Below are 137,135 nucleotides of genomic sequence, written 5' to 3' on the forward strand. Positions count from 1 at the left end.
ATATGTTTCCTCCTTTATTTTGCCAGTTTATTTTACTTTTAATTTAGCCAATGAGAGTGTCTGGAGAGACCGGGAATCGAACCCAGAACAAAAGAAACCGAGGATCTCTCTTAAGAGGATCTCCAGGGTCTTTAAAGGGACGGCGCACTTCATTATTATTTCCTGGCCGGTGATGTTCGGGAAGGGGGGAGGAGGAAGGGGGGAGGAGGAAGGGGGGCGGGGGGAGGAGGAGGAGGAATGGGTGAAGTGGGGGGGGGAGGAGGAGGGGGGTCGGGGGGAGGAGGGGGATGGGGGGGGTAGGGTGAAGGCGGGGTGGAGGGGGAAGGGGGTTCGTGGGAGGAGGGGGAGTAGGGAAGGGGGGGGGGGCGTCATCGATGTGACCTCCCTCTGATTTTTGGCGGCCTCCCCTTTCCATGGCAGCGGCAGATCGAAGCAGGTCTTCATTTGGTGGCTTGGAGGTCCTTTTCTAGACCATGCGCCTTTCCTCTCCTCCTCCCCCTCCTCCTCCCCCTCCCCACCTAGTCCCCCTCCTCCTCCCCCATTCCTCAGCAGAATGGCCCAGGCTCCATCCTCGGCCTGTGCTGAGTTGACCACCGAACCCCGCTCCCCACACCGTGCACCTGCTCCTTAACCCGGGGCCAGTGCCTGCTCTCGGTGGGCTGTGAAGCCTCCCATGGTCAAATAGCCTGGACCTCACTGGGCTGCCGTGTGAAGAATGGGCACGTGGGGTGAGTGACTGGAATTTGTAGCCCAGCTTGGTTCAGCCCCTTTGGGGGTGTGGGAGCCGTAGAGAAAGTGGGTCAAACCTCCCCGACGCAGCCTCTGTTATTTGTCCAGTAACTGGGTCAGTGGACTGCAGCTATACCAGCGTGAGTGTGATGCAGGGATTGTTTAGTGACAGTGTAACCCAGGAATTCCACTTTTAATGAGCAAAGAATCATTTTCAACGCGTCAAGGTCTCAATTTGGCTATTATTCGGTTGAGAGAACTGTATAATAAACTTTTATACCGTACCACTTGGCCTGCAGCCTTCACTTATCCCCTGCGGTTGTTGGGGTGGGGAGCGGGCGGTAACTGGAGCAGGAGAGGAGTCGGTGATACGGTGCAGGCCTGCAAACACTCGCACTTTCCCACACACAGCTCCCAGCAGCCACAGTGCTGCTCGCTTGCTCTATCTGACCAATTACACATTTGCTGTTTCTCATTTGGTGTCATCGGCAAACCTGGACTTTCCATAACTTCATCCAATTATTTACGGTGAAAAGCTAAAGCTCCCATACAAAACCGGTGGTAACACCAGAACTGAGGGGTTATAACCGCCAGGAAGGATTGAACAGGCTGGGGCTCTTTACAGCAGAGGAGGCCGAGGGGTGAGTCGATATAGAGGTCTTTAAAGTGATGAAGGGGGTTTCGATCGGGTAGACGTAGAGAAGATGTTTTCACTTGTGGGGGAGACCAGAACTCGGGGGGGCCATCAATATAAGACAGTCAGTAATAAATCCAATGGGGAATTCAGGAGAAACTCCTTTCCCCAGAGAGTGGTGAGAATGTGGAACTCGCTCCCACAGGGAGTGGTCGAGGTGGATCGTATCGATGTATTTAAGCTGGATAAACACACAAGGGAGAGAGGAATAGAAAGATATGGTGATGGGGGGAGATGAAGTAGGGGGTGGGAGGAGGCTCGTGTGGAGCAGAAACACCAGCACGGAGCGGACGGGCCGAATGGTCTGTTTCTGTGCTGTAAATACTTTAGTCCCAACCCCTCCTCTTTCCCCAAACCATTTTAAAACATGAAACTGTCTTGGCCCTGAAACAAGGCAGCAGGTTGACGGGTCTTATTGGATCATGCAGGACAAATCCAGGCCATTCAGCCCATCGATGCTGGCCTGGCTGTTCGAAAGAGCGACCTCCTCCCATCTCTCTTCATCTTACCCTATCAGCAGATTCTTCAATTACTTTCTCACTCATGTATTTATTCAGCTCCCCCCTGAACTGAATCGTCTCTATTCGACCTCAACCCATTCCATTTGATCGCCGATTCTACATTCTCACCACTCCCTGTGTTAAAGAACCTCCTCCTGAATTCCCAATTGGATTTATTAAGGACTACCTTACATTTATGATCCCTGGTTTTCATCTTTCCTGTCCAATTACTCCCTCTCCCTGTTCTTTCTGAATAACCCTGCACTTGATCTTGCAGCTTGTCTGCCTCATTCCCGACATTACAACAGTGACTGCACTTCAAAATGTATTTGACTGGTTGAGGCTTGAGTGAAGCAGAGAGCTGTCGGGCCGAATGGCGCCGATCTGTGCATTAACTTCCATCTAGTTCTATGCCAAAAGTGCCAACACGAGTCGAGTAGGACAATATAACTAATGACTGAAACATGTTCAGGGTCTGACACTGAAATGCCTGCAGAATCGGTGCTTGCAGTTGCACCTGGAGCCACTAGGTGCCAGTGTTACTCCACTGCAGCCGCTGCCCAGAACATGCTCAGAGAAAGTGAGCTTTACCCACAGCAGATCCACAGGTCAACTTGGCTGCTTCAGGATCAACCCCCCCTCCGTCACCCTCAGGATCAAACCCCCCTCCGTCACCCTCAGGATCAAATCAACCCCCCCTCCGTCACCCTCAGGATCAAACTCCCCTCTGTCACCCCCAGGATCAAACTCCCCTCTGTCACCCCCAGGATCAAACCCCCCTCCATCACCCTCAGGATCAAACTCCCCTCCGTCACCCTTAGGATCAAACCCCCTTCCATCACCCTCAGGATCAAACTCCCCTCCGTCACCCTCAGGATCAAACCCCCTTCCATCACCCTCAGGATCAAACCCCCCTCCATCACCCTCAGGATCAAACTCCCCTCCGTCACCCTCAGGATCAAACCCCCTTCCATCACCCTCAGGATCAAACTCCCCTCCATCACCCTCAGGATCAAACCCCCCTTCGTCACCCTCAGGATCAAACTCCCCTCCGTCACCCTCAGGATCAAACCCCCTTCCATCACCCTCAGGATCAAACTCCCCTCCATCACCCTCAGGATCAAACCCCCCTTTGTCACCCTCAGGATCAAACCCCTTCCATCACCCTCAGGATCAAAACCCCCTCCGTCACCCTCAGGATCAAACCCCCCTTCGTCACCCTCAGGATCAAACCCCCCTTCGTCACCCCGAGGATCAAACTCCCCTCCGTCGCCCTCAGGATCAAACCCCCCTCCGTCACCCTCAGGATCAAACCCCCCTCCGTCACCCTCAGGATCAAAACCCCCTCCGTCACCCTCAGGATCAAAACCCCCTCCGTCACCCTCAGGATCAAACCCCCCTCCATCACCCTCAGGATCAAATCCCCCTCCATCCCAAGTAGGGCGTGGGAGGAGGCTCGTGTGGAGCAGAAACACCAGCACGGAGCGGACGGGCCGAATGGTCTGTTTCTGTGCTGTAAATACTTTAGTCCCAACCCCTCCTCTTTCCCCAAACCATTTTCAAACCCCAGATATTTATCCCATTCCTACTCTTAGACCCATTCTTGGACTTTGCCTCCCTCACTGTGTCTGAAAAGGCATCGCAGGTCCAAACATCTCTCTGTAAAATAAAACTCTCGGAATATTTTCCTTTTCAAATCAGGGCTCTGTACTGAGGAGGAGGCGGATTCAATAAAACCCGAGGCCAATTCTAGAGTGACAGACTCTTCCACAGGTGCTGCAGATAAAATTGGTTGTCGGGGCTGTTACACAGTTGGCTCTCCCCTTGCACTTCTGTCTTTTTTTTCCTGCCAACTGCTAAGTCTCTTCGACTCGCCACTCTTTAGCCCCGCCTTTATGACTGTCCGCCAGCTCTGGCGAACGCTGGCAACTGACTCCCACGACTTGTGATCAATGTCACAGGACTTTATGTCGCGTTTGCAGACGTCTTTAAAGCGGAGACATGGACGGCCGGTGGGTCTGATACCAGTGACGAGCTCACTGTACAATGTGTCTTTGGGGATTCTGCCATCTTCCATGCGGCTCACATGGCCAAGCCATCTCAAGCACCGCTGGCTCAGTAGGGTGTATAAGCTGGGGACGTTGGCCGCCTCGAGGACTTCTGTGTTGGAGATACGGTCCTGCCGCCCGATGCCAAGGATTCTCCAGAGGCAGCGAAGATGGAATGAATTGAGACGTCGCTCTTGGCTGACGTATGTTTATTTATTTATTTACAGATACAGCACTGAAACAGGCCCTTCAGCCCACCGAGTCTGTGCCGACCAACAACCACCCAGTTATACTAATCCTACATTAACCCCATATTCTCTCCCACATCCCCACCATTCTCCTACCACCTACCCATACCAGGGGCAATTTATAATGGCCAATTTACCTATCAACCTGCAAGTCTTTGGCTGTGGGAGGAAACTGGAGCACCCGGAGAAAACCCACACAGGCACAGGGAGAACTTGCAAACTCCGCACAGGCAGTACCCAGAACTGAACCCGGGTCGCTGGAGCTGTGAGGCTGCGGTGCTAACCACTGTGCTGCCCCGTTGTCCAGGCCTCGCTGCCGTAGAGTAAGGTACAGAGGACACAGGCTTGATACACTCGGGCTCTTGCGTTCTGTTTCAGTGCACCATTGTCCCACATCCTCTTGGCCAGTCTGGACATAGCAGCGGATGCCTTTCCCATGTGCTTGCTGGCATTTTAATCTATTCCTCTCTGATAAAGCCAAAAGGAATGGACAACACGGTTAAGCTGAGCAACGAGGAGCAGAGCAGAGCATCGCAATCAGGGGAAAACAATAAGGGTAAACTCCATCACCCCCAGGAGCAACACCTACCCACCCACCCCAGCCCATCACCCTCAGGAACTTACCCCCCTCCATCACCCCCAGGAGCAACACCTACCCACTCACCCCAGCCCATCACCCTCAGGAACAAACCCCCCTCCATCACCCCCAGGAGCAACACCTACCCACCCACCCCAGCCCATCACCCTCAGGAACTTACCCCCCTCCATCACCCCCAGGAGCAACACCTACCCACCCACCCCAGCCCATCACCCTCAGGAACTTACCCCCCTCCATCACCCCCAGGAGCAACACCTACCCACTCACCCCAGCCCATCACCCTCAGGAACAAACACCCCTCCATCACCCCCAGGAGCAACACCTACCCACCCACCCCAGACCATCACCCTCAGGAACAAACCCCCCTCCATCACCCCCAGGAGCAACACCTACCCACCCACCCCAGCCCATCACCCTCAGGAACAAATCCCCCTCTGTCAACCCCGGATCAAACCCCCTTCCATCACCCCCCAGTATCAAACCCCGCCCCCCCCCCCCCCCCCCCCCGTGTCACCCTCAGGATCAAACTTTTGGAAACTTTCAAACTCTCAGTTACACAGAATCTCCCAACAGCAATAGCTCACCATCTCCATCTGCTGGTGTCCCTGTCTCACTGCAGTTACTGTCCCCTCTCACCATCTCCATCTGCTGGTGTCCCTGTCTCACTGCAGTTTACTGTCCCCTCTCACCATCTCCATCTGCTGGTGGCCCTGTCTCACTACAGTTACTGCAGAATAGAAAGATATGGTGATGGGGGAGGGGGGGAGGAGAGGAAGTAGGGGGTGTGAGGAGGCTCGTGTGGAGCAGCAACACCAGCACGGAGCGGACGGGCCGAATGGTCTGTTTCTGTGCTGTAAATACTTTAGTCCCGACCCCTCCTCTTTCCCCAAACCATTTTAAAACATGAAACTGTCTTGGCCCTGAAACAAGGCAGCAGGTTGACGGGTCTTATTGGATCATGCAGGACAAATCCAGGCCATTCAGCCCATCGATCCTAGCCTGGCTGTTCGAAAGAGCGACCTCCTCCCATCTCTCTTCATCTTACCCTATCAGCAGATTCTTCAATTACTTTCTCACTCATGTATTTATTCAGCTCCCCCCTGAACTGAATCGTCTCTATTCGACCTCAACCCATTCCATTTAATCGCCGATTCTACATTCTCACCACTCCCTGTGTTAAAGAACCTCCTCCTGAATTCCCAATTGGATTTATTAAGGACTACCTTACATTTATGATCCCCGGTTTTCATCTTTCCTGTCCAATTACTCCCTCTCCCTGTTCTTTCTGAATAACCCTGCACTTGATCTTGCAGCTTGTCTGCCTCCTTCCCGACATTACAACAGTGACTGCACTTCAAAATGTATTTGACTGGTTGAGGCTTGAGTGAAGCAGAGAGCTGTCGGGCCGAATGGCGCCGATCTGTGCATTAACTTCCATCTAGTTCTATGCCAAAAGCGCCAATACGAGTCGAGTAGGACAATATAACTAATGACTGAAACATGTTCAGGGTCTGACACTGAAATGCCTGCAGAATCGGTGCTTGCAGTTGCACCTGGAGCCACTAGGTGCCAGTGTTACTCCACTGCAGCCGCTGCCCAGAACATGCTCAGAGAAAGTGAGCTTTTCCCACAGCAGATCCACAGGTCAACTTGGCTGCTTCAGGATCAAACTCCCCTCCGTCACCCTCAGGATCAAACCCCCCTCCGTCACCCTCAGGATCAACCCCCCCTCCATCACCCTCAGGATCAAACCCCCCTCCGTCACCCCCAGGATCAAACCCCCCTCCGTCACCCTCAGGATCAACCCCCCCCTCCGTCACCCTCAGGATCAACCCCCCCCTCCGTCACCCTCAGGATCAAACCCCCCTCCATCACCCTCAGGATCAAACCCCCCTCCGTCACCCCCAGGATCAAACCCCCCTCCGTCACCCTCAGGATCAACCCCCCCCTCCGTCACCCTCAGGATCAAACCCCCCTTCGTTACCCTCAGGATCAACCCCCCCCTCCGTCACCCTCAGGATCAAACCCCCCTCCGTCACCCTCAGGATCAAACCCCCCTCCGTCACCCTCAGGATCAAACCCCCCTCCATCACCCTCAGGATCAAACCCCCCTCCGTCACCCCCAGGATCAAACCCCCCTCTGTCACCCTCAGGATCAAACCCCCCTCCGTCACCCTCAGGATCAAACTCCCCTCCGTCACCCTCAGGATCAAGCCCCCCTCCATCACCCTCAGGATCAAACCCCCCTCCATCACCCTCAGGATCAAACCCCCCTCCGTCACCCCCAGGATCAAACCCCCCTCAGGATCAAACCCCCCCTTCGTCACCCTCAGGATCAACCCCCCCTCCGTCACCCTCAGGATCAAACCCCCCTCTGTCACCCTCAGGATCAAACCCCCCTCCGTCACCCCCAGGATCAAACCCCCCTCTGTCACCCTCAGGATCAAACCCCCGTCCGTCACCCTACGGATCAAACCCCCCTCCTCCATCACCCCCCCAGATCAAGCCCCCCCTCCATCACCCTCCGGATCAAACCCCCCTCAGTCTCCCCCAGGATCAAACCCCCCTCCATCACTCTCAGGATCAAACCCCCTTCCATCACCCTCACGATCAAACCCCCCTTCGTAGCCCTCAGGATCAAACCCCCCTCCGTCACCCTCAGGATCAAACCCCCCTCCGTCACCCTCAGGATCAAACCACCTCCGTCACCCTCAGGATCAAAACCCCCTCCGTCACCCTCCGGATCAAACCCCCTCTGTTGCCCTCAGAATCAAACCCCCCTCCGTCACCCTCAGGATCAAAACCCCCTCCGTCACCCTCCGGATCAAACCCCCTCTGTTGCCCTCAGAATCAAACCCCCCTCCGTCACCCTCAGGATCAAACCCCCCTCCTCCATCACCCCCCCAGATCAAGCCCCCCCTCCATCACCCTCCGGATCAAACCCCCCTCAGTCTCCCCCAGGATCAAACCCCCCTCCATCACTCTCAGGATCAAACCCCCTTCCATCAACCTCACGATCAAACCCCCCTTCGTAGCCCTCAGGATCAAACCCCCCTCCGTCACCCTCAGGATCAAACCCCCCTCCGTCGCCCTCAGGATCAAACCCCCCTCCATCACCCTCAGGATCAAACCCCCCTTTGTCACCCTCAGGATCAAACCCCCTTCCATCACCCTCAGGATCAAACCCCCCTCCGTCACCCTCAGGATCAAACCCCCCTTCGTCACCCCCAGGATCAAACCCCCCTCCGTCACCCTCAGGATCAACCCCCCCCTCCGTCACCCTCAGGATCAAACCCCCCTTCGTTACCCTCAGGATCAACCCCCCCCTCCGTCACCCTCAGGATCAAACCCCCCTCCGTCACCCTCAGGATCAAACCCCCCTCCGTCACCCTCAGGATCAAACCCCCCTCCATCACCCTCAGGATCAAACCCCCCTCCGTCACCCTCAGGATCAAACCCCCCTCCGTCACCCTCAGGATCAACCCCCCCTCCATCACCCTCAGGATCAAACCCCCCTCCGTCACCCCCAGGATCAAACCCCCCTCCGTCACCCTCAGGATCAAACCCCCCTCCGTCACCCCCAGGATCAAACCCCCCTCCGTCACCCTCAGGATCAACCCCCCCCTCCGTCACCCTCAGGATCAACCCCCCCCTCCGTCACCCTCAGGATCAAACCCCCCTCCATCACCCTCAGGATCAAACCCCCCTCCGTCACCCCCAGGATCAAACCCCCCTCCGTCACCCTCAGGATCAACCCCCCCCTCCGTCACCCTCAGGATCAAACCCCCCTTCGTTACCCTCAGGATCAACCCCCCCCTCCGTCACCCTCAGGATCAAACCCCCCTCCGTCACCCTCAGGATCAAACCCCCCTCCGTCACCCTCAGGATCAAACCCCCCTCCATCACCCTCAGGATCAAACCCCCCTCCGTCACCCCCAGGATCAAACCCCCCTCTGTCACCCTCAGGATCAAACCCCCCTCCGTCACCCTCAGGATCAAACTCCCCTCCGTCACCCTCAGGATCAAGCCCCCCTCCATCACCCTCAGGATCAAACCCCCCTCCATCACCCTCAGGATCAAACCCCCCTCCGTCACCCCCAGGATCAAACCCCCCTCAGGATCAAACCCCCCCTTCGTCACCCTCAGGATCAACCCCCCCTCCGTCACCCTCAGGATCAAACCCCCCTCTGTCACCCTCAGGATCAAACCCCCCTCCGTCACCCCCAGGATCAAACCCCCCTCTGTCACCCTCAGGATCAAACCCCCGTCCGTCACCCTACGGATCAAACCCCCCTCCTCCATCACCCCCCCAGATCAAGCCCCCCCTCCATCACCCTCCGGATCAAACCCCCCTCAGTCTCCCCCAGGATCAAACCCCCCTCCATCACTCTCAGGATCAAACCCCCTTCCATCACCCTCACGATCAAACCCCCCTTCGTAGCCCTCAGGATCAAACCCCCCTCCGTCACCCTCAGGATCAAACCCCCCTCCGTCACCCTCAGGATCAAACCACCTCCGTCACCCTCAGGATCAAAACCCCCTCCGTCACCCTCCGGATCAAACCCCCTCTGTTGCCCTCAGAATCAAACCCCCCTCCGTCACCCTCAGGATCAAAACCCCCTCCGTCACCCTCCGGATCAAACCCCCTCTGTTGCCCTCAGAATCAAACCCCCCTCCGTCACCCTCAGGATCAAACCCCCCTCCTCCATCACCCCCCCAGATCAAGCCCCCCCTCCATCACCCTCCGGATCAAACCCCCCTCAGTCTCCCCCAGGATCAAACCCCCCTCCATCACTCTCAGGATCAAACCCCCTTCCATCAACCTCACGATCAAACCCCCCTTCGTAGCCCTCAGGATCAAACCCCCCTCCGTCACCCTCAGGATCAAACCCCCCTCCGTCGCCCTCAGGATCAAACCCCCCTCCATCACCCTCAGGATCAAACCCCCCTTCGTCACCCTCAGGATCAAACTCCCCTCCGTCACCCTCAGGATCAAACCCCCTTCCATCACCCTCAGGATCAAACTCCCCTCCATCACCCTCAGGATCAAACCCCCCTTTGTCACCCTCAGGATCAAACCCCCTTCCATCACCCTCAGGATCAAACTCCCCTCCATCACCCTCAGGATCAAAACCCCCTCCGTCACCCTCAGGATCAAAACCCCCTCCGTCACCCTCAGGATCAAACCCCCCTTCGTCACCCTCAGGATCAAACCCCCCTTCGTCACCCTCAGGATCAAACCCCCCTTCGTCACCCTCAGGATCAAACCCCCCTCCGTCACCCTCAGGATCAAACCCCCCTCCGTCGCCCTCAGGATCAAACCCCCCTCCGTCACCCTCAGGATCAAACCCCCCTCCGTCACCCTCAGGATCAAAACCCCCTCCGTCACCCTCAGGATCAAACCCCCCTCCGTCACCCTCAGGATCAAACCCCCCTCCATCACCCTCAGGATCAAACCCCCCTCCGTCACCCTCAGGATCAAACCCCCCTCCGTCACCCTCAGGATCAAACCCCCCTCCGTCGCCCTCAGGATCAAACCCCCCTCCGTCACCCTCAGGATCAAACCCCCCTCCGTCACCCTCAGGATCAAAACCCCCTCCGTCACCCTCAGGATCAAAACCCCCTCCGTCACCCTCAGGATCAAACCCCCCTTCGTCACCCTCAGGATCAAACCCCCCTTCGTCACCCTCAGGATCAAACCCCCCTTCGTCACCCTCAGGATCAAACCCCCCTCCGTCACCCTCAGGATCAAACCCCCCTCCGTCACCCTCAGGATCAAACCCCCCTCCGTCACCCTCAGGATCAAACCCCCCTCCGTCACCCTCAGGATCAAAACCCCCTCCATCACCCTCAGGATCAAACCCCCCTCCGTCACCCTCAGGATCAAACCCCCTTCCATCACCCTCAGGATCAAACTCCCCTCCATCACCCTCAGGATCAAACCCCCCTTTGTCACCCTCAGGATCAAACCCCCTTCCATCACCCTCAGGATCAAAACCCCCTCCGTCACCCTCAGGATCAAACCCCCCTTTGTCACCCTCAGGATCAAACCCCCTTCCATCACCCTCAGGATCAAAACCCCCTCCGTCACCCTCAGGATCAAACTCCCCTCCGTCGCCCTCAGGATCAAACCCCCCTCAGTCTCCCCCAGGATCAAACCCCCCTCCATCACCCTCAGGATCAAATCCCCCTCCATCCCAAGTAGGGCGTGGGAGGAGGCTCGTGTGGAGCAGAAACACCAGCACGGAGCAGACGGGCCGAATGGTCTGTTTCTGTGCTGTAAGTACGTTAGTCCCAACCCCTCCTCTTTTCCCAAACCATTTTCAAACCCCAGATATTTATCCCATTCCTACTCTTAGACCCATTCTTGGACTTTGCCTCCCTCACTGTGTCTGAAAAGGCATCGCAGGTCCAAACATCTCTCTGTAAAATAAAACTCTCGGAATATTTTCCTTTTCAAATCAGGGCTCTGTACTGAGGAGGAGGCGGATTCAATAAAACCCGAGGCCAATTCTAGAGTGACAGACTCTTCCACAGGTGCTGCAGATAAAATTGGTTGTTGGGGCTGTTACACAGTTGGCTCTCCCCTTGCACTTCTGTCTTTTTTTTCCTGCCAACTGCTAAGTCTCTTCGACTCGCCACTCTTTAGCCCCGCCTTTATGACTGCCTGCCAGCTCTGGCGAACGCTGGCAACTGACTCCCACGACTTGTGATCAATGTCACAGGACTTTATGTCGCGTTTGCAGACGTCTTTAAAGCGGAGACATGGACGGCCGGTGGGTCTGATACCAGTGACGAGCTCACTGTACAATGTGTCTTTGGGGATTCTGCCATCTTCCATGCGGCTCACATGGCCAAGCCATCTCAAGCACCGCTGGCTCAGTAGGGTGTATAAGCTGGGGACGTTGGCCGCCTCGAGGACTTCTGTGTTGGAGATACGGTCCTGCCGCCCGATGCCAAGGATTCTCCAGAGGCAGCGAAGATGGAATGAATTGAGACGTCGCTCTTGGCTGACGTATGTTTATTTATTTATTTACAGATACAGCACTGAAACAGGCCCTTCAGCCCACCGAGTCTGTGCCGACCAACAACCACCCATTTATACTAATCCTACATTAACCCCATATTCTCTCCCACATCCCCACCATTCTCCTACCACCTACCCATACCAGGGGCAATTTATAATGGCCAATTTACCTATCAACCTGCAAGTCTTTGGCTGTGGGAGGAAACTGGAGCACCCGGAGAAAACCCACACAGGCACAGGGAGAACTTGCAAACTCCGCACAGGCAGTACCCAGAACTGAACCCGGGTCGCTGGAGCTGTGAGGCTGCGGTGCTAACCACTGTGCTGCCCCGTTGTCCAGGCCTCGCTGCCGTAGAGCAAGGTACTGAGGACACAGGCTTGATACACTCGGGCTCTTGTGTTCTGCTTCAGTGCACCATTGTCCCACACCCTCTTGGCCAGTCTGGACATAGCAGCGGATGCCTTTCCCATGTGCTTGCTGGCATTTTAATCTATTCCTCTCTGATAAAGCCAAAAGGAATGCACAACACGGTTAAGCTGAGCAACGAGGAGCAGAGCAGAGCATCGCAATCAGGGGAAAACAATAAGGGTAAACTCCATCACCCCCAGGAGCAACACCTACCCACTCACCCCAGCCCATCACCCTCAGGAACAAACCCCCCTCCATCACCCCCAGGAGCAACACCTACCCACCCACCCCAGACCATCACCCTCAGGAACAAATCCCCCTCCATCAACCCCAAGATCAAAACCCCCCCGTCAACCCCGGATCAAACCCCCTTCCATCACCCCCCAGTATCAACCCCCCCCCCCCCCCCGTGTCACCCTCAGGATCAAACTTTTGGAAACTTTCAAACTCTCAGTTACACCGAATCTCCCAACAGCAATAGCTCACCATCTCCATCTGCTGGTGTCCCTGTCTCACTGCAGTTACTGTCCCCTCTCACCATCTCCATCTGCTGGTGTCCCTGTCTCACTGCAGTTTACTGTCCCCTCTCACCATCTCCATCTGCTGGTGTCCCTGTCTCACTGCAGTTTACTGTCCCCTCTCACCATCTCCATCTGCTGGTGTCCCTGTCTCATTGCAGTTTACTGTCCCCTCTCACCATCTCCATCTGCTGGTGTCCCTGTCTCACTGCAGTTTACTGTCCCCTCTCACCATCTCCATCTGCTGGTGGCCCTGTCTCACTACAGTTACTGCAGAATAGAAAGATATGGTGATGGGGGAGGAGAGGAAGTAGGGGGTGTGAGGAGGCTCGTGTGGAGCAGCAACACCAGCACGGAGCGGACGGGCCGAATGGTCTGTTTCTGTGCTGTAAATACTTTAGTCCCGACCCCTCCTCTTTCCCCAAACCATTTTAAAACATGAAACTGTCTTGGCCCTGAAACAAGGCAGCAGGTTGACGGGTCTTATTTGATCATGCAGGACAAATCCAGGCCATTCAGCCCATCGATCCTAGCCTGGCTGTTCGAAAGAGCGACCTCCTCCCATCTCTCTTCATCTTACCCTATCAGCAGATTCTTCAATTACTTTCTCACTCATGTATTTATTCAGCTCCCCCCTGAACTGAATCGTCTCTATTCGACCTCAACCCATTCCATTTAATCGCCGATTCTACATTCTCACCACTCCCTGTGTTAAAGAACCTCCTCCTGAATTCCCAATTGGATTTATTAAGGACTACCTTACATTTATGATCCCTGGTTTTCATCTTTCCTGTCCAATTACTCCCTCTCCCTGTTCTTTCTGAATAACCCTGCACTTGATCTTGCAGCTTGTCTGCCTCATTCCCGACATTACAACAGTGACTGCACTTCAAAATGTATTTGACTGGTTGAGGCTTGAGTGAAGCAGAGAGCTGTCGGGCCGAATGGCGCCGATCTGTGCATTAACTTCCATCTAGTTCTATGCCAAAAGTGCCAACACGAGTCGAGTAGGACAATATAACTAATGACTGAAACATGTTCAGGGTCTGACACTGAAATGCCTGCAGAATCGGTACTTGCAGTTGCACCTGGAGCCACTAGGTGCCAGTGTTACTCCACTGCAGCCGCTGCCCAGAACATGCTCAGAGAAAGTGAGCTTTACCCACAGCAGATCCACAGGTCAACTTGGCTGCTTCAGGATCAAACTCCCCTCCGTCACCCTCAGGATCAAACCCCCCTCCGTCACCCTCAGGATCAACCCCCCCCCCCCTCCGTCACCCTCAGGATCAAACCCCCCTTCGTTACCCTCAGGATCAAACCCCCCTCCGTCACCCTCCGGATCAAACCGCCTCTGTCGCCCTCAGGTACAAACCCTCCTCCATCACCCTCAGGATCAAACCCCCCTCCGTCACCCTCAGGATCAAACCCTCCTCCATCACACTCAGGATCAAACTCCCCTCCCTCACCCCCAGGATCAAACCCCCTCCGTCACCCTCAGGATCAAACCCTCCTCCATCACCCTCAGGATCAAACTCCCCTCCCTCACCCCCAGGATCAAACCCCCTCCGTCACCCTCAGGATCAAACCCTCCTCCATCACCCTCAGGATCAAACTCCCCTCCCTCACCCCCAGGATCAAACTCCCCTCCGTCACCCTCAGGATCAAACCCTCCTCCATCACCCTCAGGATCAAACTCCCCTCCCTCACCCCCAGGATCAAACCCCCCTCCATCACCCCCAGGATCAAACCCCCCTCCATCACCCTCAGGATCAAACTCCCCTCCCTCACCCCCAGGATCAAACCCCCCTCCATCACCCCCAGGATCAAACTCCCCTCCCTCACCCCCAGGATCAAACCCTCCTCCATCACCCCCAGGATCAAATCCCCCCTCCGTCACTCTCAGGATCAAATTCCCCTCCCTCACCCCCAGGATCAAACCCCCCTCCGTCACCCTCAGGATCAAACTCCCCTCCATCACCCCCAGGATCAAACTCCCCTCCGTCAACCTCAGGATCAAACCCCCCTCCGTCACCCCCAGGATCAAAACCACCCTCCTTCACCCCCAGAATCAAACCCCCCTCCATCACCCTCAGGATCAAACCCCCCTCCCTCACCCTCAGGATCAAAACCACCCTCCTTCACCCCCAGAATCAAACCCCCCTCCCCCAGGTCAACCCCCCCTCCCCCGCCAGGACAATGTTTCTTATGAAAGTTCTTGGAAAGTTTCTCCCAGCCCTGCTGCCAGACCTGCTGAGTATTTCCAGCATTTTCTGTTTTTTTCCCCCAGATTTCCAGTATCTGGCGTATTATGTTGTTGTGCTAATTATATAATCCTCTGCTCCACCAACCTGTATAAAACTAGCTGAGATGGTGAATCTACGGATGTTGCTCATTCTGCAGCTCACCAGCACCTGCTCATTGAGACCCTGCAGGCTCTACCAGCTCTTGCAATGCAAAGTTGGAGCATTTGAGCAGCAAAGTCAAAGTGAACGGGGCACTGGGGGGGGGGGGGGGGGCGACAATAGTGAGCATAAACACTTGATTTCATCAAGCCAAGGTACTGTCTTCTGTAGAACGATTGGTTTCCATTGAAAGTGCCAGTTCTTCAAGCCGTTCAGTACTCTCACTGCTCCGAGAACCACTGCTTCAGATTTCAGCTTCTGGTCGGAAATAGGTTGGAAGGTGGACCTGCGAGGATGACATTCAGAGGACCTCTGAAGGTGAACCTAAGATTCGGACCTGTCATGGCGAAGTTAAAAGGCACACCTGTGAAGACGATGTTGAAAGTCGGACTTGTGAAATTCAGAGGTGGACCTGTGTGTGTGAAATTCACTTGTAAGAATGAACCTTGCGAGGATAGAGTTAAAAGGCGGTTCTATGAGCACGAAGTTAAAGAGTGGACCTGTGGAAATGAATGTCAAAGGCAGACCTGTAAGAGGGAGCCTAAAAGGCAGATTTGTGAGGGTGGAGTTAAAAGGCGGTTCTGGTAGGACAAAGGTCATATGTGGACCTGTGAGAGTGAAGTGCAGAGGGGGACCTGTGAGGGTGAATTTCAAGGGTGGACGTCAAGAAAGTGGGCCTAAAAGGCAGACTTGTGAGGGAGAAGTTAAAAGGCAGACCTAAGAGGGTGAAATTGAGAGGCGGACTTCTGAGGTTGAAGTGAAAAGGCGGACATCTGCGAGTGACGTTAAGAGGTGGACCTGTGAGGGTGCATTTCAAAGTCGGACTTGTGAGAACGAAATTCAAAGGCGGACCTGTGAGGATGAAGTTCAACGGACTTCTGAGGGTGAACCTTAAAGACAGAGCTGTGAGGGCAAAGTTAAAAGATGGACCTGTGAGGGTGAAATTCAAAGGCGAACCTCAGAGGTGAAATTCAGAGGCAGACCTGGGAGGATGAATTTCAAGGGCAGACTTCGAGGGTGAACCAAAAAAGTGCACTGTGATGGTGAAGTCAACAGGCAGACCTAGAGGGGAAAGTTCAAATGTGGACGTGAGAATGAAGTGAAAATGAGGACCTGTGAGCATGGAGTTAAAAGGCGGATCTATGGGCACGAAGTTAAGGGGTGCACATGTCAGACTGAACTGAAAAGGCGGACCTGTGAGGGTGAAGTTCAGAGGCGGACCTGTTAGGGTGAAGTTCAGAGGCGGACCTGTGAGGGTGAAGTTCAGAGGCGCATCTGTGAGAGGGATGTTTTGTTGTGTATTTCTGAGAATTGAATAACTTACTGAAGGTAGAAGATCTGTTTGTCCGGAATTCGAGAGGGTAGCCTTTTATTGACCCTTCAACTAGTCTCCACTGTTCCATGTTGGAGGGAACCATAAATTGAAACGTGAACTAAATAACTGGGATCACAGCAAGTCAAATATGATCAATAACAGAAAATCTATAAGATAGGAAAATATGAAGTGAAATAGCACGACACAAAAAAGTACAGAAAGCGAATCAGTAAAATACCGTGAGGTACCGTGCAATTCAGAGTGATTGTAAGGTTGCGGACCTGTGAGAGACATACTGCACGTGCATCAGTGCGAGTGAATCTAAGGATGCGGACCTGTGTGAGACCAGCTGGACACGCACCGGTGTGAGTGAATCTAAGGATGCGGACCTGTGAGAGACATACTGCACGTGCATCAGTGTGAGTGAATCTAAGGATGCGGACCTGTGAGAGACCAGCTGGACACGCACCGGTGTGAGTGAATCTAAGGATGCGGACCTGTGAGAGACCAGCTGGACACGCACCGGTGTGAGTGAATCTAAGGATGCGGACCTATGTGAGACATGCTGGATAACCACCTGTGAGGGCCAAATCGATGGATATGGCCCAGTGAGCGATAAGATTGAAACAAAATTAGTTGCCGGAAATGCTCAGCAGCTTCGTGCAAAGGTGCACCGCGGACATCAAACTCCTGCTGAAAAGCAAGGCAGTTTGTCCAGGATGTCCTCTGGAGCAGTCACTGGGCGGTCAAAGTTTGTCAAAGTATTTAAAAGTTTATGACAGTTTTTAAAGGGTTGGAGAAGTATTGAAAAGTGTTGAAAAGTGCATAATAGTTTTGCAAGTTTAGAAAAAGTTTTTAAAAGTTTTGAAAGTGTTCTGCACCTCCCCCGGCTCAAGCCGCCATCAATCAGAGCCCTGTAGACCGCTCTATCTGTGTGGAACACCCTCACTTTCCGCATTATACCACGTGCTCTTACCATAATATCCTTCTATTCTCGCAGCTCCTGTCAATGTGTTGTGTATGTTGACAAATCCATGGGTCTTTGAGAACTGTAAGAGCATCTTGGGTTATTTTACTGCTGATTGCTTTACTGATTCAATTACCAATTGGGGTCTATTTAGAAATATAAACTGCATGTCTGAACAGGGAATATTTCGCCCTCTCTGTCCAGACAGGCTGGTGCTCCAAGGGAAGCGCTTATGATTAATGAGAACCAAAACTTGTGAGGCACCTCAGCTATTGATCTTGTCTGTGAAAGATCGATGAACTAAGCTGCTAATTATAACAATGGGTGACTGTTGGGGCTGACCAAGGAGAGCGGATAAAACAGGATACCACAACAAGATCTTAGACAGCATCAGGAAATGCCTCGGTACAATTGAACTCAAGACGTGCAGAGTTACTGATCAGACAGAAAACCAGAGTTTAAGGAGCTGTGGAGAAATATGATTGGACATATTCAGTCAAATGAGCGGCTCTTTGTGTCTGAGGAGCGGGTGTTAACGGTCAGATACAGCAGGAGAAGACAAAATGAAGACATATGGCTGGTGTAGGTGGACGGAAATACAGGCTGGAGCCTGACAGCTACCTAGCTACCCAGTCCAAAATCAAAATGCTGGAAATTTGAAATTCGCACACAAAATGCTGGAATCTATCAACCCACATCTATCTTGCACAACCACAACCATCAGAGCCTGGCCCAGTATACAACATTATTCACATCCCCATCAATGAGTCCTCCATCAATTAGAGTGCATCTATCAGATTTCCTTCACTCAGATTACCATCAAACAGACCGCAGCGATCAGACCCCCTTCCAACAGATACCCGCCAATCAACCATCTACCAGATTACCATCAGTGAGGCGCCAACTATCAAACTCCTCGTAATCAGACCCGTACTATCACACACCCTGTCCAACAGACTGTCATCAGTCAAACCCTCATGTATCAGACCTCCAACAATCAGAACCTGATCATCATACCCTCATCAATTAGACCCCATTTTAAAGACCATCATCAATCTTAACTCCATAAACCAGGCCCCATAAACACATTATCATCAACCAGACTCTCATTAATCAGGCCTTCTTTCATCTCCCCCAATCAGATTGAGATGAGTCAGAGGCCTGTCAATCCGATGCACATTCATGACCTCCCCATTAATCAGGCAACTGTTAAACAAACCCCCATCTATAACAGCCCTGGCAACTACACCCTATCAATCCAGCTGATAAACAGATCCCCATCATTCAATCATCCATCATCGAGTTCCCCATTAATCAGCCCCTTCTATCAGATTCCACTCAATCTCATTCCCGTCAATAAGACCGCAATGATCAGAACCCCATCAATCACATTCCAATCCAGCAGGCCAGGATTTACATCTATCAGATCCACTGCCAGCAGATGGATGACCTCAGTTTATTACAGTCCCATGAGTCAAATCTATCAGATTCCCATTGATGTGGTCCCAACCTGTGACACCCAGCAAGGACCCACATCAACCGGTCACCATCTATCAGATTCACAAAAATCTCTTCCCAATCAATCATATTCCCGATCAATTTTTCGCCATCGATTAGATCCACACTTATCAGGCCACCATCTCTCACATCGCAATCTGGGTGACATCAATAGTATGACCAATCAGATCAACGTGTTTTCTATCCCATCAGTCAAATTCCCACCGATCCCACCCCCATTGAACAGATTCCCCTCAATCTAATCCCCAATAATCAGATCCTCATCTCTCACATCCCCACCAATCTGCTCCCCATCGATTAGACTGTCAAGAATTCTCCCCGATCTATCAGCTTCCAATCTGTGAATTCTATCAATGACCAGTATCTATCAAACCCACATTTATCAGACCCTATTAATCAGATTCCCCTCAACCCAATATCCGATATTCAGTTTCCAATCGATCTGAAACAGTCTATCAGATCCCTGCTTGTAAAACCCATCAATCAAACACAAATCAATTAGACCCATTATCACTAGGATCCACCTCTACTCTAGGACGGTGTTTTAATGATTGAAGTGCTGTGTGACACTTGGCCTGCAGCTCTGTGGAGTTTGATTAACCCACTTTCTGGGACCATTGATCATCTTCTATCTTCAATCTTCTTTTACACCGTGTTTCTCAATCTCTTCTCGTGCATTTGTGCTTTAATGAGACACACTTCCAAAATCATTTACAATAAATTTATTTACTTCAATAAAAGTTATAAGATCAATATGAATAAACGTTAAAATCTTTGTACTTTCTAAACTAATAAAACTTATTCTTCCTCCTCTGCCCTTCTGTCCAGCGAGGAAGAATCGATGCCCACCTCTTCGTAATCCTTCTCGAGTGAGGCCATGTCCTCCCGTGCGTCCTGGAACTCCCCTTCCTCCAGCCCCTCCCCCACGTACCAGTGGACAAAGGCCCGCTTGGCGTACATCTTATCGAATTTGAGGTTGAGGCGGGTCCAAGCCAAGGAAATGGCGGTGGTGTTGCTCAGCATACAGAGGGCTCGCTGCACCTTTGCCAGATCGCCCCCTGGTACCACCGTCGGGGGCTGGTAGTTGATGCCAACCTGAGGGAGGAAGGAAAATTGTTCGGTTACAGTTGCTTAAAAAGTCGTTTCAAAATCAGATCTGTTGACCGCCGCTTACTTTTCAGAAAGTTACGTTTCTGAGCGAGTTTGTGTCTTTCTCTGTACACCCAGCTCTGGTTATTCACTGGGCACCTCTCCCAGGTTTAAACCTTCAGTTTCCAATGGAAATGAGGCTGCATTCAGGAGCGAATTCCTTCTTAATTACAGCTTCTCCAAAGAGGCCTTGAGTTGTCAGGAAGGCCTTTCCTGGTTTCAAGGCAGGACTTACCCTGGGACATTCAGGCTTCAGTCAAGGAGTGAATCTGAGAGCATTCCACCTCAACCCTCAGAGGGAGCTGGTCTTTGGGCCAGGAATGGGGAAGGTCTGTTCCATTACTCTTCCTGAATGGAGAAACAACTTTTGACTGGGACTGAAGAGAATGTTGCTCATTATGAGATGCGATTCCCACAATCCATGTTTCCCCAGGGCCCCATGGATTGGACACAAAAGCCACACTTACCTTGAACCCAGTCGGGCACCAATCAACAAACTGGATCGAGCGCTTGCTCTTGATGGTGGCGATGGAGGCGTTGACATCCTTGGGCACCACGTCTCCTCGGTACAGCATGCAGCACGCCATGTACTTGCCCTGGCGGGGGTCGCACTTCACCATCTGGTTGGCTGGCTCAAAGCATGCGTTGGTGATCTGCGCCACCGACAGTTGCTCGTGGTAAGCCTTCTCGGCCGAAATAGTGGGCGCGAAGGTTACCAGTGGGAAGTGAATTCGGGGATAGGGGACCAGGTTGGTTTGGAACTCAGTCAGGTCCACGTTGAGGGCACCGTCGAACCGCAGCGACGCCGTAATGGACGACACTACCTGTCCAATGAGACGGTTGAGGTTGGTGTAGGTCGGTCGCTCAATGTCAAGGTTACGCCGACATATGTCGTAAATGGCCTCATTGTCCACCATGAAGGCGCAGTCAGAGTGCTCGAGGGTGCAGTGGGTGACGAGTACGGCGTTGTACGGCTCGACCACCGCGGTGGAAATCTGCGGCGCGGGGTAAACGGAAAACTCCAGTTTGGATTTCTTGCCGTAGTCGACGGAGAGTCTCTCCATCAGGAGGGAAGTAAAACCTGAGCCGGTCCCACCCCCGAAACTGTGGAAGATGAGGAAACCCTGCAGTCCTGTACACTGGTCAGCCTGTGGGTAAATAACACACGCACAACCCATTAAAATGGAGCAGGAGCCTCCTGCTGAGAGGGCGCAATGGGAGCTGGTGAGATGGAGCAGTGGGAGCCTGGGGGATGCAGTAATGGACCTTGTGGAGGAGGCAGTGGGGAACAAGGGGGAAGCAGCTCGGAGAGGATTTATGTTCGAGGCCTGGAGTTGGGAAGGGGGTGCAGGGCCAGCCAGGGAGTGCGAATTGCAGGTTGCACAGGAAATCAAAATTGCTTGAGAAAGAATTCTAAAATACGCTAATTTGTTTCCAGATTGAGAATTAAGTCCTCCATTTATAACCACTCTATAATTCTTGTGAAATCGGTGTAATTTCTGTGATTCTGTGGGTGCGATCATTCCCCGAAATGAAGTGATAACTGATTCATCCCGAATTATTATCGTTGGGAATGCGAGGCGGGAAATCTCGGCACACCAAACTAACAGAACCTACCAGCTTCCGTATGCGATCCAAGACCAGATCCACAATCTCCTTGCCGATGGAACAGTGACCCCGTGCATAGTTATTAGCCGCATCCTCCTTGCCGGTGATGAGCTGCTCGGGGTGAAAGAGTTGTCGGTAGGTGCCGGTCCGGACCTCATCTGGGGACAGGGAAGGAGAAGTTAAAATCATGAGCACACAACATTCAGGCCATGTTTCAATGAGTGTATTGAGAGCACTGACTGAGCAACCCATCAACAATCACTCCTCTTACCAACCACAGTGGGCTCCAGATCTATAAACACGGCTCGGGGAACGTGTTTGCCCGCCCCCGTCTCACTGAAGAAAGTGTTGAAGGAGTCATCGCCACCCCCGATGCTCTGGTCACTAGGCATCTGTCCATCCGGCTGGATCCCATGCTCCAGGCAATACAGCTCCCAGCAAGCGTTACCGATCTGCACACCGGCCTGGCCAATATGGATTGAAATACACTCACGCTAAAGGGGGAAGAACAGGTGATTATTTACAGATGAAGAGGCAATGTTTTCGACAGTCGGTCTGGTCCTGGAAGAAGAAGGGTGTGTGGGCAGCAACACATCCCGCTGCAGTCCCCTATGGATCCCATCCGTTCCGCATTGATCCTCCCATCCATCGGACACTCTGTCCCTGGAGATTCCCCAGGTCTCGGAAATTCCCGATCTCTGCGCCCCCCACCCCCCAGTCCATTCCTTGTGGATCACTGGAATCCTGAATCACCAGCACCAGCCCCCTCCCCCCCCCGACTACCGTGACTCCTGTAAACACCCTGCAGATCTCCCCTCCACCTGTTGACCCCCATTTCCTGGCAGATTCTTACTACCTGTAGACATTATCGTCCCTGTGTCCTCCCCTCCGCCGGAACACTTCCCTCTCCGTGCTAATCCCCAATTCCTGTGCATCTACTGCTCAACATCTCTGAGGAACTCTCCGTATTTCTTCACCGTTGCACATTCCCTTTTCTCTTCCCCGCTCCCGGATAATCTTCTTGCTCCTTGTGAAAGACAATCATCTTTCCATCTCGATCACACTCTGTCCCTGTGGATCCATCACTCTTTGTATTTCCCAATCCGGATTCCCTCCCTCCTTCCTTCTCTCCCTGTAGATTTCCTGCTTTATCCATGTGGATCAGCCTCTTGTGGATTCCGTCTGTCCCTGTGGAATTCCTCTCTTACACTGTGGACCTCCCTCGCTCCATGGGGATTGCGTCTCCCCCTGCGGATCTCCGACTCGCTCTAGCACCATGCTCTCTCCCTGTGGATTCCCCACTCGATCCGTGCGGAGCCTGCACTCTCCCTGTAGAACCCCATCTACCTGTTGACCGCTCCGTTTCTGTGCTCCACATCCCTTTCAGCATTCTTCCAGGCGCACTTACCATAATGTCCTTCTATTCTCGCAGCTCCTGTCAATGTATTGCCTCTGTTGCTGCTCGCCCTATTTATACCTCATTCTCCGAAGCCAACTCGACTTCTTATTGGTCTGTGAGAACAAAGGGATCCGGTTGCTTGGAGAAACATCAACATAAATGGAACGTTGGTGCTCAGTGCTGATTGTTTGCTTTGTGTAAAAGGCGGGACCAGGTGTTGAAGATGTGAGGAGCACTGGGCAACAAGGGAGGCGAGCTTTGTTTATCAGACCCCTATCTCAAACCCTGATCAACCAGAACACTTCACTCATACCCCGGTTAATCAGACCCCATCCATCCGGCCCCCGTCAATCAGACCCCAATAGACTCCACCCATTTGATGTATCAGACCACTATCCATCAGATCACTGCGACCTGTCAGACCCTTTTCTATCTGACTCTCTTCTGTCAGATTCCCATCACTCAGACATACATCAATCAGTATCCATCCATCACATAATCTATGAAACCAACATCGAACAGATCAGTTCCGAAGAAGGGTCACTGACCCGAAACGTTAACTCTGCTTCTCTTTCCACAGATGCTGCCAGACCTGCTGAGTGATTCCAGCATATCTTGTTTTTGTATCGAACAGATCCCCTTTTTGCCTTCATTCCCTTGTCAACTATACCCCCTCAATCACATTCACATCTTTCAGACCGCATCCATCAGATCCCCGTTTAACATGATTCAGAACCCATATATCAGAAGACCATCCATCAGACCCGCAACTATATACAACCAATTATCTCATTCATATCTGCCGTTCCCATATATTATCTCCCCATGTATTGTAGCTACATCAGTCAGAGCCCTTCTTTCAGATCTCCATTCATCAGACCGTATCAGACTGTATCTATCAACGACATCCCATCAAGCCCGCGGTTGTCAGGACCAACATTTTCAGAGCCCGTCTGTTTGATACCATTCCACCAGAACCCCACCTGACTGACTGTATCTATTAGACACCTCTGTTAGACCCACATCGATCAGATCCACATGTATCAGCTCCCATCTCTCAAAGTCTCATCAGCCAGACCCCACCTATCAGTCCACCATGTATCAGCTCCCTGTGTATCTGTCCCGCATCTGAATGAGCCCAGCCTTAACATCCACATCCACCAGACCGGTGTCAATTATACTCCATCGATCAGACTCAATCCATTAGATTCCATCCATGTGTCACACCCTCATCTTTACGTTCCCCATCGCTCAGATCCTCTTCTATCGGAACCACATATGTCACATCACATCCATTAGATCACCATGCGCACACCCATTTCTGTCACAGTCCCAAAAACCGGACTTACACCTGCCAGAAGATATCCATCATTCATCATCTATCAGATACCCATCTGACAGACACCATTTACCAATTTCCACATCTATCAGACCCGCTTCATCTACTCCGAATCATTCAGAATTCCGTCTATCAGAGCCACATCTATTGGACACGATCTACATGAACCCTAACTATCATTTCCCCACATATCAGATAGACATCCATCGGACCACATGCTTCAGACGTCTTCCGAGAGATCACACATCAATCGTGACAATATCTGTCAGTCCCCAACTCTGACATCCCCATCTATCAGACACCCTCCTGACTGGCTCCAGCTACCAGACCCACATCTATCCATACCCATGTACCAGACCTCATCTATCAGGCACCAATCGATCAAAGATGCATCAGTGACAGTTATCCATCAGATCGATACCTCATTCATCTACTGCTAACAAACCGACGACCAGCAAATCTCATCTATCAGACGCATATCGATCAGATCTCATCTATGAGACGCCCATCTATCAGCTCCCCATCTATCACTCTCTTATCGCCCAGATCCTCATCAGAAACACGTAGTCACACTCTATCAGACCCCATCTATAAGACCCCATCTCTCAAAACCACATGCACCAGGCAACCACGCGTCACAGCCCTTCTATCAGCTCCAACCAATCAGAACACTCCCCTACTCCCAGCACACACGCACCCTCCCATCAGACCCCGGTCTGTCAGATCCCCATGTATCACACGCCAATGAATCAGACCCCGCCCCCATCTATCAGACCAACATCTCGCCGCCCCACGTCCATCAGACTCCACCAATCAGAAACACATCTAACAGATCGACATCTTTCAGACGACCATCTGTCAGACAACCACCCATCCAAACATCATCCATCAGATCCCTATATATCAGACACAATCTGTCAGATTTCATCTCTCTGATTCAGTGAAGACACATGCAAAGCACTCATTAAGTACCCTGGTGATGACCTTTGCCTTCACAGAGAGATTTCATTTCAGGTCCTCAATCTGCCCAAACCTTTCTGCGACTATCTTTTACTTTTTATCTGCTTAAAAAAGGCTTTGGTGATCCCTTTTATATTACCTATTGATCTATTCTTATGCATTCTCTTTGCCCATCCATTTTCGTTATCCAGTTCTCCTCTGCACTTTCAGTACACAGCTTGAATATCATATTATGAAGCTGATATTAATTGTTAGCGACCTTTTCCTCTTTCTTTTTCATCTCCATTTCTTTAGTCATCCAGGTAGCTCCAGGATTGCAAGCCCTTCCTGTCCCCCTGATAGGAATTAGGATCATTGATGTTCCGCCATTATTACTACTCTATTGTTTTACCATTTTTCTGAAATATCCCTTTAAATTTACTCCTCCACTGTTTTCCTTCTATTTGGTGCTTTACAGTATAGACATGGCAAGGTAAAAGCTCCTCCTCGCACTCATTAGCTCTAACCACATATATACAGTCCACAGTCAAACTCCGGCCTTGCTGGTAATTCCCAAACAGAAGAATGAAGTTACAGAACTAGACATTGACTCTACCTATATACACCATCCCCGTCGTTGCCCTCAATGTAGGCAACCCTGAGTTAGGGATGACAGACCAGCCATTGAAATGTTTTGTTCTCAGGATCTGAGTATCTCTGCCAAGGCTGGCATTCATTGCCCATTCGCAATTCTCCCAAGAACATGGAGTTGACCTTCTCAGTAGGAACTGTTCTTACAATGGAGCGGCTTGCAATGTGGTTTAAGGGTCACGCACACATGATAGGACTGGGGTCACATGTGGGCTCAGCAGTGTCACGAGTGGCAGCTTCCCTTCCCCTGAAGGGAGTTATTGAGTCTGTTGGATTTTGATGATCGTTCGCCAAAACTTTATGGTCAGTGGGCATGGTGTAAACTCACCAATTGATTGGATTCAATGACACTACTTGACTGATGGTCTTTGAGGACAGAAGCCCTGGATCCAGTACCATAACCATGACACTATGGTGCCCTGATTGGGATGGACATGTCTGTGGGAGAGGGCGTGTGCGAGAATCAAGGATGTGATGTAGTGACAAGGCCCCGGTGCTAAGATTATCCATTGTGGCAAGGTGCTGGAAGGACAGCAGGCCGCTGTGAAATGGAAGCAGGATGAATCAGCAGCAGGAGAGGGAGGGAGATAAAGTGGGAGGGAGACAGAGGAAGGGCGACTGATGCAGGGCGGGAGAGAGAGAAAGGAAGAGAGAGAAAGGGGAAAAGTGAACTGACTCAGGCAGTAACATGAAGGGAGAGGTGAACGAGAGAACAGGCTAGAGGCCCCTTTGCGAGGTCTAACACCCTCTCGGGTGCCCCCGAAAGTAAAATGTGTTCTAATTCCAGGATCCTGCGGGTTTTATGAACTCCCGTTCTGGTTTCAATGATCTTCTTTGAACTTCAAGTATTATCACACCGTGTTTTCCTACCTCTCGTATATTCTTAGCATTCAAACGGACACAATTCAAAAATCATTTGCAAATACATTTATTTTCATAATTATGATTATTAACATCGATGTGAAATTAAGTTAAAGCTTTGGACTCTCTACATTAATAAGTCTGTTTGCGACTTGAGAAATTTAATTAAACTATTTTAACATTCTAAATGAATAAATCTTATTCTTCCTCCTCCTCTGCCCTTCTGTCCAGATAGGATGAATCGACGCCCACCTCTTCGTAATCCTTCTCGAGTGAGGCCAGGTCCTCCCGTGCGTCCTGGAACTCGCCTTCCTCCAGGCCCTCCCCGACGTACCAGTGCACAAAGGCCCGCTTGGCGTACATCTTGTCGAATTTGAGGTTGAGGCGGGTCCAAGCGAAAGCAATGGCGGTGGTGTTGCTCAGCATACAGAGGGCTCGCTGCACCTTTGCCAGGTCGCCCCCTGGCACCACCGTCGGCGGCTGGTAGTTGATGCCAACCTGTGGGGGAAAGGACATTTGTCAGATTTCAGTGACTGAAGAAATCGCGTCAACATCAGACGGCCCATTAATTGTCAGATAGGTAAATTTATCAGCGAGTTTGGGTGTTTGTACGAAATCCCTGCTCTGGTTATTCACTCGACTCTTCCCCATGGTTTAAAGGTTCAGTTTCTGGTGGAAGGTCACTGTGTAATGAGGCTGCATTCAGGAGACAATTCAATTCCTCATTTCATTGTCTCCAACCAGGTCTTGACTGTCAGGAAGGATTTTGTTGTATGGAGGCAGGAATTCCCCTGAGACACTCAGGGCTGCAAGTAAAAATTAATCTGAGAGATTTCCACCTCAACCCTCAGAGGGAGCTGGTCTTTGGGCCAGGAATGGGGAGGGTCTGTTCCATTTCACTTCCTGAATGGAGGAACAGCTTTTTACTCGGGGTGAACAGAGTGTTGTTCATATGTGAGATCAGATTCCCACAATCCATGTTTCCCCAGGGCTCCATGGATTGGACACAAAAGCCACACTTACCTTGAACCCAGTCGGGCACCAATCAACAAACTGGATCGAGCGCTTGCTCTTGATGGTGGCGATGGAGGCGTTGACATCCTTGGGCACCACGTCTCCTCGGTACAGCATGCAGCACGCCATGTACTTGCCCTGGCGGGGGTCGCACTTCACCAGCTGGTTGGCTGGCTCAAAGCATGAGTTGGTGATCTCCGCCACCGTCAGTTGCTCGTGGTAAGCCTTCTCGGCCGATATAAGGGGCGCAAAGGTGGCCAGAGGGAAGTGAATTCGGGGATAGGGGACCAGGTTGGTTTGGAACTCAGTCAGGTCCACGTTGAGGGCACCGTCGAACCGCAGCGACGCCGTGATGGACGACACTACCTGTGCAATGAGACGGTTGAGGTTGGTGTAGGTCGGTCGCTCAATGTCAAGGTTACGCCGGCAGACGTCGTAAATGGCCTCATTGTCCACCATGAAGGCGCAGTCAGAGTGCTCGAGGGTGCAGTGGGTGACGAGTACGGAGTTGTACGGCTCGACCACCGCGGTGGAAATCTGCGGCGCGGGGTAAACGGAAAACTCCAGTTTGGATTTCTTGCCGTAGTCGACGGAGAGTCTCTCCATCAGGAGGGAAGTAAAGCCTGAGCCGGTCCCACCCCCGAAACTGTGGAAGATGAGGAAACCCTGCAGTCCTGTACACAGATCAGCCTGTGGGTAAATAACACATGCACAACCCATTAAAATGGAGCAGGATATGGGCGTATGGTCAAAGCATTGGGAAAAACTGGACATGAGGGAAAATACTGACTATCCCTGCTGGATGTGACAGTGAGGACATGAGATGGAGCCACTTGCAGCCCAGGTGTGGGACAATGGGAGCTGTAGAGGAGGCATTGGGAACATAGGTGTGTGGAAGGGACAGCGGGTGCTGGGAGCACTGTGGAGTTCAGGCAAAGGATACGGAAGAGGAAGCAGAACCAGTCCAGGACCAGAATTCCGGGATTCACAAACTTTGACTGAAGAGAGGGAACGAATTGCATGATCGATCTGAGTGTGAAATTGAGGCAGCGGACTTCCCGCCTGTTATAGAACCCCTCCGATTTTCACACGAAAAGAGCGGAACCCTCCAGAGTAAATTCCCTGTGATTGTTTTCAAGGATATTATTTGTCCATTTGCTCTTAATGCAAATCAGATAAATGGTTTTTCATCAGATAAGTAGGCCTGGGCAATGGCTGAAAGTTAAACAGTACAGCAGGAGCCGGTGGGACGAGGCATTGCGAGCCCCTGGGAGATATATCACCCATTCTCCGATCTGTCCTCCTTGCTGATGTGGCTCCTTCCCCTGAAATACAGAATAATGGATTCACCCCCAATGCCTTTATCAGGGAATGGGAGGCGGGAATTTGCGACACACTAAACTCACAGAACTTACCACCTTCCGTACACGGTCCAGGACCAGATCCACAATCTCCTTGCCGACGGAACAATGGCCCCGTGCATAGTTATTAGCCGCATCCTCCTTGCCGGTGATGAGCTGCTCGGGGTGAAAGAGTTGTCGGTAGGTGCCGGTACGGACCTCATCTGGGGACAGGGAAGGAGACGTTAAAATCATGAGCACACAATATTCAGGACATCTTTCAATGAGTGTATTGAGAGCACTGACTGAGCAACCCATCAACAATCACTCCTCTTACCAACCACAGTGGGCTCCAGATCTATAAACACGGCTCGGGGAACGTGTTTGCCCGCCCCCGTCTCACTGAAGAAAGTGTTGAAGGAATCATCGCCACCTCCGATGCTCTTGTCACTGGGCATCTGTCCATCCGGCTGGATCCCATGCTCCAGGCAATACAGCTCCCAGCAAGCGTTACCGATCTGCACACCGGCCTGGCCAACGTGGACTGAAATACACTCACGCTAAATAGGGAAGAACAGGTGATGATTGACACAGGATGGAGGGCAAAGCTTTTTCAGTCAGTGTGGTGCTGGAGACAGAGCGTGTGTGCGCAGAGAAATATTGCATTACAGTAAACTGTGGATCGCACCCATTCCCTATTGATCCCCATTCCATCTGGATCGTCTGTCCCTGGAGATACCCCCAGCTCTCTGAAATTCCCCATCTCTCTGATCCCCAGTGCTGTGTGGATCTCGCCATTCCCAGTGGACCAATGGAGCCTGGAGGCAGCGCGTTCCCCTCTTCTGTGATTCCTCGCTGTGAATGGCACCTGCCCCAGCTCAAGCCGCCATCAATCAAAGCCCAGTTGACCGCTCTATCTGTGTGGAACAGCCTCACTCTCCGCATTCTACCACGTGCTCTTACCATAATGTCCTTCTATTCTCGCAGCTCCTCTCAATGTGTTGCGGATGTTGCCGTTCGCGCTATTTATACCGCAGCATATTTTGCCAAGTCGAGGTCTGATTGGTCTGTGGGAACAAAAGGCTCTTGTTGCTTGGAGAAACCCCAGCAAAGAAGGCATGACTGGGCACAGCGCTGATTGGCTGCTTTGTGCAAAGGGCGGGGCCGAGTGCTCGCCACAATTGATTATGGGAGGAGCACCAGGTAACCAGGGAGATGAGCTTTGTCTCTCAGTCCCCCATTTCAAGCGATGATCAATCAGATCCCATCTCAAGCCCCCGTTAATCAGCCCCCATCAATCAGAGCCCTGTGGACCGTTCTATCTGTGTGGAACACCCTCACTCTCCGCATTGTAACACGTGTTCTTACCATTATGTCCTTCTATTCTCGAAGCTCCTGTCAATATGTTGTGCATGTTGACAAATCCATTGGTCTTTGAGAACTATAAGAGCATCTTGTGTTATTTAACTACTGATTGCTTTACTGATTCAATTACCAATATGTGGTTGTCTTTGACAATGCAACAATTGGAGTCTATTGAGAAATAAATGCTGGAAATTTGAAATTCGCACACAAAATGCTGGAATCTATCAACCCACATCTTTCTTGCAGAACCACAACCATCAGAGCCTGGCCCAGTATACAACATCATTCACATCCCCATCAATGAGTCCTCCATCAATTAGAGTGCATCTATCAGATTTCCTTCACTCAGATTACCATCAAACAGACCGCAGCGATCAGACCCCCTTCCAACAGATATCCGCCAATCAACCATCTACCAGATTACCATCAGTGAGGCGCCAACTATCAAACTGCTAGTAATCAGACCCGTACTATCACACACCCTGTCCAACAGACTGTCATCAGTCAAACCCTCATGTATCAGACCTCCAACAATCAGAACCTGATCATCATACCCTCATCAATTAGACCCCATTTTAAAGACCATCATGAAACCTAACTCCATAAACCAGGCCCCATAAACACATTATCATCAACCAGACTCTCATTAATCAGGCCTTCTTTCATCTCCCCCAATCAGATTGAGATAAGTCAGAGGCCTGTCAATCCGATGCACATTCATGACCTCCCCATTAATCAGGCAACTGTGAAACAAACCCCCATCTATAACAGCCCTGGCAACTACACCCTATCAATCCAGCTGATAAACAGATCCCCATCATTCAATCATCCATCATCGAGTTCCCCATTAATCAGCTCCTTCTAACAGATTCCACTCAATCTCATTCCCGTCAATAAGACCACAATGATCAGAACCCCATCAATCACATTCCAATCCAGCAGGCCAGGACTTACATCTATCAGATCCACTGCCAGCAGATGGATGACCTCAGTTTATTACAGTCCCATGAGTCAAATCTATCAGAATCCCATTGATGTGGTCCCAACCTGTGACACCCAGCAAGGACCCGCATCAACCGGTCACCATCTATCAGATTCACAAAAATCTCTTCCCAATCAATCATATTCCCGATCAATTTTTCGCCATCGATTAGATCCACACTTATTAGGCCACCATCTCTCACATCGCAATCTGGGAGACATCAATAGTATGACCAATCAGATCAACGTGTATTCTATCCCATCAGTCAAATTCCCACCGATCCCACCCCCATTGGACAGATTCCCCTCAATCTAATCCCCAATAATCAGATCCTCATCTCTCACATCCCCACCAATCTGCTCCCCATCGATTAGACTGTCAAGAATTCTCCCCGATCTATCAGCTTCCAATCTGTGAATTCTATCAATGACCAGTATCTATCAAACCCACATTTATCAGACCCTATTAATCAGATTCCCCTCAACCCAATATCCGATATTCAGTTTCCAATCGATCTGAAACAGTCTATCAGATCCCTGCTTGTAAAACCCATCAATCAAACACAAATCAATTAGACCCATTATCACTAGGATCCACCTCTACTCTAGGACAGTGTTTTAATGATTGAAGTGCTGTGTGACACTTGGCCTGCAGCTCTGTGGAGTTTGATTAACCCACTTTCTGGGACCATTGATCATCTTCTATCTTCTTTTACACCGTGTTTCTCAATCTCTTCTCGTGCATTTGTGTTTTAATGAGACACACTTCCAAAATCATTTACAATAAATTTATTTACTTCAATAATAGTTATAAGATCAATATGAATAAACGTTAAAATCTTTGTACTTTCTAAACTAATAAAACTTATTCTTCCTCCTCTGCCCTTCTGTCCAGCGAGGAAGAATCGATGCCCACCTCTTCGTAATCCTTCTCGAGTGAGGCCATGTCCTCCCGTGCGTCCTGGAACTCCCCTTCCTCCAACCCCTCCCCCACGTACCAGTGGACAAAGGCCCGCTTGGCGTACATCTTATCGAATTTGAGGTTGAGGCGGGTCCAAGCCAAGGAAATGGCGGTGGTGTTGCTCAGCATACAGAGGGCTCGCTGCACCTTTGCCAGATCGCCCCCTGGTACCACCGTCGGGGGCTGGTAGTTGATGCCAACCTGCGGGAGGAAGGAAAATTGTTCGGTTACAGTTGCTTAAAAAGTCGTTTCAAAATCAGATCTGTTGACCGCCGCTTACTTTTCAGAAAGTTACGTTTCTGAGCGAGTTTGTGTCTTTCTCTGTACACCCAGCTCTGGTTATTCACTGGGCACCTCTCCCAGGTTTAAACCTTCAGTTTCCAATGGAAATGAGGATGCTTCAGGAGCGAATTCCTTCTTAATTACAGCTTCTCCAAAGAGGCCTTGAGTTGTCAGGAAGGCCTTTCCTGGTTTCAAGGCACGACTTACCCTGGGACATTCAGGCTTCAGTCAAGGAGTGAATCTGAGAGCATTCCACCTCAACCCTCAGAGGGATCTGGTCTTTGGGACAGGAATGGGGAAGGTATGTTCCATTACTCTTCCTGAATGGAGAAACAACTTTTGACTGGGACTGAAGAGTGTTGCTCATTATGAGATGCGATTCCCACAATCCATGTTTCCCCAGGGCCCCATGTATTGGACACAAAAGCCACACTTACCTTGAACCCAGTCGGGCACCAATCAACAAACTGGATCGAGCGCTTGCTCTTGATGGTGGCGATGGAGGCGTTGACATCCTTGGGCACCACGTCTCCTCGGTACAGCATGCAGCACGCCATGTACTTGCCCTGGCGGGGGTCGCACTTCACCATCTGGTTGGCTGGCTCAAAGCATGCGTTGGTGATCTGCGCCACCGACAGTTGCTCGTGGTAAGCCTTCTCGGCCGAAATAGTGGGCGCGAAGGTTACCAGTGGGAAGTGAATTCGGGGATAGGGGACCAGGTTGGTTTGGAACTCAGTCAGGTCCACGTTGAGGGCACCGTCGAACCGCAGCGACGCCGTGATGGATGACACTACCTGTCCAATGAGACGGTTGAGGTTGGTGTAGGTCGGTCGCTCAATGTCAAGGTTACGCCGACATATGTCGTAAATGGCCTCATTGTCCACCATGAAGGCGCAGTCAGAGTGCTCGAGGGTGCAGTGGGTGACGAGTACGGCGTTGTACGGCTCGACCACCGCGGTGGAAATCTGCGGCGCGGGGTAAACGGAAAACTCCAGTTTGGATTTCTTGCCGTAGTCGACGGAGAGTCTCTCCATCAGGAGGGAAGTAAAACCTGAGCCGGTCCCACCCCCGAAACTGTGGAAGATGAGGAAACCCTGCAGTCCTGTACACTGGTCAGCCTGTGGGTAAATAACACACGCACAACCCATTAAAATGGAGCAGGAGCCTCCTGCTGAGAGGGCGCAATGGGAGCTGGTGAGATGGAGCAGTGGGAGCCTGGGGGATGCAGTAATGGACCTTGTGGAGGAGGCAGTGGGGAACAAGGGGGAAGCAGCTCGGAGAGGATTTATGTTCGAGGCCTGGTGGTGGGAAAGGGGTGCAGGGCCTGCCAGGGACTGCGAATTGCTGGTTGCACAGGAAATCAAAATTGCTTGAGAAAGAATTCTAAAATACACTAATTTGTTTCCAGATTGAGAATTAAGTCCTCCATTTATAACCACTCTATAATTCTTGTGAAATCGGTGTAATTTTTGTGATTCTGTGGGTACGATCATCCCCCGAAATGAAGTGATAACTGATTCATCCCGAATTATTATCGTTGGGAATGCGAGGCGGGAAATCTCGGCACACCAAACTAACAGAACCTACCAGCTTCCGTATGCGATCCAAGACCAGATCCACAATCTCCTTGCCGATGGAACAGTGACCCCGTGCATAGTTATTAGCCGCATCCTCCTTGCCGGTGATGAGCTGCTCGGGGTGAAAGAGCTGTCGGTAGGTGCCGGTACGGACCTCATCTGGGGACAGGGAAGGAGAAGTTAAAATCATGAGCACACACCATTCAGGCCATGTTTCAATGAGTGTATTGAGAGCACTGACTGCGCAATCCATCAACAATCACTCCTCTTACCAACCACAGTGGGCTCCAGATCTATAAACACGGCTCGGGGAACGTGTTTGCCCGCCCCCGTCTCACTGAAGAATGTGTTGAAGGAGTCATCGCCACCCCCGATGGTCTTGTCAATGGGCATCTGTCCATCCGGCTGGATCCCATGCTCCAGGCAATACAGCTCCCAGCAAGCGTTACCGATCTGCACACCGGCCTGGCCAATATGGATTGAAATACACTCACGCTAAAGGGGGAAGAACAGGTGATTACTTACAGATGAAGAGGCAATGTTTTCGACAGTCGGTCTGGTCCTGGAAGAAGAAGGGTGTGTGTAGCAACACATCCCGCTGCAGTAACCTGTGGATCCCATCCATTCCGCATTGATCCTCCCATCCATCGGACACTCTGTCCCTGGAGATTCCCCAGGTCTCGGAAATTCCCGATCTCTGTGCCCCCCCCACCCCCCAGTCCATTCCTTGTGGATCACTGGCTTCCTTAATCACCAGCTGCAGCCCCCTCCCCCCGACTACCGTGACTCCTGGAAACACCCTGCAGATCTCCCCTCCCCCTGTTGACCCCCATTTCCTGGCAGATTCTTACTGCCTGTAGACATTATCGTCCCGGTGTCCTCCCCTCCGCCGGAACACTTCCCTCTCCGTGCTAATCCCCAATTCCTGTACATCTACTGCTCAATATCTCCAAGGAGCTGTCTATTTCTTCGCCGTTGCACACTCCCTTTTCTCTTCCCCGCTCCCGGATAATCTTCTTGCTCCTTGAGAAAGACAATCATCTCTCCATCTCGATCACACTCTGTCCCTGTGGATCCATCACTCTGTGTATTTCCCAATCCGGATTCCCTCCCTCCTTCCTTCTATCCCTGTAGATCTCCTGCTTTATCCATGTGGATCAGCCTCTTGTGGATTCCGTCTGTCCCTGTGGAATTCCTCTCTTACACTGTGGACCTCCCTCGCTCCATGGGGATTGCGTCTCCCCCTGCAGATCTCCGACTCGCTCTAGCACCATGCTCTCTCCCTGTGGATTCCCCACTCGATCCGTGCGGAGCCTGCACTCTCCCTGTAGATCCCCATCTACCTGTTGACCGCTCCGTTTCTGTGCTCCACATCCCTTTCAGCATTCTTCCAGGCGCACTTACCATAATGTCCTTCTATTCTCGCAGCTCCTGTCAATGTATTGCCTATGTTGCTGCTCGCCCTATTTATACCTCATTCTCCGAAGCCAACTCGACTTCTTATTGGTCTGTGAGAACAAAGAGCTCCGGTTGCTTGGAGAAACATCAACATAAATGGAACGTTGGTGCTCAGTGTTGATTGTTTGCTTTGTGTAAAAGGCGGGACCAGGTGTTGAAGATGTGAGGAGCACTGGGCAACAAGGGAGACGAGTATTGTTTATCAGACCCCTATCTCAACCAGAACACTTCATTCAGACCCCGGTTAATCAAACCCCATCCATCCGGCTCCCGTCAATCAGACCCCAACAGACTCCACCCATTTGATGTATCAGACCACCATCCATCAGATCACTGCGACCTGTTAGACCCTTTTCTATCTGACTCTCTTCTGTCACATTCCCATCACTCAGACATACTTCAATCAGATTCCATCCATCACATAATCTATGGAACCAACATCGATCAGATCCCCTTCATTCATTCATTCCCTTGTCAACTATACCCCCTCTATCATACTCACATCTTTCAGACCGCATCCATCAGATCTCCGTTTAACATGATTCAGAACCCATATATCAGAAGATCATCCATCAGACCCACAACTATATACAACCAATTATCTCATTCATATCTGCCGTTCCCATATATTATCTCCCCATGTATTGTAGCTACATCAGTCAGAGCCCTTCTTTCAGATCTCCATTCATCAGACCGTATCAGACTGTATCTATCAACGACATCCCATCAAGCCCGCGGTTGTCAGGACCAACATTTTCAGAGCCCGTCTGTTTGATACCAATCCACCAGGACCCCACCTGACTGACTGTATCTATTAGACACCTCTGTTAGACCCACATCGATCAGATCCACATGTATCAGCTCCCATCTCTCAAAGTCTCATCAGCCAGACCCCACCTATCAGTCCACCATGTATCAGCTCCCTGTGTATCTGTCCCGCATCTGAATGAGCCCAGCCTTAATTGACACCAGACCGGTGTCAATTATACTCCATCGATCAGACTCAATCCATTAGATTCCATCCATATGTCATATCCTCATCATTCCATCTATCAAATTCTCTTCTATCAGACCCACATATGTCACATCACATCTATTAGATCACCATCCGCAGACCCACTTCTGTCTCACCCCCCAAAAACAGACTTACACCTGCCAGACAATATCTGTCATTCATCATCTATCAACTACACATCTGACAGATCCCAACTAAATAAATTCCCCATCTATCAGACCCGCTTCATCTAATCCAAATCATTCAGAACTCCGTTTATCAGAGCCCCATCTATCAGACACGATCTAAATGTCCCCTAACTATCATTTTCCCACATATCAGATAGCCATCTATCAGACCACATGCTTCAGAGGTCTTCTGAGAGATCCCACATCAACCGTGACAATATCTTTCAGGCCCCAACTCTGACATCTCCATCTATCAGACACCCTCCTGACCGGCTCCAGCTACCAGACCCACATCTATCCATGCCCATGTACCAGACCTCATCTATCAGGCACCAACCGATCAGAGCTGCATCAGTGACAGTTATCCATCAGATCGATACCTCATTCATCTACTGCTAACAAACCGACGACCAGCAAATCTCATCTATCAGACGCATATCGATCAGATCTCATCTATGAGACGCCCATCTATCAGCTCCCCATCTATCACTTCCTTATCGACCAGTCCCTCATCAATGAGACACGGAACTGCTCTCTATCAGACCCCATATGCAAGACCTCATCTCTCAAAACCATCTCGATCAGACATCCACGCCTCATACCTCTTCGATCAGATCCAACCAATCAAAACCCCGCCCCCACCCGCCGCACACCCGCACCCTCCCATCAGACCCGGGTCAGTCTGATCCCCATGTATCACACGCCAATCAATCAGACCCCGCCCCCATCTATCAGAATAACATCTGGTCGCCGCACGTCCATCAGACTCCACCAATCAGAAACACATCTAACAGATCGACATCTTTCAGACGACCATCTGTCAGACATCCACCCATCCAAACATCATCCATCAGATCCCTATGTATCAGACACAATCTGTCAGATTTCATCTCTCTGATTCAGTGAAGACACATGCAAAGCACTCATTAAGTACCCTGGTGATGACCTTTGCCTTCACAGAGAGATTTCATTTCAGGTCCTCAATCAGCTCAAATTTGTCTTCCACTACCCTTTTACTCTTTATCTGCTTAAAAAAGGCTTTGGTGATCCCTTTTATATTACCTATTGATCTATTCTTATGCATTCTCTTTGCCCATCCATTTTTTTTATCCAGTTCTCCTCTGCACTTTCTGTACACAGCTTGAATAACATATTATGAAGCTGATATTAATTGTTAGCGACCTTTTCCTCTTTCTTTTTCATCTCCATTTCTTTAGTCATCCAGGTAGCTCCAGGATTGCAAGCCATTCCTGTCCCCCTGATAGGAATTAGGATCATTGATGTTCTCCCATTATTATTACTCTATTGTTTTACCATTTATCGGAACTGTTCCTTCCAATTTACTCCTCCACTGTCTTCCTTCTATTTGGTGCTTTACAGTATAGACATGGCAAGGTAAAAGCTCCTCCTCGCACTCATTAGCTCGAACCAGATAGATACAGTCCACAGTCAAACTCCGGCCTTGCTGGTAATTCCTAAATCAGAAGCATGAAGTTACAGAACTAGACATTGACGCTACCTATATACACCATCCCCGTCGTTGCCCTCAATGTCGGCACCTCTGAGCTAGGGATGACAGACCAGCCATTGAAATGTTTTGTTCTCAGGATCTGAGTATCTCTGCCAAGGCTGGCATTCATTGCCCATTCGCAATTCTCCCAAGAACATGGAGTTGACTTTCTCAATAGGAACCGTTCTTACAACGGAGCGGCTTGCAATGTGGTTTAAGGGTCAAGCACATTATAGGACTGGGGTCACATGTGGGCTCAGCAGTGTCACGAGTGGTAGCTTCACTTCCCATGAAGGGAGTTATTGAGTCTGTTGGAATTTGATGATCGTCCGCTAAACCTTTATGGTCAGTGGGCATGGTGTAAACTCACCAATTTATTGGATTCAATGACACTACTTGACTGATGGTCTTTGAGGACAGAAGCCCTGGATCCAGTACCATAACTATGACACTATGGTGCCCTGATTGGGATGGACATGTCTGTGGGAGAGGGCGTGTGCGAGGATCAAGGATGGGATGGACTGACAAGGCCCCGGTGCGAAGATTATCCATTGTGGCAAGGTGCTGGAAGGCCAGCAGGCCGCTGTGAAATGGAACCAGGATGAATCAGCAGCAGGAGAGGGAGGGAGATAAAGTGGGAGGGAGACAGAGGAAGGAAGACTGATGCAGAGTGGAGAGAGAGAAAGGAAGAGAGAGAAAGGGGAAATGTGAACTGACAAAGGCAGTAACATGAAGGTAGAGATGAACGAGAGAACAGGCTAGAGGCCCCTTTGCGAGGTCTAACACCCTCTCGGGTGCCCCCGAAAGTAAAATGTGTTCTAATTGCAGGATCCTGCGGGTTTTATGAACTCCCGTTCTGGCTTCAATGATCCTCTTTGAACTTCAAGTATTATCACACCGTGTTTTCCAACCTCTTGTATATTCTTAGCATTCAAACGGACACAATTCAAAAATCATTTGCAAATACATTTATTTTCATAATTATGATTATTAACATCGATGTGAAATTAAGTTAAAGCTTTGGACTCTCTACATTAATAAGTTTTTTTGCGACTTGAGAAATTTAATTAAACTATTTTAACATTCTAAATGAATAAATCTTATTCTTCCTCCTCCTCTGCCCTTCTGTCCAGATAGGATGAATCGACGCCCACCTCTTCGTAATCCTTCTCGAGTGAGGCCAGGTCCTCCCGTGCGTCCTGGAACTCCCCTTCCTCCAGGCCCTCCCCGACGTACCAGTGCACAAAGGCCCGCTTGGCGTACATCTTGTCGAATTTGAGGTTGAGGCGGGTCCAAGCGAAAGCAATGGCGGTGGTGTTGCTCAGCATACAGAGAGCTCGCTGCACCTTTGCCAGGTCGCCCCCTGGCACCACCGTCGGCGGCTGGTAGTTGATGCCAACCTGTGGGGGGAAAGGACATTTGTCAGATTTCAGTGACAGAAGAAATCGCTTCAACATCAGACGGCCCATTAATTGTCAGACAGGTAAATCTATCAGCGAGTTTGGGTGTTTGTACGAAATCCCTGCTCTGGTTATTCACTCGACTCTTCCCCATGGTTTAAAGGTTCAGTTTCTGGTGGAAGGTCACTGTGTAATGAGGCTGCAATCAAGAGACAATTCAATTCCTCATTTCATTGTCTCCAACCAGGTCTTGACTGTTAGGAAGGTTTTTGTTGTATGGAGGCAGGAATTCCCCTGAGACATTCAGGGCTGCAAGTAAACATTAATCTGAGAGATTTCCACCTCAACCCTCAGAGGGAGCTGGTCTTTGGGCCAGGAATGGGGAGGGTCTGTTCCATTTCACTTCCTGAATGGAGGAACAGCTTTTTACTCGGGGTGAACAGAGTGTTGTTCATATGTGAGATCAGATTCCCACAATCCATGTTTCCCCAGGGCCCCATGGATTGGACACAAAAGCCACTCTTACCTTGAACCCAGTCGGGCACCAATCAACAAACTGGATCGAGCGCTTGCTCTTGATGGTGGCGATGGAGGCGTTGACATCCTTGGGCACCACGTCTCCTCGGTACAGCATGCAGCACGCCATGTACTTGCCCTGGCGGGGGTCGCACTTCACCAGCTGGTTGGCTGGCTCAAAGCATGAGTTGGTGATCTCCGCCACCGTGAGTTGCTCGTGGTAAGCCTTCTCGGCCGATATAAGGGGCGCAAAGGTGGCCAGAGGGAAGTGAATTCGGGGATAGGGGACCAGGTTGGTTTGGAACTCAGTCAGGTCCACGTTGAGGGCACCGTCGAACCGCAGCGACGCCGTGATGGACGACACTACCTGTGCAATGAGACGGTTGAGGTTGGTGTAGGTCGGTCGCTCAATGTCAAGGTTACGCCGGCAGACGTCGTAAATGGCCTCATTGTCCACCATGAAGGCGCAGTCAGAGTGCTCGAGGGTGCAGTGGGTGACGAGTACGGAGTTGTACGGCTCGACCACCGCGGTGGAAATCTGCGGCGCGGGGTAAACGGAAAACTCCAGTTTGGATTTCTTGCCGTAGTCGACGGAGAGTCTCTCCATCAGGAGGGAAGTAAAGCCTGAGCCGGTCCCACCCCCGAAACTGTGGAAGATGAGGAAACCCTGCAGTCCTGTACACAGATCAGCCTGTGGGTAAATAACACATGCACAACCCATTAAAATGGAGCAGGATATGGGCGTATCGTCAAAGCATTGGGAAAAACTGGACATGAGGGAAAATACTGACTATCCCTGCTGGATGTGACAGTGAGGACATGAGATGGAGCCACTTGCAGCCCAGGTGTGGGACAATGGGAGCTGGAGAGGAGGCATTGGGTACAAAGGGGTGGAAGGGACAGCGGGTGCTGGGAGCCCTGTGGAGTTCAGGCAAAGGACGCGGAAGAGGAAGCAGAACCTGTCCAGGACCAGAATTCCGGGATTCACAAACTTTGACTCAAGAGAGGGAACGAATTGCATGATCGATCTGAGTGTGAAATTGAGGCAGCGGACTTCCCGCCTGTTATAGAACCCGGTCGATTTTCACCAGGCGGGAATTCCGCACAAAAATTGGGGCACTCGCAGTGAACAGGAAAAATCTCGCCTGACTGAGTTTGCACCCAGCAACCGCGAACAGAGCGGAACCCTCCAGAGTAAATTCCCTGTGATTGTCTTCAAGGATATTATTTGTCCATTTGCTCTTAATGCAAATCAGATAAATGGTTTTTCATCAGATAAGTAGGCCTGGGCAATGGCTGAAAGTTAAACAGTACAGTCGGAGCCGGTGTCCCTGTCGACCATGTATGCAGGAAGTGTATACATCTGCAGCGACTGACTACCTGCATTACAGAGCTGGAGCTGCGGGTGGATTCACTGTGGAGCATCCGCGATGCTGAGAACATTGTGGATTGCACGTTTAGTGAGGTGGTCACACCGGAGGTAATGGCGATGATCAATCAGATCCCAGGACAAACCCACATGCATCACAGTTCTCTCTAAGGCGCTCGTCAGTTAGGCCCCATCTTTCAGCCTTCCATCCATCTGGCCCCCCTCTATCCGAATCAAGTGCTTCAGATCCACATTTGTTCGCTCATTCTGCTCTCCCTAAACTTGAGGAATTAGAAAACCTGTCTTCACTCGCACCAATTCTCATTCCCCCATCACCTGCTGTGCTCGCTGACCTCCCGCTCAAAGAATGAACGAAAGTACTATTTCTATCTCCCTATCTCTGTAACCTCCTCCAGCCCCTACAACCCTCCCTATCTCTGCAACCTCCTGCAACCCCTGCAACCTTCCCTATATCTGTAACCTCCTCTAGCCCCTACAACCCTCCCTATCTCTGTAACCTCCTCCAGCCCCTACAACCCTCCCTATCTCAGTAACCTCCTCCAGCCCCTACAACCCTCCCTATCTCTGTAACCTCCTCCAGCCCCTACAACCCTCCCTATATCTGTAACCTCCTCTAGCCCCTACAACCCTTAGGGTTCACTGCGAGTGCGGCAATTTTGTGTGCGGAATACCCGCCTAATAAAATCGGACGGGTTCTCTAACAGGCGGGAAGTCCGCTGCTTCAATTTTCCAGCGAGATCGAACATGCAATTCTTTCCCTCTCCTCCGTCAAAGTTTCGGCGACCGATCAGGGGAATCGCTAAGCAACCTTCCGGCCTGCCTTCCAAGTCTTTTCTGTGAATCCAGGAATTCTGGTCCTGGACAGGTTCTGCTTCCTCCGCAGTGTTCTCAGCTTCCGCTGTCCCTTCCACCCCTATGTTCCCAATGCCTCCTTAACAATTCCCATTGTCCCACACATGGGCTGCAACTGGCTCCATCTCATGTCCTCACTGCCACATCCAAAAGGATAGTCAGTATTTTCCCTCATGTCCAGTTTTTCCCAATGCTTTGACGATACGCCCATATCCTGCTCCATTTTAATGGGTTGTGCATGTGTTATTTACCCACAGGCGGATCTGTGTACAGGACTGCAGGGTTTCCTCATCTTCCACAGTTTCGGGGGTGGGACCGGCTCAGGTTTTACTTCCCTCCTGATGGAGAGACTCTCCGTCGACTACGGCAAGAAATCCAAACTGGAGTTTTCCGTTTACCCCGCGCCGCAGATTTCCACCGCGGTGGTCGAGCCGTACAACTCCGTACTCGTCACCCACTGCACCCTCGAGCACTCTGACTGCGCCTTCATGGTGGACAATGAGGCCATTTACGACGTTTGCCGGCGTAACCTTGACATTGAGCGACCGACCTACACCAACCTCAACCGTCTCATTGGACAGGTAGTGTCGTCCATCACGGCGTCGCTGCGGTTCGACGGTGCCCTCAACGTGGACCTGACTGAGTTCCAAACTAACCTGGTCCCCTATCCCGGAATTCACTTCCCTCTGGCCACCTTCGCGCCACTTATTTCGGCCGAGAAGGCTTACCACGAGCAACTGTCGGTGGCGCAGATCACCAACTCATGCTTTGAGCCAGCCAACCAGCTGGTGAAGTGCGACCCCCGCCAGGGCAAGTACATGGCGTGCTGCATGCTGTACCGAGGAGACGTGGTGCCCAAGGATGTCAACGCCTCCATCGCCACCATCAAGAGCAAGCGCTCGATCCAGTTTGTTGATTGGTGCCCGACTGGGTTCAAGGTAAGAGTGGCTTTTGTGTCCAATCCATGGGGCCCTGGGGAAACATGGATTGTGGGAATCTGATCTCACATATGAAAAACACTCTGTTCACCCCGAGTAAAAAGCTGTTCCTCCATTCAGGAAGTGAAATGGAACAGACCCTCCCCATTCCTGGCCCAAAGACCAGCTCCCTCTGAGGGTTGAGGTGGAAATCTCTCAGATTAATTTTTACTTGCAGCCCTGAATGTCTCAGGGGAATTCCTGCCTCCATACAACAAAAACCTTCCTGACAGTCAAGACCTGGTTGGAAACAATGAAATGAGGAATTGAATTGTCTCCTGATTGCAGCCTCATTACACAGTGACCTTCCACCAGAAACTGAAACTTTAAACCATGGGGAAGAGTCGAGTGAATAACCAGAGCAGGGATTTCGTACAAAAACCCAAACTCGCTGATAGATTTACCTGTCTGACAATTAATGGGCCGTCTGATGTTGAAGCGATTTCTTCAGTCACTGAAATCTGACAAATGTCCTTTCCCCCCACAGGTTGGCATCAACTACCAGCCGCCGACGGTGGTGCCAGGGGGCGACCTGGCAAAGGTGCAGCGAGCCCTCTGTATGCTGAGCAACACCACCGCCATTGCTTTCGCTTGGACCCGCCTCAACCTCAAATTCGACAAGATGTACGCCAAGCGGGCCTTTGTGCACTGGTACGTCGGGGAGGGCCTGGAGGAAGGGGAGTTCCAGGACGCACGGGAGGACCTGGCCTCACTCGAGAAGGATTACGAAGAGGTGGGCGTCGATTCATCCTATCTGGACAGAAGGGCAGAGGAGGAGGAAGAATAAGATTTATTCATTTAGAATGTTAAAATAGTTTAATTAAATTTCTCAAGTCGCAAACAGACTTATTAATGTAGAGAGTCCAAAGCTTTAACTTAATTTCACATCGATGTTAATAATCATAATTATGAAAATAAATGTATTTGCAAATGATTTTTGAATTGTGTCCGTTTGAATGCTAAGAATATACAAGAGGTTGGAAAACACGGTGTGATAATACTTGAAGTTCAAAGAGGATCATTGAAACCAGAACGGGAGTTCATAGAACCCGCAGGATCCTGGAATTAGTACACATTTTACTTTCGGGGGCACCCGAGAGGGTGTTAGACCACGCAAAGGGGCCTCTAGCCTGTTCTCTCGTTCACCTCTCCCTTCATGTTACTGCCTTTGTCAGTTCACATTTCCCCTTTCTCTCTCTCCACTCTGCATCAGTCTCCCTTCCTCTGTCTCCCTCCCGCTTTATCTCTCTCCCTCTCCTGCTGCTGAGTCATCCTGCTTCCATTTCACAGCGGCCTGCTGGCCTTCCAGCACCTTGCCACAATGGATAATCTTCGCACCGGGGCCTTGTCACTCCATCCCATCCTTGATCCTCGCACACGCCCTCTCCCACAGACATGTCCATCCCAATCGGGGCACCATAGTGTCATGGTTATGGTACTGGATCCAGGGCTTCTGTCCTCAAAGACCATCAGTCAAGTAGTGTCATTGAATCCAATAAATTGGTGAGTTTACACCATGCCCACTGACCATAAAGGTTTGGCGAACGATCATCAAATTCCAACAGACTCAATATCTCCATTCAGAGGAAGGGAAGCTGCCACTCGTGACACTGCTGAGCCCACATGTGACCCCAGTCCTATCATGTGTGCGTGACCCTTGAACCATATTGCAAGCCGCTCCGTTGTAAGAACAGTTCCTATTGAGAAGGTCAACTCCATGTTCTGGGAGAATTGCGAATGGGCAATGAATGCCAGCCTTGGCAGAGATACTCAGATCCTGAGAACAAAACATTTCAATGGCTGGTCTGTCATCCCTAGCTCAGGGTTGCCTACATTGAGGGCAACGACGGGGATGGTGTATATAGGTAGAGTCAATGTCTAGTTCTGTAACTTCATTCTTCTGTTTGGGAATTACCAGCAAGGCCGGAGTTTGACTGTGGACTGTATATATGTGGTTAGAGCTAATGAGTGTGAGGAGGAGCTTTTACCTTTCCATGTCTATACCGGAAAGCACCAAATCGAAGGAAAACAGTGGAGGAGTAAATTTAAAGGAATATTTCTGAAAAATGGTAAAACAATAGAGTAGTAATAATGGGGGAACATCCATGATCCTAATTCCTATCAGGGGGACAGGAAGGGCTTGCAAACCTGGAGCTACCTGGATGACTAAAGAAATTGAGATGAAAAAGAAACAGGAAAAGGTCGCTAACAATTAATATCAGTTTCATAATATGTTATTCAAGCTGTGTACTGAAAGTGCAGAGGAGAACTGGATAAAAAAAATGGATGGGCAAAGAGAATGCATAAGAATAGATCAATAGGTAATATAAAAGGGATCACCAAAGCCTTTTTTAAGCAGATAAAAAGTAAAAGATAGTCGAAGAAAGGTTTGGGCAGATTGAGGACCTGAAATGAAATCTCTCTGTGAAGGCAAAGGACATCACCAGGGTACTTAATGAGTGCTTTGCATGTGTCTTCACTGAATCAGAGAGATGAAATCTGACAGATTGTGTCTGATATATAGGGATCTGATGGATGATGTTTGGATGGGTGGTTGTCTGACAGATGGTCGTCTGAAAGATGTCGATCTGTTAGATGTGTTTCTGATTGGTGGAGTATGATGGACGTGGGGAGGCGAGATGTTGGTCTGATAGATGGGGGCGGGGTCTGATTGATTGGCGTGTGATACATGGGGATCTGACAGACCGGGGTCTGATGGGAGGGTGTGCGGGTGAGCGGGGGGGTAGGGGAGTGTTCTGATTGGTTTGAGCTGATAGAAGGGCTGTGACGCGTGGTTGCCTGGTGAATGTGGTTTTGAGAGATGGGGTCTTTTAGATGGGGTCTGATAGAGTGTGACTACGTGTTTCTGATGAGGATCTGGGCGATAAGAGAGTGATAGATGGGGAGCTGATAGATGGGCGTCTCATAGATGAGATCTGATCGATATGCGTCTGATAGATGAGATTTGCTGGTCGTCGGTTTGTTAGCAGTAGATGAATGAGGTATCGATCTGATGGATAACTGTCACTGATGCAGCTCTGATCGATTGGTGCCTGATAGATGAGGTCTGGTACATGGGGATGGATAGATGTGGGTCTGGTAGCTGGAGCCGGTCAGGAGGGTGTCTGATAGATGGAGATGTCAGAGTTGGGGCCTGAAAGATATTGTCACGGTTGATGTGGGATCTCTCAGAAGACGTCTGAAGCATGTGGTCTGATAGATGGCTATCTGATATGTGGGGAAATGATAGTTAGGGGACATTTAGATCGTGTCTGACAGATGGAGCTCTGATAAGCGGTGTTCTGAATGATTCGGAGTAGATGAAGCGGGTCTGATAGATGTGGATTTTATTTAGTTGGGATCTGTCAGATGTGTAGTTGATAGATGATGAATGACAGATATTGTCTGGCAGGTGTAAGTCTGTTTTTGGGGGGTGAGACAGAAGTGGGTCTGCGGATGGTGATCTAATAGATGTGGTGTGACATATGTGGGTCTGATAGAAGAGAATCTGATAGATGGAATGATGAGGATATGACATATGGATGGAATCTAATGGATTGAGTCTGATCGATGGAGTCTAATTGACACCGGTCTGGTGGATGTGGGTGTTAAGGATGGGCCCACACAGACGCGGGACAGATGCATAGGGATCTGATACATGGTGGACTGATAGTTGGGGTCTGGCTGATGAGACTTTGAGAGATGGGAGCTGATACATGTGGATCTGATCGATGTGGGTCTAACAGAGGTGTCTAATAGATACAGTCAGACAGCTGGGGTCCTGGTGGATTGGTATCAAACAGACGGGCTCTGAAAATGTTGGTCTTGATAACCGCGGGCTTGATGGGATGTCGTTGATAGATACAGTCTGATACGGTCTGATGAGTGGAGATGGGCTCTGACAGATGTAGGTGCAGTACATGGGTGGTTGATGGTCGGCACAGACTCGGTGGGCCGAAGGGCCTGTTTCAGTGCTGTATCTCTAAACTAAACTAAACTACATGGGGAGCTAATACATGGGAGCGGCTGAAATGTATCAGATAATTGGTTTTAAAGAGTTGAGGGTCTAATGGATGATCTTCTGATATATGGGTTCTGAATGATGTTAAACGGGGATCTGATGGTAGCGGTCTGAAAGATGTGAGTATGATAGAGGGGGTATAGTTGACACTGAAATGAAGAATGATAGGGTTCTAATCGATGTTAGTTTCACAGATTGTGTCTGATGGATGGGGACTGATTGATGTATGTCTGAGTGATGGGAATCTGAAAGAAGAGAGTCAGATAGAAAAGGGTCTGACAGGTAGCAGTCATCTGATGGATAGTGGTCTGATATATGGAATGGGTGGAGTCTGTTGGGGTCTGATTGACGGGGGCCGGATGGATGGGGTCTGATTAACCGGGTGTGAATGAAGTGTTCTGGTTGATCACGGTTTGAGATGGGGGTCTGATAAACAAAGCTCGTCTCCCTTGTTGCCCAGTGCTCCTCACATCATCAATTGTGGCCAACACTTGGTCCCGCCTTTTACACAAAACAGCCAATCAGCCCTGAGGACCAACGTTCCATTTATGTTGATGTTTCTCCAAGCAACCGGAGCCCTTTGTTCTCACAGACCAATAAGAAGTCGAGTTGGCTTCGGAGAATGAGGTATAAATAGGGCGAGCAGCAACATAGGCAACACATTGACAGGAGCTGCGAGAATAGAAAGACATTATGGTAAGTGCGCCTGGAAGAATGCTGAAAGGGATGCGAAGCACAGAACCGGAGCGGTCAACAGGTAGAGGGGGATCTGCAGGGAGAGTGCAGGATCCGCATGGATAGAGTAGGGAATCCACAGGCAGAGAGCATGGTGCTCGAGCGAGTCGGAGATCCACAGGGGGGGACGCAATCCCCAGGGAGCGAGGGGGATCCACAGTGCAAGAGAGGAATTCCACAGGGACAGACGGAATCCACAAGAGGCTGATGCACATGGACAGGGGGAGAGAGAAAGAGGGAGGGACTCCGTATTGGGACATACACAGAGTGATGGATCCATAGGGACAGAGTGTGATCGAGTTGGAGAGATGATTGTTTTTCACAAGGAGCAAGAAGATTATCCGGGAGCGGGGAAGAGAAAAGGGAGTGTGCAACGGTGAAGAAATACGGAGAGTTCCTTCAAGATATTGAGCAGTAGATGGACAGGAATTGGGGATGAGCACGGAGAGGGAAGTGTTCAGGCGGAGGTGAGGACAGAGGGAGGATATGTCTACAGATAGCAAGAATCTGCCAGGAACTGGAGATCCACAGAGGGACGGGAGATCTGCAGGGTGTTTACAGGAGTCACGGTAGTTCGACAGAGGGAGCTGCAGCTGGTGATTCAGGATTCCAGTGATCCACAAGGAATGGACTGGGGGATGGGGGGGCACAGAGATCGGGAATTTCCGAGACCTGGGGAATCTCCAGGGACAGAGTGTCCGATGGATGGGAGGATCAATGCGGAATGGAGGGGATCCACGGGTTACTGCAGCGGGATGTGTTGCTGCCCACACACCCTTCTTCTTCCAGGACCAGAACGACTGTCGAAAACATTGCCTCTTCATCTGTAAGTAATCACCTGTTCTTCCCCCTTTAGCGTGAGTGTATTTCAATCCATATTGGCCAGGCCGGTGTGCAGATCGGTAACGCTTGCTGGGAGCTGTATTGCCTGGAGCATGGGATCCAGCCGGATGGACAGACGCCCAGTGACCAGAGCATCGGGGGTGGCGATGACTCCTTCAACACATTCTTCAGTGAGACGGGGGCGGGTAAACACGTTCCCCGAGCCGTGTTTATAGATCTGGAGCCCACTGTGGTTGGTAAGAGGAGTGATTGTTGATGGGTTGCTCAGTCAGTGCTCTCAATACACTCATTGAAACATGGCCTGAATGTTGTGTGCTCATGAGTTTAACTTCTCCTTCCCTGTCCCCAGATGAGGTCCGTACCGGCACCTACCGACAGCTCTTTCACCCCGAGCAGCTCATCACCGGCAAGGAGGATGCGGCTAATAACTATGCACGGGGTCACTGCTCCATCGGCAAAGAGATTGTGGATCTGGTCTTGGATCGCATACGGAAGCTGGTAGGTTCTGTTAGTTTGGTGTGCCGAGATTTCCCGCCTCGCATTCCCAACGATAATAATTCGGGATGAATCAGTTATCACTTCATTTCGGGGGATGATCGTACCCACAGAATCACAAAAATTACACCGATTTCACAAGAATTATAGAGTGGTTATAAATGGAGGACTTAATTCTCAATCTGGAAACAAATTAGCGTATTTTAGAATTCTTTCTCAAGCAATTTTGATTTCCTGTGCAACCAGCAATTCGCAGTCCCTGGCAGGCCCTGCACCCCCTTCCCAACTCCAGGCCTCGAACATAAATCCTCTCCGAGCTGCTTCCCCCTTGTTCCCCACTGCCTCCTCCACAAGGTCCATTACTGCATCCCCCAGGCTCCCACTGCTCCATCTCACCAGCTCCCATTGCGCCCTCTCAGCAGGAGGCTCCTGCTCCATTTTAATGGGTTGTGCGTGTGTTATTTACCCACAGGCTGACCAGTGTACAGGACTGCAGGGTTTCCTCATCTTCCACAGTTTCGGGGGTGGGACCGGCTCAGGTTTTACTTCCCTCCTGATGGAGAGACTCTCCGTCGACTACGGCAAGAAATCCAAACTGGAGTTTTCCGTTTACCCCGCGCCGCAGATTTCCACCGCGGTGGTCGAGCCGTACAACGCCGTACTCGTCACCCACTGCACCCTCGAGCACTCTGACTGCGCCTTCATGGTGGACAATGAGGCCATTTACGACATATGTCGGCGTAACCTTGACATTGAGCGACCGACCTACACCAACCTCAACCGTCTCATTGGACAGGTAGTGTCATCCATCACGGCGTCGCTGCGGTTCGACGGTGCCCTCAACGTGGACCTGACTGAGTTCCAAACCAACCTGGTCCCCTATCCCCGAATTCACTTCCCACTGGTAACCTTCGCGCCCACTATTTCGGCCGAGAAGGCTTACCACGAGCAACTGTCGGTGGCGCAGATCACCAACGCATGCTTTGAGCCAGCCAACCAGATGGTGAAGTGCGACCCCCGCCAGGGCAAGTACATGGCGTGCTGCATGCTGTACCGAGGAGACGTGGTGCCCAAGGATGTCAACGCCTCCATCGCCACCATCAAGAGCAAGCGCTCGATCCAGTTTGTTGATTGGTGCCCGACTGGGTTCAAGGTAAGTGTGGCTTTTGTGTCCAATACATGGGGCCCTGGGGAAACATGGATTGTGGGAATCGCATCTCATAATGAGCAACACTCTTCAGTCCCAGTCAAAAGTTGTTTCTCCATTCAGGAAGAGTAATGGAACAGACCTTCCCCATTCCTGGCCCAAAGACCAGCTCCCTCTGAGGGTTGAGGTGGAATGCTCTCAGATTCACTCCTTGACTGAAGCCTGAATGTCCCAGGGTAAGTCCTGCCTTGAAACCAGGAAAGGCCTTCCTGACAACTCAAGGCCTCTTTGGAGAAGCTGTAATTAAGAAGGAATTCGCTCCTGAATGCAGCCTCATTTCCATTGGAAACTGAAGGTTTAAACCTGGGAGAGGTGCCCAGTGAATAACCAGAGCTGGGTGTACAGAGAAAGACACAAACTCGCTCAGAAACGTAACTTTCTGAAAAGTAAGCGGCGGTCAACAGATCTGATTTTGAAACGACTTTTTAAGCAACTGTAACCGAACAATTTTCCTTCCTCCCGCAGGTTGGCATCAACTACCAGCCCCCGACGGTGGTGCCAGGGGGCGATCTGGCAAAGGTGCAGCGAGCCCTCTGTATGCTGAGCAACACCACCGCCATTTCCTTGGCTTGGACCCGCCTCAACCTCAAATTCGATAAGATGTACGCCAAGCGGGCCTTTGTCCACTGGTACGTGGGGGAGGGGCTGGAGGAAGGGGAGTTCCAGGACGCACGGGAGGACATGGCCTCACTCGAGAAGGATTACGAAGAGGTGGGCATCGATTCTTCCTCGCTGGACAGAAGGGCAGAGGAGGAAGAATAAGTTTTATTAGTTTAGAAAGTACAAAGATTTTAACGTTTATTCATATTGATCTTATAACTTTTATTGAAGTAAATAAATTTATTGTAAATGATTTTGGAAGTGTGTCTCATTAAAGCACAAATGCACGAGAAGGGATTGAGAAACACGGTGTAAAAGAAGACAGAAGATGATCAATGGTCCCAGAAAGTGGGTTAATCAAACTCCACAGAGATGCAGGCCAAGTGTCACACAGCATTTCAATCATTAAAACACTGTCCTAGAGTAGAGGTGGATCCTAGTGATAATGGGTCTAATTGATTTGTGTTTGATTGATGGGTTTGACAAGCAGGGATCTGATAGACTGTTTCAGATCGATTGAAAACTGAATATCGGATATTGGGTTGAGGGGAATGTGATTAATAGGGTCTGATAAATGTGGGTTTGATAGATACTGGTCATTGATAGAATTCACAGATTGGAAGCTGATCGATCGGGGAGAATTCTTGACAGTCTAATCGATGGGGAGCAGATTGGTGGGGATGTGAGAGATGAGGATCTGATTATTGGGGATGAGATTGAGGGGAATCTGTCCAATGGGGGTGGGATCGGTGGGAATTTGACTGATGGGATAGAAAACACGTTGATCTGATTGATCATACTATTGATGTCTCCCAGATTGCGATGTGAGAGATGGTGGCCTGATAAGTGTGGATCTAATCGATGGCGAAAAATTGATCGGGAATATGATTGATTGGGAAGAGATTTTTGTGAATCTGATAGATGGTGACCGGTTGATGCGGGTCCTTGCTGGGTGTCACAGGTTGGGACCACATCAATGGGATTCTGATAGATTTGACTCATGGGACTGTAATAAACTGAGGTCATCCATCTGCTGGCAGTGGATCTGATAGATGTAAATCCTGGCCTGCTGGATTGGAATGTGATTGATGGGGTTCTGATCATTGTGGTCTTATTGACGGGAATGAGATTGAGTGGAATCTGATAGAAGGGGCTGATTAATGGGGAACTCGGTGATGGATGATTGAATGATGGGGATCTGTTTATCAGCTGGATTGATAGGGTGTAGTTGCCAGGGCTGTTATAGATGGGGGTTTGTTTGACAGTTGCCTGATTAATGGGGAGGTCATGAATGTGCATCGGATTGACAGGCCTCTGACTCATCTCAATCTGATTGGGGGAGATGAAAGAAGGCCTGATTAATGAGAGTCTGGTTGATGATAATGTGTTTATGGGGCCTGGTTTATGGAGTTAAGATTGATGATGGTCTTTAAAATGGGGTCTAATTGATGAGGGTATGATGATCAGGTTCTGATTGTTGGAGGACTGATACATGAGGGTTTGACTGATGACAGTCTGTTGGACAGGGTGTGTGATAGTACGGGTCTGATTACTAGGAGTTTGATAGTTGGCGCCTCACTGATGGTAATCTGGCAGATGGTTGATTGGCGGGTATCTGTTGGAAGGGGGTCTGATCGCTGCGGTCTGTTTGATGGTAATCTGAGTGAAGGAAATCTGATAGATGCACTCTAATTGATGGAGGACTCATTGATGGGGATGTGAATGATGTTGTATACTGGACCAGGCTCTGATGGTTGTGGCTCTGCAAGAAAGATGTGGGTTGATAGATTCCAGCATTTTGTGTGCGAATTTCAAATTTCCAGCATTTATTTCTCAATCGACACCAATTGTTGCATTGTCAAAGACAACCACATATTGGTAATTGAATCAGTAAAGCAATCAGTAATTAAATAACACAAGATGCTCTTATAGTTCTCAAAGACCAATGGATTTGTCAACATGCACAACATATTGACAGGAGCTGCGACAATAGAAGGACATTATGGTAAGAACACGTGTTGCAATGCAGAGAGTGAGGGTGTTCCACACAGATAGAACGGTCCACAGGGCTCTGATTGATGGGGGCTGATTAACGGGGGCTTGAGCTGGGATCTGATTGATCATCGCTTGAAATGGGGGACTGAGAGCTCATCTCCCTGGTTACCTGGTGCTCCTCCCATAATCAATTGTGGCGAGCACTCGGCCCCGCCCTTTGCACAAAGCAGCCAATCAGCGCTGTGCACAGTCATGCCTTCTTTGCTGGGTTTCTCCAAGCAACAAGAGCCTTTTGTTCCCACAGACCAATCAGACCTCGACTTGGCAAAATATGCTGCGGTATAAATAGCGCGAACGACAACATCCGCAACACATTGAGAGCAGCTGCGAGAATAGAAGGACATTATGGTAAGAGCACGTGGTAGAATGCGGAGAGTGAGGCTGTTCCACACAGATAGAGCGGTCAACTGGGCTTTGATTGATGGCGGCTTGAGCTGGGGCAGGTGCCATTCACAGGGAGGAATCACAGAATAGGGGAACGCGCTGCCTCCAGGCTCCATTGGTCCACAGGGAATGGGGAGATCCACACAGCACTGGGGATCAGAGAGATGGGGAATTTCAGAGAGCTGGGGGAATCCCCAGGGACAGACGATCCAGATGGAATGGGGATCAATAGGGAATGGGTGCGATCCACAGTTTACTGTAATGCAATATTTCTCTGCGCACACACGCTCTGTCTCCAGCACAACACTGACTGAAAAAGCTTTGCCCTCCATCCTGTGTCAATCATCACCTGTTCTTCCCTATTTAGCGTGAGTGTATTTCAGTCCACGTTGGCCAGGCCGGTGTGCAGATCGGTAACGCTTGCTGGGAGCTGTATTGCCTGGAGCATGGGATCCAGCCGGATGGACAGATGCCCAGTGACAAGAGCATCGGAGGTGGCGATGATTCCTTCAACACTTTCTTCAGTGAGACGGGGGCGGGCAAACACGTTCCCCGAGCCGTGTTTATAGATCTGGAGCCCACTGTGGTTGGTAAGAGGAGTGATTGTTGATGGGTTGCTCAGTCAGTGCTCTCAATACACTCATTGAAACATGTCCTGAATATTATGTGCTCATGATTTTAACTTCTCCTTCCCTGTCCCCAGATGAGGTCCGTACCGGCACCTACCGACAACTCTTTCACCCCGAGCAGCTCATCAGCGGCAAGGAGGATGCGGCTAATAACTATGCACGGGGCCATTGTTCCGTCGGCAAGGAGATTGTGGATCTGGTCCTGGACCGTGTACGGAAGGTGGTAAGTTCTGTGAGTTTAGTGTGTCGCAAATTCCCGCCTCCCATTCCCTGATAAAGGAATTGGGGGTGAATCCATTATTCTGTATTTCAGGGGAAGGAGCCACATCAGCAAGGAGTACAGATCGGAGAATCGGTGATATATCTCCCAGGGGCTCGCAATGCCTCGTCCCACCGGCTCCTACTGTACTGTTTAACTTTCAGCCATTGCCCAGGCCTACTTATCTGATGAAAAACCATTTATCTGATTTGCATTAAGAGCAAATGGACAAATAATATCCCTGAAAACAATCACAGGGAATTTACTCTGGAGGGTTCCGCTCTGTTCGTGGTTGCTGGGTGCAAACTCAGTCAGGCGAGATTTTTCCTGTTCACTGCGAGTGCCCCAATTTTTGTGCGGAATTCCCGCCTGGTGAAAATCGACCGGGTTCTATAACAGGCGGGAAGTCCGCTGCCTCAATTTCACACTCAGATCGATCATGCAATTCGTTCCCTCTCTTGAGTCAAAGTTTGTGAATCCCGGAATTCTGGTCCTGGACAGGTTCTGCTTCCTCTTCCGCGTCCTTTGCCTGAACTCCACAGTGCTCCCAGCACCCGCTGTCCCTTCCACCCCTTTGTACCCAATGCCTCCTCTGCAGCTCCCATTGTCCCACACCTGGGCTGCAAGTGGCTCCATCTCATGTCCTCACTGTCACATCCAGCAGGGATAGTCAGTATTTTCCCTCATGTCCAGTTTTTCCCAATGCTTTGACGATACGCCCATATCCTGCTCCATTTTAATGGGTTGTGCATGTGTTATTTACCCACAGGCTGATCTGTGTACAGGACTGCAGGGTTTCCTCATCTTCCACAGTTTCGGGGGTGGGACCGGCTCAGGCTTTACTTCCCTCCTGATGGAGAGACTCTCCGTCGACTACGGCAAGAAATCCAAACTGGAGTTTTCCGTTTACCCCGCGCCGCAGATTTCCACCGCGGTGGTCGAGCCGTACAACTCCGTACTCGTCACCCACTGCACCCTCGAGCACTCTGACTGCGCCTTCATGGTGGACAATGAGGCCATTTACGACGTCTGCCGGCGTAACCTTGACATTGAGCGACCGACCTACACCAACCTCAACCGTCTCATTGCACAGGTAGTGTCGTCCATCACTGCGTCGCTGCGGTTCGACGGTGCCCTCAACGTGGACCTGACTGAGTTCCAAACCAACCTGGTCCCCTATCCCCGAATTCACTTCCCTCTGGCCACCTTTGCGCCCCTTATATCGGCCGAGAAGGCTTACCACGAGCAACTCACGGTGGCGGAGATCACCAACTCATGCTTTGAGCCAGCCAACCAGCTGGTGAAGTGCGACCCCCGCCAGGGCAAGTACATGGCGTGCTGCATGCTGTACCGAGGAGACGTGGTGCCCAAGGATGTCAACGCCTCCATCGCCACCATCAAGAGCAAGCGCTCGATCCAGTTTGTTGATTGGTGCCCGACTGGGTTCAAGGTAAGAGTGGCTTTTGTGTCCAATCCATGGGGCCCTGGGGAAACATGGATTGTGGGAATCTGATCTCACATATGAACAACACTCTGTTCACCCCGAGTAAAAAGCTGTTCCTCCATTCAGGAAGTGAAATGGAACAGACCCTCCCCATTCCTGGCCCAAAGACCAGCTCCCTCTGAGGGTTGAGGTGGAAATCTCTCAGATTAATTTTTACTTGCAGCCCTGAATGTCTCAGGGGAATTCCTGCCTCCATACAACAAAAACCTTCCTGACAGTCAAGACCTGGTTGGAGGCAATGAAATGAGGAATTGAATTGTCTCCTGATTGCAGCCTCATTACACAGTGACCTTCCACCAGAAACTGAACCTTTAAACCATGGGGAAGAGTCGAGTGAATAACCAGAGCAGGGATTTCGTACAAACACCCAAACTCGCTGATAGATTTACCTGTCTGACAATTAATGGGCCGTCTGATGTTGAAGCGATTTCTTCAGTCACTGAAATCTGACAAATGTCCTTTCCCACAGGTTGGCATCAACTACCAGCCGCCGACGGTGGTGCCAGGGGGCGACCTGGCAAAGGTGCAGCGAGCCCTCTGTATGCTGAGCAACACCACCGCCATTGCTTTCGCTTGGACCCGCCTCAACCTCAAATTCGACAAGATGTACGCCAAGCGGGCCTTTGTGCACTGGTACGTCGGGGAGGGCCTGGAGGAAGGGGAGTTCCAGGACGCACGGGAGGACCTGGCCTCACTCGAGAAGGATTACGAAGAGGTGGGCGTCGATTCATCCTATCTGGACAGAAGGGCAGAGGAGGAGGAAGAATAAGATTTATTCATTTAGAATGTTAAAATAGTTTAATTAAATTTCTCAAGTCGCAAACAGACTTATTAATGCAGAGAGTCCAAAGCTTTAACTTAATTTCACATCGATGTTAATAATCATAATTATGAAAATAAATGTATTTGCAAATGATTTTTGAATTGTGTCCTTTTGAATGCTAAGAATATACAAGAGGTTGGAAAACACGGTGTGATAATACTTGAAGTTCAAAGAAGATCAATGAAACCAGAACGGGAGTTCATAAAACCCGCAGGATCCTGGAATTAGAACACATTTTACTTTCGGGGGCACCCGAGAGGGTGTTAGACCTCGCAAAGGGGCCTCTCGCCTGTTCTCTCGTTCACCTCCACCTTCATGTTACTGCCTTTGTCAGTTCACTTTTCCCCTTTCTCTCTCTTCCTTTCTCTCTCTCCCGCCCTGCATCAGTCGCCCTTCCTCTGTCTCCCTCCCACTTTATCTCCCTCCCTCTCCTGCTGCTGATTCATCCTGGTTCCATTTCACAGCGGCCTGCTGGCCTTCCAGCACCTTGCCACAATGGATAATCTTAGCACCGGGGCCTTGTCACTCCATCCCATCCTTGATCCTCGCACACGCCCTCTCCCACAGACATGTCCATCCCAATCAGGGCACCATAGTGTCATGGTTATGGTACTGGATCCAGGGCTTCTGTCCTCAAAGACCATCAGTCAAGTAGTGTCATTGAATCCAATAAATCGGTGAGTTTACACCATGCCCACTGACCATAAAGGTTTGGCGAACGATCATCAAATTCCAACAGACTCAATATCTCCATTCAGAGGAAGGGAAGCTGCCACTCGTGACACTGCTGAGCCCACATGTGACCCCAGTCCTATCATGTGTGCGTGACCCTTGAACCATATTGCAAGCCGCTCCGTCGTAAGAACAGTTCCTGTTGAGAAGGTCAACTCCATGTTCTGGGAGAATTTCGAATGGGCAATGAATGCCAGCCTTGGCAGAGATACTCAGATCCTGAGAACAAAACATTTCAATGACTGGTCTGTCATCCCTAGCTCAGGGTTGCCTACATTGAGGACAACGACGGGGATGGTGTATATAGGTAGAGTCAATGTCCAGTTCTGTAACTTCATTCTTCTGTTTGGGAATTACCAGCAAGGCCGGAGTTTGACTGTGGACTGTATATATTTGGTTAGAGCTAATGAGTGTGAGGAGGAGCTTTTACCTTGCCATGTCTATACTGTAAAGCACCAAATAGAAGGAAGACAGTGGAGAAGTAAATTGGAAGGAACATTTCTGAAAAATGATTTAAAAATAGAGTAGTAATAATGGGGGAACATCAATGATCCTAATTCCTATAGGGACGCCGGAAAGGCTTGCAAACCTGGAGCTACCTGGATGACTAAAGAAATTGAGATGAAAAAGAAAGTGGAAAAGGTCGCTAACAATTAATATCAGTTTCATAATATGTTATTCAAGCTGTGTACAGAAAGTGCAGAGGAGAACTGGATAAAAAAAATGGATGGGCAAAGAGAATGCATAAGAATAGATCAATAGGTAATATAAAAGAGATCACCAAAGCCTTTTTTACGCAGATAAAAAGTAAAAGATAGTCGCAGAAAGGTTTGGGCAGATTGAGGACCTGAAATGAAATCTCTCTGTGAAGGCAAAGGACATCACCAGGGTACTTAATGAGTGCTTTGCATGTGTCTTCACTGAATCAGAGAGATGAAATCTGACAGATTGTGTCTGATATATAGGGATCTGATGGATGATGTTTGGATGGGTGGTTGCCTGACAGATGGTCGTCTGAAAGATGTCGATCTGTTAGATGTGTTTCTGATTGGTGGAGTATGATGGACGTGGGGAGGCGAGATGTTGGTCTGATAGATGGGGGCGGGGTCTGATTGATTGGCGTGTGATACATGGGGATCTGACAGACCGGGGTCTGATGGGAGGGTGCGGGTGTGCGGGGGGTAGGGGAGTGTTCTGATTGGTTTGAGCTGATAGAAGGGCTGTGACGCGTGGTTGCCTGGTGAATGTGGTTTTGAGAGATGGGGTCTTATAGATGGGGTCTGATAGAGTGTGGCTACGTGTTTCTGATGAGGATCTGGGCGATAAGAGAGTGATAGATGGGGAGCTGATAGATGGGCGTCTCATAGATGAGATCTGATCGATATGCGTCTGATAGATGAGATTTGCTGGTCGTCGGTTTGTTAGCAGTAGATGAATGAGGTATCGATCTGATGGATAACTGTCACTGATGCAGCTCTATTCGGTTGGTGCCTGATAGATGAGGTCTGGTACATGGGGATGGATAGATGTGGGTCTGGTAGCTGGAGCCGGTCAGGAGGGTGTCTGATGAATGGAGATTTCAGAGTTGGGGCCTGAAAGATATTGTCACGGTTGATGTGGGATCTCTCAGAAGACGTCTGAAGCATGTGGTCTGATAGATGGCTATCTGATATGTGGGGAAATGGTAGTTAGGGGACATTTAGATCGTGTCTGATAGATGGGGCTCTGATAAACGGAGTTCTGAATGATTCGGATTAGATGAAGCGGGTCTGATAGATGTGGAATTTATTTAGTTGGGATCTGTCAGATGTGTAGTTGATAGATGATGAATGACAGATATTGTCTGGCAGGTGTAAGTCTGTTTTTGGGGGGTGAACAAAGAACAAAGATAATTACAGCACATGAACAGGCCCTTCGGCCCTCCAAGCCTGCGCCGATCTTGATCCTCTCTCTAAACATGTCGCCTATTTTCTAAGGTTCTGTATCTCTTTTCTTCCTGCCCATTCATGTATCTGTCTAGATACATCTTAAAAGACTCCATCGTGCCCGCATCTACCACCTCCGCTGGCAACGCGTTCCAGGTGCCCACCACCCTCTGCGTAAAGAACTTTCCACGCATATCCCCCCTAAACATTTCCCCTTTCACTTTGAACTCGTGTCCTCTAGTAATTGAAACCCTCACTCTGGGAAAAAGCCTCTTGCTATCCACCCTGTCTATACCTCTCATGATTTTGTACACCTCAATCAGGTCCCCCCTCAACCTCCGTCTTTCTAATGAAAATAATCCTAATCTACTCAACCTCTCTTCATAGCTAGCGCCCTCCATACCAGGCAACATCCTGGTGAGCCTCCTCTGCACCCTCTCCAAAGCATCCACATCCTTTTGATAATGTGGCGACCAGTACTGTACGCAGTATTCCAAATGTGGCCGAACCAAAGTCCTATACAACTGTAACATGACCTGCCAACTCTTGTACTCAATGCCCCGTCCGATGAAGGAAAGCATGCCGTATGCCTTCTTGACCACTCTATTTACCTGCGTTGCCACCTTCAGGGAACAGTGGACCTGAACACCCAAATCTCTCTGGACATCAATTTTCCCCAGGACTTTTCCATTTACTGTATAGTTCACTCTTGAATTGGATCTTCCAAAATGCATCACCTCGCATTTGCCCTGATTGAACTCCATCTGCCATTTCTCTGCCCAACTCTCTAATCTATCTATATTCTGCTGTATTCTCTGACCGTCCCCTTCACTATCTGCTACTCCACCAATCTTAGTGTCGTCTGCAAACTTGCTAATCAGTCCACCTATACTTTCCTCCAAATCATTTATGTATATCACAAACAACAGTGGTCCCAGCACGGATCCCTGTGGAACACCACTGGTCACACGTCTCCATTTTGAGAAACTCCCTTCTACTGCTACTCTCTGTCTCCTGTTGCCCAGCCAGTTCTTTATCCATCTAGCTAGTACACCTTGGACCCCAAGCGCCTTCACTTTCTCCATCAGCCTGCCATGGGGAACCTTATCAAACGCCTTACTGAAGTCCATGTATACGACATCTACAGCCCTTCCTGAGACAGAAGTGGGTGTGCGGATGGTGATCTAATAGATGTGATGTGACATATGTGGGTCTGATAGAAGAGAATCTGATAGATGGAATGATGAGGATATGACATATGGATGGAATCTAATGGATTGAGTCTGATCGATGGAGTCTAATTGACACCGGTCTGGTGTCAATTAAGGCTGGGCTCATTCAGATGCGGGACAGATACACAGGGAGCTGATACATGGTGGACTGATAGGTGGGGTCTGGCTGATGAGACTTTGAGAGATGGGAGCTGATACATGTGGATCTGATCGATGTGGGTCTAACAGAGGTGTCTAATAGATACAGTCAGTCAGGTGGGGTCCTGGTGGATTGGCATCAAACAGACGGGCTCTGAAAATGTTGGTCCTGACAACCGCGGGCTTGATGGGATGTCGTTGATAGATACAGTCTGATACGGTCTGATGAATGGAGATCTGAAAGAAGGGCTCTGACTGATGTAGCTACAATACATGGGGAGATAATATATGGGAACGGCAGATATGAATGAGATAATTGGTTGTATATAGTTGTGGGTCTGATGGATGATCTTCTGATATATGGGTTCTGAATGATGTTAAACGGGGATCTGATGGATGCGGTCTGAAAGATGTGAATATGATAGAGGGGGTATAGTTGACAAGGGAATGAATGAATGAAGGGGATCTGATCGATGTTGGTTTCATAGATTATGTGATGAATGGAGTCTGATTGATGTATGTCTGAGTGATGGGAATCTGACAGAAGAGAGTCAGATAGAAAAGGGTCTGACAGGTAGCTGTGATCTGATGGATAGTGGTCTGATACATCAAATGGGTGGAGTCTGTTGGGGTCTGATTGACGGGGGCCGGATGGATGGGGTCTGATTAACCGGGGTCTGAATGAAGGGTTCTGGTTGATCAGGGTTTGTGATGGTGGTCTGATAAACAAAGCTCGTCTCCCTTGTTGCCCAGTGCTCCTCACATCTTCAACACCTGGTCCCGCCTTTTACACAAAGCAAACAATCAGTGCTGAGCACCAACGTTCCATTTATGTTGATGTTTCTCCAAGCAACCGGAGCCCTTTGTTCTCACAGACCAATAAGAAGTCGAGTTGACTTCGGAGAATGAGGTATAAATAGGGCGAGCAGCAACATAGGCAATACATTGACAGGAGCTGCGAGAATAGAAGGACATTATGGTAAGTGCGCCTGGAAGAATGCTGAAAGGGATGTGGAGCACAGAAACGGAGCGGTCAACAGGTAGATGGGGATCTACAGGGAGAGTGCAGGCTCCGCACGGATCGAGTGGGGAATCCACAGGGAGAGAGCATGGTGCTAGAGCGAGTCGGAGATCCACAGGGGGAGACGCAATCCCCAGGGAGCGTGGGTGGTCCACAGTGTAAGAGAGGAATTCCACAGGGACAGACGGAATCCACAAGAGGCTGATCCACATGGATAAAGCAGGAAATCTACAGGGATAGAAGGAAGGAGGGAGGGAATCCGGATTGGGAAATACACAGAGTGATGGATCCACAGGGACAGAGTGTGATCGAGATGGAGAGATGATTGTCTTTCTCAAGGAGCAAGAAGATTATCCGGGAGCGGGGAAGAGAAAAGGGAGTGTGCAACGGTGAAGAAATAGACAGTTCCTTGGAGATATTGAGCAGCAGATGTACAGGAATTGGGGATTAGCACGGAGAGGGAAGTGTTCCGGCGGAGGGGAGGACACAGGGACGATAATGTCTACAGGTAGTAAGAATCTGCCAGGAAATGGGGGTCAACAGGGGGAGGGGAGATCTGCAGGGTGTTTACAGGAGTCACGGTAGTCGGGGGGAGGGAGCTGCAGCTGGTGATTCAGGATTCCAGTGATCCACAAGGAATGGACTGGGGGGTGGGGGGGCACAGAGATCGGGAATTTCCGAGACCTGGGGAATCTCCAGGGACAGAGTGTCCGATGGATGGGAGGATCAATGCGGAATGGATGGGATCCACAGGTTACTGCAGCGGGATGTGTTGCTGCCCACACAACCTTCTTCTTCCAGGACCAGACCGACTGTCGAAAACATTGCCTCTTCATCTGTAAATAATCACCTGTTCTTCCCCCTTTAGCGTGAGTGTATTTCAATCCATATTGGCCAGGCCGGTGTGCAGATCGGTAACGCTTGCTGGGAGCTGTATTGCCTGGAGCATGGGATCCAGCCGGATGGACAGATGCCCATTGACAAGACCATCGGGGGTGGCGATGACTCCTTCAACACCTTCTTCAGTGAGACGGGGGCGGGCAAACACGTTCCCCGAGCCGTGTTTATAGATCTGGAGCCCACTGTGGTTGGTAAGAGGAGTGATTGTTGATGGGTTGCTCAGTCAGTGCTCTCAATACACTCATTGAAACATGGCCTGAATGGTGTGTGCTCATGATTTTAACTTCTCCTTCCCTGTCCCCAGATGAGGTCCGTACCGGCACCTACCGACAGCTCTTTCACCCCGAGCAGCTCATCACCGGCAAGGAGGACGCGGCTAATAACTATGCACGGGGTCACTGTTCCATCGGCAAGGAGATTGTGGATCTGGTCTTGGATCGCATACGGAAGCTGGTAGGTTCTGTTAGTTTGGTGTGCCGAGATTTCCCGCCTCGCATTCCCAACGATAATAATTCGGGATGAATCAGTTATCACTTCATTTCGGGGAATGATCGCACGCACAGAATCACAGAAATTACACCGATTTCACAAGAATTATAGAGTGGTGATAAACGGGGGACTTAATTCTCGGAATTTCGACTGGGATAGTAGCAGTGTGAAGGGCAGAGAGGGGCGAGAGATCATAGATTGTGTTCAGGAAACTTTTCCACAGCAAAATGTTTCCACTCCAAGAAGAGGGGAGGTACTGCTGGACCTGGTTATTGGGGATGAGGTGGGCCAAGTGGATCAAATATCAGTAGGAGAGCATCTAGGGGAGAGTGATCATTGTTTCCTAAGTTTCCATTGTCTATAGAAAAGGACAATGAACAATCTCGAGGAACTATAATTAACTGGGGGAAAGCCAACTTCAATGGGGTAAGTCTGCATCTTGGCCGAATTAATTGGCATCAAAGGTTGGCAGGAAAAACGGGAGCTCATCAATGGGTCACCTTCAATGAAGAGATAGTTGGGGAACAGTCAAGGAATATTCTCTTGAGGGGGAAAGGTATTGCAAACAAATCCAGAGCTCCCTGGAGGAACAAAGAGACAGAGTTTAAGTTGAAGATAAAACAAAGTGCTTGTGATAGAGGTCAGGTAGATAATCCAATGTTATTTCCCATTGATATTATACAATGGTTTAGGAGAATCGGCGCTGTTATGTATGTCTCCCGTTTATAGAACCCGGCTGATGATAATTTGATGGGTTCTATGACAGGCGGACGTTCCTCTCCACCAGAATACTACCCAGGCCCTGAACAATATTCTACCCCGGTACTCCGCCAAAACTATGACGGCCGACTCGGAAAACCCCCTGGAACATAATGAGCGTACTTCAGAATTCTTTCTAAAGCAATGTTGGTTTCCTGTGCAACCTGCAATTCGCACTCCCTGGCTGGCCCTGCACCCCCTTCCCACCACCAGGCCTCGAACATAAATCCTCTCCGAGCTGCTTCCCCCTTGTTCCCCACTGCCTCCTCCACAAGGTCCATTACTGCATCCCCCAGGCTCCCACTGCTCCATCTCACCAGCTCCCATTGCGCCCTCTCAGCAGGAGGCTGCAGGAGATTTGTTGATGTTTAGTTTCCACTCTCCTTTTCTGGATTGATTCCATTCCCTGCTCCATTTTAATGGGTTGTGCGTGTGTTATTTACCCGCAGGCTGATCTGTGTACAGGACTGCAGGGTTTCCTCATCTTCCACAGTTTCGGGGGTGGGACCGGCTCGGGCTTTACTTCCCTCCTGATGGAGAGACTCTCCGTCGACTACGGCAAGAAATCCAAACTGGAGTTTTCCGTTTACCCCGCGCCGCAGATTTCCACCGCGGTGGTCGAGCCGTACAACTCCGTACTCGTCACCCACTGCACCCTCGAGCACTCTGACTGCGCCTTCATGGTGGACAATGAGGCCATTTACGACATATGTCGGCGTAACCTTGACATTGAGCGACCGACCTACACCAACCTCAACCGTCTCATTGGACAGGTAGTGTCATCCATCACGGCGTCGCTGCGGTTCGACGGTGCCCTCAACGTGGACCTGACTGAGTTCCAAACCAACCTGGTCCCCTATCCCCGAATTCACTTCCCACTGGTAACCTTCGCGCCCACTATTTCGGCCGAGAAGGCTTACCACGAGCAACTGTCGGTGGCGCAGATCACCAACGCATGCTTTGAGCCAGCCAACCAGATGGTGAAGTGCGACCCCCGCCAGGGCAAGTACATGGCGTGCTGCATGCTGTACCGAGGAGACGTGGTGCCCAAGGATGTCAACGCCTCCATCGCCACCATCAAGAGCAAGCGCTCGATCCAGTTTGTTGATTGGTGCCCGACTGGGTTCAAGGTAAGTGTGGCTTTTGTGTCCAATCCATGGGGCCCTGGGGAAACATGGATTGTGGGAATCGCATCTCATAATGAGCAACACTCTCTTCAGTCCCAGTCAAAAGTTGTTTCTCCATTCAGGAAGTGTAATGGAACAGACCTTCCTCATTCCTGGCCCAAAGACCAGCTCCCTCTGAGGGTTGAGGTGGAATGCTCTCAGATTCACTCCTTGACTGAAGCCTGAATGTCCCAGGGTAAGTCCTGCCTTGAAACCAGGAAAGGCCTTCCTGACAACTCAAGGCCTCTTTGGAGAAGCTGTAATTAAGAAGGAATTCGCTCCTGAATGCAGCCTCATTACACAATGACCTTCCATTGGAAACTGAAGGTTTAAACCTGGGAGAGGTGCCCAGTGAATAACCAGAGCTGGGTGTACAGAGAAAGACACAAACTCGCTCAGAAACGTAACTTTCTGAAAAGTAAGCGGCGGTCAACAGATCTGATTTTGAAACGACTTTTTAAGCAACTGTAACCGAACAATTTTCCTTCCTCCCGCAGGTTGGCATCAACTACCAGCCCCCGACGGTGGTACCAGGGGGCGATCTGGCAAAGGTGCAGCGAGCCCTCTGTATGCTGAGCAACACCACCGCCATTTCCTTGGCTTGGACCCGCCTCAACCTCAAATTCGATAAGATGTACGCCAAGCGGGCCTTTGTCCACTGGTACGTGGGGGAGGGGTTGGAGGAAGGGGAGTTCCAGGACGCACGGGAGGACATGGCCTCACTCGAGAAGGATTACGAAGAGGTGGGCATCGATTCTTCCTCGCTGGACAGAAGGGCAGAGGAGGAAGAATAAGTTTTATTAGTTTAGAAAGTACAAAGATTTTAACGTTTATTCATATTGATCTTATAACTTTTATTGAAGTAAATAAATTTATTGTAAATGATTTTGGAAGTGTGTCTCATTAAAGCACAAATGCACGAGAAGAGATTGAGAAACACGGTGTAAAAGAAGATTGAAGATAGAAGATGATCAATGGTCCCAGAAAGTGGGTTAATCAAACTCCACAGAGCTGCAGGCCAAGTGTCACACAGCATTTCAATCATTAAAACACCGTCCTAGAGTAGAGGTGGATCCTAGTGATAATGGGTCTAGTTGATTTGTGTTTGATTGATGGGTTTTACAAGCAGGGATCTGATAGACTGTTTCAGATCGATTGGAAACTGAATATCGGATATTGGGTTGAGGGGAATCTGATTAATAGGGTCTGATAAATGTGGGTTTGATAGATACTGGTCATTGATAGAATTCACAGATTGGAAGCTGATCGATCGGGGAGAATTCTTGACAGTCTAATCGATGGGGAGCAGATTGGTGGGGATGTGAGAGATGAGGATCTGATTATTGGGGATTAGATTGAGGGGAATCTGTTCAATGGGGGTGGGATCGGTGGGAATTTGACTGATGGGATAGAATACACGTTGATCTGATTGGTCATACTATTGATGTCTCCCAGATTGCGATGTGAGAGATGGTGGCCTGATAAGTGTGGATCTAATCGATGGCGAAAAATTGATCGGGAATATGATTGATTGGGAAGAGATTTTTGTGAATCTGATAGATGGTGACCGGTTGATGCGGGTCCTTGCTGGGTGTCACAGGTTGGGACCACATCAATGGGATTCTGATAGATTTGACTCATGGGACTGTAATAAACTGAGGTCATCCATCTGCTGGCAGTGGATCTGATAGATGTAAATCCTGGCCTGCTGGATTGGAATGTGATTGATGGGGTTCTGATCATTGTGGTCTTATTGACGGGAATGAGATTGAGTGGAATCTGATAGAAGGGGCTGATTAATGGGGAACTCGGTGATGGATGATTGAATGATGGGGATCTGTTTATCAGCTGGATTGATAGGGTGTAGTTGCCAGGGCTGTTATAGATGGGGGTTTGTTTGACAGTTGCCTGATTAATGGGGAGGTCATGAATGTGCATCGGATTGACAGGCCTCTGACTCATCTCAATCTGATTGGGGGAGATGAAAGAAGGCCTGATTAATGAGAGTCTGGTTGATGATAATGTGTTTATGGGGCCTGGTTTATGGAGTTAAGATTGATGATGGTCTTTAAAATGGGGTCTAATTGATGAGGGTATGATGATCAGGTTCTGATTGTTGGAGGACTGATACATGAGGGTTTGACTGATGACAGTCTGTTGGACAGGGTGTGTGATAGTACGGGTCTGATTACTAGGAGTTTGATAGTTGGCGCCTCACTGATGGTAATCTGGCAGATGGTTGATTGGCGGGTATCTGTTGGAAGGGGGTCTGATCGCTGCGGTCTGTTTGATGGTAATCTGAGTGAAGGAAATCTGATAGATGCACTCTAATTGATGGAGGACTCATTGATGGGGATGTGAATGATGTTGTATACTGGACCAGGCTCTGATGGTTGTGGCTCTGCAAGAAAGATGTGGGTTGATAGATTCCAGCATTTTGTGTGCGAATTTCAAATTTCCAGCATTTATTTCTCAATCGACACCAATTGTTGCATTGTCAAAGACAACCACATATTGGTAATTGAATCAGTAAAGCAATCAGTAATTAAATAACACAAGATGCTCTTATAGTTCTCAAAGACCAATGGATTTGTCAACATGCACAACATATTGACAGGAGCTGCGACAATAGAAGGACATTATGGTAAGAACACGTGTTGCAATGCAGAGAGTGAGGGTGTTCCACACAGATAGAACGGTCCACAGGGCTCTGATTGATGGGGGCTGATTAACGGGGGCTTGAGCTGGGATCTGATTGATCATCGCTTGAAATGGGGGACTGAGAGCTCATCTCCCTGGTTACCTGGTGCTCCTCCCATAATCAATTGTGGCGAGCACTCGGCCCCGCCCTTTGCACAAAGCAGCCAATCAGCGCTGTGCACAGTCATGCCTTCTTTGCTGGGTTTCTCCAAGCAACAAGAGCCTTTTGTTCCCACAGACCAATCAGACCTCGACTTGGCAAAATATGCTGCGGTATAAATAGCGCGAACGACAACATCCGCAACACATTGAGAGCAGCTGCGAGAATAGAAGGACATTATGGTAAGAGCACGTGGTAGAATGCGGAGAGTGAGGCTGTTCCACACAGATAGAGCGGTCAACTGGGCTTTGATTGATGGCGGCTTGAGCTGGGGCAGGTGCCATTCACAGGGAGGAATCACAGAATAGGGGAACGCGCTGCCTCCAGGCTCCATTGGTCCACTGGGAATGGGGAGATCCACACAGCACTGGGGATCAGAGAGATGGGGAATTTCAGAGAGCTGGGGGAATCCCCAGGGACAGACGATCCAGATGGAATGGGGATCAATAGGGAATGGGTGCGATCCACAGTTTACTGTAATGCAATATTTCTCTGCGCACACACGCTCTGTCTCCAGCACAACACTGACTGAAAAAGCTTTGCCCTCCATCCTGTGTCAATCATCACCTGTTCTTCCCTATTTAGCGTGAGTGTATTTCAGTCCACGTTGGCCAGGCCGGTGTGCAGATCGGTAACGCTTGCTGGGAGCTGTATTGCCTGGAGCATGGGATCCAGCCGGATGGACAGATGCCCAGTGACAAGAGCATCGGAGGTGGCGATGATTCCTTCAACACTTTCTTCAGTGAGACGGGGGCGGGCAAACACGTTCCCCGAGCCGTGTTTATAGATCTGGAGCCCACTGTGGTTGGTAAGAGGAGTGATTGTTGATGGGTTGCTCAGTCAGTGCTCTCAATACACTCATTGAAACATGTCCTGAATATTGTGTGCTCATGATTTTAACTTCTCCTTCCCTGTCCCCAGATGAGGTCCGTACCGGCACCTACCGACAACTCTTTCACCCCGAGCAGCTCATCACCGGCAAGGAGGATGCGGCTAATAACTATGCACGGGGCCATTGTTCCGTCGGCAAGGAGATTGTGGATCTGGTCCTGGACCGTGTACGGAAGGTGGTAAGTTCTGTGAGTTTAGTGTGTCGCAAATTCCCGCCTCCCATTCCCTGATAAAGGAATTGGGGGTGAATCCATTATTCTGTATTTCAGGGGAAGGAGCCACATCAGCAAGGAGGACAGATCGGAGAATCGGTGATATATCTCCCAGGGGCTCGCAATGCCTCATCCCACCGGCTCCTACTGTACTGTTTAACTTTCAGCCATTGCCCAGGCCTACTTATCTGATGAAAAACCATTTATCTGATTTGCATGAAGAGCAAATGGACAAATAATATCCTTGAAGACAATCACAGGGAATTTACTCTGGAGGGTTCCGCTCTGTTCGTGGTTGCTGGGTGCAAACTCAGTCAGGCGAGATTTTTCCTGATCACTGCGAGTGCCCCAATTTTTGTGCGGAATTCCCGCCTGGTGAAAATCGACCGGGTTCTATAACAGGCGGGAAGTCCGCTGCCTCAATTTCACACTCAGATCGATCATGCAATTCGTTCCCTCTCTTGAGTCAAAGTTTGTGAATCCCGGAATTCTGGTCCTGGACAGGTTCTGCTTCCTCTTCCGTATCCTTTGCCTGAACTCCACAGGGCTCCCAGCACCCGCTGTCCCTTCCACCCCTTTGTACCCAATGCCTCCTCTCCAGCTCCCATTGTCCCACACCTGGGCTGCAAGTGGCTCCATCTCATGTCCTCACTGTCACATCCAGCAGGGATAGTCAGTATTTTCCCTCATGTCCAGTTTTTCCCAATGCTTTGACCATACGCCCATCCTGCTCCATTTTAATGGGTTGTGCATGTGTTATTTACCCACAGGCTGATCTGTGTACAGGACTGCAGGGTTTCCTCATCTTCCACAGTTTCGGAGGTGGGACCGGCTCAGGTTTTACTTCCCTCCTGATGGAGAGACTCTCCGTCGACTACGGCAAGAAATCCAAACTGGAGTTTTCCGTTTACCCCGCGCCGCAGATTTCCACCGCGGTAGTCGAGCCGTACAACTCCGTACTCGTCACCCACTGCACCCTCGAGCACTCTGACTGCGCCTTCATGGTGGACAATGAGGCCATTTACGACGTCTGCCGGCGTAACCTTGACATTGAGCGACCGACCTACACCAACCTCAACCGTCTCATTGCACAGGTAGTGTCATCCATCACGGCGTCGCTGCGGTTCGACGGTGCCCTCAACGTGGACCTGACTGAGTTCCAAACCAACCTGGTCCCCTATCCCCGAATTCACTTCCCTCTGGCCACCTTTGCGCCCCTTATATCGGCCGAGAAGGCTTACCACGAGCAACTCACGGTGGCGGAGATCACCAACTCATGCTTTGAGCCAGCCAACCAGCTGGTGAAGTGCGACCCCCGCCAGGGCAAGTACATGGCGTGCTGCATGCTGTACCGAGGAGACGTGGTGCCCAAGGATGTCAACGCCTCCATCGCCACCATCAAGAGCAAGCGCTCGATCCAGTTTGTTGATTGGTGCCCGACTGGGTTCAAGGTAAGAGTGGCTTTTGTGTCCAATCAATGGGGCCCTGGGGAAACATGGATTGTGGGAATCTGATCTCACATATGAACAACACTCTGTTCACCCCGAGTAAAAAGCTGTTCCTCCATTCAGGAAGTGAAATGGAACAGACCCTCCCCATTCCTGGCCCAAAGACCAGCTCCCTCTGAGGGTTGAGGTAGAAATCTCTCAGATTAATTTTTACTTGCAGCCCTGAGTGTCTCAGGGGAATTCCTGCCTCCATACAACAAAAACCTTCCTAACAGTCAAGACCTGGTTGGAGACAATGAAATGAGGAATTGAATTGTCTCCTGAATGCAGCCTCATTACACAGTGACCTTCCACCAGAAACTGAAGCTTTAAACCATGGGGAAGAGTCGAGTGAATAACCAGAGCAGGGATTTCGTACAAACACCCAAACTCGCTGATAGATTTACCTGTCTGACAATTAATGGGCCGTCTGATGTTGAAGCGATTTCTTCAGTCACTGAAATCTGACAAATGTCCTTTCCCCCCACAGGTTGGCATCAACTACCAGCCGCCGACGGTGGTGCCAGGGGGCGACCTGGCAAAGGTGCAGCGAGCCCTCTGTATGCTGAGCAACACCACCGCCATTGCTTTCGCTTGGACCCGCCTCAACCTCAAATTCGACAAGATGTACGCCAAGCGGGCCTTTGTGCACTGGTACGTCGGGGAGGGCCTGGAGGAAGGCGAGTTCCAGGACGCACGGGAGGACCTGGCCTCACTCGAGAAGGATTACGAAGAGGTGGGCGTCGATTCATCCTATCTGGACAGAAGGGCAGAGGAGGAGGAAGAATAAGATTTATTCATTTAGAATGTTAAAATAGTTTAATTAAATTTCTCAAGTCGCAAACAGACTTATTAATGTAGAGAGTCCAAAGCTTTAACTTAATTTCACATCGATGTTAATAATCATAATTATGAAAATAAATGTATTTGCAAATGATTTTTGAATTGTGTCCGTTTGAATGCTAAGAATATACAAGAGGTTGGAAAACACGGTGTGATAATACTTGAAGTTCAAAGAGGATCATTGAAACCAGAACGGGAGTTCATAAAACCCGCAGGATCCTGGAATTAGAACACATTTTACTTTCGGGGGCACCCGAGAGGGTGTTAGACCTCGCAAAGGGGCCGCTAGCCTGTTCTCTCGTTCATCTCTACCTTCATGTTACTGCCTGAGTCAGTTCACTTTTCCCCTTTCTCTCTCTTCCTTTCTCTCTCTCCCGCCCTGCATCAGTCGCCCTTCCTCTGTCTCCCTCCCACTTTATCTCCCTCCCTCTCCTGCTGCTGATTCATCCTGGTTCCATTTCACAGCGGCCTGCTGTCCTTCCAGCACCTTGCCACAATGGATAATCTTAGCACCGGGGCCTTGTCACTACATCACATCCTTGATCCTCGCACACGCCCTCTCCCACAGACATGTCCATCCCAATCAGGGCACCATAGTGTCATGGTTATGGTACTGGATCCAGGGCTTCTGTCCTCAAAGACCATCAGTCAAGTAGTGTCATTGAATCCAATCAATTGGTGAGTTTACAATTTGCCCACTGACCATAAAGTTTTGGCGAACGATCATCAAAATCCAACAGACTCAATAACTCCCTTCAGGGGAAGGGAAGCTGCCACTCGTGACACTGCTGAGCCCACATGTGACCCTATCATGTGTGCGTGACCCTTAAACCACATTGCAAGCCGCTCCGTCGTAAGAACAGTTCCTACTGAGAAGGTCAACTCCATGTTCTTGGGAGAATTGCGAATGGGCAATGAATGCCAGCCTTGGCAGAGATACTCAGATCCTGAGAACAAAACATTTCAATGGCTGGTCTGTCATCCCTAGCTCAGGGTTGCCTACATTGAGGGCAACGACGGGGATGGTGTATATAGGTAGAGTCAATGTCTAGTTCTGTAACTTCATTCTTCTGTTTGGGAATTACCAGCAAGGCCGGAGTTTGACTGTGGACTGTATATATTTGGTTAGAGCTAATGAGTGCGAGGAGGAGCTTTTACCTTGCCATGTCTATACTGTAAAGCACCAAATAGAAGGAAAACAGTGGAGGAGTAAATTTAAAGGAACATTTCTGAAAAATGGTAAAACAATAGAGTAGTAATAATGGGGGAACATCCATGATCCTAATTCCTATCAGGGAGACAGGAAGGGCTTGCAAACCTGGAGCTACCTGGATGACTAAAGAAATGGAGATGAAAAAGAAAGAGGAAAAGGTCGCTAACAATTAATATCAACTTCATAATATGTTATTCAAGCTGTGTACTGAAAGTGCAGAGGAGAACTGGATAAAAAAATGGATAGGCAAAGAGAATGCATAAGAATAGATCAATAGGTAATATAAAAGGGATCACCAAAGCCTTTTTTAAGCAGATAAAAAGTAAAAGATAGTCGCAGAAAGGTTTGGGCAGATTGAGGACCTGAAATGAAATCTCTTTGTGAAGGCAAAGGTCATCACCAGGGTACTTAATGAGTGCTTTGCATGTGTCTTCACTGAATCAGAGAGATGAAATCTGACAGATTGTGTCTGATATATAGGGATCTGATGGATGATGTTTGGATGGGTGGTTGTCTGACAATTGGTCGTCTGAAAGATGTCGATCTGTTAGATGTGTTTCTGATTGGTGGAGTCTGATGGACGTGGGGCGGCGAGATGTTGGTCTGATAGATGGGGGCGGGGTCTGATTGATTGGCGTGTGATACATGGGGATCTGACAGACCGGGGTCTGATGGGAGGGTGCGTGTGTGCTGGGAGTAGGGGAGTGTTCTGATTGGTTGGAGCTGATAGAAGGGCTGTGACGCGTGGTTGCCTGGTGCATGTGGTTTTGAGAAATGGGGTCTTATAGATGGGGTCTGATAGAGTGTGACTACGTGTTTCTGATGAGGATCTGGGCGATAAGGTAGTGAAAGATGGGGAGCTGATAGATGGGCGTCTCATAGATGAGATCTGATCGATATGCGTCTGATAGATGAGATTTGCTGGTCGTCGGTTTGTTAGCAGTTGATGAATGAGGTATCGATCTGATGGATAACTGTCACTGATGCATCTTTGATCGATTGGTGCCTGATAGATGAGGTCTGGTACATGGGTATGGATAGATGTGGGTCTGGTAGCTGGAGCCAGTCAGGAGGGTGTCTGATAGATGGGGATGTCAGAGATGGGGCCTGACAGATATTGTCACGATTGATGTGTGATCTCTCGGAAGACGTCTGAAGCATGTGGTCCGATGGATGTCTATCTGATATGTGGGGAAATGATAGTTAGGGTTCATGTAGATCGTGTCTGATAGATGTGGCTCTGATAGACGGAATTCTGAATGATTCGGAGTAGATGAAGCGGGTCTGATAGATGTGGAATTTGGTAAATGGTGTCTGTCAGATGGGTATCTGATAGATGATGAATGATGGATATCTTCTGGCAGGTGTAAGTCTGGTTTTTGGGACTGTGACAGAAATGGGTGTGCGCATGGTGATCTAATGGATGTGATGTGACATATGTGGTTCCGATAGAAGTGGATCTGAGCGATGGGGAACGGAAAGATGAGGGTGTGACACATGGATGGAATCTAATGGATTGAGTCTGATCGATGGAGTATAATTGACACCGGTCTGGTGGATGTGGATGTTAAGGCTGGGCTCATTCAGATGCGGGACAGATACACAGGGAGCTGATACATGGTGGACTGATAGGTGGGGTCTGGCTGATGAGACTTTGAGAGATGGGAGCTGATACATGTGGATCTGATCGATGTGGGTCTAACAGAGGTGTCTAATAGATAGAGTCAGTCAGGTGGGGTCCTGGTGGAATGGTATCAAACAGACGGGCTCTGAAAATGTTGGTCCTGACAACCGCGGGCTTGATGGGATGTCGCTGATAGATACAGTCTGATACGGTCTGATGAATGGAGATCTGAAAGAAGGGCTCTGACTGATGTAGCTACAATACATGGGTCGATAATATATGGGAACGGCAGATATGAATGAGATAATTGGTTGTATGTAGTTGTGGGTCTGATGGATGGTCTTCTGATATATGGGTTCTGAATCATGTTAAACGGGGATCTGATGGATGCGGTCTGAAAGATGTGAATGTGATTGAGGGGGTATAGTTGACAAGGGAATGAAGGCAAAAAGGGGATCTGTTCGATACAAAAACAAGATATGCTGGAATCACTCAGCAGGTCTGGCAGCATCTGTGGAAAGAGAAGCAGAGTTAACGTTTCGGGTCAGTGACCCTTCTTCAGAATATATCTGTTCGATGTTGGTTTCATAGATTATGTGATGGATGGAATCTGATTGATGTATGTCTGAGTGATGGGAATCTGACAGGAGAGTCAGTTAGAAAAGGGTCTGACAGGTCGCAGTGATCTGATGGATAGTGGTCTGATACATCAAATGGGTGGAGTCTGTTGGGGTCTGATTGACGGGGGCCGGATGGATGGGGTCTGATTAACCGGGGTATGAGTGAAGTGTTCTGGTTGATCAGGGTTTGAGATAGGGGTCTGATAAACAAAGCTCGTCTCCCTTGTTGCCCAGTGCTCCTCACATCTTCAACACCTGGTCCCGCCTTTTACACAAAGCAAACAATCAGTGCTAAGCACCAACGTTCCATTTATGTTGATGTTTCTCCAAGCAACCGGAGCCCTTTGTTCTCACAGACCAATAAGAAGTCGAGTTGGCTTCGGAGAATGAGGTATAAATAGGGCGAGCAGCAACATAGGCAATACATTGACAGGAGCTGCGAGAATAGAAGGACATTATGGTAAGTGCGCCTGGAAGAATGCTGAAAGGGATGTGGAGCACAGAAACGGAGCGGTCAAAAGGTAGATGGGGATCTACAGGGAGAGTGCAGGCTCCGCACGGATCGAGTGGGGAATCCACAGGGAGAGAGCATGGTGCTAGAGCGAGTCGGAGATCCGCAGGGGGAGACGCAATTCCCATGGAGCGAGGGAGGTCCACAGTGTAAGAGAGGAATTCCACAGGGACAGACGGAATCCACAAGAGGCTGATCCACATGGATAAAGCAGGAAATCTACAGGGAGAGAAGGAAGGAGGGAGGGAATCCGGATTGGGAAATACACAGAGTGATGGATCCACAGAGACAGAGTGTGATCGAGATGGAGAGATGATTGTCTTTCACAAGGAGCAAGAAGATTATCCGGGAGCGGGGAAGAGAAAAGGGAATGTGCAACGGTGAAGAAATACGGAGAGTTCCTCAGAGATGTTGAGCAGTAGATGTACAGGAATTGGGGATTAGCACGGAGAGGGAAGTGTTCCGGCGGAGGGGAGGACACAGGGACGATAATGTCTACAGGTAGTAAGAATCTGCCAGGAACTGGAGATCCACAGAGGGACGGTAGATCTGCAGGGTGTTTACAGGAGTCACGGTAGTCGGGGGGAGGGGGCTGGTGCTGGTGATTCAGGATTCCAGTGATCCACAAGGAATGGACTGGGGGGTGGGGGGCACAGAGATCGGGAATTTCCGAGACCTGGGGAATCTCCAGGGACAGAGTGTCCGATGGATGGGAGGATCAATGCGGAATGGAGGGGATCCACAGGTTACTGCAGCGGGATGTGTTGCTGCCCACACACCCTTCTTCTTCTAGGACCAGAGCGACTGTCGAGAACATTGCCTCTTCATCTGTAAATAATCACCTGTTCTTCCCTCTTTAGCGTGAGTGTATTTCAATCCATATTGGTCAGGCCGGTGTGCAGATCGGTAACGCTTGCTGGGAGCTGTATTGCCTGGAGCATGGGATCCAGCCGGATGGACAGATGCCTAGTGACCAGAGCATCGGGGGTGGCGATGACTCCTTCAACACCTTCTTCAGTGAGACGGGGGCGGGCAAACACGTTCCCCGAGCCGTGTTTATAGATCTGGAGCCCACTGTGGTTGGTAAGAGGAGTGATTGTTGATGGGTTGCTCAGTCAGTGCTCTCAATGCACTCATTGAAACATGGCCTGAATGGTGTGTGCTCATGATTTTAACTTCTCCTTCCCTGTCCACAGATGAGGTCCGTACCGGCACCTACCGACAGCTCTTTCACCCCGAGCAGCTCATCACCGGCAAGGAGGATGCGGCTAATAACTATGCACGGGGTCACTGTTCCATCGGCAAGGAGATTGTGGATCTGGTCTTGGATCGCATACGGAAGCTGGTAGGTTCTGTTAGTTTGGTGTGCCGAGATTTCCCGCCTCGCATTCCCAACGATAATAATTCGGGATGAATCAGTTATCACTTCATTTCGGGGAATGATCGCACCCACAGAATCACAGAAATTACACCGATTTCACAAGAATTATAGAGTGGTTATAAATGGAGGACTTAATTCTCAATCTGGAAACAAATTAGTGTATTTTAGAATTCTTTCTCAAGCAATTTTGATTTCCTGTGCAACCAGCAATTCGCAGTCCCTGGCAGGCCCTGCACCCCCTTCCCAACTCCAGGCCTCGAACATAAATCCTCTCCGAGCTGCTTCCCCCTTGTTCCCCACTGCCTCCTCCACAAGGTCCATTACTGCATCCCCCAGGCTCCCACTGCTCCATCTCACCAGCTCCCATTGCGCCCTCTCAGCAGGAGGCTCCTGCTCCATTTTAATGGGTTGTGCGTGTGTTATTTACCCACAGGCTGACCAGTGTACAGGACTGCAGGGTTTCCTCATCTTCCACAGTTTCGGGGGTGGGACCGGCTCAGGTTTTACTTCCCTCCTGATGGAGAGACTCTCCGTCGACTACGGCAAGAAATCCAAACTGGAGTTTTCCGTTTACCCCGCGCCGCAGATTTCCACCGCGGTGGTCGAGCCGTACAACGCCGTACTCGTCACCCACTGCACCCTCGAGCACTCTGACTGCGCCTTCATGGTGGACAATGAGGCCATTTACGACATATGTCGGCGTAACCTTGACATTGAGCGACCGACCTACACCAACCTCAACCGTCTCATTGGACAGGTAGTGTCATCCATCACGGCGTCGCTGCGGTTCGACGGTGCCCTCAACGTGGACCTGACTGAGTTCCAAACCAACCTGGTCCCCTATCCCCGAATTCACTTCCCACTGGTAACCTTCGCGCCCACTATTTCGGCCGAGAAGGCTTACCACGAGCAACTGTCGGTGGCGCAGATCACCAACGCATGCTTTGAGCCAGCCAACCAGATGGTGAAGTGCGACCCCCGCCAGGGCAAGTACATGGCGTGCTGCATGCTGTATCGAGGAGACGTGGTGCCCAAGGATGTCAACGCCTCCATCGCCACCATCAAGAGCAAGCGCTCGATCCAGTTTGTTGATTGGTGCCCGACTGGGTTCAAGGTAAGTGTGGCTTTTGTGTCCAATACATGGGGCCCTGGGGAAACATGGATTGTGGGAATCGCATCTCATAATGAGCAACACTCTCTTCAGTCCTAGTCAAAAGTTGTTTCTCCATTCAGGAAGAGTAATGGAACAGACCTTCCCCATTTCTGGCCCAAAGACCAGATCCCTCTGAGGGTTGAGGTGGAATGCTCTCAGATTCACTCCTTGACTGAAGCCTGAATGTCCCAGGGTAAGTCCTGCCTTGAAACCAGGAAAGGCCTTCCTGACAACTCAAGGCCTCTTTGGAGAAGCTGTAATTAAGAAGGAATTCGCTCCTGAAGCAGCCTCATTTCCATTGGAAACTGAAGGTTTAAACCTGGGAGAGGTGCCCAGTGAATAACCAGAGCTGGGTGTACAGAGAAAGACACAAACTCGCTCAGAAACGTAACTTTCTGAAAAGTAAGCGGCGGTCAACAGATCTGATTTTGAAACGACTTTTTAAGCAACTGTAACCGAACAATTTTCCTTCCTCCCGCAGGTTGGCATCAACTACCAGCCCCCGACGGTGGTACCAGGGGGCGATCTGGCAAAGGTGCAGCGAGCCCTCTGTATGCTGAGCAACACCACCGCCATTTCCTTGGCTTGGACCCGCCTCAACCTCAAATTCGATAAGATGTACGCCAAGCGGGCCTTTGTCCACTGGTACGTGGGGGAGGGGCTGGAGGAAGGGGAGTTCCAGGACGCACGGGAGGACATGGCCTCACTCGAGAAGGATTACGAAGAGGTGGGCATCGATTCTTCCTCGCTGGACAGAAGGGCAGAGGAGGAAGAATAAGTTTTATTACTTTAGAAAGTACAAAGATTTTAACGTTTATTCATATTGATCTTATAACTATTATTGAAGTAAATAAATTTATTGTAAATGATTTTGGAAGTGTGTCTCATTAAAACACAAATGCACGAGAAGAGATTGAGAAACACGGTGTAAAAGAAGATAGAAGATGATCAATGGTCCCAGAAAGTGGGTTAATCAAACTCCACAGAGATGCAGGCCAAGTGTCACACAGCATTTCAATCATTAAAACACTATCCTAGAGTAGAGGTGGATCCTAGTGATAATGGGTCTAGTTGATTTGTGTTTGCTTGATGGGTTTTACAAGCAGGGATCTGATAGACTGTTTCAGATCGATTGAAAACTGAATATCGGATATTGGGTTGAGGGGAATCTGATTAATAGGGTCTGATAAATGTGGGTTTGATAGATACTGGTCATTGATAGAATTCACAGATTGGAAGCTGATAGATCGGGGAGAATTCTTGACAGTCTAATCGATGGGGAGCAGATTGGTGGGGATGTGAGAGATGAGGATCTGATTATTGGGGATTAGATTGAGGGGAATCTGTTCAATGGGGGTGGGATCGGTGGGAATTTGACTGATGGGATAGAAAACACGTTGATCTGATTGGTCATACTATTGATGTCTCCCAGATTGCGATGTGAGAGATGGTGGCCTGATAAGTGTGGATCGAATCGATGGCGAAAAATTGATCGGGAATATGATTGATTGGGAAGAGATTTTTGTGAATCTGATAGATGGTGACCGGTTGATGTGGGTCCTTGCTGGGTGTCACAGGTTGGGACCACATCAATGGGAATCTGATAGATTTGACTCATGGGACTGTAATAAACTGAGGTCATCCATCTGCTGGCAGTGGATCTGATAGATGTAAATCCTGGCCTGCTGGATTGGAATGTGATTGATGGGGTTCTGATCATTGTGGTCTTATTGACGGGAATGAGATTGAGTGGAATCTGATAGAAGGGGCTGATTAATGGGGAACTCGATGATGGATGATTGAATGATGGGGATCTGTTTATCAGCTGGATTGATAGGGTGTAGTTGCCAGGGCTGTTATAGATGGGGGTTTGTTTGACGGTTGCCTGATTAATGGGGAGGTCATGAATGTGCATCGGATTGACAGGCCTCTGACTCATCTCAATCTGATTGGGGGAGATCAAAGAAGGCCTGATTAATGAGAGTCTGGTTGATGATAATGTGTTTATGGGGCCTGGTTTATGGAGTTAAGATTGATGATGGTCTTTAAAATGGGGTCTAATTGATGAGGGTATGATGATCAGGTTCTGATTGTTGGAGGTCTGATACATGAGGGTTTGACTGATGACAGTCTGTTGGACAGGGTGTGTGATAGTACGGGTCTGATTACGAGGAGTTTGATAGTTGGCGCCTCACTGATGGTAATCTGGTAGATGGTTGATTGGCGGGTATCTGTTGGAAGGGGGTCTGATCGCTGCGGTCTGTTTGATGGTAATCTGAGTGAAGGAAATCTGATAGATGCACTCTAATTGATGGAGGACTCATTGATGGGGATGTGAATGATGTTGTATACTGGGCCAGGCTCTGATGGTTGTGGCTCTGCAAGAAAGATGTGGGTTGATAGATTCCAGCATTTTGCGTGCGAATTTCAAATTTACAGCATTTATTTCTCAATAGACTCCAATTGTTGCATTGTCAAAGACAACCACATATTGGTAATTGAATCAGTAAAGCAATCAGTAATTAAATAACACAAGATGCTCTTATAGTTCTCAAAGACCAATGGATTTGTCAACATGCACAACATATTGACAGGAGCTGCGAGAATAAGAGGACATTATGGTAAGAACACGTGTTACAATGCGGAGAGTGAGGGTATTCCACACAGATAGAACGGTCCACAGGGCTCTGATTGATGGGGGCTGATTAACGGGGGCTTGAGCTGGGATCTGATTGATCATCGCTTGAAATGGGGGACTGATAGACAAAGCTCATCTCCCTGGTTACCTGGTGCTCCTCCCATAATCAATTGTGGTGAGCACTCGGCCCCGCCCTTTGCACAAAGCAGCCAATCAGCGCTGTGCACAGTCATGCCTTCTTTGCTGGGTTTCTCCAAGCCTTTTGTTCCCACAGACCAATCAGACCTCGAGTTGGCAAAATATGCTGCGGTATAAATAGCGCGAACGGCAACATCCGCAACACATTGAGAGCAGCTGCGAGAATAGAAGGACATTATGGTAAGAGCACGTGGGAGAATGCGGAGAGTGAGGCTGTTCCACACAGATAGAGCGGTCAAGAGGGCTTTGATTGATGGCGGCTTGAGATGGGGCAGGTGCCATTCACAGCGAGGAATCACAGAAGAGGGGAACGCGCTGCCTCCAGGCTCCATTGGTCCACTGGGAATGGGGAGATCCACACAGCACTGGGGAACAGAGAGATGGGGAATTTCAGAGAGCTGGGGGAATCCCCAGGAACAGACGATCCAGATGGAATGGGGATCAATAGGGAATGGGTGCGATCCACAGTTTACTGTAATGCAATATTTCTCTGCGCACACACGCTCTGTCTCCAGCACCACACTGACTGAAAAAGCTTTGCCCTCCATCCTGTGTCAATCATCACCTGTTCTTCCCTATTTAGCGTGAGTGTATTTCAGTCCACGTTGGCCAGGCCGGTGTGCAGATCGGTAACGCTTGCTGGGAGCTGTATTGCCTGGAGCATGGGATCCAGCCGGATGGACAGATGCCCAGTGACAAGAGCATCGGAGGTGGCGATGATTCCTTCAACACTTTCTTCAGTGAGACGGGGGCGGGCAAACACGTTCCCCGAGCCGTGTTTATAGATCTGGAGCCCACTGTGGTTGGTAAGAGGAGTGATTGTTGATGGGTTGCTCAGTCAGTGCTCTCAATACACTCATTGAAACATGTCCTGAATATTGTGCGCTCATGATTTTAACGTCTCCTTCCCTGTCCCCAGATGAGGTCCGTACCGGCACCTACCGACAACTCTTTCACCCCGAGCAGCTCATCAGCGGCAAGGAGGATGCGGCTAATAACTATGCACGGGGCCATTGTTCCGTCGGCAAGGAGATTGTGGATCTGGTCCTGGACCGTGTACGGAAGGTGGTAAGTTCTGTGAGTTTAGTGTGTCGCAAATTCCCGCCTCCCATTCCCTGATAAAGGAATTGGGGGTGAATCCATCATTCTGTATTTCAGGGGAAGGAGCCACATCAGCAAGGAGTACAGATCGGAGCATCGGTGATATATCTCCCAGGGCTCGCAATGCCTCATCCCACCGGCTCCTACTGTACTGTTTAACTTTCAGCCATTGCCCAGGCCTACTTATCTGATGAAAAACCATTTATCTGATTTGCATTAAGAGCAAATGGACAAATAATATCCTTGAAAACAATCACAGGGAATTTACTCTGGAGGGTTCCGCTCTGTTCGTGGTTGCTGGGTGCAAACTCAGTCAGGCGAGATTTTTCCTGATCACTGCGAGTGCGGCAATTTTGTGTGCGGAATTCCCGCCCAGTGAAAATCGGAGGGGTTCTATAACAGGCGGGAAGTCCGCTGCCTCAATTTCACACTCAGATCGATCATGCAATTCGTTCTCTCTCTTCAGTCAAAGTTTGTGAATCCCGGAATTCTGGTCCTGGACAGGTTCTGCTTCCTCTTCCGTATCCTTTGCCTGAACTCCACAGTGCTCCCAGCACCCGCTGTCCCTTCCACACACCTATGTTCCCAATGCCTCCTCTACAGCTCCCATTGTCCCACACCTGGGCTGCAAGTGGCTCCATCTCATGTCCTCACTGCCACATCCAGCAGGGATAGTCAGTATTTTCCCTCATGTCCAGTTTTTCCCAATGCTTTGTCGATACGCCCATATCCTGCTCCATTTTAATGGGTTGTGCATGTGTTATTTACCCACAGGCTGATCTGTGTACAGGACTGCAGGGTTTCCTCATCTTCCACAGTTTCGGGGGTGGGACCGGCTCAGGCTTTACTTCCCTCCTGATGGAGAGACTCTCCGTCGACTACGGCAAGAAATCCAAACTGGAGTTTTCCGTTTACCCCGCGCCGCAGATTTCCACCGCGGTGGTCGAGCCGTACAACTCCGTACTCGTCACCCACTGCACCCTCGAGCACTCTGACTGCGCCTTCATGGTGGACAATGAGGCCATTTACGACGTCTGCCGGCGTAACCTTGACATTGAGCGACCGACCTACACCAACCTCAACCGTCTCATTGCACAAGTAGTGTCGTCCATCACGGCGTCGCTGCGGTTCGACGGTGCCCTCAACGTGGACCTGACTGAGTTCCAAACCAACCTGGTCCCCTATCCCCGAATTCACTTCCCTCTGGCCACCTTTGCGCCCCTTATATCGGCCGAGAAGGCTTACCACGAGCAACTCACGGTGGCGGAGATCACCAACTCATGCTTTGAGCCAGCCAACCAGCTGGTGAAGTGCGACCCCCGCCAGGGCAAGTACATGGCGTGCTGCATGCTGTACCGAGGAGACGTGGTGCCCAAGGATGTCAACGCCTCCATCGCCACCATCAAGAGCAAGCGCTCGATCCAGTTTGTTGATTGGTGCCCGACTGGGTTCAAGGTAAGAGTGGCTTTTGTGTCCAATCCATGGGGCCCTGGGGAAACATGGATTGTGGGAATCTGATCTCACATATGAACAACACTCTGTTCACCCCGAGTAAAAAGCTGTTCCTCCATTCAGGAAGTGAAATGGAACAGACCCTCCCCATTCCTGGCCCAAAGACCAGCTCCCTCTGAGGGTTGAGGTGGAAATCTCTCAGATTAATTTTTACTTGCAGCCCTGAATGTCTCAGGGGAATTCCTGCCTCCATACAACAAAAACCTTCCTAACAGTCAAGACCTGGTTGGAGACAATGAAATGAGGAATTGAATTGTCTCCTGAATGCAGCCTCATTACACAGTGACCTTCCACCAGAAACTGAAGCTTTAAACCATGGGGAAGAGTCGAGTGAATAACCAGAGCAGGGATTTCGTACAAACACCCAAACTCGCTGATAAATTTACCTGTCTGACAATTAATGGGCCGTCTGATGTTGAAGCGATTTCTTCAGTCACTGAAATCTGACAAATGTCCTTTCCCCACAGGTTGGCATTAACTACCAGCCGCCGACGGTGGTGCCAGGGGGCGACCTGGCAAAGGTGCAGCGAGCCCTCTGTATGCTGAGCAACACCACCGCCATTGCTTTCGCTTGGACCCGCCTCAACCTCAAATTCGATAAGATGTACGCCAAGCGGGCCTTTGTGCACTGGTACGTCGGGGAGGGCCTGGAGGAAGGGGAGTTCCAGGACGCACGGGAGGACCTGGCCTCACTCGAGAAGGATTACGAAGAGGTGGGCGTCGATTCATCCTATCTGGACAGAAGGGCAGAGGAGGAGGAAGAATAAGATTTATTCATTTAGAATGTTAAAATAGTTTAATTAAATTTCTCAGACTTATTAATGTAGAGAGTCCAAAGCTTTAACTTAATTTCAAATCGATGTTAATAATCATAATTATGAAAATAAATGTATTTGCAAATAATTTTTGAATTGTGTCCTTTTGAATGCTAAGAATATACAAGAGGTTGGAAAACACGGTGTGATAATACTTGAAGTTCAAAGAGGATCATTGAAGCCAGAACGGGAGTTCATAAAACCCGCAGGATCCTGCAATTAGAACACATTTTACTTTCGGGGGCACCCGAGAGGGTGTTAGACCTCGCAAAGGGGCCTCTAGCCTGTTCTCTCGTTCATCTCTACCTTCATGTTACTGCCTTTGTCAGTTCACTTTTCCCCTTTCTCTCTCTTCCTTTCTCTCTCTCCACCCTGCATCAGTCTCCCTTCCTCTGTCTCCCTCCCGCTTTATCTCTCTCCCTCTCCTGCTGCTGATTCATCCTGCTTCCATTTCACAGCGGCCTGCTGGCCTTCCAGCACCTTGCCACAATGGATAATCTTAGCACCGGGGCCTTGTCACTCCATCCCATCCTTGATCCTCGCACACGCCCTCTCCCACAGACATGTCCATCCCAATCAGGGCACCATAGTGTCATGGTTATGGTACTGGATCCAGGGCTTCTGTCCTCAAAGACCATCAGTCAAGTAGTGTCATTGAATCCAATAAATCGGTGAGTTTACACCATGCCCACTGACCATAAAGGTTTGGCGAACGATCATCAAATTCCAACAGACTCAATATCTCCCTTCATGGGAAGGGAAACTGCCACTCGTGACACTGCTGAGCCCACATGTGACCCCAGTCCTATCATGTGTGCGTGACCCTTAAACCATATTGCAAGCCGCTCCGTCGTAAGAACAGTTCCTGTTGAGAAGGTCAACTCCATGTTCTGGGAGAATTTCGAATGGGCAATGAATGCCAGCCTTGGCAGAGATACTCAGATCCTGAGAACAAAACATTTCAATGGCTGGTCTGTCATACCTAGCTCAGGGGTGCCCCACTGAGGACAACGACGGGGATGGTGTATATAGGTAGAGTCAATGTCCAGTTCTGTAACTTCATTCTTCTGTTTGGGAATTACCAGCAAGGCCGGAGTTTGACTGTGGACTGTATATATTTGGTTAGAGCTAATGAGTGTGAGGAGGAGCTTTTACCTTGCCATGTCTATACTGTAAAGCACCAAATAGAAGGAAGACAGTGGAGGAGTAAATTGGAAGGAACATTTCTGAAAAATGATTAAAAAATATAGTAGTAATAATGGGGGAACATCCATGATCCAAATTCCTATAGGGACGCCGGAAAGGCTTGCAAACCTGGAGCTACCTGGATGACTAAAGAAATTGAGATGAAAAAGAAAGAGGAAAAGGTCGCTAACAATTAATATCAGTTTCATAATATGTTATTCAAGCTGTGTACTGAAAGTGCAGAGGAGAACTGGATAAAAGAATGGATGGGCAAAGAGAATGCATAAGAATAGATCAATAGGTAATATTAAAGGGATCACCAAAGCCTTTTTTAAGCAGATAAAAAGTAAAAGATAGTCGAAGAAAGGTTTGGGCAGATTGAGGACCTGAAATGAAATCTCTCTGTGAAGGCAAAGGACATCACCAGGGTACTTAATGAGTGCTTTGCATGTGTCTTCACTGAATCAGAGAGATGAAATCTGACAGATTGTGTCTGATATATAGGGATCTGATGGATGATGTTTGGATGGGTAGTTGTCTGACAGATGGTCGTCTGAAAGATGTCGATCTGTTAGATGTGTTTCTGATTGGTGGAGTCTGATGGACGTGGGGAGGCGAGATGTTGGTCTGATAGATGGGGGCGGGGTCTGATTGATTGGCGTGTGATACATGGGGATCTGACAGACCGGGGTCTGATGGGAGGGTGTGCGTGTGAGCGGGGAGGGGGGGGGGGGGGGGGTAGGGGAGTGTTCTGATTGGTTTGAGCTGATAGAAGGGCTGTGACGCGTGGTTGCCTGGTGAATGTGGTTTTGAGAGATGGGGTCTTTTAGATGGGGTCTGATAGAGTGTGACTACGTGTTTCTGATGAGGATCTGGGCGATAAGAGAGTGATAGATGGGGAGCTGATAGATGGGCGTCTCATAGATGAGATCTGATCGATATGCGTCTGATAGATGAGATTTGCTGGTCGTCGGTTTGTTAGCAGTAGATGAATGAGGTATCGATCTGATGGATAACTGTCACTGATGCAGCTCTGATCGGTTGGTGCCTGATAGATGAGGTCTGGTACATGGGGATGGATAGATGTGGGTCTGGTAGCTGGAGCCGGTCAGGAGGGTGTCTGATAGATGGAGATGTCAGAGTTGGGGCCTGAAAGATATTGTCACGGTTGATGTGGGATCTCTCAGAAGACGTCTGAAGCATGTGGTCTGATAGATGGCTATCTGATATGTGGGGAAATGATAGTTAGGGGACATTTAGATCGTGTCTGATAGATGGGGCTCTGATAAACGGTGTTCTGAATGATTCGGAGTAGATGAAGCGGGTCTGATAGATGTGGAATTTATTTAGTTGGGATCTGTCAGATGTGTAGTTGATAGATGATGAATGACAGATATTGTCTGGCAGGTGTAAGTCTGTTTTTGGGGGGTGAGACAGAAGTGGGTCTGCGGATGGTGATCTAATAGATGTGGTGTGACATATGTGGGTCTGATAGAAGAGAATCTGATAGATGGAATGATGAGGATATGACATATGGATGGAATCTAATGGATTGAGTCTGATCGATGGAGTCTAATTGACACCGGTCTGGTGGATGTGGGTGTTAAGGCTGGGCCCACACAGACGCGGGACAGATGCATAGGGATCTGATACATGGTGGACTGATAGTTGGGGTCTGGCTGATGTGACTTTGAGAGATGGGAGCTGATACATGTGGATCTGATCGATGTGGGTCTAACAGAGGTGTCTAATAGATACAGTCAGACAGCTGGGGTCCTGGTGGATTGGTATCAAACAGACGGGCTCTGAAAATGTTGGTCTTGATAACCGCGGGCTTGATGGGATGTCGTTGATAGATACAGTCTGATACGGTCTGATGAGTGGAGATGGGCTCTGACAGATGTAGGTGCAGTACATGGGTGGTTGATGGTCGGCACAGACTCGGTGGGCCGAAGGGCCTGTTTCAGTGCTGTATCTCTAAACTAAACTAAACTACATGGGGAGCTAATACATGGGAGCGGCTGAAATGTATCAGATAATTGGTTTTAAAGAGTTGAGGGTCTGATGGATGGTCTTCTGATATATGGGTTCTGAATGATGTTAAACGGGGATCTGATGGTAGCGGTCTGAAAGATGTGAGTATGATAGAGTAGGTATAGTTGACACTGGAATGAAGAATGATAGGGTTCTGATCGATGTTAGTTGCACAGATTGTGTCTGATGGATGGGGACTGATTGATGTATGTCTGAGTGATGGGAATCTGAAAGAAGAGAGTCAGATAGAAAAGGGTCTGACAGGCAGCAGTCATCTGATGGATAGTGGTCTGATATATGGAATGGGTGGAGTCTGTTGGGGTCTGATTGACGGGGGCCGGATGGATGGGGTCTGATTAACCGGGTGTGAATGAAGTGTTCTGGTTGATCACGGTTTGAGATGGGGGTCTGATAAAAAAAGCTCGTCTCCCTTGTTGCCCAGTGCTCCTCACATCATCAATTGTGGCCAACACTTGGTCCCGCCTTTTACACAAAACAGCCAATCATCCCTGAGGACCAACGTTCCATTTATGTTGATGTTTCTCCAAGCAACCGGAGCCCTTTGTTCTCACAGACCAATAAGAAGTCGAGTTGGCTTCGGAGAATGAGGTATAAATAGGGCGAGCAGCAACATAGGCAACACATTGACAGGAGCTGCGAGAATAGAAAGACATTATGGTAAGTGCGCCTGGAAGAATGCTGAAAGGGATGCGGAGCACAGAACCGGAGCGGTCAACAGGTAGAGGGGGATCTACAGGGAGAGTGCAGGATCCGCATGGATAGAGTAGGGAATCCACAGGGAGAGAGCATGGTGCTCGAGCGAGTCGGAGATCCACAGGGGGGGACGCAATCCCCAGGGAGCGAGGGGGATCCACAGTGCAAGAGAGGAATTCCACAGGGACAGACGGAATCCACAAGAGGCTGATGCACATGGACAGGGGGAGAGAGAAAGAGGGAGGGACTCCGTATTGGGACATACACAGAGTGATGGATCCATAGGGACAGAGTGTGATCGAGTTGGAGAGATGATTGTTTTTCACAAGGAGCAAGAAGATTATCCGGGAGCGGGGAAGAGAAAAGGGAGTGTGCAACGGTGAAGAAATACGGAGAGTTCCTTCAAGATATTGAGCAGTAGATGGACAGGAATTGGGGATGAGCACGGAGAGGGAAGTGTTCAGGCGGAGGTGAGGACAGAGGGAGGATATGTCTACAGATAGCAAGAATCTGCCAGGAACTGGAGATCCACAGAGGGACGGGAGATCTGCAGGGTGTTTACAGGAGTCACGGTAGTTCGACAGAGGGAGCTGCAGCTGGTGATTCAGGATTCCAGTGATCCACAAGGAATGGACTGGGGGATGGGGGGGCACAGAGATCGGGAATTTCCGAGACCTGGGGAATCTCCAGGGACAGAGTGTCCGATGGATGGGAGGATCAATGCGGAATGGAGGGGATCCACGGGTTACTGCAGCGGGATGTGTTGCTGCCCACACACCCTTCTTCTTCCAGGACCAGAACGACTGTCGAAAACATTGCCTCTTCATCTGTAAGTAATCACCTGTTCTTCCCCCTTTAGCGTGAGTGTATTTCAATCCATATTGGCCAGGCCGGTGTGCAGATCGGTAACGCTTGCTGGGAGCTGTATTGCCTGGAGCATGGGATCCAGCCGGATGGACAGATGCCCAGTGACCAGAGCATCGGGGGTGGCGATGACTCCTTCAACACATTCTTCAGTGAGACGGGGGCGGGTAAACACGTTCCCCGAGCCGTGTTTATAGATCTGGAGCCCACTGTGGTTGGTAAGAGGAGTGATTGTTGATGGGTTGCTCAGTCAGTGCTCTCAATACACTCATTGAAACATGGCCTGAATGTTGTGTGCTCATGAGTTTAACTTCTCCTTCCCTGTCCCCAGATGAGGTCCGTACCGGCACCTACCGACAGCTCTTTCACCCCGAGCAGCTCATCACCGGCAAGGAGGATGCGGCTAATAACTATGCACGGGGTCACTGCTCCATCGGCAAAGAGATTGTGGATCTGGTCTTGGATCGCATACGGAAGCTGGTAGGTTCTGTTAGTTTGGTGTGCCGAGATTTCCCGCCTCGCATTCCCAACGATAATAATTCGGGATGAATCAGTTATCACTTCATTTCGGGGGATGATCGTACCCACAGAATCACAAAAATTACACCGATTTCACAAGAATTATAGAGTGGTTATAAATGGAGGACTTAATTCTCAATCTGGAAACAAATTAGCGTATTTTAGAATTCTTTCTCAAGCAATTTTGATTTCCTGTGCAACCAGCAATTCGCAGTCCCTGGCAGGCCCTGCACCCCCTTCCCAACTCCAGGCCTCGAACATAAATCCTCTCCGAGCTGCTTCCCCCTTGTTCCCCACTGCCTCCTCCACAAGGTCCAACTGCATCCCCCAGGCTCCCACTGCTCCATCTCACCAGCTCCCATTGCGCCCTCTCAGCAGGAGGCTCCTGCTCCATTTTAATGGGTTGTGCGTGTGTTATTTACCCACAGGCTGACCAGTGTACAGGACTGCAGGGTTTCCTCATCTTCCACAGTTTCGGGGGTGGGACCGGCTCAGGTTTTACTTCCCTCCTGATGGAGAGACTCTCCGTCGACTACGGCAAGAAATCCAAACTGGAGTTTTCCGTTTACCCCGCGCCGCAGATTTCCACCGCGGTGGTCGAGCCGTACAACGCCGTACTCGTCACCCACTGCACCCTCGAGCACTCTGACTGCGCCTTCATGGTGGACAATGAGGCCATTTACGACATATGTCGGCGTAACCTTGACATTGAGCGACCGACCTACACCAACCTCAACCGTCTCATTGGACAGGTAGTGTCATCCATCACGGCGTCGCTGCGGTTCGACGGTGCCCTCAACGTGGACCTGACTGAGTTCCAAACCAACCTGGTCCCCTATCCCCGAATTCACTTCCCACTGGTAACCTTCGCGCCCACTATTTCGGCCGAGAAGGCTTACCACGAGCAACTGTCGGTGGCGCAGATCACCAACGCATGCTTTGAGCCAGCCAACCAGATGGTGAAGTGCGACCCCCGCCAGGGCAAGTACATGGCGTGCTGCATGCTGTACCGAGGAGACGTGGTGCCCAAGGATGTCAACGCCTCCATCGCCACCATCAAGAGCAAGCGCTCGATCCAGTTTGTTGATTGGTGCCCGACTGGGTTCAAGGTAAGTGTGGCTTTTGTGTCCAATACATGGGGCCCTGGGGAAACATGGATTGTGGGAATCGCATCTCATAATGAGCAACACTCTCTTCAGTCCCAGTCAAAAGTTGTTTCTCCATTCAGGAAGAGTAATGGAACAGACCTTCCCCATTCCTGGCCCAAAGACCAGCTCCCTCTGAGGGTTGAGGTGGAATGCTCTCAGATTCACTCCTTGACTGAAGCCTGAATGTCCCAGGGTAAGTCCTGCCTTGAAACCAGGAAAGGCCTTCCTGACAACTCAAGGCCTCTTTGGAGAAGCTGTAATTAAGAAGGAATTCGCTCCTGAATGCAGCCTCATTACACAATGACCTTCCATTGGAAACTGAAGGTTTAAACCTGGGAGAGGTGCCCAGTGAATAACCAGAGCTGGGTGTACAGAGAAAGACACAAACTCGCTCAGAAACGTAACTTTCTGAAAAGTAAGTGGCGGTCAACAGATCTGATTTTGAAACGACTTTTTAAGCAACTGTAACCGAACAATTTTCCTTCCTCCCGCAGGTTGGCATCAACTACCAGCCCCCGACGGTGGTGCCAGGGGGCGATCTGGCAAAGGTGCAGCGAGCCCTCTGTATGCTGAGCAACACCACCGCCATTTCCTTGGCTTGGACCCGCCTCAACCTCAAATTCGATAAGATGTACGCCAAGCGGGCCTTTGTCCACTGGTACGTGGGGGAGGGCTTGGAGGAAGGGGAGTTCCAGGACGCACGGGAGGACATGGCCTCACTCGAGAAGGATTACGAAGAGGTGGGCATCGATTCTTCCTCGCTGGACAGAAGGGCAGAGGAGGAAGAATAAGTTTTATTAGTTTAGAAATTACAAAGATTTTAACGTTTATTCATATTGATCTTATAACTATTATTGAAGTAAATAAATTTATTGTAAATGATTTTGGAAGTGTGTCTCATTAAAGCACAAATGCACGAGAAGAGATTGAGAAACACGGTGTAAAAGAAGATTGAAGATGATCAATGGTCCCAGAAAGTGGGTTAATCAAACTCCACAGAGCTGCAGGCCAAGTGTCACACAGCATTTCAATCATTAAAACACTGTCCTAGAGTAGAGGTGGATCCTAGTGATAATGGGTCGAATTGATTTGTGTTTGATTGATGGGTTTTACAAGCAGGGATCTGATAGACTGTTTCAGATCGATTGGAAACTGAATATCGGATATTGGGTTGAGGGGAATCTGATTAATAGGGTCTGATAAATGTGGGTTTGATAGATACTGGTCATTGATAGAATTCACAGATTGGAAGCTGATAGATCGGGGAGAATTCTTGACAGTCTAATCGATGGGGAGCAGATTGGTGGGGATGTGAGAGATGAGGATCTGATTATTGGGGATGAGATTGAGGGGAATCTGTCCAATGGGGGTGGGATCGGTGGGAATTTGACTGATGGGATAGAAAACACGTTGATCTGATTGGTCATACTATTGATGTCTCCCTGATTGTGATGTGAGAGATGGTGGCCTGATAAGTGTGGATCTAATCGATGGCGAAAAATTGATCGGGAATATGATTGATTGGGAAGAGATTTTTGTGAATCTGATAGATGGTGACCGGTTGATGCGGGTCCTTGCTGGGTGTCACAGGTTGGGACCACATCAATGGGATTCTGATAGATTTGACTCATGGGACTGTAATAAACTGAGGTCATCCATCTGCTGGCAGTGGATCTGATAGATGTAAATCCTGGCCTGCTGGATTGGAATGTGATTGATGGGGTTCTGATCATTGCGGTCTTATTGACGGGAATGAGATTGAGTGGAATCTGATAGAAGGGGCTGATTAATGGGGAACTCGATGATGGATGATTGAATGATGGGGATCTGTTTATCAGCTGGATTGATAGGGTGTAGTTGCCAGGGCTGTTATAGATGGGGGTTTGTTTGACAGTTGCCTGATTAATGGGGAGGTCATGAATGTGCATCGGATTGACAGGCCTCTGACTCATCTCAATCTGATTGGGGGAGATGAAAGAAGGCCTGATTAATGAGAGTCTGGTTGATGATAATGTGTTTATGGGGCCTGGTTTATGGAGTTAAGATTGATGATGGTTTTTAAAATGGGGTCTAATTGATGAGGGTATGATGATCAGGTTCTGATTGTTGGAGGTCTGATACATGAGGGTTTGACTGATGACAGTCTGTTGGACAGGGTGTGTGATAGTACGGGTCTGATTACGAGGAGTTTGATAGTTGGCGCCTCACTGATGGTAATCTGGTAGATGGTTGATTGGCGGGTATCTGTTGGAAGGGGGTCTGATCGCTGCGGTCTGTTTGATGGTAATCTGAGTGAAGGAAATCTGATAGATGCACTCTAATTGATGGAGGACTCATTGATGGGGATGTGAATGATGTTGTATACTGGGCCAGGCTCTGATGGTTGTGGCTCTGCAAGAAAGATGTGGGTTGATAGATTCCAGCATTTTGTGTGCGAATTTCAAATTTCCAGCATTTATTTCTCAATCGACACCAATTGTTGCTTTGTCAAAGACAACCACATATTGGTAATTGAATCAGTAAAGCAATCAGTAGTTAAATAACACAAGATGCTCTTATAGTTCTCAAAGACCAATGGATTTGTCAACATGCACAACATATTGACAGGAGCTGCGACAATAGAAGGACATTTTGGTAAGAACACGTGTTGCAATGCAGAGAGTGAGGGTGTTTCACACAGATAGAACGGTCCACAGGGCTCTGATTGATGGGGGCTGATTAACGGGGGCTTGAGCTGGGATCTGATTGATCATCGCTTGAAATGGGGGACTGAGAGACAAAGCTCATCTCCCTGGTTACCTGGTGCTCTTCCCATAATCAATTGTGGCGAGCACTCGGCCCCGCCCTTTGCACAAAGCAGCCAATCAGCGCTGTGCACAGTCATGCCTTCTTTGCTGGGTTTCTCCAAGCAACAAGAGCCTTTTGTTCCCACAGACCAATCAGACCTCGACTTGGCAAAATATGCTGCGGTATAAATAGCGCGAACGGCAACATCCGCAACACATTGAGAGGAGCTGCGAGAATAGAAGGACATTATGGTAAGAGCACGTGGTAGAATGCGGAGAGTGAGGCTGTTCCACACAGATAGAGCGGTCAACTGGGCTTTGATTGATGGCGGCTTGAGCTGGGGCAGGTGCCATTCACAGGGAGGAATCACAGAATAGGGGAACGCGCTGCCTCCAGGCTCCATTGGTCCACTGGGAATGGGGAGATCCACACAGCACTGGGGAACAGAGAGATGGGGACTTTCAGAGAGCTGGGGGAATCCCCAGGGACAGACGATCCAGATGGAATGGGGATCAATAGGGAATGGGTGCGATCCACAGTTTACTGTAATGCAATATTTCTCTGCGCACACACGCTCTGTCTCCAGCACCACACTGACTGAAAAAGCTTTGCCCTCCATCCTGTGTCAATCATCACCTGTTCTTCCCTATTTAGCGTGAGTGTATTTCAGTCCACGTTGGCCAGGCCGGTGTGCAGATCGGTAACGCTTGCTGGGAGCTGTATTGCCTGGAGCATGGGATCCAGCCGGATGGACAGATGCCCAGTGACAAGAGCATCGGAGGTGGCGATGATTCCTTCAACACTTTCTTCAGTGAGACGGGGGCGGGCAAACACGTTCCCCGAGCCGTGTTTATAGATCTGGAGCCCACTGTGGTTGGTAAGAGGAGTGATTGTTGATGGGTTGCTCAGTCAGTGCTCTCAATACACTCATTGAAACATGTCCTGAATATTGTGTGCTCATGATTTTAACTTCTCCTTCCCTGTCCCCAGATGAGGTCCGTACCGGCACCTACCGACAACTCTTTCACCCCGAGCAGCTCATCAGCGGCAAGGAGGATGCGGCTAAGAACTATGCACGGGGCCATTGTTCCGTCGGCAAGGAGATTGTGGATCTGGTCCTGGACCGTGTACGGAAGGTGGTAAGTTCTGTGAGTTTAGTGTGTCGCAAATTCCCGCCTCCCATTCCCTGATAAAGGAATTGGGGGTGAATCCATTATTCTGTATTTCAGGGGAAGGAGCCACATCAGCAAGGAGTGCAGATCGGAGAATCGGTGATATATCTCCCAGGGCTCGCAATGCCTCGTCCCACCGGCTCCTACTGTACTGTTTAACTTTCAGCCATTGCCCAGGCCTACTTATCTGATGAAAAACCATTTATCTGATTTGCATTAAGAGCAAATGGACAAATAATATCCCTGAAAACAATCACAGGGAATTTACTCTGGAGTGTTCCGCTCTGTTCGTGGTTGCTGGGTGCAAACTCAGTCAGGAGAGATTTTTCCTGTTCACTGCGAGTGCCCTAATTTTTGTGCGGAATTCCCGCCTGGTGAAAATCGACCGGGTTCTATAACAGGCGGGAAGTCCGCTGCCTCAATTTCACACTCAGATCGATCATGCAATTCGTTCCCTCTCTTGAGTCAAAGTTTGTGAATCCCGGAATTCTGGTCCTGGACAGGTTCTGCTTCCTCTTCCGCGTCCTTCCCCTGAACTCCACAGGGCTCCCAGCACCCGCTGTCCCTTCCACCCCTTTGTACCCAATGCCTCCTCTCCAGCTCCCATTGTCCCACACCTGGGCTGCAAGTGGCTCCATCTCATGTCCTCACTGTCACATCCAGCAGGGATAGTCAGTATTTTCCCTCATGTCCAGTTTTTCCCAATCCTTTGACGATACGCCCATCCTGCTCCATTTTAATGGGTTGTGCATGTGTTATTTACCCACAGGCTGATCTGTGTACAGGACTGCAGGGTTTCCTCATCTTCCACAGTTTCGGGGGTGGGACCGGCTCAGGCTTTACTTCCCTCCTGATGGAGAGACTCTCCGTCGACTACGGCAAGAAATCCAAACTGGAGTTTTCCGTTTACCCCGCGCCGCAGATTTCCACCGCGGTAGTCGAGCCGTACAACTCCGTACTCGTCACCCACTGCACCCTCGAGCACTCTGACTGCGCCTTCATGGTGGACAATGAGGCCATTTACGACGTCTGCCGGCGTAACCTTGACATTGAGCGACCGACCTACACCAACCTCAACCGTCTCATTGCACAGGTAGTGTCGTCCATCACGGCGTCGCTGCGGTTCGACGGTGCCCTCAACGTGGACCTGACTGAGTTCCAAACCAACCTGGTCCCCTATCCCCGAATTCACTTCCCTCTGGCCACCTTTGCGCCCCTTATATCGGCCGAGAAGGCTTACCACGAGCAACTCACGGTGGCGGAGATCACCAACTCATGCTTTGAGCCAGCCAACCAGCTGGTGAAGTGCGACCCCCGCCAGGGCAAGTACATGGCGTGCTGCATGCTGTACCGAGGAGACGTGGTGCCCAAGGATGTCAACGCCTCCATCGCCACCATCAAGAGCAAGCGCTCGATCCAGTTTGTTGATTGGTGCCCGACTGGGTTCAAGGTAAGAGTGGCTTTTGTGTCCAATCCATGGGGCCCTGGGGAAACATGGATTGTGGGAATCTGATCTCACATATGAACAACACTCTGTTCACCCCGAGTAAAAAGCTGTTCCTCCATTCAGGAAGTGAAATGGAACAGACCCTCCCCATTCCTGGCCCAAAGACCAGCTCCCTCTGAGGGTTGAGGTGGAAATCTCTCAGATTAATTTTTACTTGCAGCCCTGAGTGTCTCAGGGGAATTCCTGCCTCCATACAACAAAAACCTTCCTGACAGTCAAGACCTGGTTGGAGACAATGAAATGAGGAATTGAATTGTCTCCTGAATGCAGCCTCATTACACAGTGACCTTCCACCAGAAACTGAAGCTTTAAACCATGGGGAAGAGTCGAGTGAATAACCAGAGCAGGGATTTCGTACAAACACCCAAACTCGCTGATAAATTTACCTGTCTGACAATTAATGGGCCGTCTGATGTTGAAGCGATTTCTTCAGTCACTGAAATCTGACAAATGTCCTTTCCCCACAGGTTGGCATTAACTACCAGCCGCCGACGGTGGTGCCAGGGGGCGACCTGGCAAAGGTGCAGCGAGCTCTCTGTATGCTGAGCAACACCACCGCCATTGCTTTCGCTTGGACCCGCCTCAACCTCAAATTCGACAAGATGTACGCCAAGCGGGCCTTTGTGCACTGGTACGTCGGGGAGGGCCTGGAGGAAGGGGAGTTCCAGGACGCACGGGAGGACCTGGCCTCACTCGAGAAGGATTACGAAGAGGTGGGCGTCGATTCATCCTATCTGGACAGAAGGGCAGAGGAGGAGGAAGAATAAGATTTATTCATTTAGAATGTTAAAATAGTTTAATTAAATTTCTCAAGTCGCAAACAGACGTATTAATGTAGAGAGTCCAAAGCTTTAACTTAATTTCACATCGATGTTAATAATCATAATTATGAAAATAAATGTATTTGCAAATGATTTTTGAACTGTGTCCGTTTGAATGCTAAGAATATACAAGAGGTTGGAAAACACGGTGTGATAATACTTGAAGTTCAAAGAAGATCAATGAAACCAGAACGGATCCTGGAATTAGAACACATTTTACTTTCGGGGGCACCCGAGAGGGTGTTAGACCTCGCAAAGGGGCCTCTAGCCTGTTCTCTCGTTCACCTCTACCTTCATGTTACTGCCTTTGTCAGTTCACATTTCCCCTTTCTCTCTCTTCCTTTCTCTCTCTCCACTCTGCATCAGTCTCCCTTCCTCTGTCTCCCTCACACTTTATCTCCCTCCCTCTCCTGCTGCTGATTCAACCTGCTTCCATTTCACAGCGGCCTGCTGGCCTTCCAGCACCTTGCCACAATGGATAATCTTAGCACCGGGGCCTTGTCAGTCCATCCCATCCTTGATTCTCGCACACGCCCTCTCCCACAGACATGTCCATCCCAATCAGGGCACTATCGTGTCATAGTTATGGTACTGGATCCAGGGCTTCTGTCCTCAAAGACCATCAGTCAAGTAGTGTCATTGAATCCAATAAATTGGTGAGTTTACACCATGCCCACTGACCATAAAGGTTTGGCGGACGATCATCAAATTCCAACAGACTCAATAACTCCCTTCATGGGAAGTGAAGCTACCACTCGTGACACTGCTGAGCCCACATGTGACCCCAGTCCTATAATGTGCTTGACCCTTAAACCACATTGCAAGCCGCTCCGTTGTAAGAACGGTTCCCATTGAGAAAGTCAACTCCATGTTCTTGGGAGAATTGCGAATGGGCAATGAATGCCAGCCTTGGCCGAGATGCTCAGATCCTGAGAACAAAACATTTCAATGGCTGGTCTGTCATCCTAGCTCAGGGGTGCCGACATTGAGGGCAACGACGGGGATGGTGTATATAGGTAGCGTCAATGTCTAGTTCTGTAACTTCATGCTTCTGATTTAGGAATTACCAGCAAGGCCGGAGTTTGACTGTGGACTGTATCTATCTGGTTCGAGCTAATGAGTGTGAGGAGGAGCTTTTACCTTGCCATGTCTATACTGTAAAGCACCAAATAGAAGGAAGACAGTGGAGGAGTAAATTGGAAGGAACAGTTCCGATAAATGGTAAAACAATAGAGTAATAATAATGGGAGAACATCAATGATCCTAATTCCTATCAGGGGGACAGGAAGGGCTTGCAATCCTGGAGCTACCTGGATGACTAAAAGAAATGGAGATGAAAAAGAAAGAGGAAAAGGTCGCTAACAATTAATATCAGCTTCATAATATGTTATTCAAGCTGTGTACTGAAAGTGCAGAGGAGAACTGGATAAAAAAAATGGATGGGAAAAGAGAATGCATAAGAATAGATCAATAGGTAATATAAAAGGGATCACCAAAGCCTTTTTTTAAGCAGATAAAGAGTAAAAGGGTAGTGGAAGACAAATTTGAGCTGATTGAGGACCTGAAATGAAATCTCTCTGTGAAGGCAAAGGTCATCACCAGGGTACTTAATGAGTGCTTTGCATGTGTCTTCACTGAATCAGAGAGATGAAATCTGACAGATTGTGTCTGATATATAGGGATCTGATGGATGATGTTTGGATGGGTGGATGTCTGACAGATGGTCGTCTGAAAGATGTCGATCTGTTAGATGTGTTTCTGATTGGTGGAGTCTGATGGACGTGCGGCGACCAGATGTTATTCTGATAGATGGGGGCGGGGTCTGATTGATTGGCGTGTGATACATGGGGATCAGACTGACCCGGGTCTGATGGGAGGGTGCGGGTGTGCGGCGGGTGGGGGCGGGGTTTTGATTGGTTGGATCTGATCGAAGAGGTATGAGGCGTGGATGTCTGATCGAGATGGTTTTGAGAGATGAGGTCTTACAGATGGGGTCTGATAGAGAGCGGTTCCGTGTCTCATTGATGAGGGACTGGTCGATAAGGGAGTGATAGATGGGGAGCTGATAGATGGGCGTCTCAAAGATGAGATCTGATCGATATGCGTCTGATAGATGAGATTTGCTGGTCGTCGGTTTGTTAGCAGTAGATGAATGAGGTATCGATCTGATGGATAACTGTCACTGATGCATCTTTGATCGGTTGGTGCCTGATAGATGAGGTCTGGTACATGGGGATGGATAGATGTGGGTCTGGTAGCTGGAGCCAGTCGGGAGGGTGTCTGATAGATGGGGAAGTCAGAGATGGGGCCTGAAAGATATTGTCACGATTGATGTGGGATCTCTCAGAAGACGTCTGAAGCATGTGGTCCGATGGATGGCTATCTGATATGTGGGGAAATGATAGTTAGGGTTCATCGAGATCGTGTCCAATAGATGTGGCTCTGATAAACGGAATTCTGAATGATTCGGAGTAGATGAAGCGGGTCTGAGCGATGGGGAACAGACAGATGAGGGTGTGACACATGGATGGAATCTAATGGATTGAGTCTGATCGATGGAGTATAATTGACACCGGTCTGGTGGATGTGGGTGTTAAGGCTGGGCTCATTCAGATGCGGGACAGATACACAGGGAGCGGATACATGGTGGACTGATAGATGGGGTCTGGCTGATGAGACTTTGAGAGATGGGTTTTGATACATGTGGATCTGATCGATGTGGGTCTAACAGAGGTGTCTAATAGATAGAGTCAGTCAGGTGGGGTCCTGGTGGATTGGTATCAAACAGACGGGCTCTGAAAATGTTGATCCTGACAACCGCGGGCTTGATGGGATGTCGTTGATAGATACAGTCTGATACGGTCTGATGAATGGAGATCTGAAAGAAGGGCTCTGACTGATGTTGCTACAATACATGGGGAGATAATATATGGGAACGGCAGATATGAATGAGATAATTGGTTGTATATAGTTGTGGGTCTGATGGATGATCTTCTGATATATGGGCTCTGAATCATGTTAAACGGGGATCTGATGAATGCGGTCTGAAAGATGTGAGTATGATAGAGGGGGTATAGTTGACAAGGGAATGAATGAATGAAGGGGATCTGTTCGATGTTGGTTCCATAGATTATGTGATGGATGGAATCTGATTGATGTATGTCTGAGTGATGGGAATGTGACAGAAGAGAGTCAGATAGAAAAGGATCTGACAGGTCGCAGTGATCTGATGGATGGTGGTCTGATACATCAAATGGGTGGAGTCTGTTGGGGTCTGATTGACGGGAGCCGGATGGATGGGGTTTGATTAACCGGGGTCTGAATGAAGTGTTCTGGTTGATCAGAGTTTGAGATAGGGGTCTGATAAACAAAGCTCGTCTCCCTTGTTGCCCAGTGCTCCTCACATCTTCAACACCTGGTCCCGCCTTTTACACAAAGCAAACAATCAGTGCTGAGCACCAACGTTCCATTTATGTTGATGTTTCTCCAAGCAACCGGAGCCCTTTGTTCTCACAGACCAATAAGAAGTCGAGTTGGCTTCGGAGAATGAGGTATAAATAGGGCGAGCAGCAACAGAGGCAATACATTGACAGGAGCTGCGAGAATAGAAGGACATTATGGTAAGTGCGCCTGGAAGAATGCTGAAAGGGATGTGGAGCACAGAAACGGAGCGGTCAACAGGTAGATGGGGATCTACAGGGAGAGTGCAGGCTCCGCACGGATCGAGTGGGGAATCCACAGGGAGAGAGCATGGTGCTAGAGCGAGTCGGAGATCCGCAGGGGGAGACGCAATCCCCATGGAGCGAGGGAGGTCCACAGTGTAAGAGAGGAATTCCACAGGGACAGACGGAATCCACAAGAGGCTGATCCACATGGATAAAGCAGGAAATCTACAGGGAGAGAAGGAAGGAGGGAGGGAATCCGGATTGGGAAATACACAGAGTGATGGATCCACAGGGACAGAGTGTGATCGAGATGGAAAGATGATTGTCTTTCACAAGGAGCAAGAAGATTATCCGGGAGCGGGGAAGAGAAAAGGGAATGTGCAACGGTGAAGAAATACGGAGAGTTCCTCAGAGATGTTGAGCAGTAGATGTACAGGAATTGGGGATTAGCACGGAGAGGGAAGTGTTCCGGCGGAGGGGAGGACACAGGGACGATAATGTCTACAGGTAGTAAGAATCTGCCAGGAAATGGGGGTCAACAGGGGGAGGGGAGATCTGCAGGGTGTTTACAGGAGTCACGGTAGTCGGGGGGAGGGGGCTGGTGCTGGTGATTCAGGATTCCAGTGATCGACAAGGAATGGACTGGGGGGTGGGGGGCACAGAGATCGGGAATTTCCGAGACCTGGGGAATCTGCAGGGACAGAGTGTCCGATGGATGGGAGGATCAATGCGGAATGGATGGGATCCACAGGTTACTGCAGCGGGATGTGTTGCTACCCACACACCCTTCTTCTTCCAGGACCAGACCGACTGTCGAAAACATTGCCTCTTCATCTGTAAGTAATCACCTGTTCTTCCCCCTTTAGCGTGAGTGTATTTCAATCCATATTGGCCAGGCCGGTGTGCAGATCGGTAACGCTTGCTGGGAGCTGTATTGCCTGGAGCATGGGATCCAGCCGGATGGACAGATGCCCAGTGACCAGAGCATCGGGGGTGGCGATGATTCCTTCAACACATTCTTCAGTGAGACGGGGGCGGGCAAACACGTTCCCCGAGCCGTGTTTATAGATCTGGAGCCCACTGTGGTTGGTAAGAGGAGAGATTGTTGATGGGTTGCTCAATCAGTGCTCTCAATACACTCATTGAAACATGGCCTGAATGTTGTGTGCTCATGATTTTAACTTCTCCTTCCCTGTCCCCAGATGAGGTCCGTACCGGCACCTACCGACAGCTCTTTCACCCCGAGCAGCTCATCACCGGCAAGGAGGATGCGGCTAATAACTATGCACGGGGTCATTGTTCCATTGGCAAGGAGATTGTGGATCTGGTCTTGGATCGCATACGGAAGCTGGTAGGTTCTGTTAGTTTGGTGTGCCGAGATTTCCCGCCTCGCATTCCCAACGATAATAATTCGGGATGAATCAGTTATCACTTCATTTCGGGGATTGATCGCACCCACAGAATCACAAAAATTACACCGATTTCACAAGAATTATAGAGTGGTTATAAATGGAGGACTTAATTCTCAATCTGGAAACAAATTAGTGTATTTTAGAATTCTTTCTCAAGCAATTTTGATTTCCTGTGCAACCAGCAATTCGCAGTCCCTGGCAGGCCCAGCACCCCCTTCCCAACTCCAGGCCTCGAACATAAATCCTCTCCGAGCTGCTTCCCCCTTGTTCCCCACTGCCTCCTCCACAAGGTCCATTACTGCATCCCCCAGGCTCCCACTGCTCCATCTCACCAGCTCCCATTGCGCCCTCTCAGCAGGAGGCTCCTGCTCCATTTTAATGGGTTGTGCGTGTGTTATTTACCCACAGGCTGACCAGTGTACAGGACTGCAGGGTTTCCTCATCTTCCACAGTTTCGGGGGTGGGACCGGCTCAGGTTTTACTTCCCTCCTGATGGAGAGACTCTCCGTCGACTACGGCAAGAAATCCAAACTGGAGTTTTCCGTTTACCCCGCGCCGCAGATTTCCACCGCGGTGGTCGAGCCGTACAACGCCGTACTCGTCACCCACTGCACCCTCGAGCACTCTGACTGCGCCTTCATGGTGGACAATGAGGCCATTTACGACATATGTCGGCGTAACCTTGACATTGAGCGACCGACCTACACCAACCTCAACCGTCTCATTGGACAGGTAGTGTCATCCATCACGGCGTCGCTGCGGTTCGACGGTGCCCTCAACGTGGACCTGACTGAGTTCCAAACCAACCTGGTCCCCTATCCCCGAATTCACTTCCCACTGGTAACCTTCGCGCCCACTATTTCGGCCGAGAAGGCTTACCACGAGCAACTGTCGGTGGCGCAGATCACCAACGCATGCTTTGAGCCAGCCAACCAGATGGTGAAGTGCGACCCCCGCCAGGGCAAGTACATGGCGTGCTGCATGCTGTACCGAGGAGACGTGGTGCCCAAGGATGTCAACGCCTCCATCGCCACCATCAAGAGCAAGCGCTCGATCCAGTTTGTTGATTGGTGCCCGACTGGGTTCAAGGTAAGTGTGGCTTTTGTGTCCAATACATGGGGCCCTGGGGAAACATGGATTGTGGGAATCGCATCTCATAATGAGCAACACTCTTCAGTCCCAGTCAAAAGTTGTTTCTCCATTCAGGAAGAGTAATGGAACATACCTTCCCCATTCCTGGCCCAAAGACCATATCCCTCTGAGGGTTGAGGTGGAATGCTCTCAGATTCACTCCTTGACTGAAGCCTGAATGTCCCAGGGTAAGTCCTGCCTTGAAACCAGGAAAGGCCTTCCTGACAACTCAAGGCCTCTTTGGAGAAGCTGTAATTAAGAAGGAATTCGCTCCTGAAGCAGCCTCATTTCCATTGGAAACTGAAGGTTTAAACCTGGGAGAGGTGCCCAGTGAATAACCAGAGCTGGGTGTACAGAGAAAGACACAAACTCGCTCAGAAACGTAACTTTCTGAAAAGTAAGCGGCGGTCAACAGATCTGATTTTGAAACGACTTTTTAAGCAACTGTAACCGAACAATTTTCCTTCCTCCCGCAGGTTGGCATCAACTACCAGCCCCCGACGGTGGTACCAGGGGGCGATCTGGCAAAGGTGCAGCGAGCCCTCTGTATGCTGAGCAACACCACCGCCATTTCCTTGGCTTGGACCCGCCTCAACCTCAAATTCGATAAGATGTACGCCAAGCGGGCCTTTGTCCACTGGTACGTGGGGGAGGGGTTGGAGGAAGGGGAGTTCCAGGACGCACGGGAGGACATGGCCTCACTCGAGAAGGATTACGAAGAGGTGGGCATCGATTCTTCCTCGCTGGACAGAAGGGCAGAGGAGGAAGAATAAGTTTTATTAGTTTAGAAAGTACAAAGATTTTAACGTTTATTCATATTGATCTTATAACTATTATTGAAGTAAATAAATTTATTGTAAATGATTTTGGAAGTGTGTCTCATTAAAGCACAAATGCACGAGAAGAGATTGAGAAACACGGTGTAAAAGAAGATTGAAGATGATCAATGGTCCCAGAAAGTGGGTTAATCAAACTCCACAGAGCTGCAGGCCAAGTGTCACACAGCATTTCAATCATTAAAACACTGTCCTAGAGTAGAGGTGGATCCTAGTGATAATGGGTCTAGTTGATTTGTGTTTGATTGATGGGTTTTACAAGCAGGGATCTGATAGACTGTTTCAGATCGATTGGAAACTGAATATCGGATATTGGGTTGAGGGGAATCTGATTAATAGGGTCTGATAAATGTGGGTTTGATAGATACTGGTCATTGATAGAATTCACAGATTGGAAGCTGATAGATCGGGGAGAATTCTTGACAGTCTAATCGATGGGGAGCAGATTGGTGGGGATGTGAGAGATGAGGATCTGATTATTGGGGATGAGATTGAGGGGAATCTGTCCAATGGGGGTGGGATCGGTGGGAATTTGACTGATGGGATAGAAAACACGTTGATCTGATTGGTCATACTATTGATGTCACCCAGATTGCGATGTGAGAGATGGTGGCCTGATAAGTGTGGATCTAATCGATGGCGAAAAATTGATCGGGAATATGATTGATTGGGAAGAGATTTTTGTGAATCTGATAGATGGTGACCGGTTGATGTGGGTCCTTGCTGGGTGTCACAGGTTGGGACCACATCAATGGGATTCTGATAGATTTGACTCATGGGACTGTAATAAACTGAGGTCATCCATCTGCTGGCAGTGGATCTGATAGATGTAAATCCTGGCCTGCTGGATTGGAATGTGATTGATGGGGTTCTGATCATTGCGGTCTTATTGACGGGAATGAGATTGAGTGGAATCTGATAGAAGGGGCTGATTAATGGGGAACTCGATGATGGATGATTGAATGATGGGGATCTGTTTATCAGCTGGATTGATAGGGTGTAGTTGCCAGGGCTGTTATAGATGGGGGTTTGTTTGACAGTTGCCTGATTAATGGGGAGGTCATGAATGTGCATCGGATTGACAGGCCTCTGACTCATCTCAATCTGATTGGGGGAGATGAAAGAAGGCCTGATTAATGAGAGTCTGGTTGATGATAATGTGTTTATGGGGCCTGGTTTATGGAGTTAAGATTGATGATGGTTTTTAAAATGGGGTCTAATTGATGAGGGTATGATGATCAGGTTCTGATTGTTGGAGGTCTGATACATGAGGTCAGACTGATGACAGTCTGTTGGACAGGGTGTGTGATAGTACGGGTCTGATTACGAGGAGTTTGATAGTTGGCGCCTCACTGATGGTAATCTGGTAGATGGTTGATTGGCGGGTATCTGTTGGAAGGGGGTCTGATCGCTGCGGTCTGTTTGATGGTAATCTGAGTGAAGGAAATCTGATAGATGCACTCTAATTGATGGAGGACTCATTGATGGGGATGTGAATGATGTTGTATACTGGGCCAGGCTCTGATGGTTGTGGCTCTGCAAGAAAGATGTGGGTTGATAGATTCCAGCATTTTGTGTGCGAATTTCAAATTTCCAGCATTTATTTCTCAATCGACACCAATTGTTGCTTTGTCAAAGACAACCACATATTGGTAATTGAATCAGTAAAGCAATCAGTAGTTAAATAACACAAGATGCTCTTATAGTTCTCAAAGACCAATGGATTTGTCAACATGCACAACATATTGACAGGAGCTGCGACAATAGAAGGACATTTTGGTAAGAACACGTGTTGCAATGCAGAGAGTGAGGGTGTTTCACACAGATAGAACGGTCCACAGGGCTCTGATTGATGGGGGCTGATTAACGGGGGCTTGAGCTGGGATCTGATTGATCATCGCTTGAAATGGGGGACTGAGAGACAAAGCTCATCTCCCTGGTTACCTGGTGCTCTTCCCATAATCAATTGTGGCGAGCACTCGGCCCCGCCCTTTGCACAAAGCAGCCAATCAGCGCTGTGCACAGTCATGCCTTCTTTGCTGGGTTTCTCCAAGCAACAAGAGCCTTTTGTTCCCACAGACCAATCAGACCTCGACTTGGCAAAATATGCTGCGGTATAAATAGCGCGAACGGCAACATCCGCAACACATTGAGAGGAGCTGCGAGAATAGAAGGACATTATGGTAAGAGCACGTGGTAGAATGCGGAGAGTGAGGCTGTTCCACACAGATAGAGCGGTCAACTGGGCTTTGATTGATGGCGGCTTGAGCTGGGGCAGGTGCCATTCACAGGGAGGAATCACAGAATAGGGGAACGCGCTGCCTCCAGGCTCCATTGGTCCACTGGGAATGGGGAGATCCACACAGCACTGGGGAACAGAGAGATGGGGACTTTCAGAGAGCTGGGGGAATCCCCAGGGACAGACGATCCAGATGGAATGGGGATCAATAGGGAATGGGTGCGATCCACAGTTTACTGTAATGCAATATTTCTCTGCGCACACACGCTCTGTCTCCAGCACCACACTGACTGAAAAAGCTTTGCCCTCCATCCTGTGTCAATCATCACCTGTTCTTCCCTATTTAGCGTGAGTGTATTTCAGTCCACGTTGGCCAGGCCGGTGTGCAGATCGGTAACGCTTGCTGGGAGCTGTATTGCCTGGAGCATGGGATCCAGCCGGATGGACAGATGCCCAGTGACAAGAGCATCGGAGGTGGCGATGATTCCTTCAACACTTTCTTCAGTGAGACGGGGGCGGGCAAACACGTTCCCCGAGCCGTGTTTATAGATCTGGAGCCCACTGTGGTTGGTAAGAGGAGTGATTGTTGATGGGTTGCTCAGTCAGTGCTCTCAATACACTCATTGAAACATGTCCTGAATATTGTGTGCTCATGATTTTAACTTCTCCTTCCCTGTCCCCAGATGAGGTCCGTACCGGCACCTACCGACAACTCTTTCACCCCGAGCAGCTCATCAGCGGCAAGGAGGATGCGGCTAAGAACTATGCACGGGGCCATTGTTCCGTCGGCAAGGAGATTGTGGATCTGGTCCTGGACCGTGTACGGAAGGTGGTAAGTTCTGTGAGTTTAGTGTGTCGCAAATTCCCGCCTCCCATTCCCTGATAAAGGAATTGGGGGTGAATCCATTATTCTGTATTTCAGGGGAAGGAGCCACATCAGCAAGGAGTGCAGATCGGAGAATCGGTGATATATCTCCCAGGGCTCGCAATGCCTCGTCCCACCGGCTCCTACTGTACTGTTTAACTTTCAGCCATTGCCCAGGCCTACTTATCTGATGAAAAACCATTTATCTGATTTGCATTAAGAGCAAATGGACAAATAATATCCCTGAAAACAATCACAGGGAATTTACTCTGGAGGGTTCCGCTCTGTTCGTGGTTGCTGGGTGCAAACTCAGTCAGGAGAGATTTTTCCTGTTCACTGCGAGTGCCCCAATTTTTGTGCGGAATTCCCGCCTGGTGAAAATCGACCGGGTTCTATAACAGGCGGGAAGTCCGCTGCCTCAATTTCACACTCAGATCGATCATGCAATTCGTTCCCTCTCTTGAGTCAAAGTTTGTGAATCCCGGAATTCTGGTCCTGGACAGGTTCTGCTTCCTCTTCCGCGTCCTTCCCCTGAACTCCACAGGGCTCCCAGCACCCGCTGTCCCTTCCACCCCTTTGTACCCAATGCCCCCTCTCCAGCTCCCATTGTCCCACACCTGGGCTGCAAGTGGCTCCATCTCATGTCCTCACTGTCACATCCAGCAGGGATAGTCAGTATTTTCCCTCATGTCCAGTTTTTCCCAATCCTTTGACGATACGCCCATCCTGCTCCATTTTAATGGGTTGTGCATGTGTTATTTACCCACAGGCTGATCTGTGTACAGGACTGCAGGGTTTCCTCATCTTCCACAGTTTCGGGGGTGGGACCGGCTCAGGCTTTACTTCCCTCCTGATGGAGAGACTCTCCGTCGACTACGGCAAGAAATCCAAACTGGAGTTTTCCGTTTACCCCGCGCCGCAGATTTCCACCGCGGTAGTCGAGCCGTACAACTCCGTACTCGTCACCCACTGCACCCTCGAGCACTCTGACTGCGCCTTCATGGTGGACAATGAGGCCATTTACGACGTCTGCCGGCGTAACCTTGACATTGAGCGACCGACCTACACCAACCTCAACCGTCTCATTGCACAGGTAGTGTCGTCCATCACGGCGTCGCTGCGGTTCGACGGTGCCCTCAACGTGGACCTGACTGAGTTCCAAACCAACCTGGTCCCCTATCCCCGAATTCACTTCCCTCTGGCCACCTTTGCGCCCCTTATATCGGCCGAGAAGGCTTACCACGAGCAACTCACGGTGGCGGAGATCACCAACTCATGCTTTGAGCCAGCCAACCAGCTGGTGAAGTGCGACCCCCGCCAGGGCAAGTACATGGCGTGCTGCATGCTGTACCGAGGAGACGTGGTGCCCAAGGATGTCAACGCCTCCATCGCCACCATCAAGAGCAAGCGCTCGATCCAGTTTGTTGATTGGTGCCCGACTGGGTTCAAGGTAAGAGTGGCTTTTGTGTCCAATCCATGGGGCCCTGGGGAAACATGGATTGTGGGAATCTGATCTCACATATGAACAACACTCTGTTCACCCCGAGTAAAAAGCTGTTCCTCCATTCAGGAAGTGAAATGGAACAGACCCTCCCCATTCCTGGCCCAAAGACCAGCTCCCTCTGAGGGTTGAGGTGGAAATCTCTCAGATTAATTTTTACTTGCAGCCCTGAATGTCTCAGGGGAATTCCTGCCTCCATACAACAAAAACCTTCCTGACAGTCAAGACCTGGTTGGAGACAATGAAATGAGGAATTGAATTGTCTCCTGAATGCAGCCTCATTACACAGTGACCTTCCACCAGAAACTGAACCTTTAAACCATGGGGAAGAGTCGAGTGAATAACCAGAGCAGGGATTTCGTACAAACACCCAAACTCGCTGATAGATTTACCTGTCTGACAATTAATGGGCCGTCTGATGTTGAAGCGATTTCTTCAGTCACTGAAATCTGACAAATGTCCTTTCCCCCACAGGTTGGCATCAACTACCAGCCGCCGACGGTGGTGCCAGGGGGCGACCTGGCAAAGGTGCAGCGAGCTCTCTGTATGCTGAGCAACACCACCGCCATTGCTTTCGCTTGGACCCGCCTCAACCTCAAATTCGACAAGATGTACGCCAAGCGGGCCTTTGTGCACTGGTACGTCGGGGAGGGCCTGGAGGAAGGGGAGTTCCAGGACGCACGGGAGGACCTGGCCTCACTCGAGAAGGATTACGAAGAGGTGGGCGTCGATTCATCCTATCTGGACAGAAGGGCAGAGGAGGAGGAAGAATAAGATTTATTCATTTAGAATGTTAAAATAGTTTAATTAAATTTCTCAAGTCGCAAACAGACTTATTAATGTAGAGAGTCCAAAGCTTTAAGTTAATTACACATCGATGTTAATAATCATAAATATGAAAATAAATGTATTTGCAAATGATTTTTGAATTGTGTCCGTTTGAATGCTAAGAATATACAAGAGGTTGGAAAACACGGTGTGATAATACTTGAAGTTCAAAGAGGATCATTGAAACCAGAACGGGAGTTCATAAAACCCGCAGGATCCTGGAATTAGAACACATTTTACTTTCGGGGGCACCCGAGAGGGTGTTAGACCTCGCAAAGGGGCCTCTAGCCTGTTCTCTCGTTCACCTCTACCTTCATGTTACTGCCTTTGTCAGTTCACATTTCCCCTTTCTCTCTCTTCCTTTCTCTCTCTCCACCCTGCATCAGTCTCCCACCCTCTGTCTCCCTCCCGCTTTATCTCCCTCCCTCTCCTGCTGCTGATTCATCCTGCTTCCATTTCACAGCGGCCTGCTGTCCTTCCAGCACCTTGCCACAATGGATAATCTTAGCACCGGGGCCTTGTCATTCCGTCCCATCCTTGATTCTCGCACACGCCCTCTCCCACAGATATGTCCTTCCCAATCAGGGCACCATAGTGTCATTGTTATGGTACTGGATCCAGGGCTTCTGTCCTCAAAGACCATCAGTCAAGTAGTGTCATTGAATACAATAAATTGGTGAGTTTACACCATGCCCACTGACCATAAAGGTTTGGCGAACGATCATCAAATTCCAACAGACTCAATATCTCCATTCAGAGGAAGGGAAGCTGCCACTCGTGACACTGCTGAGCCCACATGTGACCCCAGTCCTATAATGTGCTTGACCCTTAAACCACATTGCAAGCCGCTCCAATGTAAGAACAGTTCCTACTGAGAAAGTCAACTCCATGTTCTGGGAGAATTGCGAATGGGCAATGAATGCCAGCCTTGGCCGAGATGCTCAGATTCTGAGAACAAAACATTTCAATAGCTGGTCTGTCATCCCGAGCTCAGGCTTGCCGACACTGAGGAGAACGACGGGGATGGTGTATATAGGTAGAGTCAATGTCTAGTTCTGTAACTTCATTCTTCTATTTGGGGATTACCAGCAAGGCTGGAGTTTGACTGTGGACTGTATCTGTCTGGTTCGAGCTAATGAGTGCGAGGAGGAGCTTTTCCCTTGCCATGTCTATACTGTAAAGCACCAACTAGAAGGAAGACAGTGGAGGAGTAAATTTAAAGGGATATTTCAGAAAAATGGTAAAATAATAGAGTAGTAATAATGGGGGAACATCCATGATCCTAATTCCTATCAGGGAGACAGGAAGGGCTTGCAAACCTGGAGCTACCTGGATGACTAAAGAAATTGAGATGAAAACGAAAGAGGAAAAGGTCGCGAACAATTAATATCAGTTTCATAATATGTTATTCAAGCTGTGTACTGAAAGTGCAGAGGAGAACTGGATAAAAGAATGGATGGGCAAAGAGAATGCATAAGAATAGATCAATAGGTAATATTAAAGGGATAACCAAAGCCTTTTTTAAGCAGATAAATAGTAAAAGATAGTCGCAGAAAGGTTTGGGCAGATTGAGGACCTGAAATGAAATCTCTCTGTGAAGGCAAAGGACATCACCAGGGTACTTAATGAGTGCTTTGCATGTGTCTTCACTGAATCAGAGAGATGAAATCTGACAGATTGTGTCTGATATATAGGGATCTGATGGATGATGTTTGGATGGGTGGATGTCTGACAGATGGTCGTCTGAAAGATGTCGATCTGTTAGATGTGTTTCTGATTGGTGGAGTCTGATGGATGTGGGGAGGCGAGATGTTGGTCTGATAGATGGGGGCGGGGTCTGATTGATTGGCGTGTGATACATGGGGATCTGACAGACCGGGGTCTGATGGGAGGGTGCGGGTGTGCGGGGCGTAGGGGAGTGTTCTGATTGGTTGGAGCTGATAGAAGGGCTGTGACGCGTGGTTGCCTGGTGAATGTGGTTTTGAGAGATGGGGTCTTATAGATGGGGTCTGATAGAGTGTGACTACGTGTTTCTGATGAGGATCTGGGCGATAAGAGAGTGATAGATGGGGAGCTGATAGATGGGCGTCTCATAGATGAGATCTGATCGATATGCGTCTGATAGATGAGATTTGCTGGTCGTCGGTTTGTTAGCAGTAGATGAATGAGGTATCGATCTGATGGATAACTGTCACTGATGCAGCTCTGATCGGTTGGTGCCTGATAGATGAGGTCTGGTACATGGGGATGGATAGATGTGGGTCTGGTAGCTGGAGCCGGTCAGGAGGGTGTCTGATGAATGGAGATTTCAGAGTTGGGGCCTGAAAGATATTGTCACGGTTGATGTGGGATCTCTCAGAAGACGTCTGAAGCATGTGGCCTGATAGATGGCTATCTGATATGTGGGGAAATGATAGTTAGTGGACATTTAGATCGTGTCTGATAGGTGGGGCTGTGATAAACGGAGTTCTGAATGATTCGGATTAGACGAAGCGGGTCTGATAGATGTGGAATTTATTTAGATGGGATCTGTCAAGATGTGTAGTTGATAGATGATGAATGACAGATATTGTCTGGCAGGTGTAAGTCTGTTTTTGGGGGGTGAGACAGAAGTGGGTCTGCGGATGGTGATCTAATAGATGTGATGTGACATATGTGGGTCTGATAGAAGAGAATCTGATAGATGGAATGATGAGGATATGACATATGGATGGAATCTAATGGATTGAGTCTGATCGATGGAGTCTAATTGACACCGGTCTGGTGGATGTGGGTGTTAAGGCTGGGCCCATACAGACGCGGGACTGATACACAGGGAGCTGATACATGGTGGACTGATAGTTGGGGTCTGGCTGATGAGACTTTGAGAGATGGGAGCTGATACATGTGGATCTGATCGATGTGCGTCTAACAGAGGTGTCTAATAGATACAGTCAGTCAGGTGGGGTCCTGGTGGATTGGTATCAAACAGACGGGCTCTGAAAATGTTGGTCCTGACAACCGCGGGCTTGATGGGATGTCGTTGATAGATACAGTCTGATACGGTCTGATGAATGGAGATCTGAAAGAAGGGCTCTGACTGATGTAGCTACAATACATGGGGAGATAATATATGGGAACGGCAGATATGAATGAGATAATTGGTTGTATATAGTTGTGGGTCTGATGGATGATCTTCTGATATATGGTTTCTGAATCATGTTAAACGGGGATCTGATGGATGCGGTCTGAAAGATGTGAATATGATAGAGGGGGTATAGTTGACAAGGGAATGAATGAATGAAGTGGATCTGATCGATGTTGGTTTCATAGATTATGTGATAAATGGAGTCTGATTGATGTATGTCTGAGTGATGGGAATCTGACAGAAGAGAGTCAGATAGAAAAGGGTCTGACAGGTCGCAGTGATCTGATGGATGGTGGTCTGATACATCAAATGGGTGGAGTCTGTTGGGGTCTGATTGACGGGGGCCGGATGGATGGGGTCTGATTAACCGGGGTCTGAATGAAGGGTTCTGGTAGATCAGGGTTTGTGATGGGGGTCTGATAAACAAAGCTCGTCTCCCTTGTTGCCCAGTGCTCCTCACATCTTCAACACCTGGTCCCGCCTTTTACACAAAGCAAACAATCAACACTGAGCACCAACGTTCCATTTATGTTGATGTTTCTCCAAGCAACCGGAGCCCTTTGTTCTCACAGACCAATAAGAAGTCGAGTTGGCTTCGGAGAATGAGGTATAAATAGGGCGAGCAGCAACATAGGCAATACATTGACAGGAGCTGCGAGAATAGAAGGACATTATGGTAAGTGCGCCTGGAAGAATGCTGAAAGGGATGTGGAGCACAGAAACGGAGCGGTCAACAGGTAGATGGGGGTCTACAGGGAGAGTGCAGGCTCCGCACGGATCGAGTCGGGAATCCACAGGGAGAGAGCATGGTGCTAGAGCGAGTCGGAGATCTGCAGGGGGAAACGCAATCCCCATGGAGCGAGGGAGGTCCACAGTGTGAGAGGAATTCCACAGGGACAGACGGAATCCACAAGAGGCTGATCCACATGGATAAAGCAGGAAATCTACAGGGATAGAAGGAAGGAGGGAGGGAATCCGGAACGGGAAATACACAGAGTGATGGATCCACAGGGACAGAGTGTGATCGAGATGGAGAGATGATTGTCTTTCACAAGGAGCAAGAAGACTATCCGGGAGCGGGGAAGAGAAAAGGGAGTGTGCAACGGTGAAGAAATAGACAGTTCCTTGGAGATATTGAGCAGTAGATGTACAGGAATTGGGGATTAGCACGGAGAGGGAAGTGTTCCGGCGGAGGGGAGGACACAGGGACGATAATGTCTACAGGCAGTAAGAATCTGCCAGGAAATGGGGGTCAACAGGGGGAGGGGAGATCTGCAGGGTGTTTACAGGAGTCACGGTAGTCGGGGGGAGGGGGCTGCAGCTGGTGATTAAGGATTCCAGTGATCCACAAGGAATGGACTGGGGGGTGGGGGGGCACAGAGATCGGGAATTTCCGAGACCTGGGGAATCTCCAGGGACAGAGTGTCCGATGGATGGGAGGATCAATGCGGAATGGATGGGATCCACAGGTTACTGCAGCGGGATGTGTTGCTACCCACACACCCTTCTTCTTCCAGGACCAGACCGACTGTCGAAAACATTGCCTCTTCATCTGTAAGTAATCACCTGTTCTTCCCCCTTTAGCGTGAGTGTATTTCAATCCATATTGGCCAGGCCGGTGTGCAGATCGGTAACGCTTGCTGGGAGCTGTATTGCCTGGAGCATGGGATCCAGCCGGATGGACAGATGCCCAGTGACCAGAGCATCGGGGGTGGCGATGACTCCTTCAACACATTCTTCAGTGAGACGGGGGCGGGCAAACACGTTCCCCGAGCCGTGTTTATAGATCTGGAGCCCACTGTGGTTGGTAAGAGGAGTGATTGTTGATGGGTTGCTCAGTCAGTGCTCTCAATACACTCATTGAAACATGGCCTGAATGGTGTGTGCTCATGATTTTAACTTCTCCTTCCCTGTCCCCAGATGAGGTCCGTACCGGCACCTACCGACAGCTCTTTCACCCCGAGCAGCTCATCACCGGCAAGGAGGACGCGGCTAATAACTATGCACGGGGTCACTGTTCCATCGGCAAGGAGATTGTGGATCTGGTCTTGGATCGCATACGGAAGCTGGTAGGTTCTGTTAGTTTGGTGTGCCGAGATTTCCCGCCTCGCATTCCCAACGATAATAATTCGGGATGAATCAGTTATCACTTCATTTCGGGGAATGATCGCACCCACAGAATCACAGAAATTACACCGATTTCACAAGAATTATAGAGTGGTTATAAATGGAGGACTTAATTCTCAATCTGGAAACAAATTAGTGTATTTTAGAATTCTTTCTCAAGCAATTTTGATTTCCTGTGCAACCAGCAATTCGCAGTCCCTGGCAGGCCCTGCACCCCCTTCCCAACTCCAGGCCTCGAACATAAATCCTCTCCGAGCTGCTTCCCCCTTGTTCCCCACTGCCTCCTCCACAAGGTCCATTACTGCATCCCCCAGGCTCCCACTGCTCCATCTCACCAGCTCCCATTGCGCCCTCTCAGCAGGAGGCTCCTGCTCCATTTTAATGGGTTGTGCATGTGTTATTTACCCACAGGCTGACCAGTGTACAGGACTGCAGGGTTTCCTCATCTTCCACAGTTTCGGGGGTGGGACTGGCTCAGGTTTTACTTCCCTCCTGATGGAGAGACTCTCCGTCGACTACGGCAAGAAATCCAAACTGGAGTTTTCCGTTTACCCCGCGCCGCAGATTTCCACCGCGGTGGTCGAGCCGTACAACGCCGTACTCGTTACCCACTGCACCCTCGAGCACTCTGACTGCGCCTTCATGGTGGACAATGAGGCCATTTACGACATATGTCGGCGTAACCTTGACATTGAGCGACCGACCTACACCAACCTCAACCGTCTCATTGGACAGGTAGTGTCATCCATCACGGCGTCGCTGCGGTTCGACGGTGCCCTCAACGTGGACCTGACTGAGTTCCAAACCAACCTGGTCCCCTATCCCCGAATTCACTTCCCACTGGTAACCTTCGCGCCCACTATTTCGGCCGAGAAGGCTTACCACGAGCAACTGTCGGTGGCGCAGATCACCAACGCATGCTTTGAGCCAGCCAACCAGATGGTGAAGTGCGACCCCCGCCAGGGCAAGTACATGGCGTGCTGCATGCTGTACCGAGGAGACGTGGTGCCCAAGGATGTCAACGCCTCCATCGCCACCATCAAGAGCAAGCGCTCGATCCAGTTTGTTGATTGGTGCCCGACTGGGTTCAAGGTAAGTGTGGCTTTTGTGTCCAATACATGGGGCCCTGGGGAAACATGGATTGTGGGAATCGCATCTCATAATGAGCAACACTCTCTTCAGTCCTAGTCAAAAGTTGTTTCTCCATTCAGGAAGAGTAATGGAACAGACCTTCCCCATTTATGGCCCAAAGACCAGATCCCTCTGAGGGTTGAGGTGGAATGCTCTCAGATTCACTCCTTGACTGAAGCCTGAATGTCCCAGGGTAAGTCCTGCCTTGAAACCAGGAAAGGCCTTCCTGACAACTCAAGGCCTCTTTGGAGAAGCTGTAATTAAGAAGGAATTCGCTCCTGAAGCAGCCTCATTTCCATTGGAAACTGAAGGTTTAAACCTGGGAGAGGTGCCCAGTGAATAACCAGAGCTGGGTGTACAGAGAAAGACACAAACTCGCTCAGAAACGTAACTTTCTGAAAAGTAAGCGGCGGTCAACAGATCTGATTTTGAAACGACTTTTTAAGCAACTGTAACCGAACAATTTTCCTTCCTCCCGCAGGTTGGCATCAACTACCAGCCCCCGACGGTGGTACCAGGGGGCGATCTGGCAAAGGTGCAGCGAGCCCTCTGTATGCTGAGCAACACCACCGCCATTTCCTTGGCTTGGACCCGCCTCAACCTCAAATTCGATAAGATGTACGCCAAGCGGGCCTTTGTCCACTGGTACGTGGGGGAGGGGTTGGAGGAAGGGGAGTTCCAGGACGCACGGGAGGACATGGCCTCACTCGAGAAGGATTACGAAGAGGTGGGCATCGATTCTTCCTCGCTGGACAGAAGGGCAGAGGAGGAAGAATAAGTTTTATTAGTTTAGAAAGTACAAAGATTTTAACGTTTATTCATATTGATCTTATAACTATTATTGAAGTAAATAAATTTATTGTAAATGATTTTGGAAGTGTGTCTCATTAAAACACAAATGCACGAGAAGAGATTGAGAAACACGGTGTAAAAGAAGATAGAAGATGATCAATGGTCCCAGAAAGTGGGTTAATCAAACTCCACAGAGATGCAGGCCAAGTGTCACACAGCATTTCAATCATTAAAACACTGTCCTAGAGTAGAGGTGGATCCTAGTGATAATGGGTCTAGTTGATTTGTGTTTGATTGATGGGTTTTACAAGCAGGGATCTGATAGACTGTTTCAGATCGATTGGAAACTGAATATCGGATATTGGGTTGAGGGGAATGTGATTAATAGGGTCTGATAAATGTGGGTTTGATAGATACTGGTCATTGATAGAATTCACAGATTGGAAGCTGATAGATCGGGGAGAATTCTTGACAGTCTAATCGATGGGGAGCAGATTGGTGGGGATGTGAGAGATGAGGATCTGATTATTGGGGATTAGATTGAGGGGAATCTGTTCAATGGGGGTGGGATCGGTGGGAATTTGACTGATGGGATAGAATACACGTTGATCTGATTGGTCATACTATTGATGTCTCCCAGATTGCGATGTGAGAGATGGTGGCCTGATAAGTGTGGATCTAATCGATGGCGAAAAATTGATCGGGAATATGATTGATTGGGAAGAGATTTTTGTGAATCTGATAGATGGTGACCGGTTGATGTGGGTCCTTGCTGGGTGTCACAGGTTGGGACCACATCAATGGGAATCTGATAGATTTGACTCATGGGACTGTAATAAACTGAGGTCATCCATCTGCTGGCAGTGGATCTGATAGATGTAAATGCTGGCCTGCTGGATTGGAATGTGATTGATGGGGTTCTGATCATTGTGGTCTTATTGACGGGAATGAGATTGAGTGGAATCTGATAGAAGGGGCTGATTAATGGGGAACTGGATGATGGATGATTGAATGATGGGGATCTGTTTATCAGCTGGATTGATAGGGTGTAGTTGCCAGGGCTGTTATAGATGGGGGTTTGTTTGACGGTTGCCTGATTAATGGGGAGGTCATGAATGTGCATCGGATTGACAGGCCTCTGACTCATCTCAATCTGATTGGGGGAGATGAAAGAAGGCCTGATTAATGAGAGTCTGGTTGATGATAATGTGTTTATGGGGCCTGGTTTATGGAGTTAAGATTGATGATGGTCTTTAAAATGGGGTCTAATTGATGAGGGTATGATGATCAGGTTCTGATTGTTGGAGGTCTGATACATGAGGGTTTGACTGATGACAGTCTGTTGGACAGGGTGTGTGATAGTACGGGTCTGATTACGAGGAGTTTGATAGTTGGCGCCTCACTGATGGTAATCTGGTAGATGGTTGATTGGCGGGTATCTGTTGGAAGGGGGTCTGATCGCTGCGGTCTGTTTGATGGTAATCTGAGTGAAGGAAATCTGATAGATGCACTCTAATTGATGGAGGACTCATTGATGGGGATGTGAATGATGTTGTATACTGGGCCAGGCTCTGATGGTTGTGGCTCTGCAAGAAAGATGTGGGTTGATAGATTCCAGCATTTTGCGTGCGAATTTCAAATTTACAGCATTTATTTCTCAATAGACTCCAATTGTTGCATTGTCAAAGACAACCACATATTGGTAATTGAATCAGTAAAGCAATCAGTAGTTTCATAACACAAGATGCTCTTATAGTTCTCAAAGACCAATGGATTTGTCAACATGCACAACATGTTGACATGAGCTGCGAGAATCAGAGGTCATTATAGTAAGAACACGTGTTACAATGCGGAGAGTGAGGGTGTTCCACGCAGATTGAACGGTCCACACGGCTCTGATTGATGGGGGCTGATTAACGGGGGCTTGAGCTGGGATCTGATTGATCATCGCTTGAAATGGGGGACTGATAGACAAAGCTCATCTCCCTGGTTACCTGGTGCTCCTCCCATAATCAATTGTGGTGAGCACTCGGCCCCGCCCTTTGCACAAAGCAGCCAATCAGCGCTGTGCACAGTCATGCCTTCTTTGCTGGGTTTCTCCAAGCAACAAGAGCCTTTTGTTCCCACAGACCAATCAGACCTCGAGTTGGCAAAATATGCTGCGGTATAAATAGCGCGAACGGCAACATCCGCAACACATTGAGAGCAGCTGCGAGAATAGAAGGACATTATGGTAAGAGCACGCGGGAGAATGCGGAGAGTGAGGCTGTTCCACACAGATAGAGCGGTCAACTGGGCTTTGATTGATGGCGGCTTGAGATGGGGCAGGTGCCATTCACAGCGAGGAATCACAGAAGAGGGGAACGCGCTGCCTCCAGGCTCCATTGGTCCACTGGGAATGGGGAGATCCACACAGCACTGGGGATCAGAGAGATGGGGAATTTCAGAGAGCTGGGGGAATCCCCAGGAACAGACGATCCAGATGGAATGGGGATCAATAGGGAATGGGTGCGATCCACAGTTTACTGTAATGCAATATTTCTCTGCGCACACACGCTCTGTCTCCAGCACCACACTGACTGAAAAAGCTTTGCCCTCCATCCTGTGTCAATCATCACCTGTTCTTCCCTATTTAGCGTGAGTGTATTTCAGTCCACGTTGGCCAGGCCGGTGTGCAGATCGGTAACGCTTGCTGGGAGCTGTATTGCCTGGAGCATGGGATCCAGCCGGATGGACAGATGCCCAGTGACAAGAGCATCGGAGGTGGCGATGATTCCTTCAACACTTTCTTCAGTGAGACGGGAGCGGGCAAACACGTTCCCCGAGCCGTGTTTATAGATCTGGAGCCCACTGTGGTTGGTAAGAGGAGTGATTGTTGATGGGTTGCTCAGTCAGTGCTCTCAATACACTCATTGAAACATGTCCTGAATATTGTGCGCTCATGATTTTAACGTCTCCTTCCCTGTCCCCAGATGAGGTCCGTACCGGCACCTACCGACAACTCTTTCACCCCGAGCAGCTCATCAGCGGCAAGGAGGATGCGGCTAATAACTATGCACGGGGCCATTGTTCCGTCGGCAAGGAGATTGTGGATCTGGTCCTGGACCGTGTACGGAAGGTGGTAAGTTCTGTGAGTTTAGTGTGTCGCAAATTCCCGCCTCCCATTCCCTGATAAAGGAATTGGGGGTGAATCCATCATTCTGTATTTCAGGGGAAGGAGCCACATCAGCAAGGAGTACAGATCGGAGCATCGGTGATATATCTCCCAGGGCTCGCAATGCCTCATCCCACCGGCTCCTACTGTACTGTTTAACTTTCAGCCATTGCCCAGGCCTACTTATCTGATGAAAAACCATTTATCTGATTTGCATTAAGAGCAAATGGACAAATAATATCCTTGAAAACAATCACAGGGAATTTACTCTGGAGGGTTCCGCTCTGTTCGTGGTTGCTGGGTGCAAACTCAGTCAGGCGAGATTTTTCCTGATCACTGCGAGTGCGGCAATTTTGTGTGCGGAATTCCCGCCCAGTGAAAATCGGAGGGGTTCTATAACAGGCGGGAAGTCCGCTGCCTCAATTTCACACTCAGATCGATCATGCAATTCGTTCTCTCTCTTCAGTCAAAGTTTGTGAATCCCGGAATTCTGGTCCTGGACAGGTTCTGCTTCCTCTTCCGTATCCTTTGCCTGAACTCCACAGTGCTCCCAGCACCCGCTGTCCCTTCCACACACCTATGTTCCCAATGCCTCCTCTACAGCTCCCATTGTCCCACACCTGGGCTGCAAGTGGCTCCATCTCATGTCCTCACTGTCACATCCAGCAGGGATAGTCAGTATTTTCCCTCATGTCCAGTTTTTCCCAATGCTTTGACCATACGCCCATCCTGCTCCATTTTAATGGGTTGTGCATGTGTTATTTACCCACAGGCTGATCTGTGTACAGGACTGCAGGGTTTCCTCATCTTCCACAGTTTCGGAGGTGGGACCGGCTCAGGTTTTACTTCCCTCCTGATGGAGAGACTCTCCGTCGACTACGGCAAGAAATCCAAACTGGAGTTTTCCGTTTACCCCGCGCCGCAGATTTCCACCGCGGTAGTCGAGCCGTACAACTCCGTACTCGTCACCCACTGCACCCTCGAGCACTCCGACTGCGCCTTCATGGTGGACAATGAGGCCATTTACGACGTCTGCCGGCGTAACCTTGACATTGAGCGACCGACCTACACCAACCTCAACCGTCTCATTGCACAAGTAGTGTCGTCCATCACGGCGTCGCTGCGGTTCGACGGTGCCCTCAACGTGGACCTGACTGAGTTCCAAACCAACCTGGTCCCCTATCCCCGAATTCACTTCCCTCTGGCCACCTTTGCGCCCCTTATATCGGCCGAGAAGGCTTACCACGAGCAACTCACGGTGGCGGAGATCACCAACTCGTGCTTTGAGCCAGCCAACCAGCTGGTGAAGTGCGACCCCCGCCAGGGCAAGTACATGGCGTGCTGCATGCTGTACCGAGGAGACGTGGTGCCCAAGGATGTCAACGCCTCCATCGCCACCATCAAGAGCAAGCGCTCGATCCAGTTTGTTGATTGGTGCCCGACTGGGTTCAAGGTAAGTGTGGCTTTTGTGTCCAATCAATGGGGCCCTGGGGAAACATGGATTGTGGGAATCTGATCTCACATATGAACAACACTCTGTTCACCCCGAGTAAAAAGCTGTTCCTCCATTCAGGAAGTGAAATGGAACAGACCCTCCCCATTCCTGGCCCAAAGACCAGCTCCCTCTGAGGGTTGAGGTGGAAATCTCTCAGATTAATTTTTACTTGCAGCCCTGAATGTCTCAGGGGAATTCCTGCCTCCATACAACAAAAACCTTCCTGACAGTCAAGACCTGGTTGGAGACAATGAAATGAGGAATTGAATTGTCTCCTGAATGCAGCCTCATTACACAGTGACCTTCCACCAGAAACTGAAGCTTTAAACCATGGGGAAGAGTCGAGTGAATAACCAGAGCAGGGATTTCGTACAAACACCCAAACTCGCTGATAGATTTACCTGTCTGACAATTAATGGGCCGTCTGATGTTGAAGCGATTTCTTCAGTCACTGAAATCTGACAAATGTCCTTTCCCCCCACAGGTTGGCATCAACTACCAGCCGCCGACGGTGGTGCCAGGGGGCGACCTGGCAAAGGTGCAGCGAGCTCTCTGTATGCTGAGCAACACCACCGCCATTGCTTTCGCTTGGACCCGCCTCAACCTCAAATTCGACAAGATGTACGCCAAGCGGGCCTTTGTGCACTGGTACGTCGGGGAGGGTCTGGAGGAAGGGGAGTTCCAGGACGCACGGGAGGACCTGGCCTCACTCGAGAAGGATTACGAAGAGGTGGGCGTCGATTCATCCTATCTGGACAGAAGGGCAGAGGAGGAGGAAGAATAAGATTTATTCATTTAGAATGTTAAAATAGTTTAATTAAATTTCTCAAGTCGCAAACAGACTTATTAATGTAGAGAGTCCACAGCTTTAACTTAATTTCACATCGATGTTAATAATCATAATTATGAAAATAAATGTATTTGCAAATGATTTTTGAATTGTGTCCGTTTGAATGCTAAGAATATACAAGAGGTTGGAAAACACGGTGTGATAATACTTGAAGTTCAAAGAAGATCAATGAAACCAGAACGGGAGTTCATAAAACCCGCAGGATCCTGCAATTAGAACACATTTTACTTTCGGGGGCACCCGAGAGGGTGTTAGACCTCGCAAAGGGGCCGCTAGCCTGTTCTCTCGTTCATCTCTACCTTCATGTTACTGCCTGAGTCAGTTCACTTTTCCCCTTTCTCTCTCTTCCTTTCTCTCTCTCCCGCCCTGCATCAGTCGCCCTTCCTCTGTCTCCCTCCCACTTTATCTCCCTCCCTCTCCTGCTGCTGATTCATCCTGCTTCCATTTCACAGCGGCCTGCTGTCCTTCCAGCACCTTGCCACAATGGATAATCTTAGCACCGGGGCCTTGTCACTACATCACATCCTTGATCCTCGCACACGCCCTCTCCCACAGACATGTCCATCCCAATCAGGGCACCATAGTGTCATGGTTATGGTACTGGATCCAGGGCTTCTGTCCTCAAAGACCATCAGTCAAGTAGTGTCATTGAATCCAATCAATTGGTGAGTTTACAATTTGCCCACTGACCATAAAGTTTTGGCGAACGATCATCAAAATCCAACAGACTCAATAACTCCCTTCAGGGGAAGGGAAGCTGCCACTCGTGATACTGCTGAGCCCACATGTGACCCTATCATGTGTGCGTGACCCTTAAACCACATTGCAAGCCGCTCCGTCGTAAGAACAGTTCCTACTGAGAAGGTCAACTCCATGTTCTTGGGAGAATTGCGAATGGGCAATGAATGCCAGCCTTGGCAGAGATACTCAGATCCTGAGAACAAAACATTTCAATGGCTGGTCTGTCATCCCTAGCTCAGGGTTGCCTACATTGAGGGCAACGACGGGGATGGTGTATATAGGTAGAGTCAATGTCTAGTTCTGTAACTTCATTCTTCTGTTTGGGAATTACCAGCAAGGCCGGAGTTTGACTGTGGACTGTATATATTTGGTTAGAGCTAATGAGTGCGAGGAGGAGCTTTTACCTTGCCATGTCTATACTGTAAAGCACCAAATAGAAGGAAAACAGTAGAGGAGTAAATTTAAAGGAACATTTCTGAAAAATGGTAAAACAATAGAGTAGTAATAATGGGGGAACATCCATGATCCTAATTCCTATCAGGGAGACAGGAAGGGCTTGCAAACCTGGAGCTACCTGGATGACTAAAGAAATGGAGATGAAAAAGAAAGAGGAAAAGGTCGCTAACAATTAATATCAACTTCATAATATGTTATTCAAGCTGTGTACTGAAAGTGCAGAGGAGAACTGGATAAAAAAATGGATGGGCAAAGAGAATGCATAAGAATAGATCAATAGGTAATATAAAAGGGATCACCAAAGCCTTTTTTAAGCAGATAAAAAGTAAAAGATAGTCGCAGAAAGGTTTGGGCAGATTGAGGACCTGAAATGAAATCTCTCTGTGAAGGCAAAGGTCATCACCAGGGTACTTAATGAGTGCTTTGCATGTGTCTTCACTGAATCAGAGAGATGAAATCTGACAGATTGTGTCTGATATATAGGGATCTGATGGATGATGTTTGGATGGGTGGTTGTCTGACAGATGGTCGTCTGAAAGATGTCGATCTGTTAGATGTGTTTCTGATTGGTGGAGTCTGATGGACGTGGGGCGGCGAGATGTTGGTCTGATAGATGGGGGCGGGGTCTGATTGATTGGCGTGTGATACATGGGGATCTGACAGACCGGGGTCTGATGGGAGGGTGCGTGTGTGCTGGGAGTAGGGGAGTGTTCTGATTGGTTGGAGCTGATAGAAGGGCTGTGACGCGTGGTTGCCTGGTGCATGTGGTTTTGAGAAATGGGGTCTTATAGATGGGGTCTGATAGAGTGTGACTACGTGTTTCTGATGAGGATCTGGGCGATAAGGTAGTGAAAGATGGGGAGCTGATAGATGGGCGTCTCATAGATGAGATCTGATCGATATGCGTCTGATAGATGAGATTTGCTGGTCGTCGGTTTGTTAGCAGTAGATGAATGAGGTATCGATCTGATGGATAACTGTCACTGATGCATCTTTGATCGATTGGTGCCTGATAGATGAGGTCTGGTACATGGGGATGGATAGATGTGGGTCTGGTAGCTGGAGCCAGTCAGGAGGGTGTCTGATAGATGGGGATGTCAGAGATGGGGCCTGACAGATATTGTCACGATTGATGTGTGATCTCTCGGAAGACGTCTGAAGCATGTGGTCCGATGGATGTCTATCTGATATGTGGGGAAATGATAGTTAGGGTTCATGTAGATCGTGTCCAATAGATGTGGCTCTGATAGACGGAATTCTGAATGATTCGGAGTAGATGAAGCGGGTCTGATAGATGTGGAATTTGGTAAATGGTGTCTGTCAGATGGGTATCTGATAGATGATGAATGATGGATATCTTCTGGCAGGTGTAAGTCTGGTTTTTGGGACTGTGACAGAAATGGGTGTGCGCATGGTGATCTAATGGATGTGATGTGACATATGTGGTTCCGATAGAAGTAGATCTGAGCGATGGGGAACGGAAAGATGAGGGTGTGACACATGGATGGAATCTAATGGATTGAGTCTGATCGATGGAGTATAATTGACACCGGTCTGGTGGATGTGGATGTTAAGGCTGGGCTCATTCAGATGCGGGACAGATACACAGCGAGCTGATACATGGTGGACTGATAGGTGGGGTCTGGCTGATGAGACTTTGAGAGATGGGAGCTGATACATGTGGATCTGATCGATGTGGGTCTAACAGAGGTGTCTAATAGATAGAGTCAGTCAGGTGGGGTCCTGGTGGAATGGTATCAAACAGACGGGCTCTGAAAATGTTGGTCCTGACAACCGCGGGCTTGATGGGATGTCGCTGATAGATACAGTCTGATACGGTCTGATGAATGGAGATCTGAAAGAAGGGCTCTGACTGATGTTGCTCCAATACATGGGTCGATAATATATGGGAACGGCAGATATGAATGAGATAATTGGTTGTATATAGTTGTGGGTCTGATGGATGGTCTTCTGATATATGGGTTCTGAATCATGTTAAACGGGGATCTGATGGATGCGGTCTGAAAGATGTGAATGTGATTGAGGGGGTATAGTTTACAAGGGAATGAAGGCAAAAAGGGGATCTGTTCGATACAAAAACAAGATATGCTGGAATCACTCAGCAGGTCTGGCAGCATCTGTGGAAAGAGAAGCAGAGTTAACGTTTCGGGTCAGTGACCCTTCTTCGGAACTGATCTGTTCGATGTTGGTTTCATAGATTATGTGATGGATGGAATCTGATTGATGTATGTCTGAGTGATGGGAATCTGACAGAAGAGAGTCAGTTAGAAAAGGGTCTGACAGGTCGCAGTGATCTGATGGATAGTGGTCTGATACATCAAATGGGTGGAGTCTGTTGGGGTCTGATTGACGGGGGCCGGATGGATGGGGTCTGATTAACCGGGGTATGAGTGAAGTGTTCTGGTTGATCAGGGTTTGAGATAGGGGTCTGATAAACAAAGCTCGTCTCCCTTGTTGCCCAGTGCTCCTCACATCTTCAACACCTGGTCCCGCCTTTTACACAAAGCAAACAACCAGTGCTGAGCACCAATGTTCCATTTATGTTGATGTTTCTCCAAGCAACCGGAGCCCTTTGTTCTCACAGACCAATAAGAAGTCGAGTTGGCTTCGGAGAATGAGGTATAAATAGGGCGAGCAGCAACAGAGGCAATACATTGACAGGAGCTGCGAGAATAGAAGGACATTATGGTAAGTGCGCCTGGAAGAATGCTGAAAGGGATGTGGAGCACAGAAACGGAGCGGTCAAAAGGTAGATGGGGATCTACAGGGAGAGTGCAGGCTCCGCACGGATCGAGTGGGGAATCCACAGGGAGAGAGCATGGTGCTAGAGCGAGTCGGAGATCCGCAGGGGGAGACGCAATCCCCATGGAGCGAGGGAGGTCCACAGTGTAAGAGAGGAATTCCACAGGGACAGACGGAATCCACAAGAGGCTGATCCACATGGATAAAGCAGGAAATCTACAGGGAGAGAAGGAAGGAGGGAGGGAATCCGGATTGGGAAATACACAGAGTGATGGATCCACAGGGACAGAGTGTGATCGAGATGGAGAGATGATTGTCTTTCACAAGGAGCAAGAAGATTATCCGGGAGCGGGGAAGAGAAAAGGGAATGTGCAACGGTGAAGAAATAGACAGTTCCTTGGAGATATTGAGCAGTAGATGGACAGGAATTGGGGATTAGCACGGAGAGGGAAGTGTTCCGGCGGAGGGGAGGACACAGGGACGATAATGTCTACAGGTAGTAAGAATCTGCCAGGAACTGGAGATCCACAGAGGGACGGGAGATCTGCAGGGTGTTTACAGGAGTCACGGTAGTCGGGGGGAGGGGGCTGGTGCTGGTGATTCAGGATTCCAGTGATCCACAAAGAATGGACTGGGGGGTGGGGGGCACAGAGATCGGGAATTTCCGAGACCTGGGGAATCTCCAGGGACAGAGTGTCCGATGGATGGGAGGATCAATGCGGAATGGAGGGGATCCACAGGTTACTGCAGCGGGATGTGTTGCTGCCCACACACCCTTCTTCTTCTAGGACCAGAGCGACTGTCGAGAACATTGCCTCTTCATCTGTAAATAATCACCTGTTCTTCCCTCTTTAGCGTGAGTGTATTTCAATCCATATTGGCCAGGCCGGTGTGCAGATCGGTAACGCTTGCTGGGAGCTGTATTGCCTGGAGCATGGGATCCAGCCGGATGGACAGATGCCTAGTGACCAGAGCATCGGGGGTGGCGATGACTCCTTCAACACCTTCTTCAGTGAGACGGGGGCGGGCAAACACGTTCCCCGAGCCGTGTTTATAGATCTGGAGCCCACTGTGGTTGGTAAGAGGAGTGATTGTTGATGGGTTGCTCAGTCAGTGCTCTCAATACACTCATTGAAACATGGCCTGAATGGTGTGTGCTCATGATTTTAACTTCTCCTTCCCTGTCCCCAGATGAGGTCCGTACCGGCACCTACCGACAACTCTTTCACCCCGAGCAGCTCATCACCGGCAAGGAGGACGCGGCTAATAACTATGCACGGGGTCATTGTTCCATCGGCAAAGAGATTGTGGATCTGGTCTTGGATCGCATACGGAAGCTGGTAGGTTCTGTTAGTTTGGTGTGCCGAGATTTCCCGCCTCGCATTCCCAACGATAATAATTCGGGATGAATCAGTTATCACTTCATTTCGGGGAATGATCGCACCCACAGAATCACAGAAATTACACCGATTTCACAAGAATTATAGAGTGGTTATAAATGGAGGACTTAATTCTCAATCTGGAAACAAATTAGTGTATTTTAGAATTCTTTCTCAAGCAATTTTGATTTCCTGTGCAACCAGCAATTCGCAGTCCCTGGCAGGCCCTGCACCCCCTTCCCAACTCCAGGCCTCGAACATAAATCCTCTCCGAGCTGCTTCCCCCTTGTTCCCCACTGCCTCCTCCACAAGGTCCATTACTGCATCCCCCAGGCTCCCACTGCTCCATCTCACCAGCTCCCATTGCGCCCTCTCAGCAGGAGGCTCCTGCTCCATTTTAATGGGTTGTGCGTGTGTTATTTACCCACAGGCTGACCAGTGTACAGGACTGCAGGGTTTCCTCATCTTCCACAGTTTCGGGGGTGGGACCGGCTCAGGTTTTACTTCCCTCCTGATGGAGAGACTCTCCGTCGACTACGGCAAGAAATCCAAACTGGAGTTTTCCGTTTACCCCGCGCCGCAGATTTCCACCGCGGTGGTCGAGCCGTACAACGCCGTACTCGTCACCCACTGCACCCTCGAGCACTCTGACTGCGCCTTCATGGTGGACAATGAGGCCATTTACGACATATGTCGGCGTAACCTTGACATTGAGCGACCGACCTACACCAACCTCAACCGTCTCATTGGACAGGTAGTGTCATCCATCACGGCGTCGCTGCGGTTCGACGGTGCCCTCAACGTGGACCTGACTGAGTTCCAAACCAACCTGGTCCCCTATCCCCGAATTCACTTCCCACTGGTAACCTTCGCGCCCACTATTTCGGCCGAGAAGGCTTACCACGAGCAACTGTCGGTGGCGCAGATCACCAACGCATGCTTTGAGCCAGCCAACCAGATGGTGAAGTGCGACCCCCGCCAGGGCAAGTACATGGCGTGCTGCATGCTGTACCGAGGAGACGTGGTGCCCAAGGATGTCAACGCCTCCATCGCCACCATCAAGAGCAAGCGCTCGATCCAGTTTGTTGATTGGTGCCCGACTGGGTTCAAGGTAAGTGTGGCTTTTGTGTCCAATACATGGGGCCCTGGGGAAACATGGATTGTGGGAATCGCATCTCATAATGAGCAACACTCTCTTCAGTCCCAGTCAAAAGTTGTTTCTCCATTCAGGAAGAGTAATGGAACAGACCTTCCCCATTCCTGGCCCAAAGACCAGCTCCCTCTGAGGGTTGAGGTGGAATGCTCTCAGATTCACTCCTTGACTGAAGCCTGAATGTCCCAGGGTAAGTCCTGCCTTGAAACCAGGAAAGGCCTTCCTGACAACTCAAGGCCTCTTTGGAGAAGCTGTAATTAAGAAGGAATTCGCTCCTGAATGCAGCCTCATTACACAATGACCTTCCATTGGAAACTGAAGGTTTAAACCTGGGAGAGGTGCCCAGTGAATAACCAGAGCTGGGTGTACAGAGAAAGACACAAACTCGCTCAGAAACGTAACTTTCTGAAAAGTAAGCGGCGGTCAACAGATCTGATTTTGAAACGACTTTTTAAGCAACTGTAACCGAACAATTTTCCTTCCTCCCGCAGGTTGGCATCAACTACCAGCCCCCGACGGTGGTGCCAGGGGGCGATCTGGCAAAGGTGCAGCGAGCCCTCTGTATGCTGAGCAACACCACCGCCATTTCCTTGGCTTGGACCCGCCTCAACCTCAAATTCGATAAGATGTACGCCAAGCGGGCCTTTGTCCACTGGTACGTGGGGGAGGGGCTGGAGGAAGGGGAGTTCCAGGACGCACGGGAGGACATGGCCTCACTCGAGAAGGATTACGAAGAGGTGGGCATCGATTCTTCCTCGCTGGACAGAAGGGCAGAGGAGGAAGAATAAGTTTTATTAGTTTAGAAAGTACAAAGATTTTAACGTTTATTCATATTGATCTTATAACTTTTATTGAAGTAAATAAATTTATTGTAAATGATTTTGGAAGTGTGTCTCATTAAAGCACAAATGCACGAGAAGAGATTGAGAAACACGGTGTAAAAGAAGATTGAAGATAGAAGATGATCAATGGTCCCAGAAAGTGGGTTAATCAAACTCCACAGAGCTGCAGGCCAAGTGTCACACAGCATTTCAATCATTAAAACACTGTCCTAGAGTAGAGGTGGATCCTAGTGATAATGGGTCTAGTTGATTTGTGTTTGATTGATGGGTTTTACAAGCAGGGATCTGATAGACTGTTTCAGATCGATTGGAAACTGAATATCGGATATTGGGTTGAGGGGAATCTGATTAATAGGGTCTGATAAATGTGGGTTTGATAGATACTGGTCATTGATAGAATTCACAGATTGGAAGCTGATCGATCGGGGAGAATTCTTGACAGTCTAATCGATGGGGAGCAGATTGGTGGGGATGTGAGAGATGAGGATCTGATTATTGGGGATTAGATTGAGGGGAATCTGTTCAATGGGGGTGGGATCGGTGGGAATTTGACTGATGGGATAGAATACACGTTGATCTGATTGGTCATACTATTGATGTCTCCCAGATTGCGATGTGAGAGATGGTGGCCTGATAAGTGTGGATCTAATCGATGGCGAAAAATTGATCGGGAATATGATTGATTGGGAAGAGATTTTTGTGAATCTGATAGATGGTGACCGGTTGATGTGGGTCCTTGCTGGGTGTCACAGGTTGGGACCACATCAATGGGAATCTAATAGATTTGACTCATGGGACTGTAATAAACTGAGGTCATCCATCTGCTGGCAGTGGATCTGATAGATGTAAATGCTGGCCTGCTGGATTGGAATGTGATTGATGGGGTTCTGATCATTGCGGTCTTCTTGACGGGAATGAGATTGAGTGGAATCTGATAGAAGGGGCTGATTAATGGGGAACTCGATGATGGATGATTGAATGATGGGGATCTGTTTATCAGCTGGATTGATAGGGTGTAGTTGCCAGGGCTGTTATAGATGGGGGTTTGTTTGACAGTTGCCTGATTAATGGGGAGGTCATGAATGTGCATCGGATTGACAGGCCTCTGACTCATCTCAATCTGATTGGGGGAGATGAAAGAAGGCCTGATTAATGAGAGTCTGGTTGATGATAATGTGTTTCTGGGGCCTGGTTTATGGAGTTAAGATTGATGATGGTCTTTAAAATGGGGTCTAATTGATGAGGGTATGATGATCAGGTTCTGATTGTTGGAGGTCTGATACATGAGGGTTTGACTGATGACAGTCTGTTGGACAGGGTGTGTGATAGTACGGGTCTGATTACGAGGAGTTTGATAGTTGGCGCCTCACTGATGGTAATCTGGTAGATGGTTGATTGGCGGGTATCTGTTGGAAGGGGGTCTGATCGCTGCGGTCTGTTTGATGGTAATCTGAGTGAAGGAAATCTGATAGATGCACTCTAATTGATGGAGGACTCATTGATGGGGATGTGAATGATGTTGTATGCTGGGCCAGGCTCTGATGGTTGTGGCTCTGCAAGAAAGATGTGGGTTGATAGATTCCAGCATTTTGTGTGCGAATTTCAAATTTCCAGCATTTATTTCTCAATAGACTCCAATTGTTGCATTGTCAAAGACAACCACATATTGGTAATTGAATCAGTAAAGCAATCAGTCGTTAAATAACCCAAGATGCTCTTATAGTTCTCAAAGACCAATGGATTTGTCAACATACACAACATATTGACAGGAGCTGCGAGAATAGAAGGGCATTATGGTAAGAACACGTGGTAGAATGCGGAAAGTGAGGGTGTTCCACACAGATAGAGCGGTCCACAGGGCTCTGATTGATGGCGGCTTGAGCCGGGGGAGGTGCAGAACACTTTCAAAACTTTTAAAAACTTTTTCTAAACTTGCAAAACTATTTTGCACTTTTCAACACTTTTCAATACTTCTCCAACCCTTTAAAAACTGTCATAAACTTTTAAATACTTTGACAAACTTTGACCGCCCGGTGACTGCTCCAGAGGACATCCTGGACAAACTGCCTTGTTTTTCAGACGGAGTTTGAGTCCGCAGTGCACCTTGGTTCTTAAAATACTTAGAACTATCAGAGAGAAGAGCAAACGCTGGGGCCTCAACATTTTACAGTTTATATCAATGACTTAGATGAGGGGAGCGATGGCATTGTAGCTAAATTTGCAGGTGACACAAAGATTGGGAGGAAAGTATGTTGTGAAGAGGGCATAAGGAAGTTGCAGATCGATATAGACAGGTTGAATGAGTGGGCATAAATCTGGCAGATGGAGTATAATGTGGGAAAATGTGATGTTGTTCACTTTGGCAGGAAGAATAAAAAAGCAGAGTATTACTTAAACGGAGAATGACTGCAGAATTCCGAGATGCAGAGGGATCTAGGTGTTCTAGTGCAGGACTCACAAAACGTTAGTACGCAGGTACAACAAGTAATAAAGAAAGCGAATGGAATGCTATCCTTTATTATGAGAGGAATTGAAAATAAAAGTCAGGATGTTATGCTTCAGTTATACAGGGCATTGGTGAGACCACATCTCGAATACTGTGTGCAGTTTTTGGTCTCCTTATTTAAGGAAGGATGTGAATGCGTTGGAGGCGGTTCAGAGGAGGTTTACTAGATTGATACCTGGAATGAGCGGGTTGTCTTATGAGGACAGGTTGGACAAACTGGGCTCGTTTTCACTGGAGTTTAGAAGAGTGAGGGAAGACTTGATTGAAATGTATAAGATCCTGAACAGTCTGGACAGGGTGAATGTGGAGAGGTTTACTCTTGTGGGTGAGTCCAGAGCTAGACGGGTCACTGTTTGACAATAAGGGGTCGCCCTTTTAGGACAGAGATGAGGAGAAATGTTTTCTCTCAGAGGGTTGTGCGACTTTGGAACTCTCTGCCTCAGAAGGTGGTGGAGGCGGGGGTCATTGAATATTTTGCAGGCCGAGATAGATAGATTCTTGTTAGGAAAGGGAATCAAAGATTATTGGGGGTAGATGGGAGTGTGGAATTCGAGATACAAGCAGATCAGCCACGATCTTATTGAATGGCAGAGCAGGCTCGAGGGGCCGAATGGCCGACTCCTGCTCCTAATTCGTATTGTCATAAATTCATATCCCAGCTCATAATAGTAGTGCATTAATCATGAGCTAAATTCACTCTTCAAACCAGCATAATTGAATCGGTGTAAGAATTAAGCTTACTTCAATACCTTTAGTTGTGAGCCAACAGAATGAGCTAACTATTAAAATTACATAGGGAATCCCTGCCTCACTTCACCTGCAAAACTATATGAAGCGATTATGACAAAATTAAACTAACCAATGACCGCTTGCGTGAATATTTCGGTGCAGTATCAATCGAGGGTCACGTTATCATTCATCTCTATTTTGAAGTGATTTTACTGTGAGTTATATCTCCTAACACTGCACATGTTCTATTTATAATTTACTGTTTGTGTTCTGTTCCTCACTCCTTTCACTTTCCTTCTGCACTGTTCTTTGGTCTGATTTTCTGGGGAGGAAGCGGGATCTTGCCACTCTCAGTGTCCAAATCAGCCACTGGCTGCTCTCCGGCCGCACTGACCAGAGATGGTTAGATTCCCTCTTGTTGGAGATGGTCATTGCCTGGCACTTGTATGGTGTGAATGTTACTTGCCACTTATCAGCCCAAGCCTGGATATTGTCCAGGTGTTGCTGCATTTCTACACGGACTGCTTCAGTATCTCAGGAGTCACGAATGGCGCTGAACATTGTGCAATCATCAGCGAACATCCCCAGTTCTGACCTTATGATTATTGCAGGAAGGTCATTGAGGAAGCAGCTGAAGATGGTTGGGCCTTGGACACTACACTGAGGAACTCCTGCAGTGATGTCCTGGAGCTCAGATGATTGACCTCCAACAACCACAGCCATCTTCCTTTGCGTTAGGCATGACTCCAACCAGCGGAGAGTTTCCCCCCTGATTCCCATTGACTCCAGTTTTGCGAGGGCTCCTTGATGCCATACTCTGTCAAATGCTGCCTCGATCTCAAGAGCAGTCACTCTCACCGCACCTCTTGAGTTCAGCTCTTTTTTCCACGTTTGAACCAAGGCTGTAATGTGGTCTAGTGCTGAGTGGCCCTGGTGGAACCCAAACTGAGTGTCACTGAGCAGGTTATGGCTAAGCAAATGCCACTTGCAGGACCTGTCGACGACACCTTCCATCACTTTACTGATGATTGAGAGTAGACTGATGGGGCGGTAATCGGCCGGGTTGGACTTGTCCTGCTTTTTGTGTACAGGACATACCTGGGCAATTTTCCACATTGCCGGGTAGATGCCGGTGTTGCAGCTTTACTGGAACTGCTTGGCTAGGGGCGCGGCAAGTTCTGGAGCACGAGTCTTCAGTACTATTGCCGGAATATTGTCAGGGCCCATAGCCTCTGCTGTATCCAGTGCCTTCTGTCATTTCTTGATATCACCTATTATATCTCTAACCTTTTCCAGTCATGAACAGAAGCCATCGATCTGAAACGTTAATTCTGTTTTCCTCTGCACAGATGCTTCCTGACCTGCTAAGCTGCTGAGCATTTCCGGCGACTAATTTTATTTCAATCTTATCGCTCACTGGGCCACATCCATCGATTTGGCCCTCACAGGTGGTTATCCAGCATGTCTCACACAGGTCCGCATCCTCACTATACTCTCGCAGGTCTGGATCCTTAGATTCACTCACACCAGTGCATGTCCAGCTGGTCTCTCACAGGTCCGCACCCTTAGATTCACTCACACCAGTGCATGTCCAGCTGGTCACTCACAGGTCCGCATCCTTAGATTCACTCACACCAGTACATGTCCAGCTGGTCTCTCACAGGTCCGCACCCTTAGATTCACTCACGCCAGTGTGTGTCCAGCTGGTCTCTCACAGGTCCGCACCCTTAGATTCACTCACACTGGTGCGTGTGCAGCTGGTCTCTCACAGGTCCGCATCCTTAGATTCACTCGCACTGATGCACGTGCAGTATGTCTCTCACAGGTCCGCATCCTCATTTCACTCTCACTGGTCCGCAACCTTACAATCGCTCTGAATTGCACGGTACCTCACGGTATTTTGCTGATTCGCTTTCTGTACTTTTTTGTGTCGTGCTATTTCACTTCATATTTTCCTATCTTGTAGATTTTAGGCTGCCCAATTTTCTGTTATTGATCATATTTGATTTGCTGTGATCCCAGTTATTTAGTTCACGTTTCAATTTATGGTTCCCTCCAACATGGAACAGTGGAGACTAGTTGAAGGGTCAATAAAAGGCTACCCTCTCGAATTCCGGACAAACAGATCTTCTACCTTCAGTAAGTTATTCAATTCTCAGAAATACACAACAAAACATCCCTCTCACAGATGCGCCTCTGAACTTCACCCTCACAGGTCCGCCTCTGAACTTCACCCTCACAAGTCTACCTTTGAACTCCTCCCTCTAGGTCCACCTTTTAATTTCACCCTCGCAGGTCCACCTTCCAACCTATTTCCGACCAGAAGCTGAAATCTGAAGCAATGGTTCTCGGAGCAGTGAGAGTACTGAACGGCTTGAAGAACTGGCACTTTCAATGGAAACCAATCGTTCTACAGAAGACAGTACCTTGGCTTGATGGAATCAAGTGTTTATGCTCACTATTGTCGCCCCCCCCCCCCCCCCAGTGCCCCGTTCACTTTGACTTTGCTGCTCAAATGCTCCAACTTTGCATTGCAAGAGCTGGTAGAGCCTGCAGGGTCCCAATGAGCAGGTGCTGGTGAGCTGCAGAATGAGCAACATCCGTAGATTCAACATCTCAGCTAGTTTTATACAGGTTGGTGGAGCAGAGGATTATATAATTAGCACAACAACATAATACGCCAGATACTGGAAATCTGGGGGGAAAATACAGAAAATGCTGGAAATACTCAGCAGGTCTGGCAGCAGGGCTGGGAGAAACTTTCCAAGAACTTTCATAAGAAACATTGTCCTGGCGGGGGAGGGGGGTTTGATTCTGGAGGTGACTGAAGGGGGTTTGATCCTGAGGGTGACGGAGGGGGGGTTTGATCCTGAGGGTGACGGAGGGGGGTTTGATCCTGGAGGTGACGGAGGGGGGTTTGATCCTGGGTGTGACGGAGGGGGGTTTGATCCTGGAGGTGACGGAGGGGGGTTTGATCCTGGGGGTGACGGAGGGGGGGTTTGATCCTGAGGGTGACAGAGGGGGGTTTGATCCTGGAGGTGACAGAGGGGGGTTTGATCCTGGAGGTGACGGAGGGGGGTTTGATCCTGGGGGTGACGGAGGGGGGGTTTGATCCTGAGGGTGACGGAGGGGGGTTTGATCCTGGAGGTGACGGAGGGGGGTTTGATCCTGGGGGTGACGGAGGGGGGTTTGATCCTGGAGGTGATGGAGGGGGGGTTTGATCCTGGGGGTGACGGAGGGGGGTTTGATCCTGAGGGTGACGGAGGGGGGGTTTGATCCTGGAGGTGACGGAGGGGGGTTTGATCCTGGGTGTGACGGAGGGGGGTTTGATCCTGGAGGTGACGGAGGGGGGTTTGATCCTGGGGGTGACGGAGGGGGGGTTTGATCCTGAGGGTGACAGAGGGGGGTTTGATCCTGGAGGTGACGGAGGGGGGTTTGATCCTGAGGGTGACAGAGGGGGGTTTGATCCTGGAGGTGACGGAGGGGGGTTTGATCCTGGGGGTGACGGAGGGGGGGTTTGATCCTGAGGGTGACGGAGGGGGGTTTGATCCTGGAGGTGACGGAGGGGGGTTTGATCCTGGGGGTGACGGAGGGGGGTTTGATCCTGGAGGTGATGGAGGGGGGGTTTGATCCTGGGGGTGACGGAGGGGGGTTTGATCCTGGGGGTGACGGAGGGGGGTTTGATCCTGAGGGTGACGGAGGGGGGTTTGATCCTGAGGGTGATGGAGGGGGGTTTGATCCTGGGGGTGATGGAGGGGGGTTTGATCCTCAGGGTGATGGAGGGGGGTTTGATCCTGAGGGTGATGGAGGGAGGGGGGGGTGTTGATCTTGAGGGTGACGGGGGAGGTTTTGATCCTGGGAGTGACGGAGCGGGGGGGGGGGGGGGGGTGTTTGATCCTGAGGGTGACGGAGGGAGGGGGGGTGTTGATCTTGAGGGTGACGGGGGGGTTTTGATCCTGGGA

At 49.5% G+C, this 137,135-nt stretch overlaps 19 protein-coding genes across 22 annotated transcripts in view; 15 read left to right on the plus strand and 4 right to left on the minus strand.

Annotated features, from left to right (window-relative positions):
• The window catches only part of LOC137358308 (microphthalmia-associated transcription factor-like), a 41,515-nt gene extending 41,498 nt beyond the window's left edge, over positions 1-17 (plus strand). For both annotated transcript variants that reach the window (XM_068024243.1, XM_068024244.1), the window contains exon 10: positions 1-17. This exon is cut by the window's left edge and continues 630 nt beyond it. The gene's annotated coding sequence lies outside the window, so the exon portion shown is untranslated.
• Positions 18-19,771: 19,754 nt separating this feature from the next.
• On the minus strand, positions 19,772-22,224 carry LOC137358277 (tubulin alpha-1 chain-like). Its single transcript, XM_068024189.1, has 4 exons — positions 22,002-22,224; positions 21,740-21,888; positions 20,590-21,270; positions 19,772-20,068 (listed from the first exon to the last, which is right to left on the minus strand). The coding sequence occupies exons 1-4, from the start codon at positions 22,120-22,122 to the stop codon at positions 19,772-19,774; spliced, it is 1,248 nt and encodes a 415-aa protein (XP_067880290.1). The 5' UTR covers positions 22,123-22,224.
• Positions 22,225-27,117: 4,893 nt separating this feature from the next.
• On the minus strand, positions 27,118-29,746 carry LOC137358297 (tubulin alpha-3 chain-like). The gene is made up of 4 exons (XM_068024222.1): positions 29,611-29,746; positions 29,349-29,497; positions 27,943-28,623; positions 27,118-27,417 (listed from the first exon to the last, which is right to left on the minus strand). Exons 1-4 carry the CDS (start codon positions 29,729-29,731, stop codon positions 27,118-27,120), a joined length of 1,251 nt encoding a protein of 416 aa, XP_067880323.1. The 5' UTR covers positions 29,732-29,746.
• A 2,738-nt stretch (positions 29,747-32,484) lies between these two features.
• LOC137358295 (tubulin alpha-1 chain-like) lies at positions 32,485-34,934 on the minus strand. The gene is made up of 4 exons (XM_068024219.1): positions 34,712-34,934; positions 34,450-34,598; positions 33,300-33,980; positions 32,485-32,781 (listed from the first exon to the last, which is right to left on the minus strand). The coding sequence occupies exons 1-4, from the start codon at positions 34,830-34,832 to the stop codon at positions 32,485-32,487; spliced, it is 1,248 nt and encodes a 415-aa protein (XP_067880320.1). The 5' UTR covers positions 34,833-34,934.
• Positions 34,935-39,689: 4,755 nt separating this feature from the next.
• LOC137358432 (tubulin alpha-1 chain-like) lies at positions 39,690-41,190 on the minus strand. Its single transcript, XM_068024393.1, has 2 exons — positions 40,516-41,190; positions 39,690-39,989 (listed from the first exon to the last, which is right to left on the minus strand). The coding sequence occupies exons 1-2, from the start codon at positions 41,110-41,112 to the stop codon at positions 39,690-39,692; spliced, it is 897 nt and encodes a 298-aa protein (XP_067880494.1). The 5' UTR covers positions 41,113-41,190.
• Positions 41,191-43,073: 1,883 nt separating this feature from the next.
• On the plus strand, positions 43,074-44,511 carry LOC137358247 (tubulin alpha-3 chain-like). Its single transcript, XM_068024143.1, has 2 exons — positions 43,074-43,685; positions 44,212-44,511. The coding sequence occupies exons 1-2, from the start codon at positions 43,089-43,091 to the stop codon at positions 44,509-44,511; spliced, it is 897 nt and encodes a 298-aa protein (XP_067880244.1). The 5' UTR covers positions 43,074-43,088.
• Positions 44,512-45,045: 534 nt separating this feature from the next.
• LOC137358366 (tubulin alpha-1 chain-like) lies at positions 45,046-51,787 on the plus strand. The gene is made up of 5 exons (XM_068024308.1): positions 45,046-45,159; positions 49,337-49,559; positions 49,673-49,821; positions 50,291-50,971; positions 51,491-51,787. The coding sequence occupies exons 1-5, from the start codon at positions 45,046-45,048 to the stop codon at positions 51,785-51,787; spliced, it is 1,464 nt and encodes a 487-aa protein (XP_067880409.1).
• A 2,650-nt stretch (positions 51,788-54,437) lies between these two features.
• LOC137358400 (tubulin alpha-3 chain-like) lies at positions 54,438-57,225 on the plus strand. Its single transcript, XM_068024342.1, has 4 exons — positions 54,438-54,654; positions 54,768-54,916; positions 55,722-56,402; positions 56,926-57,225. The coding sequence occupies exons 1-4, from the start codon at positions 54,534-54,536 to the stop codon at positions 57,223-57,225; spliced, it is 1,251 nt and encodes a 416-aa protein (XP_067880443.1). The 5' UTR covers positions 54,438-54,533.
• Positions 57,226-63,195: 5,970 nt separating this feature from the next.
• On the plus strand, positions 63,196-66,435 carry LOC137358280 (tubulin alpha-3 chain-like). The gene is made up of 4 exons (XM_068024193.1): positions 63,196-63,418; positions 63,532-63,680; positions 64,925-65,605; positions 66,139-66,435. The coding sequence occupies exons 1-4, from the start codon at positions 63,298-63,300 to the stop codon at positions 66,433-66,435; spliced, it is 1,248 nt and encodes a 415-aa protein (XP_067880294.1). The 5' UTR covers positions 63,196-63,297.
• A 2,738-nt stretch (positions 66,436-69,173) lies between these two features.
• Positions 69,174-71,881, plus strand: LOC137358391 (tubulin alpha-3 chain-like). Its single transcript, XM_068024333.1, has 4 exons — positions 69,174-69,309; positions 69,423-69,571; positions 70,375-71,055; positions 71,582-71,881. The coding sequence occupies exons 1-4, from the start codon at positions 69,189-69,191 to the stop codon at positions 71,879-71,881; spliced, it is 1,251 nt and encodes a 416-aa protein (XP_067880434.1). The 5' UTR covers positions 69,174-69,188.
• Positions 71,882-76,762: 4,881 nt separating this feature from the next.
• Positions 76,763-79,214, plus strand: LOC137358290 (tubulin alpha-1 chain-like). The gene is made up of 4 exons (XM_068024209.1): positions 76,763-76,985; positions 77,099-77,247; positions 77,717-78,397; positions 78,918-79,214. Exons 1-4 carry the CDS (start codon positions 76,865-76,867, stop codon positions 79,212-79,214), a joined length of 1,248 nt encoding a protein of 415 aa, XP_067880310.1. The 5' UTR covers positions 76,763-76,864.
• Positions 79,215-81,855: 2,641 nt separating this feature from the next.
• Positions 81,856-86,050, plus strand: LOC137358291 (tubulin alpha-3 chain-like). 2 transcript variants are annotated; one of them, XM_068024210.1, is made up of 5 exons: positions 81,958-82,078; positions 82,192-82,340; positions 83,148-83,828; positions 84,353-84,631; positions 86,039-86,050. In XM_068024210.1, exons 1-5 carry the CDS (start codon positions 81,958-81,960, stop codon positions 86,048-86,050), a joined length of 1,242 nt encoding a protein of 413 aa, XP_067880311.1. The 2 variants fall into 2 exon arrangements, with proteins under 2 accessions (XP_067880312.1, XP_067880311.1); XM_068024211.1 differs by lacking the exon at positions 86,039-86,050 and having other exon boundaries at positions 81,856-82,078; positions 84,353-84,652.
• Positions 86,051-89,492: 3,442 nt separating this feature from the next.
• Positions 89,493-91,955, plus strand: LOC137358289 (tubulin alpha-1 chain-like). Its single transcript, XM_068024208.1, has 4 exons — positions 89,493-89,715; positions 89,829-89,977; positions 90,445-91,125; positions 91,659-91,955. Exons 1-4 carry the CDS (start codon positions 89,595-89,597, stop codon positions 91,953-91,955), a joined length of 1,248 nt encoding a protein of 415 aa, XP_067880309.1. The 5' UTR covers positions 89,493-89,594.
• A 2,650-nt stretch (positions 91,956-94,605) lies between these two features.
• On the plus strand, positions 94,606-97,397 carry LOC137358288 (tubulin alpha-3 chain-like). The gene is made up of 4 exons (XM_068024207.1): positions 94,606-94,828; positions 94,942-95,090; positions 95,893-96,573; positions 97,098-97,397. The coding sequence occupies exons 1-4, from the start codon at positions 94,708-94,710 to the stop codon at positions 97,395-97,397; spliced, it is 1,251 nt and encodes a 416-aa protein (XP_067880308.1). The 5' UTR covers positions 94,606-94,707.
• Positions 97,398-101,988: 4,591 nt separating this feature from the next.
• LOC137358394 (tubulin alpha-1 chain-like) lies at positions 101,989-104,432 on the plus strand. Its single transcript, XM_068024336.1, has 4 exons — positions 101,989-102,205; positions 102,319-102,467; positions 102,937-103,617; positions 104,136-104,432. The coding sequence occupies exons 1-4, from the start codon at positions 102,085-102,087 to the stop codon at positions 104,430-104,432; spliced, it is 1,248 nt and encodes a 415-aa protein (XP_067880437.1). The 5' UTR covers positions 101,989-102,084.
• A 2,649-nt stretch (positions 104,433-107,081) lies between these two features.
• LOC137358296 (tubulin alpha-3 chain-like) lies at positions 107,082-111,283 on the plus strand. Of its 2 annotated transcripts, XM_068024220.1 has the most exons (5): positions 107,184-107,304; positions 107,418-107,566; positions 108,369-109,049; positions 109,575-109,853; positions 111,272-111,283. In XM_068024220.1, exons 1-5 carry the CDS (start codon positions 107,184-107,186, stop codon positions 111,281-111,283), a joined length of 1,242 nt encoding a protein of 413 aa, XP_067880321.1. The 2 variants fall into 2 exon arrangements, with proteins under 2 accessions (XP_067880322.1, XP_067880321.1); XM_068024221.1 differs by lacking the exon at positions 111,272-111,283 and having other exon boundaries at positions 107,082-107,304; positions 109,575-109,874.
• Positions 111,284-114,645: 3,362 nt separating this feature from the next.
• Positions 114,646-117,091, plus strand: LOC137358300 (tubulin alpha-1 chain-like). The gene is made up of 4 exons (XM_068024229.1): positions 114,646-114,862; positions 114,976-115,124; positions 115,594-116,274; positions 116,795-117,091. Exons 1-4 carry the CDS (start codon positions 114,742-114,744, stop codon positions 117,089-117,091), a joined length of 1,248 nt encoding a protein of 415 aa, XP_067880330.1. The 5' UTR covers positions 114,646-114,741.
• Positions 117,092-119,747: 2,656 nt separating this feature from the next.
• Positions 119,748-122,538, plus strand: LOC137358401 (tubulin alpha-3 chain-like). The gene is made up of 4 exons (XM_068024343.1): positions 119,748-119,964; positions 120,078-120,226; positions 121,032-121,712; positions 122,239-122,538. The coding sequence occupies exons 1-4, from the start codon at positions 119,844-119,846 to the stop codon at positions 122,536-122,538; spliced, it is 1,251 nt and encodes a 416-aa protein (XP_067880444.1). The 5' UTR covers positions 119,748-119,843.
• A 4,887-nt stretch (positions 122,539-127,425) lies between these two features.
• Positions 127,426-129,884, plus strand: LOC137358304 (tubulin alpha-1 chain-like). The gene is made up of 4 exons (XM_068024238.1): positions 127,426-127,642; positions 127,756-127,904; positions 128,374-129,054; positions 129,588-129,884. Exons 1-4 carry the CDS (start codon positions 127,522-127,524, stop codon positions 129,882-129,884), a joined length of 1,248 nt encoding a protein of 415 aa, XP_067880339.1. The 5' UTR covers positions 127,426-127,521.
• Positions 129,885-137,135: the final 7,251 nt, after the last annotated feature.

Source organism: Heterodontus francisci, chromosome 49 (genome assembly GCF_036365525.1).
Source record: "Heterodontus francisci isolate sHetFra1 chromosome 49, sHetFra1.hap1, whole genome shotgun sequence".
Taxonomy (NCBI): Eukaryota; Metazoa; Chordata; class Chondrichthyes; order Heterodontiformes; family Heterodontidae; genus Heterodontus; species Heterodontus francisci.

Bases quoted from the DNA above. Each gene is read 5' to 3' on its own strand.
- LOC137358277 (XM_068024189.1), bottom strand. From the start codon at position 22,122: ATGCCTAGTGACCAGAGCATCGGGGGTGGCGATGACTCCTTCAACACT. The intron at 21,271-21,739 runs GTAGGTTCTGTT...ATTTACCCACAG, and splicing joins TGGATCGCATACGGAAGCTG to GCTGACCAGTGTACAGGACT. The intron at 20,069-20,589 runs GTAAGTGTGGCT...TTCCTCCCTCAG, and splicing joins GGTGCCCGACTGGGTTCAAG to GTTGGCATCAACTACCAGCC.
- LOC137358297 (XM_068024222.1), bottom strand. From the start codon at position 29,731: ATGCCCAGTGACAAGAGCATCGGAGGTGGCGATGATTCCTTCAACACT. The intron at 29,498-29,610 runs GTAAGAGGAGTG...CCCTGTCCCCAG, and splicing joins TCTGGAGCCCACTGTGGTTG to ATGAGGTCCGTACCGGCACC. The intron at 27,418-27,942 runs GTAAGTGTGGCT...TTTCCCCCACAG, and splicing joins GGTGCCCGACTGGGTTCAAG to GTTGGCATCAACTACCAGCC.
- LOC137358295 (XM_068024219.1), bottom strand. From the start codon at position 34,832: ATGCCCATTGACAAGACCATCGGGGGTGGCGATGACTCCTTCAACACA. The intron at 34,599-34,711 runs GTAAGAGGAGTG...CCCTGTCCCCAG, and splicing joins TCTGGAGCCCACTGTGGTTG to ATGAGGTCCGTACCGGCACC. The intron at 33,981-34,449 runs GTAGGTTCTGTT...ATTTACCCACAG, and splicing joins TGGATCGCATACGGAAGCTG to GCTGACCAGTGTACAGGACT.
- LOC137358432 (XM_068024393.1), bottom strand. From the start codon at position 41,112: ATGGAGAGACTCTCCGTCGACTACGGCAAGAAATCCAAACTGGAGTTT. The intron at 39,990-40,515 runs GTAAGAGTGGCT...TTCCCCCCACAG, and splicing joins GGTGCCCGACTGGGTTCAAG to GTTGGCATCAACTACCAGCC.
- LOC137358247 (XM_068024143.1), top strand. From the start codon at position 43,089: ATGGAGAGACTCTCCGTCGACTACGGCAAGAAATCCAAACTGGAGTTT. The intron at 43,686-44,211 runs GTAAGAGTGGCT...TTCCCCCCACAG, and splicing joins GGTGCCCGACTGGGTTCAAG to GTTGGCATCAACTACCAGCC.
- LOC137358366 (XM_068024308.1), top strand. From the start codon at position 45,046: ATGGATAATCTTCGCACCGGGGCCTTGTCACTCCATCCCATCCTTGAT. The intron at 49,560-49,672 runs GTAAGAGGAGTG...CCCTGTCCCCAG, and splicing joins TCTGGAGCCCACTGTGGTTG to ATGAGGTCCGTACCGGCACC. The intron at 49,822-50,290 runs GTAGGTTCTGTT...ATTTACCCACAG, and splicing joins TGGATCGCATACGGAAGCTG to GCTGACCAGTGTACAGGACT.
- LOC137358400 (XM_068024342.1), top strand. From the start codon at position 54,534: ATGCCCAGTGACAAGAGCATCGGAGGTGGCGATGATTCCTTCAACACT. The intron at 54,917-55,721 runs GTAAGTTCTGTG...ATTTACCCACAG, and splicing joins TGGACCGTGTACGGAAGGTG to GCTGATCTGTGTACAGGACT. The intron at 56,403-56,925 runs GTAAGAGTGGCT...CCTTTCCCACAG, and splicing joins GGTGCCCGACTGGGTTCAAG to GTTGGCATCAACTACCAGCC.
- LOC137358280 (XM_068024193.1), top strand. From the start codon at position 63,298: ATGCCCATTGACAAGACCATCGGGGGTGGCGATGACTCCTTCAACACC. The intron at 63,419-63,531 runs GTAAGAGGAGTG...CCCTGTCCCCAG, and splicing joins TCTGGAGCCCACTGTGGTTG to ATGAGGTCCGTACCGGCACC. The intron at 63,681-64,924 runs GTAGGTTCTGTT...ATTTACCCGCAG, and splicing joins TGGATCGCATACGGAAGCTG to GCTGATCTGTGTACAGGACT.
- LOC137358391 (XM_068024333.1), top strand. From the start codon at position 69,189: ATGCCCAGTGACAAGAGCATCGGAGGTGGCGATGATTCCTTCAACACT. The intron at 69,310-69,422 runs GTAAGAGGAGTG...CCCTGTCCCCAG, and splicing joins TCTGGAGCCCACTGTGGTTG to ATGAGGTCCGTACCGGCACC. The intron at 69,572-70,374 runs GTAAGTTCTGTG...ATTTACCCACAG, and splicing joins TGGACCGTGTACGGAAGGTG to GCTGATCTGTGTACAGGACT.
- LOC137358290 (XM_068024209.1), top strand. From the start codon at position 76,865: ATGCCTAGTGACCAGAGCATCGGGGGTGGCGATGACTCCTTCAACACC. The intron at 76,986-77,098 runs GTAAGAGGAGTG...CCCTGTCCACAG, and splicing joins TCTGGAGCCCACTGTGGTTG to ATGAGGTCCGTACCGGCACC. The intron at 78,398-78,917 runs GTAAGTGTGGCT...TTCCTCCCGCAG, and splicing joins GGTGCCCGACTGGGTTCAAG to GTTGGCATCAACTACCAGCC.
- LOC137358291 (XM_068024211.1), top strand. From the start codon at position 81,958: ATGCCCAGTGACAAGAGCATCGGAGGTGGCGATGATTCCTTCAACACT. The intron at 82,079-82,191 runs GTAAGAGGAGTG...CCCTGTCCCCAG, and splicing joins TCTGGAGCCCACTGTGGTTG to ATGAGGTCCGTACCGGCACC. The intron at 83,829-84,352 runs GTAAGAGTGGCT...CTTTCCCCACAG, and splicing joins GGTGCCCGACTGGGTTCAAG to GTTGGCATTAACTACCAGCC.
- LOC137358289 (XM_068024208.1), top strand. From the start codon at position 89,595: ATGCCCAGTGACCAGAGCATCGGGGGTGGCGATGACTCCTTCAACACA. The intron at 89,716-89,828 runs GTAAGAGGAGTG...CCCTGTCCCCAG, and splicing joins TCTGGAGCCCACTGTGGTTG to ATGAGGTCCGTACCGGCACC. The intron at 89,978-90,444 runs GTAGGTTCTGTT...ATTTACCCACAG, and splicing joins TGGATCGCATACGGAAGCTG to GCTGACCAGTGTACAGGACT.
- LOC137358288 (XM_068024207.1), top strand. From the start codon at position 94,708: ATGCCCAGTGACAAGAGCATCGGAGGTGGCGATGATTCCTTCAACACT. The intron at 95,091-95,892 runs GTAAGTTCTGTG...ATTTACCCACAG, and splicing joins TGGACCGTGTACGGAAGGTG to GCTGATCTGTGTACAGGACT. The intron at 96,574-97,097 runs GTAAGAGTGGCT...CTTTCCCCACAG, and splicing joins GGTGCCCGACTGGGTTCAAG to GTTGGCATTAACTACCAGCC.
- LOC137358394 (XM_068024336.1), top strand. From the start codon at position 102,085: ATGCCCAGTGACCAGAGCATCGGGGGTGGCGATGATTCCTTCAACACA. The intron at 102,206-102,318 runs GTAAGAGGAGAG...CCCTGTCCCCAG, and splicing joins TCTGGAGCCCACTGTGGTTG to ATGAGGTCCGTACCGGCACC. The intron at 102,468-102,936 runs GTAGGTTCTGTT...ATTTACCCACAG, and splicing joins TGGATCGCATACGGAAGCTG to GCTGACCAGTGTACAGGACT.
- LOC137358296 (XM_068024221.1), top strand. From the start codon at position 107,184: ATGCCCAGTGACAAGAGCATCGGAGGTGGCGATGATTCCTTCAACACT. The intron at 107,305-107,417 runs GTAAGAGGAGTG...CCCTGTCCCCAG, and splicing joins TCTGGAGCCCACTGTGGTTG to ATGAGGTCCGTACCGGCACC. The intron at 107,567-108,368 runs GTAAGTTCTGTG...ATTTACCCACAG, and splicing joins TGGACCGTGTACGGAAGGTG to GCTGATCTGTGTACAGGACT.
- LOC137358300 (XM_068024229.1), top strand. From the start codon at position 114,742: ATGCCCAGTGACCAGAGCATCGGGGGTGGCGATGACTCCTTCAACACA. The intron at 115,125-115,593 runs GTAGGTTCTGTT...ATTTACCCACAG, and splicing joins TGGATCGCATACGGAAGCTG to GCTGACCAGTGTACAGGACT. The intron at 116,275-116,794 runs GTAAGTGTGGCT...TTCCTCCCGCAG, and splicing joins GGTGCCCGACTGGGTTCAAG to GTTGGCATCAACTACCAGCC.
- LOC137358401 (XM_068024343.1), top strand. From the start codon at position 119,844: ATGCCCAGTGACAAGAGCATCGGAGGTGGCGATGATTCCTTCAACACT. The intron at 119,965-120,077 runs GTAAGAGGAGTG...CCCTGTCCCCAG, and splicing joins TCTGGAGCCCACTGTGGTTG to ATGAGGTCCGTACCGGCACC. The intron at 121,713-122,238 runs GTAAGTGTGGCT...TTCCCCCCACAG, and splicing joins GGTGCCCGACTGGGTTCAAG to GTTGGCATCAACTACCAGCC.
- LOC137358304 (XM_068024238.1), top strand. From the start codon at position 127,522: ATGCCTAGTGACCAGAGCATCGGGGGTGGCGATGACTCCTTCAACACC. The intron at 127,643-127,755 runs GTAAGAGGAGTG...CCCTGTCCCCAG, and splicing joins TCTGGAGCCCACTGTGGTTG to ATGAGGTCCGTACCGGCACC. The intron at 127,905-128,373 runs GTAGGTTCTGTT...ATTTACCCACAG, and splicing joins TGGATCGCATACGGAAGCTG to GCTGACCAGTGTACAGGACT.